Consider the following 142837-nt stretch of genomic DNA (forward strand, 5'->3'; position numbering starts at 1 on the left):
ATATAATATTTTAAACTTTTTTAATTACACATATTCGTATTATTTTAAAAATTTATTAAATTTATATATATTAATTATAATATTTAAATAAATGTGAATCGAAGTTTTTCTTACATTAAGAATCAAAGCTCACAAAAAAAATTTCATCTCTCTCTCCTCTCGAAAAGGCGATGGCGGCAACTTTTCTAGGGGTCTAGAATTCGAATGGTCTGGGTGTGGTTTCGGGGTGGTCAATGGGGGTTATTACTGGTTTTTTCGACAGCGGCTCTATGGGGGGAGGAAGGTACTTGTGGTGGTCGATCAATTGTGGTGAGGTTGGAATGGTTTGGGAGATTTCAGTGGATCTAGGGTATCGGGGATTGGTATGGAGATCTTCTTGAGTATTTCATTTCCTTAATTGGCTCCAGTATCGGGGTGATTGAGAGATCTGCACATCAATGGGCTCGATTCGGTGATGGGAAATCTGGGAGGATTCGCGATTTGGTGGAGATTGTCATGGTGATATGTTTTCCTCTCTTCCTGGGGTTTGATATGCAATACTTGCGGGACGAATCTCCTTTAATTGATTTGACGATCTGGATCCAAATTAATCGAGATTGTGTCTTTCGGAATAAAGGGTTACAACGAGCAGGCGGTGTTCTGCACTCTACATCGGGTTCCTTCTTTTGTTCTTCTTGTCTGGTTTGTCTGTGCAGTTTTCTGCTTTCTTGCGTGCTTGGTGTGTGCTTTTCTGGGTTGACATGTCTCAAGTTGGGCTTCTGGGTAAGGGTTTGGCGGGTCAGAAGGAGGGTGTTGCTCGTCCACGACGTAAGGTTAAGATATCCTATTTCGATAACTCAGCCCTTATTGCTGGTTATTCCAAGACCCTGATTGGTCGTTGTTTTAATCCAAAACAACAAGACATGAAGTCCTTGCTTCTGATGATGCCGCGCATATGGCAGGTCGAGGGGAGGGTTGCAGGTGCGGATTTAGGTTCAGGTAAATTTCAATTCGATTTCGATGAGGAGGCAGATATTGCTGCGGTTTTGTCGAAAGAGCCTTTCCATTTCGATTCCTGGATGGGTTCCTTGGTGCGGTGGACACCAGTTGTGGATCCTGCTTATCCGTCTTCTCTGAAGTTTTGGGTCAGGGTTTCTGATGTCCCCATTCACTTCTGGACAGAACCTACCTTTAGGGATATCGGTTCAGATATTGGGGTGGTTGAGGATGTCGATATTGACAGAGAGAGAGTGCAAGTTACAATAGATGGGCTCCAACCTCTTTGCTTTGAAGTGGATATCGAGTTTTTCAATGGGGAGATCACAATTGTTAAGCTGTTTTATGAACGGCTATATGGTTGGTGCAAATCCTGTTTTAGTCTGTGTCATGATGAGGTGGATTGTCCCTTATCCAAGGAGGTGTCTCGCGGAGGTCGTTATATTGGTCCAGAGGAGGAGAGTGACAAGGGTGATCACATGAGTTATAAGGGAGCTTTACTGGTAGACTCGAGAAAGAGTGCCGGTCATACTGGTTTTGCTAAGGGAAGTCATAAGGGGTCCTATTCTGGAGGTGTTAAGTTAAGAATGGACCATAATTCAGGTGCTTCTTCACGTCATAAGGGGGCGTCGAAGGGTTCTTCTAGTTCAGGGATTCCCCAAGAAACTCGGGGGCAAAATGGTGTGTCCAGAGGTCAGTCATGACAACCCTCTGTTCCAAACTTGGCTCCAGTGTCTGAGGCGGTAAGGGAGACAGTGGAAGATTGTGAAGAAAGCTTTATTTCAGGATTCAAAGGGTGAGGAAGGGCCATTGAGTGAGACTGCTATTGATATGGATCTTCCTGAGGAGGGTCAAATCCTGGGTTCCTCTGATGAGGTAGTTGTGGGTAATACAGATACCTGCACTTCTGCTTTGGTTGGTACAGATGTTGTGGAGGTCCAAGTGGATCTGGAGAACTTTGTTGGTCTGCAGAAGGAGGTTTTAGGGTGCGCTCTTCCAGCGGAGGAGCATGATGCCAATGGGCTTAACGGGGGGATTCCAATGCAGTCTGAGGACATCTTGCCAGAGGATGCAGCTAGGGGAGACGAGCTGTCACTTGGTGGTTCTACTAGTGTTACTATGGAGTCAGATGTAGTTGAGGAGGATTCTGACATGGTCGTGGATGGCGATTCCAAGGAAGAGAAGGGTTTGGCTTCTGCTCAAGGGTTGTTGTCAGAGGCGGAGGTTCAGTATGGTGGTGAGGATGGGTCTTCCAGTGAGGCGCAGGTTGACTCTACTTCTTTGCTGGCTGGTGAGAGAGGAAAAAAGGGGAAGGGTGGGTTGGTACTTCGAGGGGTTAGCACGAAGAAACGTAATGCAAATCTGCTTCTGTCACCTCGTTGTCGTCCCCCACAGGGTTCAGATACTGGTGTCTCAAAGGCTCAGGAAGGGGTCAAGGGCGGCCTTGGTGGGGCAAAACCACCGAAACCGAATGTTGTTAAATGAATATTTTGAGTTGGAATTGTCAAGGGCTTGGTAATAAGACCACCTTTGGTCATCTTAGGGCTTTATGGAATAAAAATAGGCCAGATTTCTTATTTCTTATGGAAACCAAGCAATCTTTTTCTTTTTTGGAGCAATTTGTAGGCCATTTTGGCTATAAGAATTTAAAAACGGTTGAACCGATTGGTTGTAGTGGAGGGTTATAATGCAGATGATTTTAATGTTTCAATTTTAATGGAATCTAATAGATTAATTGATATTGAGGCTGTCTACAATAATCGGATTTTCCACTTAACCTTTGTTTATGGGGATCCTGTTCCAAAGAACCGTGAGATGGTTTGGGAACGCCTTTTACGGATCAACTCTACCCGGTCCACGCCTTGGTTTATCATAGGGGATTTCAATGAATTAACAGGGAATCATGAAAAATGTGGTGGTAAGCTTCGCCACGCGTCCTCGTTTCGGTCTTTTAATGGGTTGATCCAGGATTGTGGTTTTTTGGAGTTTCCTTATCTTGGAGATTTTTTGTCCTGGCGGGAGTGACAAGATAAGAAGCCGATCCGCTGTCGGTTAGACAGGGCATTAGGGAATGAGGACTGGCATGAGTTGTTTCTGGATACGGTCACAGAGTATTTGCCTAGGATTGCTTCTGATCATGCACCTCTTCTGGCTAATATAGGTGCCAAGAGGCCGCGTGGTCGCCGGTGTTTTATGTTTGATCGACGTTGGATTGGTAAAGAGGGTTTGATGGATGCAATTTCCCAGGGTTGGGTGGGGGATTCAAATCAGGATCCGGGTCAGGGTAATTTTGTGAGTAAGCTGGTGCGGTGTAGACGGGCGATATCGCGGTGGCGCAAAACGCTTGTTCCTTTTGGTAGAGATGTGATCGAAAATCTTAAGAGGTAGTTGGAGGTGGTTCGAGCAGATGATGCGGCTGATCCGAGTGTCATTTCGGATTTAACTACTCGTCTGCGACAGGCTTATATAGATGAGGAAATTTTCTGGTACCAGAAAAGCCGAAATAGATGGATGCGAGTGGGGGATAAAAATACAAAGTATTTTCATGCTCAAACGAAACAGAGCCGTAATCGTATTATTGGTTTGTATGATCGGAATAATAATTGGTCTACAAAGGACGCTGACATCTACAATACGGCGGTTTCTTATTTCGAGGATTTATTTACTTCGATTAATCCAGCTAACTTTGAGACGGCATTATCGGAGATCACCACGGTCATTTCGGATGAGGTAAATATGCGCTTAACCGCCCCGGCTACGGAGGCGGAGGTACGAAAGGCTCTATTTATGATGCATCCGGACAAGGCTCCTGGGCCCGATGGTATGACTGCTTTGTTTTACCAGAAGGCATGGAGGGTTGTTAAGGATGATCTGGTAGCTATGGTTAATCGGTTTTTTGTCGAGGGTATTTTCGAGAAGAGCTTAAATCAGACACACATATGTCTTATTCCTAAGGTAGCACGGCCTACCCGGATGGCGGAGTTGTGTCCGATAAGTCTGTGTAATGTGGGGTATAAGATCATTTCCAAGATCTTGTGTAATCGGCTAAAATTGGTGTTACCATCCCTTATTTCGGAGACTCAGTCCGCCTTTGTCCCCGGTCGATTGATATCCGATAACATCCTCATTGCTCAGGAGATGTTTCATGGTCTCAGGACGAATCCGTCTTGTAAAGGAAAATTTATGGCAATAAAAACGGACATGAGCAAGGCATATGATAGGGTAGAGTGGGGTTTTGTGGAGGCGTTACTGCAAAAAATGGGTTTTGCAGAACAATGGATCAATTGGATTTTATTCTGTGTTTCTTCGTTTGAATACAATGTCCTTCTTAATGGTCAACCTAATGGTTTGATAGTACCGGAGAGAGGTCTTCGGCAGGGAGATCCTTTGTCTCCCTACCTGTTTATCCTCTGTACGGAAGTGCTAATCGCTAACCTTCGCAAAGCGGAGATGGATAAGCGGGTCACAGGGATTAAGGTGGCTAAGAAATGTCCACCGATTACGCATTTGTTGTTTGCGGATGATAGCCTTTTCTTCTTCAAAGTCGATAAGGATCAATGTGGGGTTATTTTGGATATTTAAAAAAAATATGAGGCTGTCTCGGGACAACAAATTAATTTTGAGAAGTCGTCACTTCAATTTGGGCACAAGGTTGATGAAGCGGCCAAACGGGAGATGCAAGGAGTACTTGGGATTTCGAATCTGGGCGGGATGGGTTCTTACTTAGAGATACCAGAGAGCTTAGGAGGGTCTAAAACGAAAGTTTTCTCCTATGTTCAGGATAGACTTTAGAGTCGTACCAATGGGTGGACGGTGAAACAGCTTTCAAAAGGGGGTAAAGAGGTTATGATAAAGTCCGTTGCCACTGCGGTACCAACGTTTGTCATGTAGTGTTTTCGTTTGCCAAAAACCATCACATCCAAACTTACTAGTGCTGTGGCAAATTTTTGGTGGAGTTCGGGTCAGTCTGGGGGTTTGCACTGGTTAGCTTGGGAGAAGTTATGTGGTAGTAAACAGTTAGGTGGGCTGGGGTTTTGGAATGTCAATGACTTTAACTCCGCTTAGTTGGCAAAACAGTTATGGTGGCTGATTGAGGCCCATGATTCTCTGTTTGCTCGGGTTTTCAAGAGAAGGTATTATCGTAATTCGCATCCTATGGAACCGATCCGTTCTTACTCTCCATCTTATGGGTGGCGGAGTATTGACTCAGCTAGATCTTTGGTAAATAAAGGACTGATTATACAAGTTGGCTCTGGTGACTCCATTTCTATATGGACTGATCCATGGATACCAGCTCAATCCCCAAGACCAGCTTTGAGTAAGGGGCCTTTTAAGGACCCTTATTTAAAAATATCTCATTTAATTGATCGCCAAACTAATTCATGGCGTCTGAATGTGCTTCATGAGCATTTTGATTCGGAAGATGTTGCCTTGATTGGGGCTTTGCCTTTGAGTATCTCTCCGTTGGATGATACACTAGTCTGGCATTTTACAAAATTCGGGAAGTATACGGTTAAATCGGGGTACGCTACGGAACGGGCTGTGAAAATGAAGGATTCTCAGGTTCCCCAATATGGGCCAGATATTACTCCCCTCCTGGCGGGGGTTTGGCGGGTGTCATGCCCCCCTAAGATTAAGCACTTCATGTGGCAAGTTTTGTTAGGCTGTATCTCGGTCTCGGCAAATTTGCGAAGAAGGGGGATTGCATGTGATTCGGTTTGTGCACGATGTGGGGCAGATGAGGAATCCGTTAATCATGCCATTTTTTGGTGTCCACCAGCTCGGCAGGTATGGGCATTAGCTCATGTGCCTGTCGGATCAGTTTCCTTTCCAATGGATTCTGTGTATGCCAATGTGGATCATTTCTTGGGTCCTTCCAATCCAGGGGCTCAGGTGTTTGCTTTTCCTTGGCTTATGTGGTATATATGGAAAGCAAGAAATGCTAAAGTTTTTGAGAATCAAATGGAAAAGCCGGAGGAGGTTGTAAAGTTAGCGGTCGCTGAGGCATCCTCATGGTTGCAAGCACAAGCTGAAGATGAGGTTGAGGGATCTTTCCCACTACCTCACGCTTCTAGCCCTCCTGTAAGGGGGTCTATAAGTCACCTTCCTTCCTTTTCTTCAGGTTATCGGTGTTTAGTAGATGGATCATGGAAAGCAGGTGATGCTTTCGCGGGTGCAGGATGGGTGTGTTCATCTCCTAATGACTTGTCAATTTCCAGGGGATCTGCCAATTTCCGTCAAAGTCTCTCTCCACTACATGCTGAAGTCGAAGCTTTTGTTTGGGCTATACGTTGTATGATTGGACATGACTATAGGGAGGTGGCGTTTTATTCAGATTGCTTAGACTTGGTGAAGATGGTGTCTTCGTCTTAAGACTGGCCGGCTTTCAAGACTTATCTCGAGGATATTAAGGTAGACATGAAGGAGTTTTCTTCTTTCTCTTTATCTATAGTTTCAAGAAGTGCAAATGTAAGTGCGGACTCTTTGGCAAGCCAGGCGCGTACATCTCCGCATTCTGTTTTGTTTGTAAACAATTTTCCTATCAATTGGCTAATATAAGCTGATCATTTTGTTGTCAAAAAAAAAAAAAAAATCAAAGCTCACACATATTGGAAAATAAAATGAGAATCAAATTGTTGTTTTTTTTGTTTACAAATGATTTAGAGATATAATATCTTCAAAACACAATAGAATATGTGGTTAAATATATCATAGTTTTATGTTTCACTAGGTTCACTCAGATTCTTTAATTATGAGTTTTGATGGTGATTAAATATCACGTTAATCCCTATTATAGTAAAAGAGAAGTACAACTTACACAACGGACAAAAATACCCCTGACACCAACAATAGGAAGCATCTCGGATAAGGTCAAAATGACTTTCCTGTTTCTTCAATCGGGTTATAATTCAAAAATAACCCGAAATTCTAAAATCGGATCTACTTGGTTATTATAAGGGCTTCAAATATGGGCTATCGACATGTACCAAAGACAATTAACAACGCCATATGGTTGTGATCCATAAATGTCGGTATAGAATCTCATCAATATACAAAAAAGATTTCCAAATTTCCAAATACAAATTTACCTCTCTCTCTCACAAATACGATCCCATAAATCTTGCTATACAACATATGAATCCATAAATTGTCTCTCTCACAAATTTATCATTGTTAAGAATCTATTACCTAATTAACTACTAAGATTTTTATCCCACATTCCAAGAATATACCATAAATTATACTATCAAATCATACCTAACGGAGAATACGTGACGACTCCCTATAAATACAATGATACTAATCGAAGCTTTAATCACCATACCTTCTTTACTTTCTCCTTTCTGTGTTCTTTCAAGCCTTCTTCAATGGCTGCTGCTCTGGTGCCTATCATAGATCTGCAGTCTATTAAACCATTCAGAACAGGCTGGAGAATTCAAGTGAAAATCATCCATTCTTGGAAGCAATATAACGTCTATTCCCGAGAGACTATAGAAATGGTTTTATCAGATACCATGGAATAAGCTTATATTAGTAGTTTTTGTATGTATCATATTCGTTTTCATTAGCTTATATGTTTATATGTAAGTTTATTTGTAGTTTTTTTTTTTTGCAAGAATCCATTTATTATATTCCTAAATCAATGTGTTTTTGTAGATGTCAATGGTGAGATATTTAATTTCGGCTAAATGAAAACTCATGACATGGAGGATAGGATTAAAAACAAAATCGAGTTTGTACTCAGGGATACAAGGTACTAATGAGTTTGTACCTATACATATAACAATTCGTAACTTTTTAACACTATGCTACTGAATTACTATTTTTTTCTTTCTTAAGAGATGAACGTTTAGCGTGTACACTATGGAGGGTCTTTTGCTGAAAACATTCTCTTAACTTGCGAAAACAACATGCATAAGATGGTCAAATGTAAAAAAAAAAAAATGGTCAAATGTTTGCCTTTTTTTTAGGCAAACACAGCGATTTGCTAAGGTCAATTTTGTCAAAGGTATATCTATGTAAGTTTTATATTTGCAAAGTTATGTATGCTTTACTTATAAGCATGTGTTGTAAGAGGTTTATTACAAGAATGAAATGTTATTAGATGAGTTTAAAAATCCAATACCGTTCATATATCATTACTTAGTTTGCCATTTTTTATTTGTCGGGTTTTAAGTTAATCATGGATTGAAACATTTTTTAAAATAATTAGCAACTCAACTGATACCAATCTTCCTTCTTTTTTTTTTCTTCAGCGTACAAATTTTCCAATCACCTTAAACTTATAAAAAAGGTGAAATCAAAATTGACAGAAAATATATAAGCATACCACTGTTTGAGAACCAAAATCATCAACTACTTTCGGAAACAAAATAACAATCTGAGAGCATGACAATCAATTGAAAAATACCAAATGATAATTTGCAAAATTTAACTTAAAAACTGAAATGACTTACCAAAATACATGCAATTGGTTCATAACTCTTTGAAATCAGTAAAGCCAAAGTGATTTTGTTGAATTAAGTAATATCCGATCTGTACATATAAACCCTTTGACTGTGGCAGCGTTTTCCCGATTTCGATTTTGTGGTAGGGTATGTAAAAGGATTATTGTAAAGTTTCTTTTAAACACAATATTACCCTTAATGAAGATTGTTAAAGGTTAAATATAACTAAATCGGTAAATGTTCAACGAAAAACACAATAGCTCAGTGGTTGCGAGTTCCATGCGCACCCGTGCGCCCAGAGTTCGAATCCCACTATGCAAGGTACAACTAGGGTGCAACTGGTACAACTAGGGTGCGACGGGTACAACTAGGATGTGATGGGTACAACTGGAGGTACAACTAAGGGATATCCAGTACAACTGGATGTAGTTGTACGTTCAGTTTTCTTTTCAAAATTGTTAGAGGGTAGTTTCGTCATTTCATTAAAGAAGGGGGTAGTGAGAATAAGTGGAGGTGATGCAGAAAAGAATTTCTGGTATAAGGGCACCAGAGAATTAAATCCTTTTAAATATATCTAATTCATTTGGATCCTTGACAGAAATTCTTATAAAATTTTCAACTTTTAATTAAAAAACTAACCATGATTTATAGATTTTCTGAAACATTTTTTGTGTGGATACATATATCTTGTGTATACAATTTTGCAGTGTGTCAAAACATGTATGTAATTTTGCAACGGGTCAGAACATGTAGAAAACTTTGCTGGAAACTCTTTTATGTTTATATTAAATTTTTTATCAAAAATCCCAAAAACTTAATTATTTACACAATATTTCATATATCTATTTTATAAATTAATACAATTTTTCATTATTTTATTTTATCCAAATTCATGAAAATATTAAAATTCTATCCTTTTATTTTATTTTATCATAACTCAGTATATTATCAATCACTTTCCTTTTCCCCTTCTATTATTGTATCCAATGTCCAAACTTATAACAAAAATATATTTTTTATTGACCGTGAAATAAAAATATAACATGTATCAATCCGTTATAAACTTTTGTTATGTGAACATTACCCCGCGCTGTAGCGCGGGTCCGGTCCTAGTTACGTAGTTAATTTAGTCTCCATGAAACATGCATACTTAGAAACATTTACTGGCATGACAAGTAAGCGTTCTTGTGTCATGAATCACACATGCATAAACTATGTCTTTAGAGATTTAAAAGGCCGTACACACATGTAACATGTTATATGACATCCGCATCAAAAGTAGAAAGAAATAAAAAACAAGGCCAAACTATTGTACAGTACTAAAGAAGACACATAATTTATGTGCAATTTATGATCTCGATCATCATGATTCATGAGAAGTCCTTTGTTCATTTGAACAACTTTTTGTATTTTTGGCTAAACGATATATATATAGCTATATTTTAGAATCTGCAAAAGAGCGATCATATGCTTAAAACAACAGGTATTATCCATAAACTTCTTAAAATATCTTTAAAAAATAAAGTTGGAGAATTTTTCTGTTCCAAAAATAATTAAAAGGTTGAAAGAAATGACCGTAACTGATATTGGATGTGAAGAATTAATTTATGAATCATTTTCACAAGATTAATATTATAATATATATACATAGGAATATATATATATATATATATATATATAGGAGAATTAATTACGTCTTCTTGTATTTTTTTTCTTTTTCGTAAAACTGTTGAAAGATATTTTCATGTTTTTCTTTGTTATCCTATGTTTAAAAGCAGGCTAACAACAACAAATATCAACGAGAAAGATAACAAAAATATGATCGAGAAGTGGACTGGCCCCTATAGAAAAATCTAGATACCGTACATATGCTATAATGCTACAATGACAATAATCATAATATATGAAAAACATTTTTTAAATAAAGTGAAGCAGTGAGACACGGCACGCCATATCTGACCCAGAAATATCTATCTTTTCCCACACACTTTTATTGTATTACACTTTATTTTATTTTCTTATGGGACCAATCAGAAATTGGTAATTTCAATATTGATATAATCCATACAATGAGTCGAATAATAGACATTGTTTGTCCAAAAAAAAGAAAATTAGGATAAATACACCGTAAACTAATAAACCGCATCCAATCAGTGAAATCCCTATACTAGTAATTACTCATTTTATCGAAATCATAGTTTATCCAGGTTAGTAATTAATGTATTTTAAACAAGTTTCATATGTTTTAAAATATATATATTATATTCAAATGTTTAAAAATTAATTTATTCTAACCATGTTTAAAAGATAAATTGTTCTTATTTTACAGGATTGGGACTCATTTGAGCAACGTGCAACTATACAAAATTTTATTCTTATAATGGTCAAATTGTTAAGTTTCTTATAAATCTATGCTCTTATTTATTTGTTTATAATTACAACGGGTTCAAGAAAATTTTATTGTTAATGCAACTACATGTTCTTCCCCAAGCAAGAAGCAATGGAGCAAAGGAATTATGGATGATGAGAAGAACTAAGGGGGAATGGCCAAACACACAAAAAAAAACTAAGTAATTAGAATTTTTAAATGTGGAAAATATTAAGAAAATTATACTTAACTATACTATTTATATATTTTATTGAGCCAAATACTATGTATTTCTTTGTGATTGATCAAATTATAATGAAATGAAAAAGAATAGTGTATACAATCTGTTATGGATTGTAGTATCCCCAAATATTTTTCGTGGTACTAAATTGTTTTAGTTTTATTTCTTTTTGTTATATCAAAACTCATTAAATTACTATTTAATATATTTTTTATATAAACTATTTTATTTAAATTCTTTACACAATCGGTTATGAATTGTATATATCCGTAAATATTCTTCCGCGCTGTAGCGCGGATCCGATTTTAGTTTACTAGTATATGATTAATAATGTGAAGCAAACCAACCGGTTAAGTGAACCGCCGAACCGACATTGTGTATCGGTGTTGCTATTTGCGGCTATGAGTGCATTGACCGCTGACTTACTAATACTACAGTTTTTCTGGGGTCAACTGTTGACTTACACCAATTCACATTTTTAAAGTCTTTCGTACGGATCACATTTTTTTTGCACGATCTTTTAAGAAACACACGAGAGTAGTGTAATTGCCTAATTGGTAGGTAGGGTTATAAATTATAAACTTATAATTTCTTTGCGTTCAAAGCGGTCCAAAGTTCACTTAAAACCTTCTCTGTCGTCTTTAAAAAATGTATGGAAACCCAAAACTACTCTTTCATGCCACTATTTGGAAATCAAACCTCGGTAAAAGCTATGTGTCGCTTTTACTTTATACTAGTTCAAACTCGCACTCGGACATTCTCACTTGAACTCAACATATAGATTTAGCCACAACATGCACTTTCATAGTTTCATGCACCAAAGTATCATCACCTTCTCAACATACACTACTACAAGAAAACACGCGATTTGCAACGTATATCTGCGACGGAGAAACCTCGTCGCAAATTTGCTATGGATTTGCAATGATTTTGCTACTCGGAAAACGTTGTCGTTAATTCCTCGCAAAATTAGCGACGGATATTTCCCTCGCATATTTGCGACGGAACTAAGACAACATTGCGAGGATAAGTAAATTCCTTGCAAATGACACGCAATTCCCTAACAAATTTACGACGAATTAGCGATAAGACTGCCATAGCAAATTTGCGAGGAGTTTACGAGGGACTAGATGTCGGCAAGCACGTTTTCCCCGAGTGTACCTGTTTTGTCGGCAAAAAGGACACTGCCTCGCAAATTCGTAGCAAGAAATAAATATCTAAAAGCAACCTGTTGCAAATCCGTCGCAAATTCCCTCGCAAATCCGTAGCAGATATTTTTAGAAAGTCTATAAATAGCCAGTCCGTGAGACATGGAAACCACAACACAAAGCAATAAGAAAAAAAAAAAACTGGTGGGAGAGAAAAAAAAAATTCTGAGAGCAAGAGAAAAAAAAAGAGAGAAAAATAATTGTCAAAAAAAAAATTTGTGATAAAAAAATTCTAGAGAAAATAATGTTTGGAGGTGGAGAGCACGAGATATATACTATACGACGGTGGATGTACAATCATAGAGACCCAAACACCGGTGATGTGACGAAAGAGTTTTGTGATGGCTTGCGCGGTTTCATGTACCAGGCGACCAACCAAGACTTTGCTCGTGAAAACGGTACAATATTTTGTCCATGTCCTAGGTGCAAGAACATTAATTATTTGGAATTTAATCTAGTGAAGAAGCATCTTTATAATAGAGGATTTATGCCAAATTTACTATGTATGGTTCCGTCATGGAGAGGGTTGTAGCAGTAACGTTGGAAGTAGTAGTATGAATTATGCTGTTGATCAACCTAGTAATTATGGGCATCAAGAATCTGATCAATTTAGTTTTTATGGGTATAATGAAGAAAATAGATTTCATCATATGGTTAATGATGCATTTCATGAAACTACTGCTGCATTTCCTGAGAATAATACGGAAGAACCCAATGTAGATGCACAACGTTTTTATGATATGTTAGATGCTGCAAATCAACCTATCTACGATGGATGTAGAGAAGGGCATTCTAAGTTATCTTTGGCATCTAGGATGATGACAATTAAAGCTGATAATAACTTAAGTGAGATTTGCATGGATTCTTGGGCTGAACTCATTAAAGAGTATTTGCCACCTGATAATGTATCGGCTGAGAACTACTATGAAATACAGAAGTTGGTTGCAAGTCTTGGATTACCATCTGAAATGATTGATGTGTGCGTTGACTATTGCATGATTTTTTGGAAAGTTGATGCTAAGCTGCAGGAATGTCGGTTTTGCGGGAAGCCGAGATATCAGCCTACTGAAGGAAGGACACGAGTGCCATATAAACGTATGTGGTACTTGCCTGTTGGTGATAGATTGAAACGCCTATACCAATCAAAACGGACTGCAGCGGCAATGAGATGGCATGCAGAATATTCTACACACGAAAGAGAGATTACACACCCATCTGATGCAAAGGCGTGGAAGCATTTTCAATCGGTATATCCTGACTTTGCTCAAGAGTGTAGGAATATTTATCTTGGGTTGTGTACAGATGGTTTTAGTCCATTTGGTATGTCAGGGAGGCAGTATTCTTTATGGCCTGTTATATTGACACCATACAATCTTCCTCCAGATATGTGTATGCAAAGCGAATTTCTGTTCTTGAGTATTTTGGTACCAGGTCCTAAGCATCTGAAGCGAGCTCTAGATATCTTCTTGCAACCTCTGATTCATGAGCTTAAGCAATTGTGGTATGAAGGTGTTCAGACATATGATTCCTCAAGAAAACAGAATTTCAATATGCGGGCAGTGCTAATGTGGACGATTAGTGACTTCCCCGCATACGGAATGTTATCTGGGTGGACCACACATGGAAGATTATCATGTCCTTATTGTATGGATGGTACATAGGCATTTCAGTTAAAGTATGGGCGAAAACCTTGTTGGTTTGATTGTCATCGTCGATTTCTTCCCTTGCATCATCCGTACCGGAGGAACAAGAAGTTGTTTAGAAAGAATAAAGTTGTGCGTGTTCCCCCACCAACTTACGCCTCTGGCAATGATTTGTTTGAACAAATCGATTACTATGGTGCTCAAGAAACATGTAAACGTGGGGGTAACTATCACACACCAGCAAACATGCCGGATGGATATGGGACCGCTCACAATTGGCACAAGCAGAGTATTTTTTGGGAGCTTCCATATTGGAAAGATCTTCTATTGCGGCACAATCTTGACGTGATGCACATCGAGAAAAACTTTTTCGATAATTTTATTGTTACGCTTCTGAATGTGCAGGGTAAAACAAAAGATAGCAGGAGATCTAGGTTGGATTTGGCGGAAATATGCGCAAGGGTCGAGTTACATCTTACAAGAGATGAGAAATTACCAGTACCCCAATTTCGATTGTCAGCAGAGGCTAAGAGGGTGTTGTTCGAGTGGGTTAAATCTGAAGTGAAGTTTCCAGATGGATTTGTCTCTAAATTTTCAAGATGTGTTGAGCAAGGCCAAAAATTTTCAGGTATGAAGAGTCACGATTGTCATGTCTTCATGCAACGGCTACTACCATTTGTATTTCTAGAGCTATTGCCGGGAAGCGTGCATGAAGCTATTGCAGGTATATATTTCTTAAATGTTATACATTTTTATAAACCTATTTAATTAATTCACCCATTGATTGAGTATGCATTGGCTTGTAGGAATTGGGGTATTTTTCCGGGACTTATGCACTAGAACATTGACCATTGATGTCATAGAGCAGTTACAGAATAATATTCCAGTGTTGCTTTGTAACTTGGAGAAAATCTTCCCTCCTGCTTTTTTTGACGTGATGGAACATCTTCCAGTCCATCTCCCACATGAAGCAGAGCTTGGTGGACCAGTCCAATTTCGGTGGATGTATCCTTTTGAGCGGTTTATGAAATCTCTTAAAGGAAAGGCCAAAAATCTTGCCAGAGTTGAGGGATCGATAGTCGCCGGCAGTTTAACAGAGGAAACGTCTCACTTCACATCATACTACTTTAGCCCCACCGTGAGAACAAAAAAAACACGTACTCGACGATATGACGACGGAGGCGTTGCACCTACATATAACGTTCCGGATGTTCCAGATATATTTGCTCAGATAGGAAGACTTGCTGGAAAGATAAGGAAGTTTGGTGGGAAGATCATAGCTACTCTCGAGCTGCTCACAATTACATCTAGCGGAATCTCGATTACGTTCAACCTTTTGAGAGGTATTTTTTAAAAAATAAAAATAAATTTAAATTTTATTTACTAGATAACAAAATAACACGTATCCTTTTTATAGACTTTTCGAAATGCAGATTCGTGAAGCATATCCTAATTTAGAAGAAGTTGATTATGAAGCTGACAAAGAGCGGGATTTTGCTAATTGGTTGAAATACTATGTAAGTATACATATAATATTGGTTTAAACTATATGTATAATTTATTTATTCTTTAATTTTAATAAACTTTTCCTATTATATATAGGTTCAAAATGGATGTGGAAATGAACCCTTGCCTCTTTGGTTGCATGAGCTCGTTCAAGAACCAATAGCAAAAATCACCACTGCTCCTATGTACTTCACTCGCGGTTACACTTTCGATACGTATGCTCATGGTTGTTGGAAAGCTACAGCAAATTACGGAATCTACGTACAAGCTGGTGATAGTGATTTCTATGGCATTTTGGAACAAATCTTAGAAGTTGAATATCCAGGTCTTCTGAATCTAAGATGCGTACTTTTCAAGTGTAACTGGTATGATCCATCGCCCCGAGGCATGCGAGTAAATAATTGGGGAGTTGTCGATGTAAACGCCAGCAGATCGTATGCCAAATTTGATCCTTACATCCTAGCATCACAAGCACAACAAGTGAGCTTTATTCCCTATCCTCGTTTGCGGCCTAGACGTGATATGTGGTTATCAGTTATCAAAGTTAATCCTCGAGGCCGTATCATCGGGTTAGTTGATGACCAAGTCGTGATGCAACAAGAGAGAGTCGATGAAATTTCCATTCCAAACATATCAACAGAAGATGTGATCCACATTGATCCACAAAACCGACAAGTAGAGGATGTTGGTGATGTCTCTGAAGAAGAGGGTGAATTAGACGAATTCGAAGAGTCTGATGATGGAGATGATTCTAATGATGATGATGTACTTTCTAGTAATTCAGACAATGAATCTGATTAAATAATTATTGTAGTTTTTGTTGTTTTTTTATCAAGATATTGCTCTTTTGCGACGGAATTGCATCAAAATTGTGACGCTTTACAATGGTTGCCTCGCAAACTCCTCGCAATTTACTACGTAATTGCGACGTTTTAAAGTTTGCGACGAATTTGCAAGAGTTTTGCTATGGTTCATCCAAATGCCTTGCAGAATTGTTTATGTATATTTAAATTTATTTTTATATCTTCTTCTTTAATTGTTTTGTAGTTCTATTATTAAAGTAATACAAAGAAGTTAGTAGATTCTAATGTGGATAATGAAGCTTGAACTTTATAATAAGGATATCCAAAGAAGTTTTATTTTGTAGAACTAGGTAGATTACTATCCAATGATGTATAAATGTAGAAGTAGGAGAATTCATTTGGTATGAAGTTTATAGAACTTGGTGAAATAATATTATTCTAATGAGGATAGTGAATCATATTTGGCACTAGGTAAATTATAATGGTGTTTTGTTGTGTTTTTTTCATAAGTTTTTGTTGTGTTTTACAATGGTTTTGCTACGTAGTTGCGAGGTCAATAGATATTGCGAGGTAGTTGCGAGGTTTTGCCGAGGGTCATCTCGCAAATGCCTCGCAATATTAAGTAATTGTAATATTTCTAAACATTTTAAATATTAGCTTGAATCTTGGACCCAAGATTTTGCTGGTTTTAAAAACATTAATAAAAACATTAATTAGTTAAGATCTAAACATTATTTAATCTTTTGTTTAATTTAATATAAACATTAATTAGTTTTTTTTGTTGTTTTAATTTTCGAATTATATGGTTTTGTATTGCAACGTATTTGCGAGGAACTCTAGCAAAGCCGTCGCAATATTTAGGGTTTCCTATTGCGACGTTTTTGCGAGGGAACGTTGCAACGGCGTCGCAATATTTGCTACGGAATTGCGAGAAGTCAAAAAGTTTATATATACACCGCAGCCCTTAGTTTGAGCTCGCTCAAACCACGCCGCAGCCAAAACCCTAAATTCTCTCTTCTTCTTCCTTCTTCTCCGTTTAACCTCTCGCCGTTTTCCGGTTAATCCTTCTTCTTTCCCTAATTTCTTCCTCCAATCTTCTTCTTCTTCGACTCGACTCGGCTTCTCCAAAGGTAAATCTGACAGTCATTTTTCTATAGTTTCATTTTGAATCGATTTACGGTTTTTCATTCGATTTAAGTGTTGTTTTATTCGATTCACGGGTTTTTCAATCGATCTGTAGATGTTTATTCGATTTAGAACCCTTAACCCTAAACCGATTTAGAACCCTAATTTATTCGAATTTGATCTCAGACTTTTTTTTTTTCTTGTAGATGTTTTCTGGGAACGACTACACACGATTCCTCTCGCAGACTAATGCTCCAAGTCCATACAGTGGTGGTTCTCGAGGGTCGTCATCGGGGGTTCAAGGTTCTCGACATGCAACCTCACAGCATAGGCCTCCGGCACCTGCTTCATCTCCACCCATTCGTACGCCTCCAACCGCTGCTGCATCTCAAACGATTGTTCCCAATGCAGCCACACCTTCATCTCCAGCCACTCCTACATCTTTGCCTCAACGTTTAAACAGTATGACGTTGGAGGAGTTACTCGAGAGTCCTGGCCGTCAAAATCTAACACGATTAGATCCAAACCGTCCACCAGGAACTCTCTGGTAAGAGAATGATTAACTTATTTCAATTTTAAATTTGAATTTTTAATTTTAGGATCAATACTTACATCAAAACAATTATGTTATCCCTAGGTTTTGTGATGATGGAGGCGTTTCAGCCACTGTCCGCAGCATCTTTGAAAGAGATTTCAAAGAGCCTCATGCTAATTGGTCACAAACGCCACAGGCGGTCGTAGATCGTTGGTATGAAACTTTTGCGGTAAGTAATAGTTTAGTTTAGTTTAATCGTTGATATATAACTTATGTAGCTTGGATCAATACTAATATATTTTGTTTTCTTTTTACAAGCAAACATATAACTGGGACCGTTCTATAAACGGTAGAGTTAGACATGAGTTTGAGAAGAAGTTGAAGGAGCGGATGTGTGATCAAGTGTGCCGGTGGAAGGGAAAGTGGAGGGAGAATGGTGATGATGCAAGGCCGCGATGGATTGATCCTCAAGTATGGGATGGACTAGTTAAGTATTGGCGTGATCCCAAATCAGAAAAAAAGAGTATCAACGGTCGTAATGCTCGATATCATGATCCTGATGGCACTGGCATACATAAACACCGCTCAGGCCAAACCTCTTTTAAAGCTCGTGCCAGAAAACTTGTAAGTTTCTAAATTCTTACAAGTTACTTCTTGTCTGTTAATTCTTACAAGTTACAAGTTTCTAAATTCTATGTTACTTCTTGTCTTTTTCTTACTAATGACCTTTGTCTTTTGTTTTACTTTGTGTTAGTCTGAGGTGACTGGTGAAAGCACTCCGGATTATCTACGTGTCCTAGAAGACACTCACAAAAAACCCGATGGGAGTTTTGTCGATGGAAAGTCAGAGTCCATCTTCAATGAAGTGTCATCAAAGATACAAGAGGTTCAGTCTCAGCTCTGTTCAGGGGATAACACGGAGAGTTCTGCTTCTGGTGGGTTGTCTGTTCATGCCAAGAACAAAATTTATGCCGAGGTAAACTTCTATTTTATGTTGGATGTTTGATGTTGCCTTATTGTTTGGAGTTTTTGTTGGATGTTGAACGTATTTCTTGTGTGCTTTTGAAAACTCTAAAGTTTGTCTTGTATGAGTTTGTGTTGTTGTTTTTAGTTTGTCATATGGTATGCTAAGATTGGTCTTGATAGTTTGTCATAAGATTAGGATATGCTACATTTGTGTTGTTGTGTCTGTTCTAGGATCCGAATCTTGTATGTCACTTGTTGGCTGTTTCAAATGAATATGAAACTAATTGTTTGATTGTATTGCTCGTAGGTTGCTCCGAGGAAGAAAAATAGACTTTATGGAGTTGGTTCTCTGCAACATGAAGCATCTTCAGCCCATTTTGGACCATCGCTTCCGCCTACTGAGGATCCGATTGTTCTTGCTCAGAAGCTTGCTGTCGCTGAAGCTACTCTTGCAACCCAGGCCACTCAAATTCAAGACAGTGCTCAAAGGATGCATAGCTATGATGCATATTTTGACTACCTTGCCGGCAAGGATCCTGAGTTTGCTGCTAAGTTTGGAAGCAGGCTTGTTGAATCCAATCCTCCAGCAACACTAGACGGCACAGGCACAGGCACAGGCACAGGCACAACCACTGGCACAGATACAGGAACCGGAACTGGGGTTCCCTCTCTATCACCCTCTTTTTAAGACAATTTGATATTAAGTTCTAAGGTTGATTTTGGTTTTTGGACATGGTTCTAATGTTGTTGTTAAGACAATTTTTTGTTTCTTAATTTTTTGTTTAGAAACAAAAAATTGTCTCGGTTAATATGTCTGAATTTTATTTTATATTTTGATTATAATTTCTATTTCTTATAAAATATTGTGAAAATATAAATATATAAATATATAAATTTGAAAATCAAAAATATAAATATCAAAATGAAAAAAATTCTTAATTCCGTAGCAAATTTATGCTACGGATCTGCGAGGATTACTAATTTGCTACGGATTTTGCGACGAAACACATATCTGGGTTTATAATCTTATTAAAACTTAGTGACGGAAACAACGTCGCAAAAATCTAGCAAATCTGCGAGGGATTTACGTCGAACATATTTTGCAAGAGGAAAGCGAGGAATGTTGTTCATCGCAATTTACGAGTGCTTTGCGACGGACATTTATTGCAAGAGAGGTGCGAGGAATGTTGTTCATCGCAATTTGCAAGTGTTTTGCGACGGACGTCAATTCGTCGCAAATTTTGCGAGGAAAGTGCTACGTGTATTAATTTGCGACACACGATTAGCGAAGAATTGACGATCCTCGCAAATCCCTCGCTAACACCAGTTTGCGAGGGAAGAGCGACAAATCTTGCCATCGCAAATCGCGTGTTTTCTTGTAGTGATATGCAATCTTCATATACATCACCACAGATCTATAAATGTTTTGGGTTGGACGACGCCATGCATCTCGTGTGTATTTCTCAATATTTTTCTTAGGCGCGTGCGAGTCTTCATGAGACGACGTCTTGGTAAGTTAGTATATAGTTATATCAATCGCTCAACTCTTGGAAGACACTAACACGATCTTTCCTTTTTCTACAAAGACAAGTTTCTTCTTTGCCTTCAATTTCCAGAAGTTCCTCTCCAAGCTAACATGCATCTCTTCCTTTTTCCTTTGTTCATACTTCATATCACTTCCTCTTTTTCCTTTTCTCCACGTCACAGCGAATGTTGTGTTATGTACCAAACTACCAACTTGACTTCTTAGATATGATCGACCATTGGTCTTCTTCATATTGAATTAAAACTCAGTCAATAATCCATCAACAATATATACAAGCTGGCCAAACCATTTTAAGTAAGATACTTTTAGAAAAGAAGAAATTACTAATCTATACTATTAAAGCAAGAGTACTCCCTAGACTCAAAATAGACCATGACTTTGTTTTGGTAGGTTTTTCACTAAAAAATGATTAGAGAATCACTTAATTTAATTTAATTAACCTATAGTTTTGATTTTGACAAAATGACCAATATACCCTCGGTCGATCAATAAAAATTTTGTGGGTCGGGACGCGGATCCAAAATTACCCGAGAACAAATGAAAAAAAATCCGCGGATCTGTTTGTACTCCAGATTAATCATTTTCGGATCCTGAATATTATTTGATTCAAGAATAATTATTTTTGTTACCAAACAGAGTTATTCGTTAGAGCCAAACATGACTTCATTGTCCTTTATGGTATTTAAATCAAAACCATATATTTTAATTACCAAAAATTCGGATAATTGATTAATAACCGAGATTCGATCTTAACAAATAATCTTTAAAAAAGAATATTTTGTGATTCTAAGAACCATAATAGTATCCTAAATAAAGCATAAATCAGGATAATCTTTTCATATATTTGTTCCCAAAATTATCTCGATCTTCAATGCTAATTAAACAAATCAAACAACATTCAATATTTTAAGATTATAGAAACTAGAATATCTTAATTACATCTTCGATTTAGATTATATTGAAACTGGAAATCATATAATTAATAGCAAATGGAAACCAATATTGCATATTCTTAATCATTGGTATATTACTCGCATATTCCATATAAGCTTTTTAAATCTTATTCAAATATTCTGAAATTAAAAAAAAAAATTCTAAAATTATGAGATCTTGAAAATATTATCTACTTTCTCGACAAGTTTATCGCTAATCACTCACCACAACCCTAGGATCTCCTTATAAGTCTATAAATACTGCTCATTCACCACAGCTCATAACACCAAAAATACGAAATACACAAGCAGAAAATTTTAATTATAATAATTGTTTTTTTTTTTACCTTTCTAATACGTTCGCTCAAACTATGTTTTGATTGTAAGGATTATTTATTTCATTAATTAAGTTATTGATTTACGCTATACTCTCCTATATCCAAACTACATTCTTATTATACTATGAGTTATTTTATTCAGCAACAATCAATTTTTTGTTTTTTTCCAGCAACATTCAGTTTACATTTCTGAAATTTAGAGTTTTTATACAACTTATGCAATGAAAATTGGTTACTAACCATTGCATCCCTAGCTTGATCAAAATTATTAAGCTATTACGGCTGATTTTGTTGTGTATTACCGGCCACCTATCAAGCAAATGCATTTTACTAGAAAGTGTATTAATGGTAGAAATGCATATTATCTAGCGTAGTTCAGATGTCGGTTAATCAAAAAAAAAAAAACCCCTTTTCTCCCAGACACGAGAATCGAGACACCTTCACCACCGCTTTTCTCCGACGCCGGCGAAGGAAAACTTTGCCGGCGTCGGGACATAACCCGATCGCTCCCTCTCGTTTATTGCACTCTCTGGTTCTTCTTTTTATTTTCCTAGTTTTTCTTATGTTCTCAATCTCTATTAACCCCTCTCGACCCCTCACCAACACCATGCACCATTTAGCCGATTCTAAATCCAAGGAGGCCAGCGTTTGGTCGGAGTTTCGCAGCTCTTACTCGCTACCCACCTCTTTCCCGGAAAATGTATCAAAAGATCCAGCAACCTTCAGATCTAGGTTCTCATCTCACCAAGAAGAGATCTCAGACCAAGTAGGGACGATGGCAGGAGCAGATCCTCTTAGCCCATCATATGCGCCTTGCCTGGTGGAGTCGTCGGCGGCACACGACGGCCATCTCGTTCTGGTTTTGCCTTCGGGTATCGGAGACCATAAGATTCTTGGTTTTTCTTTTGATGCCTCCAGCCCCGCTATCAACCTACACCCAACATCCTCCCCCTCGTCGGAGATGTTCTATCCCCTGAAGCCGATGTCGCTTCAATCCGGCCGCCGCTTGAGCAATCCCCTGCATCCGACTGGAAAACTAGGGTTTTCTTTAGTGGATCCACCAATTCTCGGCCCATTAAGGCAACTGAGCCCATTAACTCAAGGTGTCTCACAAGAGCTTTCTCCGCATGTACCCAGGTTCGAGCAGAACTCAACTCTCTCCCATTCTAGCCAATCTTTGTGTAGATTTATAAAACCTCTTGTTCGAAGACTGCATTTGGTTAGTAAACTACCTTTGGTTGCTAGTTTGGTTAAAGATTTTTTAGACAACCTGTTGTTAGTACCACCTAGGGTCTCTGCCTTTGGAGATAACAGCTTGAATATAATCGACATTATGATCCAGTCCATAGGGCACTGTGGTTACCGATGTATGTTCAGGCTCCCTCCATTAACTCGTCTGGTTCCTGAACCCGATAAACTGCTTATCATCAACTTTTTGAAGTTTCCGTCTAAGAACCTGAAGATTAGTGGCATTATGATCCCAATTTAATGTAATGTGGGTTACCACAACACCTTCAAGTGTTTCACTTATGAACCTAAAACCGCTACCAACCCTTTACATATCTTCAACCAGAGCACTTATAACCCTGCTCAAACCTTTGGCAAAGCCCTCCTTTGGGTAAGCATCTTCTTTGTGAAAATGCTCTCAGCCTTAGATTCCTCAACGCCGTTTGGTCTTCGATCCAAGACAATGACCATCTCTTCATCCATTGAAGTACCCATGGAAGAAGCATCGATATTTCTTGACCTCACAGGTTCCAAATCCCTTGCAAGGAATTGGCTCATAGCTCTCAAGTTTACAATCTCGATGAACCTTATCTATATCTATCTACTTGTTGTACTAGTTCTCATCTCTGCTTTTCTTTGCTGTATTTTAAACAATGATCCTTAGGGCATCCTTAATGGGAGAACTTTTTTTCATGTTCTTAGATTAAATATATAGTGAAAATAATCTAAGATCAGTTGTTAAGATCATAGGTAAAAAAATGGGGGAACTAATTATGGTGTTCTTAGAATAAAAATGTGATTAACCTTCAATCACAAATGTGATTAACATTACAAAATTTGATTATGAAATGTGATTGTTACTACAAGATTCAACATTATCCGATTGCTACCCACAATTTCAAACACAGAAGAAACCATCAGGAGCTCCGAGAGTATAACTTTCAAAGAACAACAGACACCTCTTGCTTGTTTTTTCTTCATAGTTTTGGTGCCTGAACGTTTCCTGCTCTGCTTCATGGGTTTGGATTTCCTCACAGGAACAGGCTGCTTTGATGAGGCTCTGGCCGTGGAACCCGATTCTGTTGATTGGGTCTTTTCCTTGTGAACAGGCTTTTCCTCTTCATGAGATATCTCTCTTGTGTTGGTAGAAGGACCCACGGTGCAAACAATCTTTGTCTTCCTCCTTACTGTCGGCTTCGACCACATCCCTACCGATGTATCACCAAACTGCTGCATCTCCAACAACCTCTCCAGCTGCTCCTCTCTCTAAATCCACATTGAACCAAAACAAAACAAAAAGGAAAAATATATAATCAGCTCACAAAATAATCAATGCACATATGAAATCTACACAAAGCATCAAAACATTCTCAGTAAAACCTAAACCATAGACTTAAAGCTGTCTCATTCAACATCAATTCGAAATGGATAGTTATTAGTGAAAAAAAAACAAATTGAAAGACAAAACCCAACACCCAGAAAGACAAAACACATAGCCACATTCAAAAACCATGTCAATACCAAAAAGCATACTAAGGCTTATTACACATACGTTAGGCACATCCTCAGGAGAAACAGGAATCACTTCAGTCTCAACACGACGCACCACTGATTCACCCAAAAACAAGTAAAGAGAATCTAGCAAAAGTTTGTGTGTGTGCATCAAAAACCAAAATCCACAGGGAGAAGACATGAAAATCCAACACGCAGGGACATGGTCTTTGTTGCTTTAGCCATTTTCTCACCAAACAAGAAATGCCAAGCGAGTAAAACAAGTCCTAACCATAAGCAATTCTGCACAACTAACCTACCACAGATCAAAACTACCTTCGATTTTAACTTTCTTGTAATATCTTCAAGAGGCTGAGCAAGTTTCTGAAAATCATCAGCCTTGGAGAAGAGCATAACCTAACAAAGGATGAAAAAAGCAGAATTATGATTAAAACATTACCAAAAGCAAACAACGGTAGAACCAAAAACGAGTAGCAGATACTAAACCGAAACCTAATTCAATCATAGATAAGCTCAATATAATCGTATAATGATTAATCCCAAATCCTATACTAAACCTAATTCAAAGATTAAAAGAGGAAACGACTGTGACAAACCTTCTCTGTATGACCGGAGATTTTCCCGACAAAGGAGAGGAGGAGACAAAGGCGTTTCGATTTTGATTTTGGTTTCGATTGAGATTTTGGTTTCGATATGCCAAAAGCCCGACAAAGGAAACGACAGAGACAACGATGGAGACAACGACGGAGACAAGGACGGAATAGGACGGAAATAGCTTCTCTCCTTTCGATTTTGGTGTTTCAATTGCCGGAAAACAAAGCTTCGGCGGCGACTATGGCGAGAAAACAAACTCTAGACACGATTTCGATGGAATGAGAGAAATGAAAATATTTCCTTCTCATTTTTTTTTCGACCAATCAGAAGAGAGGAAGAATGTTAAAACGGGCTGAAGATCAGTTCTGAACCAAGATCAATATTTTTGATCTAAGCCCACTGTTCAATTTTTTTAATATATAATTGGGCTTAGAACAGGGGAAAAGTTATCCCGTTAAGGATGACCTTATGCTATATGTTGTGTTCTATGTTAATGGAATGAAGCATATATTTGTTCAAAAAAAAAAAAAAAATCTAGCGTAGTTCAACATCTAATTGTAATCGAATAAGTACATCAAAGCTGAAGCTGAAAGATTGAGTGGAAAATCATACATAGTACCATTTCATAAGCAACAAAGAATTATATTTCAGTGTCAACCATTCCAGTCACATTCAAATTCAGGTCTAACACTAGACACTCTCAACATATAAATCTATTACATCAGTGTATATTCTCATACGTACTTATGTGACTTCCAATTTAGAGCTTCAGTTCCGAGACGTAAACAAGTCTAGAATTTGTCAATTTGATCTGGTAAACGAACTTTGTAGTGTACAATCTATCTTTGCTGTTCTCCGTTGTCTTCCATGAATATTCAAATAACAACTCTCTTCTTTAATTGCTCATTCTATACATTATATATTTTTTTGGACAAACGAGGCTTTATATTAATCTCTTATTAGTTTCCATTAGAGGAGTAAGGTTCTAAGTCAAAATAGGAGCAAACACAACACTTAATCCACATGTATATATCCTAAATAGTACTACGACGGAGTGGGTATAGACAAAATATTAAGCCCGTTAAAAAACGGTCTTCACGGTTAAGTCTATGCGGATTACGGGTTTTAGCTAGGTACATATGCGGTTTGACGGATCCTCCTAAAGACTACAAATAGATGATTAAAATAAATATATTATATATAAATAATATTTTAATATATTTATGTGAATATAATATGTGAAATATTTGATAATGTGAAGAAATTTATTGTATAACAATTAAGATATTAACAAAATATCAATATTATAAATTAATTTAATTTTTCTTTTTTTCTTTACCACTAAATTTTTAAGAATAATTCATATAAAATTTATGTCGGGGACATATTTGGGAATAACTTTAATGACCGTGGTCTTAGCGGGTTTACCCGTTGTGGTCCAAGAAAAAAAATGTGGACTGACCTGTTTGACACCTCTATATACATAATTATTATAAACAACAAGTACAACAACTTAACAATATAAAATGATATTAATACTATAGATTAATTTATAACAAAAATAAATTGTCGTGCGGTATACCACAAATTAAATCGTAGAATTAACAATCAAAATACAACTATACAATCTTAAACATCAAATAAAACGTATAAAACTAACTAAGAGTTACAAATTGAAATTGAGTGATTTTATTAAAAAAATAATCTCGCGGTGTACCGCGGGTTAAACCAAGGTGGAGGTGTGAAACCTGTAACGAGGTATATTATAATTTTGTTTGACTAATATATATACTACTAACTCTATATTTATTCTATTTTGGTCTACAGGTTAAATACAATAAATGGTTAAAGGGGTTAATGAAGGAGTAGGATACCTCCATCACTTTATAAGTCATGTCTAATGTTACTATTTTTTTTCTTTTCTTTTTTTCTTATTGTTTAATTTGACTATTAAACATTCAGAAACATAAATAATTATTATTGCTTTTAATCTATCTTAAAACACAAACCAAAAAAACTATAGTCCAATATTGTTGTGTGCTTAATCTCTTACGAATCTACTATCCTATATTGTGGAAGATATATCCTCTTACATATCTACTATTCAATATTGTTGTGTGTCTGATTCCGAAAGTAGTTATATTATGCAAAGTACGTACTCAATCAAGAGACTGAATTACTGTATAACCACAAATATATAAATAAACACTATATAAACTTGGAAAATAAGTTTAAATACCTAACTCAGACAAGAAAAAGGAAAATTAAAAAACAAATTACTAAAAATAAATATAATCCCATGCTCTAGCACGGGTTATCCCCTAGTTAACATTATAACTTCTTAAGTTTGATTGAATTGACTACATCTTTCATCAATTATTAGATATATGAAGGAAAAATCTATTATAATTATAAATTTCCAAATAATGAGTAGTCAGGCTGAAATACAATTATTTCTACACTTTACTATAGTTACAAGTAGCATAGAAAAGCAGACTGAATTAAAAAAAAAACAAAAAAAGTTCTAATTATATATAAGGAAAGTCAACTGTTAAATGAAAATGTAGGTAAAATAAAATTGTTCTCTGTGTTATTCCAGATTTTTCTTTTTCTTTATGTACAAGATGATAACCCAAGTATAGATATCGGGTTTTGCTTGAGAACAAACATAGTATATTCATTGGGTATATAGTACTTTTAGAAAAGAAAACATACACAATGTGTGATCAATGAGAAAATGCTGCTACTGTTAAACATACACTAGCTAGGATATGAAATATTTATTTATTTCCTAGCAAATTTGGCCGACCTCTTCCTTCACTCCTCTGTTAAAAAGACCACAGAATATATCTCTGAGCTCATTGGTCATTGGTGGATCAGTCTGTCACAACAATCACACATTTGTCGAACAGATATTTGCTAAGTTTACTATAGTACAAGACAAATTACAATGACACTCGGAAATAAAAACCAGAACAATGAAGATAACAAAAAAGTCGCCAATTTATGTGGACAATATAAAAACCCCAGTGATTTCGGGCCATTTTCGTAAAGCTTAAAGGCCCAATAGTTGTTACTAAAAGCCCATAATATGCAAGGAATATAAAAACAGAAGTCTTTTTTCTTTCCCGAGTCAGACACTGTTACAGTATTCATCCCGAGTCACCCTCACCCACCAACAACAACTCCAAGAAACTAGTAGTGGCCATGGCAGGAGAGGCACCCAAGAACCTCGTTTTCGTGTACGGTACGTTAAAAAGAAACCATGCAAACCATTTCCTCTTAGAAGATCTGATCTCATCGAACGACGCCGTTCATATCGGTCAACGCACGACCCGGTTACAGTACCCGCTCGTCACGGGTCTCTACGGGATCCCTTACTTGATCAACAAACCCGGGTCGGGTCAAAAGATCCGAGGCGAGCTTTACTCGGTTTCAAAACGTGGGCTTGCACGCCTCGATGAACTGGAAGGTATCAAAGTCAATCACTACGAGAGGTTACAAATCGAGGTTAGTGAGGAGGAAGAACCCAACGGCGCCGTTTTAGCGGAGGCTTATTTTGCTCATTGTAGGTTTGGTGAGAGGCTGTGGGAGAAGAGAGGGAAGTATGGGATGTGTGAATTTGGTGAAAACGATGGCGTTTTGTATGTTATGGTTAAGGATAGGCCAACGTTTAGCTCTTTTTTTGATGAAGTCGAAGCTTTTCTGTCTTCTAGTAACAGTTGATTACTAATTTGATTCAACGGATTTGTTAAATTCGATCTTTGATGCTATGTTTTGTAATAAAATATTGTTTTGATGATTATGCAATTTAACAGCTTTTGGTTACGCTCAAAGTACATTTACATTTTGTCTAATAATGCTCGGAGTTATAAGTTTTAATTGATCGGAGGATCTCAACAGAATCATAGATCATGTTTCATAGATTGTAATGATGAAAGGTGTACTAATCTTTTGAAGTTTTCAGGTGTTAGAAAAATGTTATTCCCATAAGGGTCAATACCATTTTGTACATGTTAATGTTACGAAACCTTTATTCAGGTTCAACTATTTATCGGACAAGTGTCAGAATCTAGTGTTTACAAAGAGTCACCGACTGATATTAAGTTACACAGATCGATGAGTGGTACTGAATCTACTGTTTATTGAAGTGGTGGTAGGAGAAGTAGGCAAAGGAGATTTAATCTTTTGCGGCTCTATAATGCCTAACCCTACTACGCACTTTGTTTCTTTCTTTTGTCCATAGCTTAGCTTCAATCTTTTTTTTTGATGGTGTCATGTGTGAGAGAAACCAAATTTCTAGTAGTGGACTTTTTGTTATTGTTGTCAGACTATGTGATCTCCATTGTCAGTGAGGGACCCCAAACGCTTTGTCTTGATTTGTGCAATTTCAATGAGACTCTTTTAGTACAAGGCCGCTTTGTTCCGAGATCCTTAGTAAATATTTGGCCTAGCAACCGTGAAAGTTATAGAATTATATGTTGTCGTAGACTAAAGATCCATGGCCGATCTTTACATAAGTTTGATGTTAAAAAATGTTGAGAGTTCCTCGGTTCGGATCTGACTAAACCTATTTGTCTACATTTTGTAAACTAACTAAATGCACAAGATTAAATCAAGATCAAAGATATCAACGTCAGGGTCGATATCCAAATCATATCATACTAAGCTGAACTAGATCCGGCCCATTTATATCCAAATCGTTCGTTCATGAGGAATAAGTTGGTGACATAATAATATATTTCAAAATGTGATGTCTAGGATAGTTGATTATAACCGTGTTGTTTGAACCGTTCTCACTATATGAAATTTTACTATTCCCTTATGATTGAACTTGCACATTGTACTTGATGATGATTCAAAGGAACACACTTTCTTGAGATCATTAACTCAATACGACAATGTGTGGGATATTTGATTGAGAAAACCCAAGTGATTAAGCTTTTTGGGGGAAGCGTGGGAGATAAGTGAAAGAAGAAGAGCACTATGGTACTAGTACTGGTCCTACTACTTCTTCTTCACGCCATTCTTCAACAACGACGGTGTGTGTGCTTTATTCCATGTGATCTCCCACTTCGTGTTTTATTTTTTTTGTGTGTGTATAAAACTGTACATATACTCATTTATATCTACGTGTTTGTACATATTGTATCATCATTACCTTCCTCTATATCTCTCACTCAATGGAACAAAATCGTATTTTGCTGGAACCAATTATGGGTAAATTGAGTGCTTATCCTTTTGACAAAGCCTTAAAGCTTGAGCTCTTCATTTGTCAATGTGTTTACACACTTTTATCTAAAAACTTATTTGCTAAATTCACAGAAACTAAATTTAAACCCCATGAGAATAGTTAAATGAACCGAAAGTTGTGTGATTAGTCTAGTGACATGGTAGTATACACTTAAACTAAATAAAAATGACTATGCGATTATGCGGGTTATTGCAAATTTTACTGCTTTACAGTTTCTTGAGTTATACGTATAGGTAAATTTTCACTTACTAATTATATCAATTACTGTGTTATCAATCAGTCTAGCTTTCAAGCGGCTATCCAATTATGTTTGAAATTCCATATATATAACTTCATATATTATATCAAGAAGATGCTATTTAGAAATAGTGCAAAATATATATACCTAATGACTTAATTTTTGTATTTATTATTTTATATCAGTGTATTCTCTACAGCATAATATAAGTAGAGAAGTGGTCTTTGGCTGGACAGCACCAAATCCTCAAAAACTTGATAGGTCTTCTTAGTGGCAATGCTACGACGCAAGACACGCATTAACAACTAACAAGTGTTTTTCTTTGTAAGTAGTCTCTTACCAAAATCTTTATTTTTATTTTGTATTCAAAATGATTTTTGTACCGAAGTTTCGTGCATTACAATAATCATGATTTGATTTCATCTTCTAGAAGTAAGCTCCCATCGAAAAATGTTGGAACTATTTAATTAAGTTCGTCTTAATACTACGATGCATTTATTGGGTTTATAATACATAAGTCTCTGCATTCTTCTATATATATGTGAATAATGTATTTTACGTAATGCAAATAACTTTTAGCTTATAGATTTTTGGGATTAAACTAATCTACAAAATGATGAATCGATAAACAAGAAGGATACGTTGGTATAGTTGAAACGTAGTAATCTATTTAGAAGGCAGTTTTGCTAAATTACTGAAAGTTCCATATTTTGATTAGTCATGCACATGTCATGTGTAGTATTTCATGTAAAAACAAAATAAGAGCTTAGCTGTAATGCAAGATATAAGCTAAAATAATAAACGGAATTAAGGATAATTTGGTTGAGGATAATTCAAATAGGGTTGTTTGAAGATTTGGTGAGGATTTCTCAACACTATAGCTTTGTTAATCAAATCACCAAATTTGGGTTCAATATTATTTGTATAAATTAGACAGTCTATTCAAACTATTTGATTCAGCAGTAATTAAGTTTTTTTTTTTAACATGTTTGTTGGTTTTTTTGGGTCAAAATTTCATATTAAGAGTTTTACTTACATAACAGCGCAAAACATGAGTTTTAGGTGAGAGTAAAAGACTGAAGAAAAGAGGGTTTGGTTTGGAAATAAATGAGTTGTAAGAAAGCTTAACTGAGTAATAGAGGAAACAAGTCAAATGGGAAACTCAACACTATACTTCACGATATATATATATATATATATAGTGGCTGACTTGTTAATGATATTCTAACAACCGCGGAATCCATTTTTATCAACACAAACGATGTATATCAATGACATTCTACCTTCATAATCATATACTTATAGTGCCAAAAACCAAACTAATTGCATGTTGTTAGTTGAAGACTTATATTGTATAATGGTTGGTTACTAAATGTGTTAAAGTACTCACCTAGAAGAATAGTTATTCACTTATTCAGCTAAAGCGTTTTAGAGGACGTGCTCTTATGTGCATTTCGCTCAAGATCAGTAAGAGAATAACCAATTTTGTGTAATATTCTTAGTAATTACACATCTACGACAATGGATGAAGATGTTATAAAGAAAATAGCAAAACGACATTCGAACTAGTTCATTCTGGAACAATCTATGTCACTCACCTTACGTCTAGTCCATAGATCAACTAACCGAAACTTTTACAAAGAAAACCCTACCTATATATCATTCATTCATTCCTCTATTCCAAGATTGAAGTACTCTCTCTAGTGTCTAAATTTTTATACAAGGCGATAATAATATACATATGTGAGCGGACCTTGTTTTTGACGATTGAGATTGACGTCCGAGCTACTCAGTAGAGATTGCTATATTATAACTTAGAAGAAATGTTGATTAAGTAGAGAGAAACTAAGAAATTGAAACCAAAATTAGGAGTAATGGTAGGGACAGTATATCTACACTTTTGGTCGTACGCATGTGCTTTAACCACTCTGTGTTTTTACAGTGAACACGGCTTAACATACCAAACCCCAGCTACTATAAATACCTCACTTAGTCTTGTCATTTTTATTCATCAAGTTCAAACACAATGGTTTCTCTCAAAGCTTTCTCAACTGTCTTTTTTCTTATACTCGGCGTTAGCATTTGCTACGCCACTAGCCGAAATCTTTTGAACTACGGTGCTGCTCATGCTGGCGGTGGCGGTGGAGGACATGGTGGTGGCGGAGGTTCTGGAGGAGTTAGTGGTGGAGGTTATGGAGGAGTGAGTGGTGGTGGCTATGGGGGTGGTAGTGGAGAAGGAGGCGGTGGTGGATATGGAGGTGCCGAAGGGTATGCTGGTGGTGGCGGTGCTGGTCATGGGGGAGGCGGTGGTGGAGCTGCTTCTTCCGGTGGTTATGCTAGTGGAGGAGGAGAAGGAGGTGGTGGTGGTTACGGTGGAGCGGCTGGTGGTTACGGTGGTCATGCCGGTGGTGGTGGTGGAGGTAGCGGTGGTGGTGGTGGAGCTGCATATGGCGGTGAAGGAGGAGCTAGTGGTTATGGAGGTGGTGCTGGTGAAGGAGCTGGTGGTGCAATTGGTGGTCATGTAGGTGGTGGAGGCGGTGGTAGCGGAGGCGGTGGAGGATCAGCTTACGGTGGTTCAGGAGAGCATGCTAGTGGTTATGGAGACGGAGCTGGCGAAGGTGGTGGCGCCGGTGGAAGTGAGTATGGAGGTGGAGCTTATGGAGGCGGTGGTGGTCATGGAGGTGGAGGTGGATCAGCAGGAGGGGCTCATGGTGGTGCTTATGGAGGCGGTGAAGGAGGAGGAGCTGGTGGGGGAGGGTCTCACGGTAGTGCTGGAGGCTATGGAGGTGGTGGCGGTGGAGGAAGTGGAGGAGGAGGAGCTTACGGTGGAGGAGGAGCACATGGGGGTGGTTATGGAGGTGGTGGGGGTGAAGGAGGTGGTTATGGAGGAGGTGCAGCAGGAGGATATGGAGGTGGCGGTGGAGGAGGAGAAGGTGGAGGCGGTAGTTACGGTGGTGAACATGGAGGTGGTTCAGGCGGAGGCCACGGTGGTGGTGGTGGTCACGGTGGTGGAGGCTATGCCCCATGAAGAAACCAAGTTAAGATCAACCAAAAGGAAGGCTGAGAAATAAATATGATTTGTGGAGGGGTATACAAATTAAAATGCCTATTTCAAAACATTTTGTATCCATTATTATTATTATTGAACGTTGTATTGTATTTCCTACTAATTGAATATTTTATTGTCTTATATCATTAAGTAAAAGCATAATCTATAGAGCAATGTTATAGGTAAGTTTTATGACCAACTCAACTCAATTCGACTCATAAAAAAAATTCACAATAACGAGTTTATGAATGAAAATTTCCATCCATTTCACACGCAAAAAAAAAAGATTATTTTGAAAGTAAACTTATAAAGCATTTTGAAGAATATAGAAAAGCGTTTCCTTTAAACAGTGGATTCTACAATAACAATTTCCCTTATTTCAGAACAAGGAAGTGGAAACTTGGAAGTTGGAAGTTTTAGATGTAAGTCTTTGATGAATGATCTGATTTCTATTAAAATGTTTAAGATTGTGATTGATGTGTCAGAAGTTGAAGAAGATAATGTAAATTTGGGTTTATCTTGGGCTTCTAACTAAAAACCAATTGGCAATTAGTAGATTGACCCTAACCCTTTATATATTAATGATAGTTCTTTCAAACTTTAGATGTGGGACTTGGATTGTATCCAACAATCTCCCCTTCAATCCAAGGACCACGCCTCCTCGAGATGACAACTCCATTTCGAACCGATCCCACTTGGACCGATAATAAACCCCTTCTTGGACCTCCATTACTCGGGTTGACAAGAGACATGTCATTATCCACTTTTCTAAATCCACCAGGATTTTTAACCTTGGGCTCTGATACCATATAAATTTAGGCTTATCTTGGGCTTCTAACTAAAAACCAATTGGCAATTAGTAGATTGACTCTAACCCTTTATATATTAATATAGTTCTTTCAAACTTCAAATGTGGAACTTGGATTGTATCCAACAGATAGGTCAGCACTAAGAATGTATTTGGAGGACCCAAAATTAGAGATAAAAAGGCATCAAAGTCTGAATGTTTTGTAGTATATTGTAATAATTTAGGGTCTCACGTGATAAATAAGTATCGAAGTCGTCTTCTTCCTAACAATGTCCAAGCTTTATCGTCTACTGTTCTTGGCTATATGGTTATGCAACTAACGATGAAGGTATGAGACAAAATTATTACAATATCAAAGTCGTTTTTTGTATGAATCAAAGCAGATCGTGTAGTCTCAACTTGGTTGGTGTTGTTTTTTCTAGTTGTAGGCTTTGTAAGTTGTCATTTGGTTTAATGGCTTTTGTATGAATCTAAGCAGATCGTGTAGTCTCAAATTGGTTGTCATTTTTTTCTTCTAGTCCCATTTAGTAATATTACCCTTTTAGACCCTTTTATATGCTACCCATTTAGAACTCTGCCCATTCATCTTTGTTGTTTTTTTCAAGTGCCCATTTAGGCCTTTATGATTTTAATAGCTTTTGTATGAATCAAAGCAGACACATATAGTCTCAAATTTGGTTGTTGATAGAATGTGGGTTTGAATGATGTAAGATGACAAGGGCGAGACAGTTGTTATTCAAGGAAATCCAACAACTAGCTGGAATGTGATTATGTGAAGATGATCAATCCTTTTGTGAATTTGGAGTTTGATTCAATTAGCGCTAGATTCAATCCTCAAGTTTGCTCGATTTCTAGTCCTACAACAAGGACTTATTAAAAGCTTGAATAATGAGTTGAGTTAAATAATTTATTAGAAACTATAATCTAAAAATCATTTTGACACCCCTAAGCAATGTTCTACTCATATATATAAACCTTAAGAATTTTTGGTAGGTAGCCTCAAAACAAAATTTGATCAGAGTTTGTATTCACAAGAAAACCCCAAACACAAAAAAAAAAAAAAAAAAAAAAAAAAAAAAAAAAAAAGGAAAAGAGCAACTTTTCATTTTTCTCACTAGCTAAACTCTTCTTCACAGTAGAATATATTTATCTTCTGAATTTCTTTTTCTTGATCGGAGAACCACCCAAAACTTTAACCAACATCCGGGAGCGAGGTGTCTGAATCTTTCTGAGATATGAAAGAGCAATACTTTTTTCTTTGGGATCTACAGCAACATTGCTTCTTAAGGCCAGCGGCTTTGTTCTACGAGTTTCTTCTTGGTTCTTCGTTTGTAAATGCGAACGTTGAATCTGAAAGCTTCCTGTTACAGAATCACACACACACTCAGACTTAGGATCTTTCGTATTCTCACCACTTAGATACATATACCTCTTCCACATTTTTGCAATAATTGAGACTAAACAAAACACATAGTACCTTGGCGTTTTGGACGGGAATTTGGTTTTTGAATCTTGGGCTTACGTTCGTATGCACCACCAAGCGAAGCGTTCTCATCAGCTGTACATAGAGTCACACACACACACTGTATAAGAGCTTTGTTGACAGATCATTACTCACTAGTTTGTTCTAAGTTCTAATTCAGATTGATTCTTCTTGTAACAGATGATTTATGGATTACTAAAGGACAGCTTTATCTGAATCTATTCTTAATATTCTCCACAGTTAAGCTATCAAAAATAAATAGTAGGAGTTAGTACCTTTGCGTTTTGGAGATATGTCTTGATTCTGAACCTTGTGCATAGGGACATGAGCGGCGTCGGTGCTAGCTCTGTCGGCAGCTGGATTTGACACAGGTTCATTCTGTTGAGAGGTCTCAGCAGGTGACTTCTCAGATTCATCGATGTTAGATTTGTTGCCAGCTGAACATGACTCAGGTTCTCTTTGTTGAGTGGGTTCAGCAAATGGTTTCTCAGATTCATCAGCCTCAGGTGACTTGAGAGCGTCAATCATGACCGAAGAATCTTCATCGTTGCAAGACTCGGCTGAATGGAACACTTCTTCTTTTGGCTCACGACAACAAAAATCTGACCAATTTACATCTGGCATCGATACTCCCACAGAGTCGTTGCAAACTTTACTGGAATTACCAACACTCTCGTAACTGTTTTCAAGCACTGACTTTGGTGAAAAGTTTGATGGAGTAGCTTCAAACACTGCCTTCAGCTGTTCAAAAGTACTGGAAAACCAAGGAGTTCCTTCTCTTGCATAAAATAATATATATGCATCCTGCGATAGAACTCTATCCTCGCTGAATCTTGTGACCTGCCAAGATTTCCGAAAAAATACAAAAAGTTAAATTTATTGAAAACCCTTCAGAGAGAGGACTAAGCCACACAAATGAAATGAAATCACTGACTATATTAGATTACCTTTGAGTCATCAAAATTATGCCATGTCTCAGGAGCTGATCTCACATAAGCGGAGTAATGACCAAAAGTTGCTCTAACCCCAATATGCTCAACAAAGGCATAAAGATGATATTTTGTGGAGACCTGAAGATACAAAATTAGATGTCAAGACTCAAACATCTCAAGATTTACAAAAACAAAAAGGTCTGAAATTTTCACGTACCTCAGGGTTTTGGTTACCGCTCATGAAAGGGAGCAAATCCAACTCCGAAGGGAACTCAATATGCTCGAAGATCTTCTCCATAGTAACTCCATCATTCTTGAATCTCTTAAGATGGAACGTAGCAACAGGGGGCAACTTATCAAACTTTAGTTGCTTCTCCTTTGTAACTTTCTCCTTACAGTTATCACATGTTAACTGGTCCTCAAGTAATTCCTTACATGTAAATGAGTCTAAAGCTTTCCAGAGGTTATCAACATCATCAATTTCCAGACTCCATCCAAGAGAAGGTTCAAATGTGTTGGAAACGTGATAACAATTGCGGCAACGAAGCTGAAAAAGGAAGAGATCAAACATATTTCCATTAGTAATTATATATGGAAACTGCTTCAACACTAGTAATGGTAATGAATTAATGCTTTCTTACCGTACTCATGAGACTGCCACCAAAGACATTGTCAACAATGTTTGAGTCTTGAGAAGAGACTGAGCCAGGCTTATTCCTAGGATCTAAACAACATCTCTCTAACTTGTCTAAAAACGACTGTAGAAACTCATGAGCGTCTTCTTGGTGGTTTATCATAAAATCAGATGAAAAATCTGTGATGGGGTTAAGGATGAAACCATTCATACGAAGAAACCTCAAACACAAAATTATACAACACAAATAAACAAAAACAGTCGAAAAGGATACGTTTCAGATTATTACGAAATACATCAATGCTTAAAGCAAATCCTGAAGACCTCAGAACAAGCTCAATATGATCTCGAAGAGCTTGCATAACACAGAACTTATCGTTGCCACCTAAAACACCCAAAAGAGCTATAAAGATAAAAGACAATGAACAAAACAAAACAAAACACCAAACTCAAATAAGCAAAACAATCATCTTACAGTTGCAAGGGGTTTGATGCATGTATGAACGAAGACTCTCAATAAGAGGCACAGTATGAGTGAAGCACTGTAACACAGAAGCTATGAAACAAGTGTTGCCTGAATTATACAACCCAGCACCCTGAAGAAATTGTAAACATTCAAAAATGATTCAATTTTGGGCATAAGCTAAACGGATACCAAAAATTACAAAATCAGATAAAAAGAGAGAAACATACAACACCAGTGGGTTCAATCTTCGGATACCACCAAGAGCACGGTAGAGGTTTCGCTGGCTCGGTCTTATTAAACTCATCGTCGTCGCTTTGGTAGTCGTAATTCGCTATGTATCTCCTCGGCGGACGATTCTCAGGACGAGAATACTGATACGAATCTGACGTACTCACCATTTGGAGAAGATTCTCGTTGTTGTTCGCCGGTGCTATGAATTGAGGCGTGGTTAGGGTTTTATCTGAAGACCCATTCTCTCTGTTTTCCTCTGAATCGAAAATTAGGGTTTTATCTGAAGAGGACCCATCTGGTTTCGCCGGAGAATAAGGCTGGATCTGACGAATTGGTGATGTAATAGAGAGCGAGTGAGTAACAAGGTCTCTGATTGGAGCGGTAGGTGAAGAGTCATCTAGGGTTTTGTTGGGTTTAGCGAAATTAGGAGAAGGTAAGAGATCTGAAGGTGGTGGGTCATTAAATTCCGCCATTAACAACGAAACCCAGATCTCGAAATTTTCTGGGGAAGAGAAAAAAAAAAGTAGAAAGCTAGGTTTTGGTTATGGGAGGTTTCTGCATCTTCTTCGTAAGTAATGAAAATGTTTTGAGTTTGGCTCCAAAAAAAATATTTGAGAAAATTTTGGAAAGATAAGAGCGAAACGAAATCGATTTGGAGGGAAGATAGAGAAAAATTGGAGAGTGAAGGAAGAAGAAAGGTTTTGAATTAGGAGGGAAAATCAAGCCGCCATTTTTTTGGGGATTAGGGTTTCTTTTGACCTTTTCCCTAAAAGATTTTTAAATCACTACACAGGTTTGGTTAACTCAAACTCAACCATGGTTCGTAATTTGGAGTTGGCTTATCGGACACTCTTTGACCAAACTTTTTTTCTTTTTAAACAAGTTTAATTGACACAAATCATAGATCAATATAGCATGACACATCAGCTTTTGTATTGAAGCACAGATTGACACCTCAGTTAAAATAGGTAACCAACCAAATTATAAGAATTAATACAACTCATCATTTTCTCCAGTAATAATCCTCGGTTCCACGTCACTTCGTCGACTCGTAGTATTCGGTCAGGGAGAAGGTGAAACAAAAAGTTATCAAGTTGTTTTGGGCCTTAAGTTTAATTTGTGGCCCAACTTATTTTATTTTACAAACGTAAATAGTAAAACCTATTAACCTAATATATAAACAAAGTTGATGCCTTCTGCAGTTTTGTTACTGTAAGCCTATGAATCTTTTTCCCCAATTATGAATAAATTAAAAAATATAATTTTAAATTTGGTTTTTAAATAATAATCTAATTGTATTTGTTACTGTGTGTTTTCAAAGTGTTGTTTGAACATAGCTTTTTGGAGTATTTTAAGAGTCACACATCATTAAAATTGATATCCAATAAGAACATTTCGATTAATACAACTCATATACATCATTAAAATTGTGTTTCTAGATTATCTCAACCAATAATAATTATTTCATGTCCAACATCAGTATTTCTAGATTTTAAGGAACTAACACATCATTAAAATTGTGTAACCAATTAAATTATTAAGAAATATTATACATCATATCATATCAATATCTTTTCAAAAAACAAATGTTTAAATTTATAGGTTAAATTTAAACTAAATTAATAAATCATTTACAGTTTTTGAAAATATAATTATATCAACCAAGTATATTAATCATTTTGTGTCGTATCAATATTTCCAAAAACATGGGTTTAAATTATAGCTTAAATTTAAAATAAATTAATAAAGCATTTACAACTTTAAAAACACAAGTATACTAATACAATCAATACAACACAAGTATCATATTAGTAAAATATAAATATAATATAAATCACGATTAACCAAGAATAACACAAAACCAAACTAATTAAAAAATATGTATGTGTATATTGACTTAAATGTAATTATTATCAAATAAAACAATATAATTAGATTTTACAAAAAGAACAAAAGAGAAATAAATAACTTCTTTGACAACAAACAAACTGTAGAAAAACTAGGTGATTAAATTTGTATAAATTACAAAAATAATACACCAGAAACTCAAGCTACACTAATATTTCTAACTCCCATAACAAGCAAAATAATATAAAATTTGAGAGTAATGTTGATAATGGTTTTATATATTATAACACAAACTAATGAAAAATTAAACAATATATAATAAGTTCCAAAATTGAAGGTTTTATATTATAGTTTCAAGCAGTGAAAACTAAATAATCATCTACTTAAGAATCACTTTAAAGATTAACCTAATCCTTATGCTATTCAACAAAAGTATAATAGTATTGAAAATAATACATAAAATCAGAAGACAATGTCTTTAGTCAAGTGGTTACAGGCTTACAACACCACATCTATGACCGATTCCACTAGAATTCGACTCCACTAAGTCGTGTTCCAAAATATGTCTATGTACTTTGACAAATATTAACTTTTCTAACAATTAAAAAAACACTATAAAACAATATGTGATTAAATTTGTATTAAATACAAAAATACACCACAAATTTAAACCACACTAATTAATCTCCCACATTAGGGTAAAGAAAATAAAGATAGCATACATTAGGGTTAGTTAGGCTATTTATACAATTAAGTCCATCCGATTTAAATGTAAACAATATTTATAAGCCATTTTAAATTTGAGATTTTTTAATTTTTATTTTATTAGTGCATTTTTCTATTTTATCATTGTATAAAACATAGCTTTTACAATTAATCCAATTCCTAATTCCAAAAAAGAAAGTTTATATTTTTAATAATTTAATATATCTAAAAATAGTTACAAAAAGTATCCCGCGGCGTAGCGCGGATCTAACCTAGTTTTTATAATTTCACTATAAGTTTTTTTTCAATTAAATAGATGAAGAAGGGGAAAATAAGGAAACAAAAAAAAATTAATGTTAACTTTTTAATTAAATTTATTGATGTTTAATACTGTTTTTATTTCTGTTATGAACTTTAATTTTGAAAAAAAAAATTCCAGTTACTTTTATTGTTGCTTTTCTAAAATCTAATTACTTTAATTTTTCCCAAATATTTTTCCTTTTTCTTGCAAACATTGTCACTGGTATGCCCATCATTTATTTTTTGTCAATTTGTTTCCTAATAACTGGATTAGTTTATTACAAATGATGGAAATAAAGTTTTTAAACATTACTCTATCTTTCTATATCTAGTTTTCCAAAATTTAATCTTATTCTTTTTTATATAGTTACCCAAATTTAACGTTTTTCTATTGTTGCCCAAAATTCTTTATGTATAATTTCTTTATGTTTCCATCAAATTAATTAGTCCACTTTCAAGTAAAATACTTTTTTGGTCTTACAAAATTAACTAACTCAATTTTCAAGAACTATCTATTAGTGCTGGGCACGGGACAGGTACCCTTGAATTTTCTCCGACCTTTTACTCGTCCCGACCCTAACAGATAACAAAAAACATTTACTCATACTCGATCCTTAAATAACGGGTACCCGGTAAAAAATAGTTGACCCTTTAAGCACCTGACCCTTTATTATTACCAGGAAAAACGAGTACCCGAAAAAAAAATGTCAATAATCGTAATAATAATTTTATCTTTTGAAATCTGAAAAAGGAAAAATTCATAAATTTATGCAATATATAGTTCCAAAACTTATAAAATTACGAATTTTGAAAATAAAAATAATACATTAATTCAGTTAGGCTAAGTTGACTCTATAAATTAATAATAAATAATAATAATAATACAAAATATTAACGGGTATTTACGGGTCGGGTAGCAAAATGGGTAAAGGGCCGAGTAACGGGACGGGTATTGAAAACTAAACTAATACCCTATACTCGTCCCTTACTCATGGGTAATATAATTATAATACTCTTTACTCAACTCTAAAGCTGCAGGTACCCTTTTTCGGAACGGGTATGATCCGAGTAACGAATCGAGTACGAGTAACGGGTATTAGTGCCGTAAAAATTAGAATTGTTTTTATCAAGAAATTAGAAAAAAAAAAATAGAATTGTTTGATACAAGTTCCCGATAAGGTCAAACAAAGACTCAAAACCATCTGCTCGCTTTCTCAATGTTTCTGCTTTTCCTACAAAAGTTTTGATTGGCTACTTATTGTTTTACAATATCTTGCAGACAGTATTAAGTGCAAAACCAATATCTAGCAAACAATTTCAGAAAATTTGAAACATTTTGACAAAAATAAAACAAAACTACATGCAGTATGACCCTTTTGAGCTTTCAGTTGACCAAATTTTATATTTAGTACCATTACAACATTTAGTCATATACTACCATCCATCAAATAATCAAATTCCAGATAAACATCTTACAACTCTTTCAACTACAAAACCAAACCAAAAAAAAAAATGGCATTTTAGATCCGACAATGTGTCCCTGTAAATCAAAGATCTCTGTATGTGTTCTTACAGCATTCTATCCTGAAGATCACTGAATATACTAGAGGCAAATGTTCCCAGCTTATTCTTTGTTTCTTCAGCTATGTTCGCAAGAGATGACATATCTTGCTGCGCCTGTGGAATGAACAAAGTCCAGATAAATAAAAAATAAGCAGAGTCATGTAAAGCTGAAGAATTTGATCCTACTCGGATCATTACCTGGAACGAAATCCGGTTGATGAATTCGCTCGCAGTGATATCGATGTTGGAATCATCTGGTCCATGGCCAAACAGATCGGAACTTGAAATAGCTGCTGAGCCCTGTTAGATATGTAATTGCATTAGGCATGTATGAACAATGAGACTTAAAAAGAAAAGTTAATATAGAGTTTGAGAGGTTTAGGAAATACTGAGAACTTCTGAAGGGTAGCTTTTGAGTCCAGATCGGCATCTCTGTTCTGATTTCCGAAATATTGGGCAGAGGAGATTGATTTTGCATTTGAGAACTTCTTTCTTGCTTCATCTGTTTCTTCAACCTAAGTAAGAAAAATACAGTTAAGCAAAGAGGATATGATAATTGACTTCTAATTTTTTCTTGGGTTCTGTTAAAAATGAATCTTTCGTAACCTGAACTTTGGATGAGCTTGAGCTTGATTTCTTGGGGAAAGCACTGTCCATTCCAAATTCGTTAAAGAAATTCGATGACTTTGGTGGAGCAACATGGCTAAGCACTCGTGTGCCACTTTGCCCACCAGATTGCTGCTCGTCATCGAAGTACTCAAATCGAGAAGCATATGATGATGATCCAGCAGCAGATGATGTGTCGTTAGTTGAAGAAGCAGCAGGTATCACAGGTACAGGTTCTTCGGGCTTCTGCTCATAGAGGTTATCTTTTGGCTACACAACAATAGAGAAAAATCTCTAATCAAAACCAAGAAACAAGGAGCGAGCTATCATTCTTTAATAATAAATATAAAAAAAAATCTTTACCTTAGTAGTAAGCTTACGAGCACCAAGACCACCAGTCTTCCCTGTCTTTCTCGACACAAGAGGTTTCTTAAAAGTACTAGCCACAACTTTCTGAGAAGCTTTTGGCGAAGAAGAGGAGACAACAGTTTCATCTTGCTTAACCAAAGAACTCTCTTTTGTTGGAAGTTCAGAAGAAACCCCATTCTTAGATGACTCCAAAGGCTGAGAAGCAGCAACAGAAGGCAATGCCGTCAAACCAGCTTCTTCCGCCATGGCTTTAGCAACTTCCTTAGCAAGAGTCTGCTTATATAAATCAGCAGCTCTTGAAGTGTACTTAGCCTCGATTTTGCCACCGTCGTTCCATCCATGCTGCTTGAAAAAAACCTGAGCTCGGTTGTTCCCACCAAACATCATTGTTCTTAGCTGCTCAGGACTCCACGAGTCTAAATTCGTCGACCTTCACGAAAACAACACTATTTATAGCTAATGACATAAAACACAATGAATGGTCTTATATTCAACAAGTAGATCTACAACAAAGTAAAATGCTATATATAGAATGGTGAAAGAGGAAATAAAAGTCAACATCGTCCTGTTTAATCACAGCTTAAACCCTAACCAGTCCTTGAAGCTATAATTAAACACAGAGAGTTCAATTTAAATGCTAAATCAGTGTTCCAGAGAGTAAGAAGCCAAAGTTTACCTCACGAAGCTGATATGAACACCAAGACTCCGATGAACAGCTGAACAATCGATGCATAGGAAGATACCATAAGGAACCGAAGCCCAAGTTGGATTCTTCGCACTACAATCGAAACACACCTATAAAAAAAAGGCAAAATCACAAACCAATCGGAAGATTAGAGTCGTATAATCTCTAGATCTGATCGAAACCAAACCAAATTCAATTCAAATTTATACGAAGAGAATGGGAGAAAAAACCCTAACCTTGTTATCGGGTTTTGATTTCAGTTTTCTGAAAACAACATTCTTATCGGCGAGATTCTCAGTTGCCATAGTTGATTACAAATCTGAATAGGAAGAAGCAGAGAAGATTTCACAGATGTTTTCCCCCAAAATCTGAAAGTGGTGATGATGATGGATCGACTCTTCAACAAAGCAGATTATTATTTTTGTTTTTTTTTGCTTACGAAACATGTAAAGGTAATTTATTTATTTTTTATATTTTACGTTTATGATTTGTTATTGTGAGAAGGCCTTACATTAGATTAGCGGATCAATACTAAATCATATGGGCTTTACTGGCCCAATAGTAACAGAAGCCTGTTTTTTTTTTTCTTTTAACAAACAAAGTAGTGGATATTATTGTTCATCATAAGTTGGTGCGATAGTTGTCAGCTTTCGATCTAAATTTCCAAATTGCAAAATATAACTCTAAAATCTAAACTCTAGCCATCTTCGGAAACTTATAAATGATTAGTCTTGAAATCTAAACCATAATCACAAAATTATTAACTTAAATCATCGTATTAAACTCGATTAGTTGAATTTCAACATTGACGATTATTTGAAAGATGAAAACTGTTTTATACAGAAAAAGGTTTTATAATTGTTAACTCCAACAAAATGGACAGTTTATGGAAGCATGTTAAGGTATTAAATTAAGTTATCATAACTAGTACACCAATTCCTCTAGAACACTTTTTGCTTAATACATTGTTTGTTTTAGTGACATGTTGATTATGTCTTGCAAATCTGGCAATAACTTAAAGATATATACGGATTACTTTATAATGTAATGTCAAATAATCTTATTAGTTAATTAGTGAGTGGGTCTAAAGTCTTTTGTAATTACATCATCCACGAGAATCACGTGAAGTGGAGGATCATCAACGTTAGCCATCGTGATTAAAACCATCGAATACTGTACATGTTGTCTTTTTCACTCAATACTTTTCTTCTTTCTTTTTTGTTTCTTAAAGATATTATATTTATTAATCGTTGGCATTATCATGTGTAACTTTTTCAAAATCATAAATTAACAGTAGCAAAACGATAAAAAAAAAAAATTAACTGTTGATGGAAAGAAAATGTGGTTAAAATAGAGTAAAATATTATAAAGAAAAAGAATAAGAGCTGCATAGTATAATAATTCATGTACAGTATATGCCATGACTAAAATATCAAAGTGGTTTCCAATCCCTAAATAAAAAGAAAGAAAAAGAAAACAAAATGGAAAGCAGACACGACTACTCTCTTACACAGAGGACCCAAACAATTAAAGTGGGCTACTACACAAACATAATTCTCAATGTATGTCCAAAATAAATATGCTGACAGGTTTATGTGTGGTGCAAACCGAATAATATCATAATTGTGACTAAATTCATTTAAACAAAAATTATCACACCATGAATATTTAATTTCGCTGTATTTTATGTCAACAAAAAAAAAAAAAAAAAATTCGTAGTGTTTTCGTAACCGTTAACCAAAAAATATTTTTTAATCGTCTTATAATATGTTACTACTCTCATATTATAAGCATTTTAAAAATTTTGTCAGAAAAAACAATTATTTATTAATTTACAGTTGTAATATATATAAAAAAAATAATAAAAAGAGAGAATCATCTTCTCCAAACAATCAATAAACGCCATTTGCTTAGCTTTTCCCTCTTTTGATTTTTCATCCAACACGTCACCTCTCTCTCTCTCTCTCTCTCACCGGAAAAAAAAGTCTTCACCTTTCACCGGGAAAAGTCTTACCCTTTTTCAAACCCGGCGGCTGTTCACATGAACGGCGGCACAACATCATCAATCAATTTCTTAACAACCGGCGACGATGACGCGTCGGCGGCGGCGATGGAAGCTTTCATCGGAACTAACCAGCACTCATCTCTGTTTCCTCCACCTCAACCTCAACCACAACCACAATCTCTTCTTCCTCCTCAGTTCAACGAAGACACTCTCCAGCAACGTCTCCAAGCTTTAATCGAATCCGCCAGAGAGAACTGGACTTACGCTATCTTCTGGCAGATCTCTCACGACTTCGATTCATCAACGGGAGACAACACTGTGATCCTCGGTTGGGGTGATGGTTACTATAAAGGAGAAGAAGACAAAGAGAAGAAGAAGAACAACACCAACACCGCGGAGCAAGAGCATCGGAAAAGAGTGATCCGCGAGCTTAACTCGTTAATCTCCGGCGGAATTGGAGTTTCCGACGAAGCAAACGACGAGGAAGTCACGGATACTGAATGGTTCTTCTTAGTCTCGATGACTCAGAGCTTCCCTAACGGCGTCGGACTTCCCGGTGAATCTTTCCTAAACTCTCGTGTGATTTGGTTATCCGGGTCGGGTGCTTTAACCGGGTCGGGTTGTGAAAGAGCGGGTCAAGGTCAGATTTACGGGTTAAAGACGATGGTGTGTATCGCTGCTCAAAACGGCGTCGTTGAGCTTGGTTCCTCTGAAGCTATAAGCCAAAGCTCAGATCTGATGGATAAAGTCAATAGCTTGTTTAATTCCAACAACGGTGGTAACAATGGTGGTGAAGCTTGTTCTTGGGGTTTTAATCTGAATCCAGATCAAGGTGAGAACGATCCAGCTCTGTGGATTAGTGAACCGGCGACGAACACCGGAATCGAATCTCCGGCGAGGGTTAATAATGGTAATCATTCGAATTCTAATTCAAAGTCAGATTCTCATCAGATTTCGAAGCTTGAGAAGAATGATATAAGCTCTGTTGAGAATCAGAATCGTCTTGGTGAGAGAGAATTGAACTTTTCGAGCTCAGGGTTGAATCAAAATGGGAACTTTCAAGGTGGGTTGAAGTCGAACGAGACTTTAAGTTTCTGTGGTAACAACAACGAGAGTAACAAGAAGAAGAGGTCTCCGGTTTCTAAAGGAAGTAACAACGATGAAGGGATGCTTTCTTTTAGCACTGTGGTTCGATCAGCTGCTAAATCTGGTGACTCGGATCATTCTGATCTCGAAGCATCTGTGGTTAAGGAAGCGATTGTTGTTGAGCCACCGGAGAAGAAGCCGAGGAAACGTGGGAGGAAACCGGCTAATGGAAGAGAAGAGCCGTTGAATCACGTTGAAGCAGAGAGGCAGAGAAGAGAGAAGTTAAACCAGAGGTTCTACTCTTTGAGAGCTGTGGTTCCTAACGTTTCCAAGATGGATAAAGCTTCTCTTCTCGGTGATGCTATTTCGTATATCAATGAGCTTAAGTCGAAGCTGCAACAAGCGGAGATCGATAAAGAAGAGATTCAGAAGCGGCTTGATGGGGTGAACAAGGAAGGAAAAGGAGGAGGAGGAGGAGGGTCGAGGGCGAGAGAACGGAAATGTTCGAATCAAGATACGTCGATAGAGATGGAGATTGATGTGAAGATCATAGGTTGGGATGTGATGATACGTGTACAATGTAGCAAGAAGGATCATCCAGGTGCTAGATTCATGGAAGCGCTTAAGGAGTTGGATTTGGAAGTGAATCATGCGAGTTTATCCGTTGTGAATGATTTGATGATTCAACAAGCTACCGTGAAGATGGGGAGCCAGTTTTTCAATCATGACCAGCTCAAAGTTGCCTTAATGACCAAAGTCGGAGAAAACTATTGATCAAAGCTGGCATATGAAAAACTAGTGTTATCATCGATTGAAATGGGATCGAATTTAGCGGGTAATGTTATGATCTTAGACACAAAAAGATCACTTTGTAAAGTAGTAAGTACTCATTTTGCATCACTCGCGTCATGTTGTTTAATGTTGTTGTTCATTAGGAGAACTTGTTTAGTTCTTAGTTTAGTGCTTCATAAGCCTCAAGTGAAGAAGAACGAAGTTGGAGACCAGACCAGAGAGAGTTAGTAAAATAATAAAAAAATCTTTGGTTTGTACTTGTATGTGTATATATGTATGGAGTAAGATTAAGTGCGATCCTAAATTCTACTGAATTTTTGGTTCTATGTTTGAAACTTTTGTCAGTTATGTATGCAAAACTTTTGGGTTATAGTATAACATAAAGGTCCAAAATTATGAACTGTAGTGTACCAAAAAAGCTGACGAAAAAACAAGTGGTCGTAAATGGGTTTTGGTGAGAGATATAGTGCTCTTATCTTTTTGAGGGGATATGAGGAAAACTGTTTGTAATGCCAAAAATGTGGAGACATGAGTCATTTGTTTGTATATGTTTTAAAATACTACTTAATAATAACAACAATTAAAAGTTAAAACATATACTTATTTAAATGTTGTTAGTTTTTAAGTTATATGAGTAGGAGGAAGTCTTTTTAGTGTCTATCTTCTTATCTTATGCGTGAGTATGAGTATATATCTCTATGGTTTAGAGAGCCGTGTGATCTACCTATGTCTCTTTTAGTCTTCTGTACATTATTAGTAAAGACTAGTCTTTAAGTATATATTAGGTGATAATCAAGATTTTCTTTAAGTACAATTTGGCCCTAAGTTCTTAGATTTTTTTTTTTAATTTGCATTAGTATTGAGTATTGACACCTTATTGAATTTAAATTTAGAAGTATGCTAGTAGCAGGTTTAATATTTTTTCTTAATTGTAAAAGGGCTTTTAATCTCAAAATTTTCGTTTAAACCAAAATGTGAGGCATTTTATTTTCTGCCAACACGAAGAACATTTATTGTAATGATAAAGATAAACTACTTTTCTCCACCATTGATGAGTTCTAATTAAAAACCACCAACTTAAGTTTTTTATTATAAAAAAAAATGAAAATATGCTTCATGTAGTACCATAACGTTGACCCCCCTTTAAAGGGAATAATAGCCATCTTTCGTTTCATCTATCTTTGGCTATGTACTGTATATTAAGTAGTTCACTCATTCGTTCACACTATAATTTTGTTATGAAATTACGACTACAACAAAACAACTATGGTTAATAATTACAAAGTTTGTCTTTAACTAACCAAACAACCAAAGAGACCGAAACACTCTCGTTTCTATGAAGTTAATACTAGCTAGTTGTTAACAAACGTGTGAGGGCAATATGTTACCCAAAATCGAATTTGCAAATATACACATTTCACTAAAATTAGATTAGTTTTCGTTAGTCTTTTCTAAAATAGAAATGAAAACATATTGCTAATCAAATATAACAAAAGTATCTCGTCCATCTTCATTATCTCTCTCTCTCTCTCTCTCTCTCTCTCTCTCTCTCTCTCATTATTGATCTCCATTGTCGTCGTAAGGAGATCGCAAAGAGCCATGAGCCTAAATTGTCTAACATGTCAAGCCCTTCCACGAACAGATTCCACCAAAGAGATTGATCTCTCCGGTCCTGGACCACCAACGGTTGAGATCAATCATGTTCTAGGTAAAACATGTTGTGTACTAGATCCTATTGGTGGGAGAAATTGGTCAGGGAGTTTGAACCCTAGGATCCACGAGAAGATTGGACGGTCAGGATCTTCTTTAGCGCAGAAGATGAAGAAGGTGAAAAAGATTCATCACCTTAGGCTAAGTGGTCCTGTACTTGGTTCCAACCCTAACAATGGACCAACCCGGCCCGAACAACCAAAGCTTGCAAGGAGCACTGGAGTGCGGAGGAATTGGAGTTTTGAGAATTTGAGAGATCAAGGATTAATAGAAGAAAAAAGAAAGATTAACATATGATCATCATGATTGATCATGATTCTGAGATTTTATATGAATGAATGTTTAAAAGATGAGAGATTACATCATCGATTGGAAGAGAGAAATAACGAAGCTGATTACATATATAGTTTCAAATCCAGATTCATGGTTTATATAAATCGTGATAGAATATGTATAATAGTATTCATTTGTTTATTACGTTGTCACGTTTGTTTGCCTTTTGAATATTTTGTTTATACATATGTTTCTTTTGTCTTTGAATCAACGTATTTTTCAATCTACACAAGAGATCATCCTTGTTGGTGGTAGTCCTTTTTAATAGTCAATTTGCAAATGCAATAAGTTTGTGATATATCGTTCATAAAATTACAAAACTAACAAAGCAACAAAAGTTAATCATAAGAGAAAACAACAAAGCTTATCTCCTAATTCTCTGTATGATGTATGACTCGACTTGGATTAGTCAAGAATATCATCATTTCAATTGGGCCTACTTTTCACATTGCTTATTAGTTTCCAAAATAAAAATGCTTTCTAACCGCCGTGACAGATACTCTTGTGGTATACCCTCATTGCCTCATCGTTACTTCTAAGCTAGCTAGTTGGATGCAATCTCTGGTTGTTCGGATATTCGACTAGATTTCATACTTTGGAATTTTTTTTCCTTCAGAACATATTAGGGATTGGAGTGGAGACTGTGTTTCTTGTTAATTTGCTTTTAGACCATTTAGATCGTATTTATTATGTAGTCTAATCTTTCTTATGGAATATAACACGATTATTCATTTTATATAATTGTATATGTGATATTTTTATTTTCTTTAGATCGACATATTGACGATGTTTCAAAAACTAGTTGGATGATACGGATCGGATCAATATTCGATTTTTATATATCTTGTGTTCTTCACCATTTTTAGTCTTTTTTAGTGTGTAGAAGTCTCATAATTTTGAAACCCAAATTAATTGATATGAAATAATCATATAACATATATTAATATCTCTATATATTATATAATATACGTTTGTGCATGTCTTTATATTATTAAGCAATATAGATATACAAATGAATATTGAATTTAGTAGTTATGGCATCTCCAACTCTACTTTATCTTAACTCGTAATAAAGTAAAATCTTCTCCTATCTCTTTCTATATTTTTCTCTATTATAGAGTAAAAATTAAGATTATTCTCTAAAACTGACAATCTCATGTGGTGTTCTTAGTTGATAGCACGGCTGCCTTGAACCTGATGTAATGCGGGTGGTGAAAATTGATATTTCAGCCAACTTATAAAGCCGTGATGGAGAGAGTACATATTTTGTTGTTTGGCTTTGCATTATATGTATTTTAAAGACGTTGGATCTCTCTCATTCCTTGAGATTCCAGACCTTGAAAAATGTCAAGAAACTGATCTACAAGAGAGGATATATATAGAAAGCTAAACAACCAACGGGTGGCTTTAACGGACAACTTTATGGTAAAACAGGTTCGAAATCTTCCTATGTGACAATAGCTTCTTAAATGTTGCTTTGATAGGAAATTATATACTCAAGATTTCTTTTTTCATGCAAAACAAAAACAGGCTATGGGGAAGCATGGTAGAATCTTCATTGAGGATTTGATCCACAATATTCTTATGGTAGAATTTCATTTCAAGGAGGCCAACAATTTCCTTTCTTGTCTCAGATCTGTTTTTAATTTTCAAAGGTTAAGGTTTTATTTTTCTACTTTTGGATCTTTGGAATCTGTTCCTTTGAAGTATTCATGGATGTTGTGTTCCTTTGTCTGGGTTGTTTTTCCTTAGTTTACCTTGTTTGGTATTAGTCTCCGGAAGTGTTCATATACTCTCTGGCTTAAGTCTCTTGAAGAAATGTATTCCTTGCCGGCTGTTTGTATTTTACCTTAGACGTTTATCAATGAAATGAAATCCTTCAGACGGAAAAAAAAAAGTGATACATTGAAAAGTTATTTTACTCTATTTTAAAGTAAAGTAATGTATTGGAGATAGTCTTAGTTTGGTATAAAAAAAAAAGTTATCCAGATTCTCATATTACCAAAATTCCAGATTAAAGTATATAAAAAATATATTATGGATATATTATTTAGTCCTAGGCTCATGGTGCATGAACGGATATGTTATGAATAATTTTAATGTTTACTACAATATTAAAACGATACTTTGTTGTATTCGTTAAGAGAAGACAACAAGGTATCTAATTTTAATTTTTACTACAATAATAATTTTAATTTAGTCCTAGGCTCGTGGTTTATATTCTCTAAACCGTTCATGGTCGTCGACAAAAAAAAAAAAAAAAAAAAAAAACCGTTCATGGTCAATATTGTCAGCTGTGTTTACTAGGGATACCTAGTTGTATGCTCTTAACGATAAGACGACACTAAACAGTAAACACTACTTTCTACCCAAAAAAAAAAAAACAATAAACACTACTTTTACAATTGCTTCGACGGTAAGACATCCAACAAGTGTTATCATCTGAATGGATAATAAATAAATACGTTACTAACGTATAAATGGTACTAAAAACATGGTATAAAATACGACTCCTAAATAAACAACTTTAATTAGTCATCATACTATAAACACTAATCCTCTCAACTTGTTTACGTTTAAATATCCTAATCAGCTAATCTAGTCCACTTGTTGGTTGAACCAACTAGCAAAATATCGATTAGTTATCAAAAACTAGTTTTAAATAACTAACAACAACTCAAACTGAGAGAGAAAGAGAGACAACAACAACAAAAAAAAAGTCAAAAGCCTCTTGTTTTGTTCTTCTTCTCTTGTTCCTTCTTTTCCAATCCTCGTTTTTTCCTAGTCAAATTCAGAAAACGCGTAAGCTCTCTTTCTCCTTAAGAAGGTTATAAAACAATTTTAATTCTACTTGTTTAAGAGAGCTTCTTGGTTTAGAGAGATTTAAGTCTTTGTGGTTTCTTCTCTACTATAGTTTCTTTCCAAGATTTGGATCTGCTCTATTGTTGTTTGTTTGTTTCAGGTTTTATTAATGGATGATCAGAGAAATCGTGCTAATGATTATCATAATAATGATCACCATCATCAACATCATCTTGGTGTGAACAAGATGGGAAAAAACATTCGTAAAGATGCATCAAACCAGCAAAATCAACAACAAAACCCTCAAGCTTTGGTTTACAACATCAACAAAACCGATTTCAGATCAATCGTTCAACAGTTAACCGGACTCGGTTCAACTTCTTCCGTCAATCCTCCTCCGCAAGCGAACCCACCAAAACCTCCAAATTCACGGCTGGTTAAAGTTAGACCTGCTCCGTTGACCCAAGTCAACCATCCTCCACTTCAACCTCCGGTTCAATCTGTTCCTATCGCTTCTGAACCGGTTCAGCCTGTTAACCAATTTTCGGGTAACCCAGCCGAATCGCCCATCTCGGCTTATATGCGTTACCTAATCGAATCAAGCCCTGGGGGAAACCGGTCTCAGCCACAAAACCAAAATCCGGTTCAACCATCAACCGGATTATTTCCTTCACATCAAACCGGTCCTAATCCAGTACCATTTCAATCTCCAGCTTCACAGTTTGTTTTGTCACCTCCACCAAGGTCGCCGTTTCCGTTGTTTTCACCTAATTTTGCATTCTCGCCACGGTTTTTAGGTGGTAGTGAATCGATGCCACCACCATCACCGGGCTTTTTCTTTCCGTTGCTTAGTCCATTATGGAAAAATCAATAGCTTAATTAGTAGAAGTGTATTTAATAATCCTTTCATCAATCAAGTGTTCCTAAGTTGTAAGCACTAATGTAATATGTACTAGCTAGAGACCTATATCAAAATGACTATATAAAATGTCTTATAATTATGTTATTATTAAAAAATTATCTTTTTTTATATCAAATAACCATTTCATGTATCGTAAATTACTAAATCTTGTCTAAGTGTCTAACCTATTTTCGTGATTTCTTTTTTTTTCTTTTTCAAGTTTTGTCAGTAGAAGTTGGATTTCAAGAATTTGGTGTCACATCATTTAGTTTCATTACAAATCCAAACTATGAAATGTTGTTGTTAGAAAATTGTGTGAAAATATCATTGTTTGAATTCGTTGGAACTAAGAGACGCACGCACCTACCTTTATAACATGTACCAAGCGAGCTTGCTTAACTTTGTTAGGGGGCATAATAATAAGCCCATAACGATAGTTTTGTCAAGAGGCAGGTACATTCGATATGGCTGAGACATGATAACTCGAAAAAATATACAAAATTCTAAATATTAAGATTATAACAGGTAAAGCCTTGAGGGAATGAATCCAACATGTATATATCATACTCAATCATAAAAGACATCACAAACTTTGACTATCCTTACGATAGATCGAGACAAAAAAAAAAAGAGTTTAAAATTCAATGGGATATAAGAGATAGATTTTCAAACTTTAGTTACCCCATTCCATCATAATGAAACCAAAAAAAGAAGTTTGATGTTAATGATTAAGGTCATGGTTGCTGACAAATCCTATCTTCTAATTGGTTCACCATCATTAAAGTCTGGACCCGATGATTTTTACCTTTTTTGTTTCATTTTTTATCCTCCAATCAATAAAACCCAAATTTAACTTTCTGACTTTTTTTGTTGTTGTTGTTAACCAAGTTGGCAACTTGTAGTACCCACTAGATTTGTCCCTTTCCCTAATGGAATAAAACTAGAAGCATCTTCAGTTCCTTTACTGTTGCTTCAATTACTAAATACAACAATTAACAACTTTATTGAAAAAACTAATCATTATACTTTATCAAAATGTTATAACGATTATATTTTATAATTTACTATTTCCGTTTCAAAATATAGAATATTTTAACTAAAACACACAGATTAAGAAGTCTTTACTTTTAATAAGTTTAACCAATCAGAAACAATATTACATAATATAAAATACTAAACTAATCTAAAAGTTGCATAAAAATTTGAAAACATCCTATATTATGAAATAAAAAAATTCTTCAAAATATTTTATATTTTGAAATGGAGGGAGTATATTTTATATCTTTTTATTTAAATGTTTCTTATAAATAAATATTTTTCTGTGTAAAAACAGTGAAAATATCACACACTATATTTATTTGGGACTAGTTTCTGATTTACATCGAATAATTTATCTGCATGTAACGATGTTACTGTAAATTTTTTTGTGTGTACATTAAATGATGTTTAAGACAGATAATTACAAAATATTTAATTAATTAACTACTACAAAAAAACAATTTCATGCGATAACCAAATTAGAAAAATGAAAACTAATAAATAAGCATAAGTTTCCCAAAACAAAACACTTGTTAAAAAAGAAGAAGAAGAAGTAATAGTACTAGTGTACTACAAAATGGAACGTGGCTCCCACAATTTGCAGAAAATAAAAAAGGAGTGGCTCCAAATCCCATACTTTCTCGTCGTCCAACCATATTTGAAATAGATTTTTATGCAACGAAAGTCTTTGAAGTGTTGTTGTCTCATGATGGTTGTAGGATCGTCCCACTCTAGATTCTCTAATAATCCCGGGAAAGAAAATACAAAGAACGAACAGATGAGTAAAAAAAAAGTGAATCCAGTAATAGATTTTGATTGGTATATGATTTACACTATCTCACTATATCAAAAGATATACAAAATAAATTACACTATTAGGCTTAACTAGTATTTTCAAAATGTTTAAGCTTCCTTTCCCTTAAAATAGAAACTGCAAAATAAGAGAGTCCAATTTGTAGTATCAGTGCTGGGCTTTTTCGTCTTTCAAAGCCTTTTTTGAGAGCGATATTTAGCACAAAATATGAAAATACTATTTTTTTTTGCTTACTACTGTACGTAACCAAAAAATGAAAAAACAAAATAAAAGAGCTGTAGAATTAAAAAGAATAAAATGAACCTACGGAGCAGATGATTTTTGTCACGAAATAATTTTGTCATTTTATATTTTGACTTTGATTAGTAACTCTGTATCCTTGTGATATGGAATGTACCGCTTAAAAACTGATCAATCACAAAAACGATATTGGAAACGTTACTCATAATCTAATACTATCGTTTACCATTTTTTTCTATCTATTACAAAAATTTATACTGTTCTATATTATTACCATTTACCAATATTGACTCTTACTATTGCTGTTTTTACAGATATTCAGCTTATACCGTTTTTTATAACAAAACTTATTTACTACAAGCCAATGATGGTGAACCAATTGAAAAAAATACGTTATGAAAACATTACCAGAAGATACAGTACTATGAGAGATCCAAGCAGATGAGCCTTAATAATATTGGTATGGAGTTTTAACCTAACCTAATCTATAAAATAAAATAAACCGAATATAACCAAAAAAGAGAAAGAAAAAAAAAACCTAACTTAAAAAGACAAACTTACGTAATTTTATCTTGTTACAATTTTTAAAAAAAATAAAACACATCTTGTTTAATTTAGAACCTAACGAACTACTATAATTAGTAAGGCACCCTTCCTAGTTTCATTATAGAATTAGTAACTTATATATCGAACATTTCAATTTCCAATAATCCAGGAGAGACTTGATGATGTTAAAAACAAAAAACATGAAAACAATAATCAAATTACAATTGATCACCACAAACAAAAACGAAAATAAAATTAAAAATCCCCCAATTTTTGTTTTGTTTTGTTCCCCCCCCCAAATCTCATCATCACCTCACCTGAAATGAAGAAGAAGAGTTTGTTCCGTCACCGGAGTTGTTGTTGTTGTTGTTGTTGTTACGATTCATAGCTTCAGTAATGGAAGCAAGTTTCTGAAGATTCAATCTAATCACCGTATCAGCAAACAAACGTGTGTCTTCCTCCGAGTTACCTTCCGGCACATCCACGACGTACGATTCCAAAACAACGGTCCAGATCCGTTCTCTCTCTTTCTCGAATCTATGAACCGTCGTCACCGATTTGTAGTTCCTCAGCCTATGCTCACCTCCGGTGATACTAAACCCAGTCACTCTCCGATCGTCGTCCAGCAGATCTAACCTCTCCCTCGACGTGTTCGCAGGTAGACCGCTGATCACGTTCACGTCGCGCGTGGATCCCACTCGCATCTCGAAGCCTTCGTCTACGTGGCAGCTTTTGATGAAGTGTTTGTAAATCTGAGGCCGGTCGAACCTTCTCACCACGGACCAGACTGTTTCGGGAGGCGCGTTGATCCGCTGAGCTAAGAGGGAGGAGCAGCGACCTCGGCCGAGTTGGTACGTGTGGAACTCGGCGATTGAGTTGGAGAGTACGGCGAACTCGTCTTGAGTTAACTCGGAAGGCATGGTCTGGTGATGGTGAGTTGAGATTATTCTCTCGTTGTTGTCTTCTTCTTCGTTAGGTACTAGTACTGGTGCTGGTGGTTGTGTAGAGGAGGAGGAGGAGTAGGAATCTGAATTCGCCATTGATGATGTTGTTTTTGAGTTCTTTTTTGTTTTTGTTTGAAAGAGAGTTTTTAATGGAAGGAGGAAGAAGCAAAGAGAAGGGTAGATGTGGAATTTAATAATAGAGTTTTTATTTATTTTAATGACTACCACATAAAAATGTCATTAGGCACTGAATCTTTCTACTTTTAGTTGATTATTACTATTTTTGTAGGAACCCTACATCAAAATATTTACCAGCTTAATTACATTTTAGTTATCTTTACAGATTCCAAAATAATTACTATACAAGGATAAAATGTATCAACTATAACACAATCTTAATCAATATCTAGGTCAAAATTATATATCCAATGCTATTTTTTTAAAAAAGTATGTTAGAGAATTCTGTTGTAAAATTTTAATAAATTCGTACTGTTTCATATGAATCATCAGTATGATAAATATTATTTAAAATGAAACAAATTCGTCAACCCGTAAGCAGGAACGAAATAAAAACTATATGTTTAGGGAATTTAGAATGCAATTAACATTATTTTATATATTAAATTACTGTATTATGTAGGGGTCGTTGAAATTTTGATTATTTTTTTTTTGTTTGGGCAACCGTTGAAAATTTGATTATATGCGCTCAAAAATAGAATCATTAAAATTATTCGAATGCATTTAAAGGTTAGCCATTACATTAGCCTTTGTTCGTGAAGCTATTATAAAGCCTATTACACTCTATTTATTCTCTAGTAACTAGACTTTGATAACTACATAATTTGTAAAGATAAAACTATTTTCAGTAACTAATCATGTTTACTTGTTTTGGGGAATTTTCATAAAGTGATAATTAAATGTGGCCACGAAGCCTCCCATTACTAAATTTGGTCATGGGCGAAGATTATTATTACGGTAGATTTTTAATTTAATTACAAATTAGTTAGTAGACAAACAAAAATAGAAGAACGAGCTATATAATTGGGCACGTAAGACCATGGGCAACGGAGTATACTCGGCCCGTCCCCCGTATTTATTGGATTTAAATTTAATTGTTAAAAGCCCAATTTCGAAAAAACGGTTCTTATTTGGGGACGTTTTTCGTCCGTCTTCTTCGCCACGTGGTGTCGTCTGATTGGTTGTCTTCTTATCTAGGGTTAAAAAAAAAACTCATTTGCGAGATAAAACTTTCTCGAGTTCTTTCTTCTCTCTCGACGGCGACGACGAAGACGATACATCCTCGACGATTTGACGAAGCCGTTCCGTTCTTGTCACCGGAATTCCATCCCCATATTAACGAAGCCGATCTTCTATCGCATCCGAAGCCGGTCCGGTCTTCTGTCCCGAAGCTTGTCCGGCGGTTCGATCTTCTCTCCCGAAGCGATCTTTCTCTGTCACCCGATGCTTGTCCGGCGGGTGAATCGTGCTAATTAAGGTTTGTCTTCTTCCCCCAATATTCGATTTAACCTTGATAGGCGCTGATTATCGAATTAGGGTTAGAGAATTGGGATTATCGAATTAGGGTTTTCGAATTAGGGTTTTCGAATTAGGGTTATTGAATTAGGGTTATTGAATTAGAGTTATTTTAGGGTTATTGAATTAGGGTTAATGATTTAGGTTTTGTTGCTTTGGTCTCGTTCTGTTTTTTCATGTGTTTGTTGGATCGTTTAGTCTCTGTGTGAAGATCGAGTTGTGTCTGTGTCTGTGTCTGTGTGAAGATCGAGTTGTGTCTGTGTCGTTTGTGTCTGTGTGAAGATCGAGTTGTGTCTGTGTCTCGGTCTTTCTTTTTTTTTTAACATTGAGTTTGGTTAAACTTTGGTATTTTTGTCTTAATTGTTAAAGGATCAACATCTTTGTGTCATTCGTATGGTTTGTTCATAGTTTTTTTTTTAACATTGAGTTTGGTTAAACTTTTGTTTTTTTTTTCTTAATTCACAAAGTATTTTAGGTTTCTCAATTGGTAGTTGTAATGTGTACTTCTAATAAATTGTGATTGTTGTGTAGTTGGTTGTATTTAATTTTGGTGTGGTTTGTTCATAGTTTCTTGTTTAATTTTGTTAGTTGTAATGTGTACTTGTCATAAATTGTGATTAGACATTGGTTGTTTGGTCTTTAAGTTTTGCTACTTATTTCAAGTTAGCTTTTAACCCATAAATCTCTTTCATTTAGTAACCCTTTCTCACTTGTCATTCGCTTATCACTTCTCTTCTATACTCGCTTCTCTTCTCTTCTCTTCTCTTCGCATTCCTTCTCTTCTATACCCGCTTCTCTTCTCTTCTTTTCTCTTCTCTTCCTTATTCGTTTCTTCTTATGGATTCTACGAATCCCTTCTTTCAGTCTTCTTCTTACTTAAACTTGCTTAACAGTCAAGAAGAAGATGGGTTAAATGAAAACTTTCGTTGGGAAAGTTATCCACCTTCTGGACAGAGCTCCCAACCTTCTCCTTACAGCTCCCAACCCTCTCCTCAAAGCTCCCAACCTTCTCCTCACAGCTCCCAACCTTCTCCTCACAGCTCACAAGAAACACCATTGGAGCGCAAGGAGAGAAAGACATGGACACCTGCTGATGATGAAGTCTTGATCTCCGCATGGCTCAACACTTCAAAAGATGCCATCGTTGCAAATCAACAAAAGGGAGGAAGCTTCTGGCAAAGGATTCAAAAATACTATGCTGACACTCCTCATGCTAGAAATGGTGGTGAACAGATGCTGGTAACACATTGCAAGCAGCGTTGGCACAAGATAAATGACCAAACTAACAAGTTCTGTGCGGCATTCGCAGCTGCTGAGAGACAGAACAGCTCTGGTCATTCTGAAAATGATATCATGATCAATGCACATGATATCTACTTCGCTGACCATAAGAAGAGATTTAATCTTGAACATTGTTGGTTTCGGTTAAGGTTTGAGCAGAAATTTCTATCCCTGAACACTATTAACACGCTCCCATCTCAGCCTGCAACAAAGAGGAAACAAGCTGCTGAAGGGTCACAATCATCAAGCTCCAATGTTGATGATCATGAGAAACGGCCAGAAGGGATCAAGGCTGCCAAGGCGAAGAGGAACAATGCTCAGTCCACAAACGTGAAGACTCTTGCTGAGTATAAGAGCATGTGGGATGTCAAGAAAGAGGAATTGGCTGAAAAGGAGAAACTACAGAAGCTGGCCATCCTAGACACTCTCCTAGCCAAAAAAGAACCCTTGAGTGCGAGTGAAGAAATCATCATGAACAAGATAGTGTCCCAGTATTTCTGATATTAGAGCATGTGTTTGTTGTTTGTTTTTCTTGCTTAGTACTCGGCTTATGTATTTGATTTGTATTCCCTGTTTGTTTGATTTGTATTTCCTGTTTAAGTATTTCTTAATCAGTTGTGTATTTCTTGTTTCAAACTAAATTAATATAAGTCTATTTTAATTTCTAGTACTCGTCTATTTTAATTTCTAGTACTCGGCTATTGTATAAACTAACTTAATCAGATTGTGTATTGTTGTACTAAGTCTAATCTGCTTCTTCTTGTTTATCTTCAGGTTACGTAAGACATGGGCCACGACTATAGCTATTCCCAGCCTTCTTCATCCTATCTGGCTGATAAGTACTCAGAGGACACTGCGGATAGAGAGCTAGATGCTTTGATTCATATGGATGAAGCAGAGTCGAGGCAATACCCACCTCAGCCAGAGGTGGAGCATGGATTCCCGAAGGAATGTTATTGCGGTGCGAAGCCTTTTCTATCCAACTGCTACAACAGAAGGTATGTGATGAAGTATAAGTTTAAATAAAGTATAAGTGTAAGTTTCGTATACGTACTAAGTCCTTATTTATTGCAGGTTCTTCACATGTCCAAATGTCGATGATGGTGAGATGCATATTCACAAGTGGTGGGATGTGGCTGTAATGGAGGAGTTGAGGGACAGTGATAGACGATTTGAAGTGATGGCTGAGAAGGTAGATTACTTAACCTTGTTCAATGATGAGAGTAACGCAACTGAACAGAAGCTGGTAAGGTTGGAGAATGTAGTTAATGAGATACGTAAGGAAAATAAGTTAAGAAAATTTACTGATTTGCTGGTTGTAGGTGTAATCATCATTTTCACATGTATTTTGTTCATGTTGGTGTAATGATTTACACGGGTACTTGTTATTTTCTTATCATGTATGTTGTTTTGTTTTGGTCTCTCACGGGTATTACATGTATTTTGACTATGTTCTGTCACGGGTACTTGTTGTTGGTGTAATCATGTATGTTGTTTTGTTTTGGTCTTTCACGGGTATTTGTTGTTTTGTTTTGGTCTCTCACGGGTTACAAACTGGAACTCCACTATATATATGATAACTCACACCAAACACGACCAAACCAACAACACAAGTCATTTCATCAAACAAGATCAAAGCAACAAAATACTCTCGCTCTCTTCCTTTAACTTCCATTCTCTTCTTCTCTCTTTAATACAAGTCATTTCTTCATTTCTTTTCCTTTCTCTTGAAATGGGATCATCTTCAAACCATTATCATTACCATGGAGATGATGATCATTATCACTACCAAGCAGATGATAGTGATCATTTTGATGCTTATTTACAAAATATTTATGATGTCTCCCAAAATATCCCCGAACCAAACCAGCCACAAGAAAGGATATTTATCGAGCGAAACCGGGAAGAAGGCCACAATAATCTTTGGAATGATTATTTTTGTGACACTCCCACATATCCAGAATATTTATTCCGGTGACGGTTTCGCATGCACAAGCCACTGTTCATGCGAATTGTGCAACGTCTCTCTACCGAAATCGAATATTTCCGCCAAACCCAGGATGCAACCGGACGGCCTGGTCTTTCACCTATACAAAAATGTACTGCATCAATTCGTCAATTGGCATATGGTACTTCGTCTGACAGTGTTGACGAGTATGTCCGAATTGGTGCTTCGACAGCTCAGAAATGTTTGCACGAATTTACCGCCGCCATCATCCAAGTGTTTGGAGATGAATACTTAAGACGTCCTACACAGGAGGATCTACAAATACTACTCTATCAGAATGAACAGCGTGGATTTCCCGGGATGATTGGTAGCATTGACTGTATGCATTGGGGGTGGAAGAATTGTCCCACGGCTTGGAAAGGCATGTATTCACGATCAACCGGAAAACCTACAATTGTGCTGGAAGCAGTAGCTTCGTATGACCTCTGGATATGGCATGCCTTTTTTGGAGCTCCAGGTACTATGAACGATCTTAATATTCTTGATCGATCTAATGTTTTTGATGACATAATAACCGGTCAAGCTCCGGAAGTCAACTTTGTTGTCAACGGAAGGGAGTACAACTTGGCGTACTATCTCACTGATGGTATTTATCCAAATTGGGCAACTTTTATTCAATCAATCCGACTTCCACAAGGTAGGAAAAAATCTCTCTTTTCTAAAAAACAAGAAGCTGTGAGGAAAGATGTTGAGCGTGCCTTTGGAGTCTTGCAAGCTAGATTCGTCGTTATTAAAAATCCGTCTCGTTTATGGGATAAAAACAAAATGGCAAATGTAATAAGATCATGCATAATACTCCATAATATGATTGTCGAAGACGAACGACATACATACAGTTACCGAAACATTATTTCTGAATTTCAACACGGAGAACATGTGGATCAAACATTTATCATTGGTGCCGCCGGTGTGGGTTCAAATATCAGCAGTACGATTACTCGTCAAACAAGATTTCGGGATAAACAAGCTCATGATCAACTAAAACAAGATTTGATTGAGCATATTTGGACAAACTTTGGACATCTTCCGGATAATGAAGTTTGATTTTAAAATTTCTATGAGTTGAATAAAATGTTTGTTTTTGTTTTGATGTTTTTATGTTATATTTTTAATGTTATTAATCTTTAAATTGTATGTTTTTATATTTTCTTTCTTTAAATAATTAATCTTTAAACTTTCAAAATATTATTATTTTATTTGGGGGACCAAATACAAATACACCCCAATGCTCCTACTACAAATAAGAAACCCTCAAAATATTAGTATTAAATGTGGGGGACCAAAAAAAGTCCCACACCAATGTGGATGGTCTAAGAGGTAGAATCGAAAGAGATACGGTAGGTACAATTTTATAACCATAAGAACCGTGTCCAGCTGTTTTTTTGGCGTATTCGAGGCATTTAATTTTAATGTCTACATATATTACATATACGTGCATATATACAAATACACTTATATCGAATTTGATGATTTTTTTTTTTTTTTTAACTTCAAAAACACCATATCTTATTAAACCAATTCAAATACGATAATCTGATGAACTAACCATTCCAGAACCTGCGGACTTACATAGGAAAAAAAGTTCTTCGTGTTCGAGCCGCTTTCGCTAGGCAGTCGACACGGACATTGTTCATTTTAGGTATAAAACATAGAAAATCTTCTTCGATAAGACTGAAAGGAATCTAGCTCAGAAGCAAACGCTGACCAGTCTTTTGACTCATCTAAGACGCTTAAAATTTCTTGGCAGTCTGTCTCAAAATGAACCATATCATATCCTAGGGAAAGAACACTTTTCATAGCCCAACATAAAGCCTCTAATTCTGCATGAAGAGGTGATAACAAATAGGACATTGCTCTTAGATCCTAGATAGGCTGTCCTTTTTATTCCATGAACCATCCACTTGACACACTAAGCGACCCGTGGGTGGGATTGTAGGGCCTTCTAGTTCCTGCGCGGGTACCGTATCCTCCGCATTTCCATTTTTTCCACTAATTGGGCGACCTTCCATACGTGGGATTCTGAGATAGCAATGCATAGGTATCTGTCAGAAGGACCTCTCTATTGTTAAACACCTTATCATTTCGTGCTTTCCAGATGTACCATGTAATCCAAAGAAAACTATGTAGCTGTTCTTCCTCCATTCCTAGGTCCTTAGCACGCCAGAAAAGAAAGTCAAAGTTTGAAAAAGAGCTTGACACGGGAATACACCCGGACCTGCAGATATCCCTGAGAGTTCCCATACTTGTGCAGCGGGAGAACATTCAAAAAGGACGTGGTTGATGATTAACACCCTTTTCTTTACAGCGATGATTAATACTACTAATTTTTACATTTTTTTTTAAATTACATTTTAACTTGAATGTTAGTCTCATTGATTCACTATAGCTTTTTATAATACTCTATCTCTGATTTTAGATTATTATTATTTTTTTTTAAACTTAGAATTTTCTTTTAGTAAACAGTAAACGAATAAATTAACCATTTAAAAAGTGTACGGATATTCTAAGTAGAAATTAGATATTCTTTTCTCTTAATTTAATGAGAGTTGACTTTTACATGTTTAAAAGAGATTTATGGGAATCATGGTTTATTTACTTCTTCTTCTTCAGTTCTTCTATACTACTCCCTCCGTTTTAAATTACTTGTCGTTTAAAGTTTTTTCACGCAGATTAATAAAGCAACTCAATTTTCTATTTTACCCCTTCTTTAATACATTTTATAATTTTTTTATTGGTCAAAGCATTAAAATATTGGGGATATAAATTGTATTTTTACCAAACATATGCATTGGAAATCTAAAATGACAAGTATTGGAAAACAAAACTTTTACTCTAGAATGACAAGTAAAAAAAACCAGAGGAAGTAGTATATAGTACTTAATATTTTTTAAAATTTAATATTGATATCATTAAGAGTTAGTTAGTTATAAATATCCAGAGTGTAGAACTACATTAATCTTTTGACATATAACTATACCACAACCAAAAATTGTAGCATTACCCTAAATTAAATTTTCTTTATACGAAAATTTAAATGAAAAGGAGAATAGTATTCTCTGGGTAGACAAAGAAATGGAGCGGACTCAAACTGTCATGATTTAATTATAACATTTTTACCTTTTTCTAAAGTTAAAGTCAGAAAATAATACATATATTCATTAGATTGTTATATATTCTTTTAGCATTATGGAGATTATAAAAGTATAAAAAAAAAGTCCATTTGGTGGAATAATATTGATTCTGATCATTGCGAATTTTTTTATTCTAAAAGCTGGCTGAAGGAATTTTCAAATATATATTTTTAAGAATCCACTTACCAAGTTTTAAAGGAATATGCATGCGAAAAAAATAAAAATGAAAGTAGTGGAATATACAGTTATACATATATCTACATCCACACATTTTGTAATTTTTGGAGGGTAGTTGCTTTATAGTACATCCTAAAGTTAATATGATAACAATTTTTTTTTATTTTTTTTTATTTTTTTTTATCATGATCTAGTACAATTTGGGCTACATCCTACTATATTAATTGGGAAGTACAAATATGAAACTAACTTTAAATGTGTAAAAAATTACATTCAATTGCCATTAAAAAAACTTAATTAAGATTAATAAATAAATTAAATAAATATAATTAATTAAAAAACAAAAATCATGGATACATTATATAAAATAAATTGTGGAAAAGTAAAAAAAAATCTATTAGAATCAAACTAATCCGTATTAAAAAAAAAAGTTAATAGCTAAGATTTTAAAAATCTAATCAAATAAAATTTACAACTACAAATTTTATCCTACTGTATATTAATTAGGAAGTATAAATATGAAACTAACCTTAAACTGTGTAAAAATTACATTCAATTACCATTAAAAACATAATTAAGTTTTTTTAATTAATTAAATAAATAAAATTAATTAAAAAATGAAAATCGGGGACACATCAAATAAAATAAATTGTAGAAAAGTAAAAAAAAAATCTATTAGAATCAAAACTAATTCGTATTTAAAAAAATTAACAGGTAAGATTTTAAAAACCAAATCGAATAAAATATACAACTACAAATTTTATCAAAATAAATTTCTACCACAGGTTAAAATTATTACAGACAAGAAAAGGAAATCACCGACAAAAACAATGAATGTTGTTTTCAAAGAGACTTTTTAGTTATTTTACTAGCTTATATTTAGTTGCTCTTTTTTACATATTAGTAAGGATTGTGTTTAGTTGACAAAGATTTAAACAATTTTATTCATTACATACAAATGTTTTATTGACAGATTTTCAATAAATATTTTTAAAATACAAAACTTATATTATAAGCAAACCAAATTTTTAATCACAAACTATTATAAATAACATAATAATAAAATAAATTATGACAAATTTTTATTAAAAATATATTCAGCCCGCGGTTATCCGCGGGTTAGTACCTAGTTAGAGCATGTATTTGGTCTTTCTCTTTCAACCATATAGTCTTAAACATAGGTTATGTTACTTGCTAACAATATTTATAAATTTATTTGTTTGCTACGATCATGTCAAAACCCGAGCATATCTGGTGATAAAGATGTTCAAAGCAAAGATAGATATTAATCCTAAAGTTTGATGGGTAAAGAAAAACTTAGATCTAAAACAAATACGAAATAAAGCATAGTCTAGGAAATTTTGGGATAACATAAAATTAGCAGCCCAACAAGCTAAAACGACACCACTTCTTGGGAGAATTTGTCTTCTTCTTCTTCTTTGGTTTGCAAGTTTCATTAGCATCATTCTTCTTAATCTTCTTCTTCTGGAGTAATGGCTTCTCTAGATTTATCTCTTCATCTTTCTCTTCTTCAATCTTCTCCTCCATGTCCTTCATATCACAATACAACATATTGAATCACAATTACGGAAGTAATTAACTAAGTTTTTAAGCATATATCAATACAAGAAGGAGCATATAATAGCAAAAACAAACCAGTCTCTTACAAAATATAACAAGAAAATGACAAATATGGTTTGTTATATACTTAAACTAATTACATTAGTTTTTTTCCGTCTAATTACCGAAATTAGATCCTAGATAGATGACCTATTTTCGCTCCTTAATTGCTTAGTCAAGAAGATCTAATAATATTTGATTGTTTTTTTTCTGTAATATGTAACTGAAATATTATAACTATCTTGTCTAGAAATACACAACAACAAATATATCTATACCCGAGGGTCTTGTGGATGTTGTAAGGGAACATGAAAAGGATTAACGTTGCTACTGAAAATAGGTAATGTCTTTGTCAAATCCTTCTTAATCCTTTGGCTTGATGTTTCACCGGACCCTCCAGTTGAGGTAGAAGATGCACTGCTCGATTCCAACTCCAAACATATCTTTAAACATTGTACAAAATGAAAACCCTTTTAAACATTAGCATATACAAAAACCCTTCAAACAACAATTACACTCACTTCAAGAGAAACTTTGGCTAGGAAAAATCTGTAATAATGATCAAAACCATACCTGAAAAAGTCTGGTCTCCAAAGCTGCAATTCGATCTAGTAATGATCCTTTGAAATACGCTTCTCTAATCGCCGTGCCTCTATCGATTAATCCACGTGTGGTAGACGCGCTTTCATCTTTCCATTTCGAAAGGTTTTGTTGTCTCTCTAGATTCTTTATCTACATAAAGCAAAAAGAAAAAAACGAAAACAAACACTTGAGTAAATCATCAAACTAGTAAACTATTTTTCTTAACTTGAAAAACCAAAGGTAAAAGAACAGTTTACAACGAAATCTAAGTGTTCAAGCCTAGAGAGCATAGGCAAAGAAGAGAGTGAATGTCTTTGTTGCTCAATCGTCTCCATAAGACTTGTGATTATTGTTTCTCTAACTGGTGATATTATTTTTTTGGGTTTTTATAGTGGAAAATAATTACATCAATAATTATAAAAATGTAAGACGATAAATAGTTATAGTGGTTGAGAGTTCCTGCTAATGCTGCTTGCTTCTTGGCTTATGAGATGACAAGGTCAAGCTTGGGATATACCGGTTTGGTTTGGCTTAACTGCTAGTCCGATTGGTGGATGTTCCATTCATATTTACCTTTCGTTTTTTATAAGAAGCCTAAACCAAAATTAACTAAATTTAGGTTTAGAAAAGCTTTGGATAATTCTAGTTTAATAAATCTAATTTTTAAATCAAAATTTAGAAAGTGTATATATATATATATATATATAATTTAAATTAACAAAATCACTAAAAAAATAAGATGGGAGACGTCGGTTTATTAACGTCACTTGTTAAACCGACTTTAAAACTTTTAATAGAAAGGAATTTAGAATCATTTAATAAACCAACTTAATTTTAGTAGTAATAGCGTCACTAGGTAACCTTTGTAATCACTGAGTATTTAATGAGAGATTTTCTAAATTTCTAACTTCGCCGCTGCAACTTACTCCGATAATATACTCGAAGCGTCTACATTAGTGGTTCTCTCACAATATCATATATGGCTCTTCCTCGTTGCTCTCTCACATTTTTTCCTCTTTCAATGATTCTTCTTTGTTTCTAGTAGTATAAATAATCGTATCGCCACGATCTAGCCATAAAATTTTGTGGTTTATTTCATAACAGCCACAAATTAGTCATTAAAATAAAATGTGTCTTTTCCGTGACTTTTTAGTAGCTTTTCCGTCACTAATGTAGCCTCGAATCCTACTATATTAATTGGGAAGTACAAATATGAAACTAATCTTAAATGTGTAAAAAATCACATTCAATTGCCATTAGAAATTTTTAATTAAGCTTAATTAATTAATTTAAATAAATATATTTAACTAAAAAATAAAAAACACTCACAGATCAAATATTAAAAAATCTAAAAAAAAATATATATTTTCTCTCTCTAATAAATTATGGACGAAATTAGTAAATATTTTTTTTTAAAAAATAGAAACCAATCAGTTTTAAAAACTAAGATTTTATATCCATGTATACAATATAATTATTTTTAATAACTAAATTTGAAGATTTCAAATTATGATTCTCCTATCATCTTTATTTTATTTTATTTACAAATTGTTTGGAATTTTCATATAATACTTATCATTAGTAAAATGCAGAATTTTTTCTGCATATGTTGTGATTTGATTTTTAAAAAACGAAGATATATCACTCAATCTATGAAAAATGTGTGTTTTAATTTCCACATTGGCGGGTTGGTAAAACTAAATTTATATAGATGATAAATTATAATTTTTATTTGCTCATAATTATAATAATAAAATTACTATTTTATATTTCACAAAATAATGATGCAAATACAACAAATAAACAATAAAAAACTGTAATAATACGTCAAAAATAAAATACTATAATATTCTAAAATAATTAGTATTCAAATAGACTAATAGATTTACAGAACAATTAAAAATAAATATTATCCCAAACAAAATAACATTTTTTAAAAAAATATAACAATAAATTTTATTATTATATTATAAAATTTTTTAAAAGTGTTAACCCGTGCTTTAAGCACGAGGATATCTCCTAGTTTATAATAATTTGGTAGCTGTATCTTAGCTACAAATTAATATCATAACTAAATCATGACTATTAGCTACAAAAGTACGCAGTATTAGAGGCAGATAATATTACAAAAATAAAATTTAAAAAGTTATTTATAAGTTAGCCACAGATAGGCTGCGGATAATTCTGAAGTTATGTGAAACTCTAAATAAGCATAAATTCTAAAACCTTCCAAAAGGAAATCTAATTACTGTAACATACCCAAAAACTAATATCTAACAATTATAAAAATATTATAGTTTTTCAAATCTAATATTTTTCAAACCTTAACCACAAATTCAAACCTTTACTCCAAAGTCCAAAACCCTATACCCCAAACCTTAACTCCAAACCCTATACTCCAATCACAACCATAGAACCAAGCTATAAATAATTTATATGCATATATAACTCATAGATATATATATATATATATATATATTAAATAAAATCAATCTTTTGAATTATCTATCTATAAAGATTTGTAAAATAATACCATCGGTGCAAGTGAGCTAGTGGTTTAAGTGCAGGAGTTGGATCCATGTGCTCCTTAGTTCGATTCCCGGTGGGAGGGATGCTTTACGCTATGTCATAAGGTATTAGCAAAGGCTGGTCCCGGGCCATGGGGGAGATTAAGGCCCAGGCCCGAACTCCTCCTAGTTAACAAAAAAGAAAAAAAAAAAGATTTGTAAAATATTTATTTATAAGTATTTTGAAATCTAATCATTTTCTTAACCTTAAATTTTATGTAGTGTATATGTACTCCCTTCTTCTTTGATATATCACTCCAAACTTAGAGAAAATGATTCTATAATTGTTATTCAAAATCATATACTTAAAAAAGACAATTATCAAACCAAAGTTATTTGTTTTGGGCGGACTAACCCAAAAATTTGGCAAAACGTTTCCCACTAAATTATTTGGTTAAAATTTATTTATTTGGTACTAGTATTCAATCCCGTACTTTACTTTTTTTTTTGTATTAAATTCGTATGTGGGATATTACGTATATGATGTAACTAGGTGAGTTACCCGCATACTTGTGCGGGCAGGAATTTAATAGAAAAAAAATCCAATTTTATTTCCTAAATTATTAAATCAGAATTTTGTTATTTGTTTAAAAAAATGTTCAAAATTTTTAATTTCAATTTTTAAAATGGAAAACAAATAAGAGTAGTCAATAAAATGTTTATTATAGTATTCTACATATGTAATATCTTAATACTCTTGATACCTTGTAAGTCTCTAAATCTCTCACAAGTCTTTTAGCTAAATATTTGTTGGATTTTTACATATAGCATATCTTATTGTGGACTGATACGTTTCACAGTTGCTCAAACGTTTGCCCCTTGCAAGACTAGAGAAGAATGCAATGCTGTCGCCAATTGCACAAGCAGGGAAGCTCTATGCATAAGGGAAAAATGCCATTGTATGAGTTCATCAAATCATTTTGGGAAACTTAACAAACTTAAGATGGTGAAAGATTTAAAGCCGTACAAGGCGAAAAACTGATAGTGATTACCTATATAATATCAAAATGTGCCCGGGCTAGCTAACCTCTCGATCATTTGTGTTTTGATAGAATTTGTTCTTCATAATATAACATACGTAAAAGCTTGGTGCAGTTATAGAAAATAGTTTCAATTGAAAATGCGTTTTGTTTTGACAGGTGAAAGACTTTGCATCTATAATAATTGATCTTTATTAAACCAAGTGATTTATATGCTCAATGACAACATCATCATGTAATACTAGTTAATTAATAAAAGTGGATATACAATATGATTGTAGTGGAATGTTTATAACTTAACTATACTAAACATTTTTAATATGTTTAATTTAGCTTAAATTTAGATCTTTTGGATTTCCAACAACAAAGATTGTACTTTCTATATATATATATATATATATATATTTTTTTTTTTTTCTCAAGTCTGATTTTATAGATTGTATTATAAGTAGCCAATATTACAACAGTGTAAACATTTCACCTATTACAAAAGATGGATTATCACAAGAAGAAAGATAATCCCATTTTAACTTAAACTAAAAGTGGTTAAACCTTCTTTCATATAAGATTAAGTTTAGATCAGTAAACTCAACACCTGATCTAGCCAAAAAGATGAACAAAGATGAGTACAAACTGATTTGCAACCTTTTCTTCATCTTCCACTTGCATTGTAGATAAGCAGGACCCAAAAAATGCTAACCATACTTGAAAAGTAAACAAACTTCTTACTAATCCTGCTTAAGATACTGCAGGCTCACCAAAAAGTGATTGATATATCTTGTAGAGTGAAATTATCGTTTCTTTGGAGGTAGCTGAAATCCTCCACCTTCATAAACTTGAAGCTTTTGTTTTAGCTTTCTTTCTCCATCTTTAACTATTTCAGATCTTGGATGCTTGGATGACTCACCGATTTCATATTTTGATGATTCACCAAATCCAGAATTCTTTAAAGCTTTTGAAGTGCTTTCATGATCATCAGATGGAGTTACATTAAAACCATTTGAGGATTCCATTCTCAGCCTTGATGCATGTTGTGGAATTGGTACTGCAAAATGTTGAACATTTTCAGCTTTGAAATCTTGAAAGTAAGGACTCACAGCAGCTAATTTCTCTGGGTTAGGAGGAGGAGTATCCACTCTTGGAGGTTGAGAGATTGGTGCTGGAAATGATCTATCCGATATATGAGACTGAGAATTGATATTATCTCTGTTTAATTCATCATTCTCAACAACTATATTCTGATCAAGTCTTTCTAAAATCGCATGATTAATCCTATTACTCGGAGGCTGCTGAAGAAACGGACATTGATTCCTGTGGTGAGTCATTCTATAACAGTTGCTAGAGATTCTCCTAAACCGCTCATACTGAAATCTTATCATTGCTGATTCTCCAGATCTAAACCTGATTCTTTGAAAGAACCTAAGACAATCAAAAATTCTAAACCTTATTCTTACTCTGATACAAGTAATTTGAGTAGCTGTTGTTTCATGGAAATCGACAGTCACTAATTTCCGTATTTTTCTTGCAAATATCTAGATAATTCCATGTTGTTTTTTTTATATAGCAAAATTCTGAATAATTGCACAATAACTAGATTTTTTAATTTAAACGAAATATGTTTTATCCAAGAAAAAGGAGGTGGGCGTAATCTAATAACTCCTAATGTGGCTAACATTGTCGTTTAGTGTCTTTTTATTATTGCCGTTGGATTAAAATTCTAAGAATTAGAAAGAAAGTTAACGGTTATGAATTTGGGTTTAATGGAAGACTGGTGTGGTTAAAAAATGTAAGTTTTGTTGTTTAGTTGAATTGACCGACACATCACTCATCAAAACGGTCACAAATTGTGGACGTGAAACTTCATTTAAATCTGAAAAAGTAATCAATTTCGAAACAAAGGGAGAAAGAGAGAGATTAATCAATTTTGTGACCGTTGTTTGGGTTCTCAATTGATAAACCCAGAAGAGACTTCTCAATCAATCTTGTGACCGTTGTTTGGGTTCTCGTCTTCCTTCTCTAAAAGTCCGAGAGAGAGAGAGAGAGAGCCATCTCCGATCAGGTCCTATGTTATCATCTCTCTGAATCTTTCAATTTTACCAATCTCTCTCTCTCTCTCACTCTATGATTCTCATATATGTTGCTTCTATTCTAGGGCTCCATCATCGAAATTGTTAGCTCAGGTTATGTTATCTTCTTCTCTCTCTCTCTCTCTCTCTCTCTCTCTCTTTCAATTTCATCTCTCTCACGCTCCGCCATTGATGATTCTCATATATGTTGGTACAACAAGATCGACCGTTTGTATGACTAATGTTTTTGTGTCATAGGTAATCAAGGACGACGATTCTCCTAAAGAACGAAGATGATTGTCGTATCCTTCAATTTAAATTGTTTTGAGATTTGATTCTGATTCGTTGGCTATTCGGCTCTGTTTTGATGAAAGGATTTTCTTGTTTTGTTTCCAACGGGACTTTGATGGCATATCGCACGAAGACACGCATAGTAGTAGTCTCGTCTCTTCTATGGTATTATTGTATCTTCTTTTATGTTTCTTCAACTTGATCGAATTTGATCGCATACTGTCCTGTTTTGTCTACTGAATCGTATACCTTTGGGTCCCTTAGTTATAATGTCGGATTGTTTCTTTGTTAATATCTCAGGTTTCTCACAGGTCAAAATTTAAGGGGAGCACTACGTCTCAGGTTCCCTTTTTACTTACATGTTAAATGATTTTGAATTTTTTTGATGGATAACTTCCTTGCAAGGGAGCGATCCCTGTGATGCTGTGCATATTTGATTAAGATTCTATCTCTGCTATGGCACGTGTATAAGGTCTCTGTCACTTGAGTACATCAGAGAATCGTTTTACCAGAACTGCAATTATGGACACAATTTGGTCTTAATCTCCAGGTAAAACTTTGTTTCTATGTCTATATGCTGCTGCTGGTTGCCAACAAGTTTAACAAATGATCCATTTTTCCTTAGAAGAATATCTCATGGCTTAGTGAGTTTGTCGATATTTTGACCAACAATAATTATGGTTTGTCATTTTATGATGCATATGAGCTGCTGGAATAATACTTTTTATATCCCACAGGTTCAGATTTCCATGAAACTCGTAATTAATTGAGTGTTGGTGTCTTTCATATTGCTCTATTTCTTTTGTTTTTATACAGTTATTTATCTTCACTAAATTTACTCTCTCAGCTGACTCATCCTTGTTTTTCGCAGCAAAGTTTACATGCATTTTCAGGAGATGAGACTGCAGATGCTATTTTTTGTGTGGAATATACGCCTTGCAGGATTCAAGTTAGGAACTACAATGAATCTGCTTCGTTCCTGTAAAATGGCCAAGTCTCCATCTCTTTATAGAGGTCATGGTGTTTTTTCATATGTAGTATCTCATTTAGATTCCAAGCTACTTAAATTAACTTGGTCAATCATTGGGTATTTTGTCAGGTCAAAAGTGAGGATTCAAACAAAATTGCAAAACCCATAATGAAGAAAGCTTGTTTCATGCCAGGATTATAGGTAATACATATATATTATATTAGGTTCATGTATCTCTTTCTTTATTTCGTTTAGGAGTCTTTCAGTAACATTGTTAACTTCGTGATTTTATCTCGATAGAGTAGTTTGTAAGTTTCTGTTCTTCTCTTGCAGGAAACCTTTGCAAGTTTCAAACTCCGCTCTTAAGTTATGTTGATCTCTCAAATTACTTTGTTGATCTCAAAAATTGGAGTATAGAGAGTACCGGTGATGATGAGACTACAAATGGAAACTTTGATTTATTAAGTGGTGGTGCCTAATTGCTTCTTATAAGAAGTGCTGCCTTGTGAGAGGTTAAACGATTTTTGAGGTAAGTAACGTAAAATACAATTATTATGGTCTCTTTTCTTATTGTTATTTAAACTCTTAAAGCTAATTTGTGCGGATATATTGTACAGGTTGCATAGATGAATCAGAGAAGAGTGGAAGAACTTTTCTGTTGAACAAAAGAAAAGGTCTTGTCCCATATCAACTGTGTGAATCAATGAAATGTTCAAAAAAAACAAAAATTCTAACCTGTTTGCATATTATTGAACAAGGAGATATATACGGAAGGCAATGAAATGCTGAGGGTAGAAGAAGCCATGAGCGAGACGAAGAGAACAAAGAAGAGACGAGATAGGCAAAGGTAGCTCAATATCAGATCTCAATATCAGATTCAGTGACGAGTCCATCTAAAATCTTTTGCAGTTCATTGTTTTTTGTTATAAAAATAAGTCAACGTTAGATGATCTTTTGTTATCGTTTGCTTTAGTTCAGAGATATAGACAATGTGGGTTGCTAACATAATTATCTCTGATTCAGATATGTCTTGGTGCCTTATCAGAAACTTGATGCTTCTAGTATGTATATCACTCCTTCTCATGAAAAGCCTTTCTCTTGGGACAGAGAGAGAGATTGAAAACCGTTCAGAGTCATGAATCTAACTAGCAGTCGAAGTAGTGGAGTCAGAACAGTTGAGAGAAGCTTGTTACTGATCAAAAATTAAGAATGAAAGGTTGTTGCAGGGTGGTGTAATGGGAGAAGGATGCCAACAACTTCTAGTTTCCTTGCATACATGTTTAATTTCTTTCTTAATTCCTTAATGACCTTCTTACTTCCTTACATACATGTTTAATTTCTCTCCTTATTTACTGAGTTTTTTATTCTTTCCTCCTTACTTTCTATCCTTAACTTGCTTGCTAGAATCAAATTACATGCAGACCGATCGACCTCAGCTGAAGAACGGTATTTTATAGAAACAGAGGATTTAGATCTTTAGTCTTTTGTTATCTCTGTCTATTTCTATCATTAAGTTCGTGTATCGACTAGTATGATTTTGGCTATTATTGTTCTTCAGAGAGAAAATTATTTGAGGGTTGTGAGCATATTTCTGGTTACGAACTGCAGAGTTCTCATGCTCCATGATTCGTTGTTTAACTTTTTGGGAGTATATTCACTGAGGTAAACTCAAAGATCCATGAGTTGAAGTTAAAACTTGAGAAACAAAAGTTGGCTATGTTGCTTGGATGGATTTCTGATCTCCCATGCTTAGTAGTCAGTAACCATGCGTGCCAATTCGGTATTTTATAGAATATCTATGGTTCCCGCTTTTGGAACAATTTTCACCGTCCAGGTTTCCACTATCAACTTTATCATTCTTAGAAATCTTTGTGTTACTATAAGATTATGAATTTCTGTTGTTTCCATTAAATTTTGTTAGTAAGTTTTCACGGTTTGGCAACCAATACAACATTTTCAGTAGACAACGACATGATTTAGTAAGAGAAATATGAGTGAATGAAGGTATTGTAAGTTTGATGCTCTTGTTTTTTATAGTATCAGATATTATCTGTGTCTCGACTTTAGTTGATAAATGTGCATTTTCAACAGGGGAACTATAGAAGAGAGTTTTCATCAAGGTCATGATCATTGATCAGAACATATGGAGATATATATGGAAGGCAATGAAAGGCTGAAGGTAGAAGAAGCCATGAGCGAGGGGAAGAGAACAAAGAAGCTCTCTAGATTCTCTCAATTAAAGGGAAAATCGTAAATGTCACCGAGGTTAGTATCTTTCACATGTTTTTAGTGAGTAGTAGAAAATCATATTGGGGTCAGCCAGTCAATAACAAAGACACATATTTCTTGCATAAGAATGAGACGGGATAGGCAAAGGTAGCTCAATATCAGATCCAATGACGAATCAATCTAAAATCTTCTGCAGTTCTTTGTTTTTCGGTTTAAAAATAAGTCAACGTTACATGATCTTTTGTCAGTTCTTTGTTGCTTTTTTAGTTCAGAGATATAGACAATCTGTCTTGGAGACTGAGGACGTGAATAAACATGCCTAACCTTATCAGAAACTTGATGTACTTATATCACTCCCTCTTATGAGAAACCTTTCTCTTGGCACAGGGAGAGAGATTGACAACCATTCAGAGACATGAATATAACTAGCAGTCAAAGTTGTGGAGCAGGAACTAGTCAAAAAAGCTGGGAGAAGGATTTCAACAACTTGATACATGATAAGCTTGAATGACAAATAAATCACGGATGCTGCTCCAGAAAATTGGTAAAGCTTCAGTAAGCCAGTACAAAACAGAGAAGACCTGCTGATGAAAAAGACAAGCAAATATTTTATCGCTAAGTAAGTATCAATTTACTCAATTCAACCAGAATATGCTTAGGTACATCACCTAATACAAGACTACTTAGACACAATCTTGCCTTAATCTCCAGGTGAAGTTACATTGTAAACTTAAGTTCATTATGATTCATGCTCTGAAACACTTGTGTTTTCGGTTTGCAGTTTTCGCAGACTATAGAGAAAAAACTGCTCTTCAGGAAAACGCCAAAGTTTTTGTTAGAGTTTACAGAGACCTCGAGACTCGAGCTGAGATGATGATGTCCACATAAATTTGTAATATATCTATCTTTTTCACTCGCGAACTGTTTTTATAGTGTGAATAAGCAAGAAAACTGACAACATTCTCATTTTTTAGGAAACTAAAGGATCCCTTGAAGCCTAAACAACACATATCTGCCTACATAATTACGAGAGGAGTGCTGCCTTACGAGAATTTGAGATAAGTAATGTAAAATGCAAGTATTATAGTCGTGTTTTTTACTGTTCTTTAAGTTCTTAAAGCTAAGTTGTGCGGATGAATTGCAGAGATGAATCGGAGAAGTGTGGAAGAACTTGTCTGCAAAACGAAAGGGTCTGTAAGAAAAGGTATTCTCCCATATTAATTGTGTGAAATGTTCAAAGAAACAAAATTTCTTGACCTGTTTGTCTATTATTAAACAAGGAGATATATATGGAAGAAGCATGAGCGAGAAGAAGAGGATAAAGAAGCTTCTCAAATTCTCAAGGAAGGGAAAACCAACAATGCCACTAAGGTTAGTTACTTATTCCACGTGCTGGCAAGGGCTTCTGCCAGTCAATAACAACAAGACATGTAAGGTAGAGCTCAGTATCTGATGACAATCTTGGTAAAACGTGTTTCTAGTCATGTAGGTTTGCACATGGACATGATTTCTAGTCATGTAGGTTTGCACATGGACATTAACATATTAATGTCATTTTGGTTTTCAGGTAAAATTAATATTTATATCCAATGTTTGTGTCTTGGTTTTGATGGTTTATTGTTTTTACTAATCAGAATTATATAATATAATGACGCATACCTCTTAGACACTATTATCCTTATTTCAGGTCTATTGCAACGGAGCTCTCCAATGGTTGTGCTTTTTATCTTCTCCCAAGTATGTTATCTTCTCCTTTCTTCTTATGCAGTAGAAGATTAAATACTCTTAAGTGGTCGTGTGAATCTAAAAGTGAAAAATGGTTTATATGGCGAAGGGTTAATTTATGAAACATCATTTGGCTTGCTTCACTTTTAGTGGTTCTACCTAGTGATGTTTGCTTTCTTTTTTTTGTTCTAACTTAGTAGCTGGAGAAGGATAAAAGTACTAGTCTCTAAGCATTTTGCATCAATTTTTTTTGTGTCAACGAAATTCTTTTTACCAACAAACAAGGTAGTGTTTCTCTAATTCTTTGTTCTAGATTATGTTAATCGCTCTCTATGGTATAATGTTTATCACTTTTCTTTGTCAGGCTGGAAACATTTTTAGGTTTTCTTGTCTCCACTAGAAGCAGTTTACAAGAGATGATTTTTTCAGGCTCAGTGAAAGAGCAATGTTCGTAGTGTGATAATTTTACCACTAGAAAATGTGATAAATCCAAATGGCAAGTGCTGCAGGTTTGGCGATTATTAAGTGCAGGACAAGCAGTGGAGTATAGAATGTTGGTGATGAGGCTATAAAGGGAAACTTGTAAGTATTGAGTGTTGGTGTCTATGTTTTTCAGCTATCATATAACTTTATTCCTTTTGTTTTGACAAGGTTATTTATCTTTACTTAATTTACACTTTTAATTTGGCTCATCCTTGTTATCTCATCTGTAGTATCCCATTTAGATTACTTAAATTAACTTGGTGAAAGGGTAATTAATGATCATTGGATTTTGTTCAAGCTACTCATAACATAAGTAGTCTTGTTTAATTTCTTTCTAAATTCCTTAATGACCTTTTTAATTCCTTCTGTTTTGATGAAAGGATTTTCTTGTTTTGTTTTCAACGGGACTTGATGGTACATCGCACGAAGACACACATAGTAGTCTCGTCTCTTCTATGGTATCATATCTTCTTTTCCGTTTCTTTTGTGTTCTAAATCTTTGTCCGGGATCGAATTTGATCGCATACTGTTCTATTTTGTCTACTGATTCGTATATCTTTGGTCCTTGGTTATAATACCGGATTGTTTCTTTGTTAATATCTCAGGTTTCTCACGGGTCAAAATTTAAGGGGAGCAATACGTCTCAGGTTCCTTTGTTACTTACATATTCATGATTTTAATATGCAGATTCAGTTTTCTGCCCAAGAAATGAAATAAACTCCATAGTTCTTATGCTCCATAGGATATAGAATAGAGAGGCATGTATGTAACGGTTCCTTTGGTTTGTCATCTTTCACTTTTAACATCAGTAGTGTTGGGTGTCAACAAAATATTCTATCACTAGTAAAGCTGGATGTCATCAAAACCGTTGAAGATTAGTTACTACTTGGCAGACACTATTTCCAAGTTGAGAAGACAAGGAGAGACTCTATATGCGATAGGAACAACTAAGTAAGGTAACAAAATCCCTTATGAGACCACTGTTAATAAGATGGCAACATGACTCAACTTGACACCTTCCTTTTGTAATATAACATGTACGGAAAAGGAGAAGACAATGATATCAGGGAATTTCTACACAGAAGAGCTTTCTCCATGAGAATAATAACTGGAAAAAAGGCAGGTAAGTAATAGCATTTCTTTCAACATTAGTCAACTTGGCTAGTTTCACTTTCGCTGGTTCTAACTAGAGATTTTTGCTTTTTTTTTTTGTTGCAGCCATTCGAGTCCGATGTCAAAAGCTAGTTGCACCACTAAAAAAATGCGTTCTAAATACAACATTTTCTGTTTTTTTTTGTTTCTTGAAACTGCAAAAGTGAGAATATACTCGAATATATTTCTTGCCCCCTCTGACCGCAAAATTTTTATTTTGAAGGTGTAGTCATTTCCAGTCTCTTTCACCCTCTCACAATCCAAGAGAAGAATATCCCCGCTTTTGGAACAATTTTCACCGTCCAGGTTTCCACTTTCAACTTTATCATTCTTAGAAATCATTGTGTTACTATAAGATTATGAATTTCTGTTGTTTCCATTAAATTTTGTTAGTAAGTGTTTATGGTATGGCAACCAATACAACATTTTCAGTAGACAACAACATGATTTAGTAAGAGAAATATGAGTGAATGAAGGTATTGTAATTTTGATGCTCTTGTTTTTTATAGTATCAGATATTATCTGTGTCTCGACTTTAGTTGATAAATGTGCATTTTCAACAGGGGAACTATAGAAGAGAGTTTTCATCAAGTTCATGATCATTGATCTGAATATATATAGTTTCATGTATTTTTTATGGTCACGACAATCTTGGTAAAACCTTTTCTTTTTCATGTAGGCTTGCACATGGACATGAACAAATTAATGTTATTTTGGTTTTCAGCTAAAATTAATGCTCTTGTTCCTATCTAATCCGATCATCCATATTAAAGTGCAGGACAAAAAGTGGAGCATAGAGATTATTGGTGATGAGACTTACAAAGGGAAACTTCGATTTATTAAGTACTTCTTATAAGAGTCTTCCGAGAGGTTAAACAAATGAGGTAAGTAATGTAAACTCTTATAGCTAATATGTGTGGATAAATTGTTAGTACAGGCTGCAGAGATAAATTAGAGAAGAGTGAAAGAACTTTCCTGCTGAACAAAAGAAAAGGTCTTGTCCCATGTCAACTGTGTGAATCAATGAAACGTTAAAAAAAAAAAAAAATTCTAACCTGTTTGCAAACGAAAGGCAATGAAAGGCTGAAGGTAGAAGAAGCCATGAGCGAGACGAAGAAGCTCTCTAGATTCTCTCAATAAAGAGAAAATCGAAAATGTCACCAAGGTTAGTATCTCCCTCACATGTTTTTAGCCAGTAGTACAAAATAATTTTGGGGTCAACCAGTCAATAACGACGACACATGTTTCTTGCATAAGAAAGAGACGAGATAGGAAAAGGTAGCTAGCTCAATATAAGATTCAATGACGAATCAATCTAAAATCTTTTGCAGTGCTTTGTTTTTGTGTAGAAAAATAAGTCAACATTACATGATCTTTTCTTATCGTTTGCTTTTTTAGTTCAGAGATATAGACAATGTGGGTTGCTAACATAATTATCTTTGATCCAGATATGTCTTGGTGTCTGAGCATGTGAATGAGCATACCTAACTTTATCAGAAACTTGATGCCTTTAGTACTTATATCACTCTATCTCATGAAAAGCCTTTCTCTTTGGATAGGGAGAGAGATTGACAATCGTTCAGAGACATGAATCTAACTAGCAGTCGAAGTTGTGGAGTCAAAACAGCCAAGAGAAGCTTGGTAACATTAAGAATGAAAGGTTGATGCAGGGTGAGTGTAATGGGAGAAGGATGCCAACAACTTGCTTCAAGATAAGCTTAAGGGACACTTAAATCGCGGATTCTGCTCCAGAAAAGTGGTAAAGCTTATTACTGAGAGAATTACAAGACAATAAGGAGCTGACATGATCCATATGTGCAGTGTGAGAATATCTTGAAGGGTGAAGCTTCCAAGTTTGAATATCACAATCCATGAAAGAAAAAGTTTAGAAGGTATTATTTTGATTGCCCTTTGGTTTTGTCATCTTTGTCTTTTAATATCAGTAGTAAAGTTGGAAATCATCAAAACCGTTGAAGTATAATTACTACTTGGCAGACACTATTTCCAAGTAAGGAGGACAAGGAGAGACTCTATATGCGACATGAACAACTAAGTAAGGTAACAAAATTAAAATCCCTTATGAGATCACTGTTAATAAGACGACAATATTACTCAACTTAACATCTTCCCTTTGTAATATAACATGTATGGAAAAGGAGGAGACAATGATAGCATGAGAGGTTCTACACAGAAGAGCTTGCTCAATTAGAAGAATCTCTGGAAAAAGAAAGGCATGCAAGTAATAGCATGATTAATGGAAATTAATGTTTCTCTTTTCTGAAGAACGAAGCCTCTGATGAATTGAAGATTAATGTATCTTCATATGACACTAAAAGGTAAAAGAACATGACCCTTTTATTCTCTTCTATTTTATAGTTTGAAATGAATGATTAATTACATTATAGCATGTTCCACAACAAGTTAGCTAATCTATCTGCCAATAACAATATTGTTTGTAATTAAAGCTAATCATTCATTTTCTAAAATTTATAAGCATTAAATTGCATAGGGTAATTTCACTGATGGTACACAATTTCATTTGTAATTTATTTTTGGATTTTGCAGCTTAAAGCACTGCAATCCGTAGCTAAGAAATATGAAGTTTTGGATAAAAGCAATAAACAAATTGTGGAACATCATAGCTTTTTTCATGGTAACATGCTCTTGTCTTTGTTTTAATGGTCTATGGATGTATGTCATCTTCTTGGTTTTTATGGTTTATTTTCAGGGATTGAGACTTTGCGTTTACTTGCAACCAGATTCAGGATTACCTCATAGCACAAGGTTTGAGTACCAGATTCTTAACTAGGCTTAGAAGCAAATATAAAGCCAGACCAATTGAAGTAAGCTAGAGAAACGTATTCTAGAAATGAAGCTTGTTAAGTTTAATTGTTCTATTTTTTGTTCCTCAACTCTGAGGCACTCTGTGGATTTTCATAATTTAGCTTTGGGGTGTAGTAGTATGAATTTATTACTAATTGTTCGAGGAAGTCATCTAAGGATTGTGACCATATTCCTGCTTTTGATCTGCAGATTCAGTTTTCTGCCCAAGAAGATGAAATAAACTCTGTAAGTATAGTTAGTTTGACAGCTGAATTTTACCTAAATCCTTGTATATCTTTCTGGCAGTGTGTCCACTGAGGTAAAGGCAAAGATCTATGTTACTGCCTTGCTGGGATTGTTATTGTTGAAAGTCGAAGGAGGTCTGGAAAAAAATCCCAAGGTGATATCTAAATATTTAGTATTTAGAAAGGAACAAGCAGCTGACATGATCCTTATTTGCAATGGGAGTATCTTGTAGGTATGAGTTGCCAAGTTTGAGGAGCTTCATCAAAAGTTTATGAAAGACAAACCAGATCATCCAGAGGGTCTAACAGGTATCTTTCGATTGTCCTTGTCCTTTGGTTTTGTCCTCTCACCCTTACGATCAGTAGTGTAGGGTGCCACAAAGGTGAAGCTATAAAAAAACTTAAGGTGGAGCTATAAAAAAACTTCAAATTGTGAAGGTATTTCAAATCGTAAGTTACATCTTCGAAATTTGAACTTGAAGAACCTTAGGGGTCTGTGTAATTGTTTATATACCTGATTATTTCTTTGTTAATATCTCAGGTTTCTCACGGGTCAAAATTTAAGGTCTGTTTTTAAACTTATAATCTAAGCTCTTTTCTTTCTTTTCATTCATGGTTATAATTTTTGATTGAATTTTCTGACGAAAAACTTATTAGAGGCATTTATGTAACAATATAAATTTCTTAGTTTGTTTTTCTAGTATACAGTTCAGAATAACTTAGATAGTTTATTTTGTTTAAGCTTCTTTATGTATGTTATGGTCAGCTGTCAAATAACTCTACTCCTATTGTTTAGATACTAGGAAGCAAAGGTTTAGGCTTCTATCGTGGACTGAGAACATGACCCTAAAAGATAAGATTAACGTCTCTTCATGCTTAATTTACTCTCGGAGTTTGTTCTTAGGTGTTTTTTTTTAACATGCATCTTTTGGGGCTCAATAATCCTTGTGATGCAGAATAGCAGATGCTATTTTGGGAATTTTAAAGATTCCATTAGATAAATGATAGCTATTGTCTGTGGATTCCACCAAGAGGTTTGACCGCAATAGCTATTAGGTACAATTAAAGCCTTAAATTTTGATGTCTCTCTCATTTCTTTCCCTGCTAAATGTTTCATCCTCTATATACAAAACATTGTTACTTGATTGGCGCACAACAAATTGTTTCTATGCTAGTAGATTTGATAGCCTTTGTTGGTCGATATGCTGCTGCTGGAAAAATAACCCATTTGGCCTTGGAAGAAAATCTCATGGCCTAGTAAGTTTGTAGATACTCAGAGCTCTATGTTTTTTCATGTATATCTTCTCAATTAAAATATTTAGCATACATTCATGTATATATTTGTCAGGTTTGTTCTGTAGTGAAGGTCAGGTGGTATTACTTTTTATGGACTACAGTGAGTCTGCTGTGTTCCACTTCGAGAGAGATTATTTTGTTGGTCGTGGATTGTAAGAACAATCATGCAAAACAGCCAAGTCTCCATCTCTTTATAGAGGTCATGATGTTTTTTCATCTTTATTATCCCATTCAGATTCCAAGCTACATAAAATAACTTGGTGAAAGGATAATGATACAGTGAATATGTTTCAGGTCTAAAGTGAGGATTACTCATTTAAACAAAAGCGAAAAAACCAGAATGAAGAAAGAAGATAAGTAATACATATATATTATATTAGACTCATGCATTTTGATTAGGAGTCTTTCGTTAACAATGTTATGATTTTATTTGGATTGAGAAGTTTGTCAGTTTCTGGTCTCCTCTTGCAGGAAGCTTTTGCAAGTTTAAACACCCGCTCTTCTGTTTAATCTTGAACAAGGAGATATATGGGAGAATATAAAAGGCTGAAGGTAGACGAAGATAACAAAGAAGCTCTCTAAATTCTCAATAAAGAGAAAACCGAAAATGTCACTAAGGTTAGTAACTTACTTCACATGCCTTTAGACAGTAGTACGAAAATATTTTTTGTTAAGCATGTCATTTGTTAAGCATGTCAAGATAGACTAAGATATCTCAATATCAGCTCAAGTGACCAATAGATCTCAAATCTTTGCAGTTGTTCTTAGTTTTAAAAATAAGTTAATTACATGATTTTTCCTTATCGTTTGGCTTGGTCCATAGATATTGACAATGTGGGTTATAATCATAATTATCTTTGATTTAGATATGTCTTGGAGTCTGAGCATGTGAAGAAACATGCCTAACCAATAAATCTTAAATCTTTGCAGTTGTTCTTAAATTTAAAAATAAGTCAATTACATGATTTTTCCTTATCGTTTGGCTTGGTTCTGAAGAACCTTAGGGGTCCGTGTGATTATTACCCGAAACTAATGAACATGTGTTTCTGCTTGCTAGACACTATTTCAAAGTTTGAGGTGGACAAGGAGAAGCTCTATATATGATATGAGCAACTAAGTAAGCCAACAAACTCCTTTAGAGACCATACTCACTTACCCCTGTAGAATAGCATGCGTGCAAAAAAAAGAGGTGACAAGATACCTGAATAGGGGAGGATCTACAAAGAAAAGATTTCCCAGTTGGAAGAATCACTCAAGGTAAGTAATAAGCTACATTATTTCATTTGTATATTTTTTTTGGATTTTGCAACCTACACCACTGCAATCCGTAGCTAAGAAAAGACAAAAACTGGAGCAAGAAACAAATTTGTGGAAAAGCATCAAAGTCAATTAAAAAAAAGTTTGTGTCTTGTTTTGATGGTTTATATTGTGTTCTCTAATCAGAATCATTTAATGACGCATACCTCTAATCAGAATCCTTATTTCAGGTGTATTGCAGCGGAGCTCTCCAAGTGAAAATGGCGATGGGTCAATTTATGAAAACTGATAAAACACCATTTGACAAGTTTCACTTTCACTGGTTCTAACTAAAGATTTTTTCCTCTTTTTGGTTGCAGGCACTTGAGTGCTCGACGTTGAAAGCTAGTTGCAGCACTAAAGAAAATGCCGTTCTAAATACAAACTTTTCACAAAATAGTTTTTTTTTTCTTGCTTTCTTTGACAGTGAAATTTTTATATTTTGAAGGTTTAGTCATTGCCAATCTCTTTCACCCTCTCACAGTCCAAGAGAAGAATATCTATGGTTCCTGCTTTTGGAAAAATTTTCACCGTCCAGGTTTCCACTTTCAACTTGATAATTCTTAGAAATCTTTGTGCTACTATAAGATGATGATTTTCTGCTGTTTCCGTTAAATTTTGTTAGTAAGTCTACATGGTTTGGCAACCCATACATGATTTGGTAAGAGAATTGTGAGTGAATCAAGGTATTGTTTGACAAATGTGCATACACAGAGTTTTCATCAAGTTCATGACCATTGATCATAACATATGCAGTTTCAGGTATTTTTCCCACTGTAGTTGTAGAATTGATGGTCACGACATGAACATATTAATGTCATTTTGGTTTTCAGGTAAATTTAATACTCTAATCTGATCATCCATATTAAGTGCAGGACAAGAAGTGGAGCATAGTGTCGGTGATGAGACTACAAAGGGATACTTGTAATTATTAAGTGTTGGTGTCTATGCTGTTGTTTTTTGTGGACTTGCAGGGTTCAGTTAAGGAACTACAAAAGTCTGATGCGTTCCTTGTTGAGAGAGATTATCAGTTGGTAGTGGTATCTTTCGAGAAGTCATGGTGTTTTCTCCTCTGTAGTATGTCATTCAGATTTCAAGGTAAGATAGAAACCGCGACTGGATGTGAGTCAAAAGAAAGGATAGGGCCTTCGTTTCGATCTCCGGAGTTATCTTTTAGTTTTTAAAGTTTAACTATCCTCCAGTCCCAGGTATGTATCATTATTTACTTCAGTTTAGTATTTCGATTTTTTTTCTGATGTAGTAACATATTTCATAGCTAACATACTTTCAGAATTATATAGAGATTGAACAGGTTATAGACGGAAACATAGAGAATAATAATGTTATGGTCCTTGGTTCCTATAATAACATGATCTAAGTTGATCTCTTAACACATAGCATACAATTATGTTCAGTTTCTTGCATTCATGCATGTTTGCTTCCTTGATTCACAGCTTGATTCTTCACTTGCATCATTAACCGTCATTTCCTTGCTTAACTTGTGTTTGCTTATTTCTTTCACTAGTTGCATTCATGCATGGTTGCTTCCTTGATTCATTGATTGCTTCTTTACTTGCATCATTAACCAGCACTTCCTTGCTTAACTTGCGTTTGCTTGTTTCTTTCACTAGTTGACTTCATATATGGTTGCTTCCTTGATTCACTGCTTGATTCTTTACTTGCATCATTAACTGTCATTTCCTTGCTTAACTTGCATTTGCTTGTTTCTTTCACTAGTTGCTTTCATGCTAGCTTAGCTCATTTACTTGATGCTTTCTTTGTTTCTTGCTTGCTCATTTTTTCAGTTCATTTATTAACTTGTTTGTGTGCTTACTTCCTCATTTCGTTATTTGGCTACATGCTTATCTTGTTTCATTCTCTGTTTCTTCGATCTTTGTTTACTATATCATTCGTTGCTTAACTTGTTTGTATGTTTCCTTACTTCTTTCATATTTTGCTTGCATGCTTGACTTATTTTCGCACTTTCCTCTTTGCTTTCTTCACTTAATTCATTGTTTGCTTCCATGCTTTATTCGCTCTTTTTATTGTGTGCTTTCTTGTTTCCTTATTACTTGCATACATATATTCATGGATACATCATACATTTATAGACGAAAATATGTATGTACACTTGCATACTTCCTTGTACACGTACATAATTGATTTGTTTTTCTGTTTTGCTTCCTTGATTTCTTAATGTATCTGGATCTCCGATGTGAATTGGGTACCATAGGAAATCGATGTCTTAAAAATTTGATTACATATACATATATACAATAAAACCTCTATAAATTAATAATGTTAGGACCAAGACATTTTATTAATTTATAGTGATATTAATTTATCCATAAATTAATATTATTAATTTACACTATAAAATAATAATTATTAATTTATAGATATATTTTTAATTGTTTAAATTTTAAAAATTATGAATTAAGATAATTTTAACAAAATAAGATTAGATTTTTGAATGTTGTAAATTTTATGGTTTAAGAATTGAACTTGTAATATTTAGAAAATATTATTGACAATTCATTACAAATACTATAGACAAATTGAATTATACACATGACATACATAAATTCAAATTTATGAATAGTATCAATTTTCCTATTTTAATAGTCTGTCAAATTATCAAACTGTAAATGATGCATAAATAAAAATTGAAAACTTTAAAAATTTAACTATTTTTATGACATGTTATAGAATATTTTAGAGATATAGTTATAGTTTGAAAATAGGGGCATTCTCAAAAATGTCCCTTTTTCTATACCTCTTTTTAAAAATACCCCTTCATATTGACCATTTTTAAAACTACCCCTCTTTATATACAAAATGACCAAATTACCCTTTTTTGAGTGACAGCAAGAATATACAGTCATCAAAATCGAAAATATTTTTCCGCTAAAAAAATTTCTCGCCAAAATTTTTTTTTCCGCCAAAATTGAAAATTTTTTCCAAAAAAAATTATTTTTTCCCGCCAAAAAAAAAATTTTCCCGCTAAAATCAAAAATTTTTCCCGCCAAAAATATTGAAATTTATACCTTTTAAAAACATTGTAAACGCTTTAAAAAAACTTTTAAAAGTGTTTACAAGGTTTTTAAACGGTTTTTAAACACATTGTAAACGCTTTTAAAAACCTTGTAAATGCTTTTAAAAAGCTTGGAAATGCTTTTAAAAGGTTTTAAAAGCATTTACAAGGTGTTTAAAAACCTTTTAAAACTCTTTTAAAAATCTTATAAAAATTTTTACAAGGTTTTTAAAAACATTGTAAAAGCGTTTACAAGGTGTTTAAAAACCTTTTAAAAAATCTTTTTAAAAACCAATTTGAAAACCTTTTAAAAATCTTTTAAAAACCTTTTTAAAACCTTTTAAAAACATTTTAAAAATCTTGTAAAAGCGTTTACAAGTTGTTTAAAAAACCTTTTAAAACTTTTTAAAAAATCTTGTAAAAGCCTTTACAAGGTGTTTATAAGACTTTTATAAGGTAGAAACCTTATAAAATCTTTTAAAAACCTTGTAAATTTTTTTTGGCGGGAAAATTTTTTGTCGAAATTTTTTAAAAATTTTTGGCGGGAAAATTTTTTCGAAAAATTTTTGGCGGGAAAATATGTCGGAAATTTTTTGGCGGGAAAATTTTGTTTTTCTTTTTATTGAATAAGGGCAAAAATAAAAATGGTCATTAAAAATTAAAAGAGGGCAAAAATAAAAATGGCCAGAAAAGAGGGTATTTTTGAAAAAGGGTATATCAAAAGGGGCATTTTTAACAAATTCTCTTGAAAATACAACATTACAATTGTTCTATAGAAATTAGCTTTGGGAGAAAGATACATTATTATATCACTATATATATATATATGTAAATTTACATGACTATTAATTTATGATATTATTAGGACCATATTTAACATGAGGATTTCAAAAAATTATTATCTTATTATCTTATCGAATTTTGTTAATTTTTACACTGGCCCGACTTGGGACCAGCAAAATTTATTAATTTATAGTGTTTATTAATTTATAGAGTATTAATTTATAGAGGTTTTACTGTATATATATATATACGTTATACATTAAATTTTTTTCGTAAACATACCATTATTTAAATTAGACATATATATAAATAAATAAGTACATAAATAAATACTGCATATAATTATATAAACAGGGAATAAATAAATTTCCAAAACATATATATATGACTTTCCAAAATGTTATTATTTTAATATTTAAGGACAATCTACATTGATTTATAAATAAATTTATAAATTAATTTTAAAATAAAAAATGGAATATATATTATAGATAAAATACCATTTACATCATTCCAAAATCTATACATATTGAGTTTTTTGATATAATGTTTTATACCTTAGGAAATAATTTTTATGGTTTTGAAATGCATGTAATATCCATTTATATAATGTAATTTGTTATATTAATATATCTGCTAAGTTTAGCCGTACTTATTTAAACTTGTGATAATCATAACATTAAGTTTGTACATGCCATTTTCACAAATAAATCCTTTAATATTACATGATTAGATACTCACCCGCGGTACACTGCGGGGCTATTTTTTCATAAAAAGATTTAATTTGTTTTATAGATTCATTATATATATAACTAATGTTTAATTTGTATTTTTTAACATGTACAACTTTACAAATATAGATATAGATATTAGAAAGTATTTTGTTTGAAGTTTATTATTTTATATTATAGTATAACCTACAATTAAATAAGTAGTGATTTATAGAAGGAATATACTATGTGTTTTTTTATTTACAGATAATAGTATTTTTATTATTTTAAATTGTTTAGATATATGTACAAGATAACTTTGTATTGTAGTTTTGTATGTTTTGTATATAAAGAATCAGTTAACTTTAGTATATATAGTTTTGTTGTGAAATGCAAATAAAAGTTGTTAACAGTTATTTGTTTGACATGAATTCCACTTTTTTTTTTTTTTTAATAAACATTGGTTATTAAAATGGACCCAAGATGTGTGTAGATAATTTGTTTAGGAAATGTTTCTATGGAGAAAATATTGTTTTGTAAAATTGGAAACTTAATATTAATTAAATTTATTATAAACTTAATATTTAATGTTAAAGGGAGTGGTTCCTATTGTTTTGAAAATTTTATTAGGATGAGAAATCTTGTTTCCGAAAATTGAAATTTAATATTAATAAATTAAATGAAAAATAAATTAATAATTAATGCTAATGTCATACTTGTAAATAGGTTCCAACTCTAAGATTTATTTGCTAAATGTCTCCAAAAATGTATATATAGATTGTAATAAAATTTTAGAACATTACAGACTAAAATAATTAATGTCTAACAATAGACAACTATTTTATGACTGAATTAATACATGAAATCCCAACATTAGTAGTTTTTGAGTAAAAAATATCTCTCCCTCTTCTTAAATAATAGGATATTATTCCCCTTATTCTTAGAGGAAAAGTCATTCAAAATAAGAATTCAAGAATGAATATAATAAACTAACTAAATATATTTACATTTCGACTCATAGTTGTTATATACAGAATTTTTATTAAATGCCGAAGATTCGAATGTCAAAAGATTTCTAAAAAAATCTTAACTTTCAAAGAGACTATAAATACAAAAGGTCTATAGCCCATCTTTGATAAGACACAAGACATAAACTACGAAATGGCATCAAAAATGACAACCTTCTTCCTCATTGCTCTCGTTATCGCTAGTACGCCTCTATAATCTCCCTAACATGAATTTTATGTAGGCATACTTATTGATTTGAAATTTACAACAATATAACGTATGTGGTTTTGTGGTCCGGTGTCCATAAGGTGCATTGATGTTAACTATGCCGACGACAGCAGAAGCTCAAATCTTTCTTCCTTGCAGAACAACGGTAGATTGTGAATACCTTCACAGCTTCACTGCTCAAGCGGGACAGCTCTATGTGTAAATAGACAATGCCAATGTACGACTCATCAAACAAAACTCGACAACTTAAAGAAGATGGACCATGCTAAGAAGTGCAATTTGACTAAAGATTGTGATCCTCGTATGAGATTTACATGAGTCTCCGGATCTTATATGTGTTTTGATGGCCTATGCATTTGTACCAATTAACTGCACGTGTTTTAAACGCTACATACTTCTATATTTTGTTTTCTTTTATTATAATTAAAACATTGCAAGCTTCTTTTTTTTAAAACTATATGAAGATTACATATTCATAATGATTATCTATCTTTAAAAATATTTTAATCATAATTTTTTTATATTAAATAGAAAATAATAAAATCATTAATAATATCTTTTAAAAAATATTTTAATTATTAATAAATTTATGATTATATACCTTTAAGATAAAATAATCATTAATAAATTTAAGATAAAATCATTATTTATGATTATATACCTTTTAAAATATTTTATGATTACATCCCTTTTAATAAAGAACTAGATTAAGACCCGTGCTAGAACGCGGGTTGAAATTCATTTTATTTTATTTATATTGTAATTTTTATATAAAATATAATTTATGTGATTGTTTTTAAAAGTTTTTTTTGGATAAAATATTATGCAATAAAATCATATGCTAAATATGATGACTTGAAATAGACACTTATTTTCTAAGTTTTATATTTTTAATGATTCTAGATAAGTACATGTGCTATAACACTGGTTAAATTTTATTTTATACAAAATTGTGTATATTTTCTGTTTTAAAATAAAATTTTAATATGTTGTATTAGTTTATGTACGTGAAGTTATTTCAACAATGTGTATTTTACATCATGACTTGAATGTCATTATAAGACATAATTTTGTAAATTTGGAGTGTTTATAGTTTCTAACTTTTATATCAAGTTTCAATATTTTAAAAATATTTCAAAATAAATTATTTAAATTTTATTATATTATGAAAAATTATAAAATTCAACAGAAAAGTATGAAATTGAATTTAAATATTCAAATTTTGATCCGATACTAAGTAAATTATATGAGGATTACATATTCATAATGATTATCTACTTTAAAAATATTTTAATCATAATTTTTTTATATGAAATAGAAAAAATAAAATCATTAATAATATCTTTAAAAAAATATTTTAATTATTAATAAATTTATGATTATATACCTTTAAGATAAAATAATCATTAATAAATTTAAGATAAAATCATTATTTATGATTATATACCTTTTAAAATATTTTATGATTACATCCCTTTTAATAAAGAACTAGATTAAGACCTGTGCTAGAACACGGGTTGAAATTCATTTTATTTTATTTATATTGTAATTTTTATATAAAATATAATTTATGTGATTGTTTTAAAAGTTTATTTTTGGATAAAATATTATGCAATAAAATCATATGCTAAATATGATGACTTGATACAGACACTTATTTTCTAAGTTTTATATTGTTAATGATTCTAGATAAGTACATGTGCTATAACACTGGTTAAATTTTATTTTATACAAAATTGTGTATATTTTCTATTTTAAAATAAAATTTTAATATGTTATATTAATTTATGTACGTGAAGTTATTTCAACAATGTGTATTCTACATCATGACTTGAATGTCATTATAAAACATAATTTTGTAAATTTGGAGTGTTTATAGTTTCTAACTTTTATATCAAGTTTCAATATTTTAAAAATATTTCAAAATAAATTATTTAAAGTTTATTATATTATGCAAAATTATAAAATTCAACAGAAAAGTATGAAATTGAATTTAAATATTCAAATTTTGACCCGATACTAAGTAAATTTTTTTAATTCAATAGATATTATTTCTAAAGAATAATATTACTAAAACTTGAATACTTTATAGATTGAATCATTTATATTTGTTTTTAAAAATTCAACTTATGGTATATCCGAAAATAAAACTATTTTTTAATTATAATAAATAATATGATAATTTATTTGTTTCACAAAATAGACTCATACATAAAAATGAGAGGTGAAATATAATGATAATTAACAAATTAATATGTTAAGTTAGATATCAAATGATTTTATTTGATGAATAATTTAATAAAAAAATTAATATGGTAAATTAGATGATATTAAATGATTCTTTACAATATTTTCCTTAAGATTTTTTGGAAACAACGTGTTCTAGTAATAAAATATTCCAAAAATAAATTAAAGTTACACCCACTATTTAACTTGTAACTAATTAATATATCAATTAATTTATAACATATTTTGTAACCAACTTATTAGAATTATATAGTCTACAAAACAATGTTGTGTACTTCCGTTTTATTAAATAGGGGATCGATTGACATTAAATTATGGTATTTCAAAGTAACTATAAAAAGTAGTAGACGTTTTTACATAGGTCATAGTCATAAAATTTAGAAATGGCTTCAAAGATCACAATCTTCTCCCTGCTTGCTCTCGTCGTCGCTTGTATGTCTCTCTATTCTCTCTAACAAGCCTTTTATTTAAGCATACTTATTGGACTTGAAGTTTGAACATGACACGCATTTTCCTGGTCCTGTGTAATTCATTAGATACAATGATGGTGACTACGTTTTATTAAATAGGTGATCGATTGACATTAAATTATGGTATTTCAAAGTAACTGTAAAAAGTAGTAGATGTTTACATAGGTCATAGCCATAAAATTTAGAAATGGCTTCAAAGATCACAATCTTCTCCCTGCTTGCTCTCGTCGTCGCTTGTAAGTCTCTCTATTCTCTCTAACAAGCCTTTTATTTAAGCATACTTATTGGACTTGAAGTTTGAACATGACACGCATTTTCCTGGTCCTGTGTAATTCATTAGATACAATGATGGTGACTTGGTGAGTATTCCGATAGCAGAAGCTGAGCTTGTTTTTCCTTGCAAAACAACATACGATTGTGAAAACCTTCCCTGCTCGGGTAAGCCATCTCAATGTATAAAGGGACAATGCAAATGCACCGTTCCATTGGCTCATCAAGCAAAACTCGATAATCTAAGAACGATGGATGATGCTAAGACATGCAAGCTGACGAGTGATTGTGATCCTCGTATGAAATATTCTTGTCCATCGGGATCTTATATGTGTGTTAATGGCGTTTGTACTTGTATCTAATCTTAATATAGTAACATATATATATATATATGTATGCATATTTCTTGCTTTTACCATCGCTGGGATGATTTTCTCAAGGATGTATAACATATTTCAGAAAAGGTTTCAACTGAGTTATTATGTTTTCATGTTTAGAAAGATAAAGATTGAAGGTTCATGTTGGTGCGGGTATTAGCACCCCCACCATACCGATCTAAATCGAAAAGTTAAACCGATTAGTTAACCGGGAGCTCGGTAGAAGCAGAGATTGGATAAAGCCTTACAATAAAAGCCCAATAGAGTCAGAAGCCCAGTTCGACAGCAAGGAGCCGACCTCTCAGGTCGCCCGGCGGCTGACCTAACAAAGAAGAAGAAACTTTCTTAATCTTGAGCAAGTCAATTAGGAAAGTAGTTATATTCTGTAAATCTAAGAAAGCCTATAAATAAAGGGGAATCCCTTTATTGTAATCCATCCAGCGATTAATACAATAATTCGATTTCTTCATTGTTCTTGAGCAAAACCCTAGCTTGTTCTTTAAGAGATTAAAACCCCCTTTTGATTTCGAGTTTTGATCTGATTCTTTGAGAGAGCTGTTAAGTGAATTTGTTTCCCCCTTCAAACAAATTCATTGTGTGAAACCCAGTTTCTACAATTTGCGCTGTCTGTGGGGACGCAAAGTTCTCAAGTCACTTCTCTATCAGATTCCTCTGAAACTTGTCAAGCAAGAAAGACCATGTCTTTACCATCCGACAACGGTGTCACCAACGCGACCCCTCCTCAGCACAACAACCCAGTCTCCGGAGCCACCGGCTCGCAAGATGTCACCGCGGATCCACCCATTGATTCGCCTGCAACACTCGTCTATGTCCGACGCAACCTCGGCACGTCGGAAAACCCGGCAGATGACTCGACGGCACCTTCGGTAAACGGAGATGATGTCGAAGCGCCCAATCACGGAAACCAGGGGCCCGATGGAGAGCTACCTGTTGATGGATCTGTCGCTAGACAGACCTCGTCTGCGCAAACCGCGCAACCCTCCCAGCTCGTCTCCATGGACGATCTCCGTCATGTGTTCGGAACGATCTCTAAGGATCTCTTCCAGGCGATATTCAATACAAACCAACGGATGGACACGATAGAACGTCGCGCGCCCCCTCCACTTCAGCAAAACATCGTGCCGCCGCAGGCAGCCCGAAGGAACAGCCCCTTAAGCCGACATCTGTTTAACGATCTGCCACCTGCAGCGGACCCTGTTTACAAAACGAATCTTGGAGGCGGATATTCTGGCCGTAAAACTAAGGCTTCCAACCTACAAAGGGACGAAGGATCCAATGCAGAACATGACTTCGTTCATGGCCACCGTATCCAAAGCCATATTCACTGAGGAATAGAAGGATGCCGGTCAGTGCCAGCTGTTCGTCGAAAGTTTAATAGGGAACGCGTTAACCTGGTTCTCTCGCCTCCCAGCGAACTCAATCGACAGTTTCGCTCAGCTGTCAACAGCTTTCCTGCGGAACTATCGGGTCTTCATAGAGCGCGGTACTTCCAGCGCCGAATTATGGGAGATAGTTCAGGAGTCCGACGAACCTCGGCGACAATACCTCACCAGGTTCAAGGAAAAGTATGCCAGCATCTCGATTACCGAAGATGTCGCGATCGCCGCCTTCAAGAAAGGACTCACTCCAGGGTCGCCTTTGCAAGTGGATCTCAATATCCGCGAGGCCAAGGACTTGGATGATGCGCTTCATCGGGGATCTCGTTTGGCATACGTCGAAGAGGACGAAGAGAAGCGAACCGTGAAGGCCCCCCTACTCGTCCGGTCTCAGCAAAAGAAAAAATTTTGGGCTTAGGTGGTTTTCACCACCTCATTTTTTTAGATCTCATTTTATGCAAAGAGAAAAAATCATTATAAAGGATATTATGATTTATCTTAGTATTATGTGACATATCCCCTATATAATAAAACGGAAGTACACAATTTTTTTTTGTAGACTACATAATTTTTATAAGTTGGTTACAAATAGGTTATAGCTTATATATAGGTTGGTTACAAAAAAAAAAAGATTATAGATTAATTGGTCAATCCATGGACTATATGAATACACTTAAGATATATCCCGAAGAATCTTCTTAAAAAGAATATTCCAATGATTTATACAATTTCCAATTAAAATCTTTATTATTCCATGTATTGTTACAAAATATATACTGTTAGGCGTAAAAAATAATAAAATCTTGGCAATTTATCACACTTACTCGTGATTTCCGAGATCTTATTGTGCAGTTGAAATAAAATTTTATCTAAGCATGGGTCATATTAAAAACTTTCACCAAATATGTTTAAAAATTAAAATAAAAACAAATAACAAACATAACCATTTTTCAAACATAAAATTACAAAATAACAATATAAAACTTATAAAATATGTATTTTTTTCAAATCATCATATTTAGCATATGATTTTATTGCATAATGTTTTATCCAAAAAACTTATATTTTATTTTAAAATTATAATATAAATAAAAGGAATTTCAACCCGTGTTCTAGCACAGGTCCTAATCTAGTTTACAATAAAAATGGTAATGGTAGACGACCAAATTGGACTGTCATTTGTAATTAATAAAATTATTCCCCAATTATGACTAACTATTTGATAAATTTATATGGCATCGTAATTGAAAACAGAGGCAATTCTTTTGTAAAAATATTTTTTTATTGATGAACAAAGTTAACACTCAAACAAATAAAAACCATAAATCTATATATACATTTTCAGAAACATTTATAAAATAAATCCTGGACTTCCAACTTATTTACAACCCTGCCACTGTCTTTAATACCTTACAAACAAATATTCTTTTTGGGTCACACGATTTGTTGATTACAAAAAACAATTGGGTCAAGCCCAACCTCTATCGAAAGTTGTAACATTCTCAAGAACACGATTACACCTTCTCCTCTCACCCGTTTATTCGTAACAATTAAATGACAAAGATTTTCTTGCCTTACAATCTTCTCCACGAATTCTGTTTAAACTGCTTGATTTCCAAAAATCTGCTCCAACAATTACGCTACTCAAATATCAATCAACCTAAACAGAAATAAATTTTAAATATAACATATCCCCTAAAGATTCCATAAAAAAACCAATTGACAAGATTTTCTCTCTAATTATCGTCTCATCATATCTTCTTCATATCTTCACAAATTTATTCTATGACCTAATCGGGTTTCTTTATAAATAATACCCACCTTAACGAAAATTAAACATAAGCAAACACATCAAAAACATCACTCACATTATGGCTGCTACCTTTGCTTTCTTGAAAGACGTTCGCCCCTACAAAACCTCATGGAGGGTTCAAGTCAAGGTCATCCATTCATGGCGTCTAAATGGTGGTGAAACACTTGAGTTGGTGTTGTCAGACTCGATGGTAAGGTCTACTGTTTACGTTATCGAATGTTACAATTATTTTCTATTACTAATGCATCTTATGTCTTTCATTGATGCAGAGTAAAAAGATTCATGCATCTGTGAAGAAGGAATTGCTAAACAAATATGTCAACAGACTTCCTATTGGTAACTGGGTTTTCATTGAGACATTTGCACTCAGCTATGCAAATGGTCAATTCAGACCAACCTCGCATCTGTACAAGATGTCATTTACCAATGGAACTATGGTCATGGACAGTGACCCTGTTTCTGATGCTAGCTTCCTTACCTTAACTAAGTTCAAATTCATCCACAGTGGTCGAGCTAATCCCCACATATTTGTTGGTAAGTATCTATATAGATACATCTGTTTAATTTGAGTCAATATATATTTATATGTTTGATTATGCAGAGGTTATTGGTCAAATTGTGAGTATGGATGAATTGGAGGACCTCGAAGCAAATAACAAGCCTACCAAAAAACTCAATTTTGAGCTACGAGACGAAACGTAAGTCTTATATGCTAATATGTCTATATGATTATTATGTGGGATAACATTTGTAATCAATAAACTAACTTACTCATTTTATATGATAGAGATGAAAGAATGTCATGTACCTTGTGGAGTCCTTTGGCCGAGCACGTATGGCAATCCTGCCAAGACTCTGATGGAAGCATCATCACCTGTGTCCTCAAATTTGTGAAGATAAAATCCTTCAAAGGTAATAATATTTAAATATTAGAATTGTAGAAATTTGAACAAATGCAAAATACCACATACTTAAATAGACTCAATGGTTTACGAAACATACAAGTATTTTAATAATCCATGCATCTTATGATTTTATTCTGTCAGGTGTAAACTTTTTGACTAATTCGTTTGATGCATCTCAAGTCCATGTGAACCCCCTATTCGATGAAGTTGATGTTTTCAGACAAGCGTAATATTATCTATTCCATGAACATTTTATTATATGTCTTACCATAATTAGTGAGTTCGAATTGTAATCACTTAAACATATATAATCAAATTGTCACAGGCTCCCCGATGATGGCCTGTCTCTCAAATTCCGTCAGAGACAACCAAGGTGGGGGATGGTTGCTGTCCAAGCTGAAAATGCAGAAGAGTATCCTAGGAGAACTATTGAAGAGTGCTTTTGAGGTATTAAAAGCTTATGTTAACTCTATTGATTTATGCAAACTAACCAATAAAAATATCTATCTACAGATTGGAAAAGCAAGGATTCATTGCACTGTCTACGCCATTGACACAGACTAGGCTTGGTACTATATTAGTTGTCGTTCTTTGTGACACCCCGTCCTGCGGACCCCACTAGCCCACTGCTAGCTGCCCCAACGGACCATCCGTGGACCCTGCTAGCCCACTGCTAGCCGTCCCAACGGACTCCAAGCTGGCCCTGCAGGGCATCGATCCTAACCCATCACTGTGGAAATCCACATCCACCAATTGGTGACAGCTTGTCCTGTGGGAAGGTTGTTAAAGGGTGGGGACCAGGGTTCGAGGAACGCCTGGAGCACCAATAACCTACTGGTGGATGTGGATTTCCACAGTGATGGGTTGGGATCGATGCCCTGCAGGGCCAGCTTGGGGTCTGTTGGGCTGGCTAGCAGTGGGCTAGCAGGGTCCACAGACGGTCCGTTGGGGCAGCTAGCAGTGGGCTAGTGGGGTCAACAGGACGGGTTGTCACATAAAAATCGATTTTTATGTGACAACCGGTCCGTTAATATGGCTAGCGGTGGGCTTTTATGTAACAACCCGTCCCGCGGACCCCACTAGCCCACTGCTAGCTGCCCCAACGGACCAGCCGTGGGCCCCACTAGCCCACCAATAGCCGGCCCAACGGACCCCAAGCTGGCCGTGCAGGGCATCGATCCTAACCCATCACTGTGGATATCCAAATCCACCAGTAGGTTATTGGTGCGCCAGGCGTTCCTCGAACCCTGGTCCCCACCCTTTAACAACCTTCCCACAGGACAAGCTGTCACCAATTGACCTGCAGGATCGAGTTGTGTGGTTGTAGGAACGAAGATCCGGCGAGAAGCTTCGGGGAAATCACGGTGCTCGACGTTGCGTCGATCGATGCATATCTTGCATCGGTCGATGCAAGTGCGAGGACGGTGCGTAAAACTCTAGAGTTTTCGTGTTACGTCGAGCATGCGTCGGTCGATGCAGACTGGGTATCGGTCGATGCAGCTTCTGTGTCGATCGATGCTTCCCCATTTGGCATCGGTCGATGCATGTGTGGCGTCGGTCGATGCTAAGTCCTGGTTTGTTATTCGTTGTTGTTGATTGTTGTGTGATGATTATTGATACTCTATTGCTTGTGTGTATAGCCCAGTAGATGGGAGGATTGCCTTACTGAGTGTTTATAAAATACTCATGCATTGCAATACGTGTTTGTGGTGCAGGTAAAGGCAAAGTGTGATCGTGGAATCCAGGCAATGAAGAGGAGGATGTTCTAGGGACTCGGTTTGATGTTGTCTGGCATTGCTAGGTTGCTAAAGTTGGGTCATTAGAACATTGTTAGGTTGCTGGTTCTTTGATTCTTGATGTTTGGATATTGTTTATGTTGGAGTTATGGTTATATTTTATTATTGGATTATTATTGGATATTGGATGGTGATTTCCGCTGTTGAATGTGTTGTGGTTAGGAGGCTAGTGGGTATGGGACCACTAGTTGTAGTTTATTTTATTATATTATATTTATTATTTATTTATAAAAAAAAAGGTCGGTCGTTTCAAACACCTTCAGATACTAAACTCCCATTCAAGATGCGTAGAAGACAGTTTCCACTATCTGTTGCATTTGCTATGACCATCAATAAGAGTCAGGGGCAGTCTCTAGAGAAAGTAGGACTTTACTTGCCTAAACCTGTGTTCTCTCATGGCCAACTTTATGTGGCATTGTCTAGGGTGACATCAAAAAAAGTTTTGAGAATACTGATACTAAACAAAGAGGGAAAGATTCAGAAGCAGACAACTAATGTTGTTTTCAAGGAGGTTTTCCAATGAGATTCCACGGTGAGTTATTGTTATGTTTCTTTGTGTGGTATTGATTTGTTTTCTGCTTGTTAGCCTCTGTTCTTGGAAGATCAGTGGTTAAGGTGTTTGAGTTGTTGGTCGTGGACGGGGACGTGGTCGTGGTCATTGTCAGGCGGGTACCGAGGCCAGCGAGTGTGTGGTCCAGAGTTCCACGAGGAGGTACGTCAGAGGGTCGCAAGCGTATCAGGAGGGACCAGAGGGGATTAGCCGGTGAGCATGCCGGGGGTGCTGGGAACCCAGATGTGGGGTTGCAGCAGGTGGAGCCCAGGGTCGAGATGATCGCTTGGCGGATCTGTTGGCGTGTTGTTGGAGCGGTTACCGAGAGGGGTACCAGTGTAGACTCCAGTTGTGCCGCATGTGGCGGGGTGCAGTCGAGGGCTGCGGATGTTGAGGACTTTCCACCTTATGTTAAGAGGATGGAGCGGTTGTAGATGACCGGTATGAGATTATTTCTCAAGGGGTATCGGGCCTAGAGAGGCGGATAGGTGGACATATGCAGTTGGAGCAGATATTTCTCTGCTTGGTAGTTAATCCAGTTGGATATTATAAGTTGAGTGGGCAGGTGTAACATTGCAATGTTATACTCGGACCACAGGAGATAGTTGTGTCGAGAGATTTTTATAGTCGTTAAGGATTGTTGCTCTTGAGGGGATAGTGATTCCCCTGAATACCGATAGCTCGAGGGGCTGAGGGCTCCGAGAGTGGCAGAGGGGATTTTGTTCTCCTGAGGGGATGAGTAGTGCCCCTGATACCGAGATCTTGAGGATTGTGGTCCAAGAGTGAGATGGTATAACTCGAAGACGCTGGTCTGAGAGTGAGATCGGTATGACTCGAAGATTGCGACCTAAGAGTGGAAGAGTTGGGAGCAAGCAATTCCTAGGACGTGAATATAAACATAACGATTGAATGTAGACCTCGAGAGATTGACGGTGGTTTAATCTCGAGTTTTGGATGTGTTGACCTTTGGGACAGGGTTTTATGACCAGAGCGGTTATAAATGCTTGGCTGTGCGCCAGGATTGTGAGGCCGGTGGTGCTGGAGTCCCGAGAAGGGGAGTTACAGCAGGTTTGAGCCAGGAAAGGCATGTTTGCCAGATACATAAGTTCACGAGAAGCCTTCATGGCAGGATAAACTAATCGTTGCAACGATGTTGGATGAAGTTCATTGGAGATGGACATGGTTGCTAGATTCAAGGTTTTGGTAAGCTTGTTGGAGGGAATTAGTCAAGTGGTTTGAGTTAGCGGCCTGCAAAGCATTTGAAGCGGTGAATCAGAATATGCGAGCGTATGGTACTTGTTTGTTTTATTACGTTCGTATTGATGATTTGCTGTGGAGAATTGCCAAGCGGAAAGCTATCATTGGAATAAGCTAACTTGTGGAAGTTTCCCTAACTAGCAAGTTACTAGAGGTTTTTGGACGAACAAGAGGGTTGATATTCAGGTGGCAGCGAGTTGATGTTGGCATACTTGAGTATTTGCTTAGTTGAACTGAGGAAGTAACTAGAGGATTTATGGAGCAAGGGATTCATACGTTCTAGTGTATCACCGTGGAGAGCACCAGTGTTGTTTGTGAAGAAGAAGGATGGGAGTTTCAGGTTGTGTATTGATTATCCGGGTTTGAACCGGGTCACTGTGAAGAACAAGTATCCTCTTCCTAGGATCGATGATTGTTGGATCAGTTGAGGGGTGCTACTTGGTTCTCTAAGGTAGACCTGGCGTCGGGTTATCATCAGATACCGATAGATGAGGCAGATGTGAGGAAGACTGCTTTCAGGACGAGGTACACTATGAGTTTGTAGTGATGCCCTTCGGATTGACTAACGCGCTAGCAGCGTTTATGAGATTGATGAACAGTGTGTTTCAGGAGTTTCTGGATGTATCTGTCATCATTTTCATCGACGATATCCTGGTTTATTCTAAGAGTCCTGAGGAGCATGCAGTGCATTTGAGGGCATTTATGGAGAAGCTGCGGGAGCAGAAGTTGTTTGCCAAGTTGAGCAAGTGTAGTTTTTGGCAGCGTGAGATGGACTTTCTAGGTCACATTGTTTCTGCAGAGGGGGTTTCTGTAGATCCAGAGAAGATTCAGGCTATCAGAGATTGGCCTAGATCGCAGAATGCCACAGAGATCAGAAGTTTCCTTGGTTTGGCAGGCTACTACAGGAGATTTGTGCAGGGGTTTGCAAGCAGAGCACGTCCTATGACTAAGTTGACAGGGAAGGATGTTCCTTTTGTCTGGTCAGAAGAGTGTGAGGAAGGCTTTGCAAGCCTGAAGGAGATGTTGACTACTGCGACAGTGTTAGCTTTGCCTGAGCAGGGAGAACCCTATGTGGTTTATACAGATGCATCTAGAGTTGGTTTGGGGTGTGTTCTGATGCAGCATGGGAAGGTGATTGCCTATGCTTCGCGGCAGTTGCGGGTGCATGAAGGCAACTATCCTACTCATGACTTGGAGATGGGTGCTGTAGTTTTTGCCCTGAAGATTTGGAGATCTTATCTTTATGGTGCAAAGGTACATGTGTTTACAGATCATAAGAGCCTGAAGTATATATTCACTCAGCCTGAGCTGAATTTGAGACAGAGGCGGTGGATGGAGCTTGTGGCAGATTATGATTTGGAGATAGCCTATCATCCTGGTAAGGCTAACACGGTTGCAGATGCTCTGAGTCGGAAGAGGGTAGCTTCGGCTCAGGAGCAGGAGTTGGAGTCTCTGGTAGGGGAGATTAGTGCTTTGAGATTATGTGCTGTTTCACAGGAACCGTTGGGGTTTGGAAGCAGTAGATAGAGCAGATCTTCTGAGTAGAGTGCGGTTGGCTCAGGAGAATGATTTGGGGCTGGTGAATGCCTCTAAGGATGTGGATTCAGAGTATCAGGTCTCAGATAATGGTACTATCTTGGTGCACGGTCGAGTTTGTGTGCCCAAGAATGGGGAGTTGAGACAGGAGATTCTGAGAGAGGCTCATGCGACAAAGTTGTCTATTCATCCAAGAGCGACTAAGATGTACCGTGATCTCAAGAGGTACTATCATTGGGTCGGGATGAAGAAGGATGTAGCTGGTTGGGTTTCGAGGTGTGATGTGTGTCAGCTAGTGAAGGCTGAGCATCAGGTTCCTGGCGGGTTACTGAAAAGTTTACCCATTCCTGAGTGGAAGTGGGATATGATCACCATGGATTTTGTGGTAGGATTGCCAGTGTCACGGACCTTTGATGCTATCTGGGTCATTGTGGACCGGTTGACTAAGTCAGCACATTTTCTGGCCATTAAGAAGACTGATGGAGCAGCGGTCTTGACTAAGAAGTATGTGAGAGAGATAGTCAGATTGCATGGGGTGCCAGCGAGCATTGTGTCTGACAGAGATTCTAAGTTCACTTCGGTGTTCTGGAAGGCATTTCAGGCAGAGATGGGCACTAAGGTGCATATGAGTACAGCTTATCATCCCCAGACAGATGGACAGTCTGAGAGGACGATCCAGACGCTGGAGGATTTGCTGAGGATGTGTGTGTTGGATTGGGGTGGCCATTGGGCAGATCACCTGAACCTGGTAGAGTTTTCTTACAACAACAGTTATCAGGGGAGTATTAAGATGACTCCTTATGAGGCTTTGTATGGGAGGCCATGTCGTACACCATTATGCTGGACTCAGGTGGGGGAGAGGAGCATGTTTGGTGCTAGTTTTGTTCAGGAGACCTCAGAGAAGATTCAGGTTCTCAAGCTGAACATGAAAGAGGCTCAGGATAGGCAGAGGAGTTATGCTGATAGGAGGAGGAGAGATCTTGAGTTTCAGGTAGGAGACAGAGTGTACCTCAAGATGGCCATGTTGCAGGGTCCGAACAGGTCATTGTCAGAGACTAAGTTGAGTCCGAGGTATATGGGTCCATTCAGAGTGATTGAGCGGGTTGGACCAGTGGCATATAGATTGGAGTTACCTGAGGTTATGCGTGCATTCCATATGGTTTTCCATGTGTCTATGTTGCGGAAGTGTCTCCGTGAGGGTGAACAGGTGTTGGCTAAGATTCCTGAGGATCTTCAGACTAACATGACAGTGGAGGCGAGACCAGTGAGGGTTCTCGAGAGAAGGATCAAGGAACTTCGGAAGAAGAAGATTCCTTTGATGAGAGTCCTATGGGACTGTGATGGTGTTGAGGAGCAGACTTGGGAGCCTGAGGCAAAGATGAAGGCAAGGTTCAAGAAGTGGTATGAGAAGCAAGCCGCGACTTGAGCTTGTTTAGCCTGGTCCCATCTGTAATCCTTGGCTGGAACGGGAATGGAGTATTCCAGCCCATCTCTCTTGTTACTCGGTCGCTTGGGGTGGTTGGTTGTGCGACTCAGTAATAAGATGAGGTGGTGTTCGGGGTAAAAAGTTTTCGTGAGGCGGGGTTGGAGAAAAGTTTCCGGGTTTAGGAGTTTCCAAAAGTGGAAAGTTTCCAAAAGTGGAAAGTTTCCAAAAGTGGAAAGTGCTAAATATGGAAAGTATTATGGGAGTTAGAATTTGTCCATTTTAGCGGTGGGAAGCCTTGGAGGGGCTTTTATGGCCTTTGTGGCGGACTTTCGAGTCAGAGTGTCTATGTGTGGCGGTCTTGTTAGACATTGTGTGGCCTTTGTGACGGGTTTTTAGCCAATTGTGTGGCCTTTATGGCGGGCTTTTAGCCATTTGTTGGCCTTTGTGGCGGGCTGTTTAGCCAGAGTGTCCTTGTGACGGTCCTTCGGGACAGATGGTCTTTGTGACGGTCCTTCGGGACAGATGGTCTTTGTGACGGTCCTTCGGGACAGATGGTCTTTATGACGGTCCTTCGGGACAGATGGTCTTTGTGACGGTCCTTCGGGACAGATGGTCTTTGTGACGGTCCTTCAGGGCAGAAGGTCTTTGTGACGGTCCTTCAGGACATATGGTCTTTGTGACGGTCCTTTGGGACAGATGGTCTTTGTGACGGTCTTTTGGGACGAGTGGCCTTGGTGGCGGTCCTTTTTAGGACATTTGTTTGGCCTTGGTGGCGGTCCTCGTGAGGACATTTTGTTGGCCTTGGTGGCGGCCCTTGTGGCGTGTATATGATCCTTGTGTGGTCATGGGGTATCCCGGTGAGGGGATATGTGGTTGGTAGGACATTGAGATGTTTTTACGCGAGCCACGGGAAGGAAACCTGGATAGGGATAGGACTCAGACGTGTTCAGAATTGTTTGCTCGCGACTCTTGGGGGAACTTAGGTTCTCCTAGTACTGCTATATTCAGAGACTTTGTGGCTCGGGAGTATGGTTGGTATATCGACTTCGGATGACGATCCGGGGGCGCGCTGTAGGGTGGCAACCCGAGAGACGAGTTTGGACTTCTCCTTATATATTATGGCATGCGGGTCTTGGCCCGATGAGGAGCCAATAAAAACTCAAGGTTTAGGCCTATGTGTAAAGGAAAGTCCAAAAGTCGAGAGCAAATGACGCCTGGAGCGTGAGTCTATCGCCTAGAGGTGACCTTCTGTAGATCAGTCGGAGGAGTGCGGGCCGTGGAGACGGTTGCACGGGAGTCCTTGGCGGATGGTTGTTCGGGATTCGAGGACGAATCCAGTTTGGTGGGGGAGAATTGTAACACCCGCGAACCGGAATCCCGGTTTAGGATGTGCATCGATCGATGCAGTAGTAGCATCGGTCAATGCTGGTTCAATTCCCTGCGTTTTGACTTAAGTCAAACACTGCGTTTTGGTCAGAATAGAAAGGGAAAACCCTTAGGGTCGTGTCTTTTGTCTCATTAGACGTGTGTGGCCGTTTTTGAGATAAAAGAGAAGGGAGAAAGAGTTCTTGAGGGTTCTTGGTGATTTCTTGAGATTTGAGGCGTTTCTTGGTGAGATCTGTAGCTGGGATCGTTGTAGGAGCTTCCTAGAGGCTTGTTCTTGATTGTTTGAGGCTTAGTTCTTCTGTGGCAAAGGTAAGTGCATGACCATGGCTTATCTAAGCTAGAGGATTCTTTAATCTGCTTGTTGTGTGATGTTAGGCTCATTAGATCGTTGCTAGGGACGTTAGGAAGCTTTCTTGTGGCTTGGGATCGAGTTTTGTGGTTGTAGGAACAAAGATCCGGCGAGAAGCTTCGGGGAAATCACGGTGCTTGACGTTGCGTCGATCGATGCATATCTTGCATCGGTCGATGCAAGTGCGAGGACGGCGCGTAAAACTCTAGGGTTTTCGTGTTCCGTCGAGCATGCGTCGGTCGATGCAGACTGGGTATCGGTCGATGCAAGTTTCACTTGCACCGGTCGATGCAGCTTCTGTGTCGATCGATGCTTCCCCATTTGGCATCGGTCGATGCATGTGTGGCGTCGGTCGATGCTAAGTCCTGGTTTGTTATTCGTTGTTGTTGATTGTTGTGTGATGATTATTGATACTCTATTGCTTGTGTGTATAGCCCAGTAGATGGGAGGATTGCCTTACTAGTTGTTTATAAAATACTCATGCATTGCAATATGTGTTTGTGGTGCAGGTAAAGGCAAAGTGTGATCGTGGAATCCAGGCAATGAAGAGGAGGATGTTCTAGGGACTCGGTTTGATGTTGTCTGACATTGCTAGGTTGCTAGAGTTGGGTCATTAGAACATTGTTAGGTTGCTGGTTCTTTGATTCTTGATGTTTGGATATTGTTTATGTTGGAGTTATGGTTATATTTTATTATTGGATTATTATTGGATATTGGATGGTGATTTCCGCTGTTGAATGTGTTGTGGTTAGGAGGCTAGTGGGTATGGGACCACTAGTTGTAGTTTATTTTATTATATTATATTTATTATTTATTTATAAAAAAAAAGGTCGGTCGTTTCAAACACCTTCAGATACTAAACTCCCATTCAAGATGCGTAGAAGACAGTTTCCACTATCTGTTGCATTTGCTATGACCATCAATAAGAGTCAGGGGCAGTCTCTAGAGAAAGTAGGACTTTACTTGCCTAAACCTGTGTTCTCTCATGGCCAACTTTATGTGCCATTGTCTAGGGTGACATCAAAAAAAGTTTTGAGAATACTGATACTAAACAAAGAGGGAAAGATTCAGAAGCAGACAACTAATGTTGTTTTCAAGGAGGTTTTCCAAAACATACACTGAGTCATCTACTTCTTTGAAGGTAAACTTTATATATCTTATATTAGTAGCTGTAACATTTATTAGTTGGAAACACAACGAACAATAGTTTTCATATAATTGTTATTTTTTAAAAATGCAGGTGCCTCATTATCAGTAAGACGAATGATTCCAGAATCATGAAGGAAGCATATCAGAACTGATTGTTAGAACTGTTATAAAACAACTTTTTGCTTATTTAATTTTTTTCATTTTAGTTTCTAGACAAAGATTCAACAGGCAGTTTACTTTCATTATCTATTAAACACAATTATTATATATATATTTTTTAGACACAATTTTCATTATCACTATAATTTGTAAAAGTCAATGCATTGAACACACAGAAATAATTAAAAACTTATTGTACTGAATGCATATATAGATACCAACCTTAATCAAATTACCTTCAAGATGCAGTGTGGTCATAGCAGTTCTGTGGGACATTTATTGTTACCGAATTTTCGTCTTTGATTAAGTAATTGTACCCTGACCAAGTAAAATGTCACATTAGAGTTTTATATTATTTTGGTAAAGGCATCTACTAATCGATAAGAGGGTTTGTTTACTTATCTTTGATTTAGTGTTCTTCATTTTTCTCCTGACTTTTAACAAAAGAAAATAATTAACGAAACTTTGAACTTGAAAAACAACTAAACAGGTATCCATATCAACCACAATAATATTCAAAATCTACTTTGATGGATAGCTAAAAACCTTTAAAAGAAGACAATTCGATTATATATCTCGAAGCTCCACTCAAAAGCTATAATCATACATCTTTGATTTAGTGTTCCTCATATTTCTCCTCATTTTAAACAAAAGAAAATAATTAACAAACGATGATGACTCTAAATTATTTGATAACTATGACGCAGAATTAGAAACAAAAGATAGAGATATTACCTTAGTGATCCATTGTAGAAAAAAATATTTCTCTACTTGCAAGGAAAAAGAAATGCAAAACTATATGGTAAGTTTTACACTGAAATTAAATCCAATTGTTGTCTCTATGCTTCTTCTTAATGAAAGTAATTTAACCTTGACCAGGTAATATAAAAAAACAAAAAGATTAGAGTTTTTAGATAGAAAAGTCATACGTATTTACAAATCAAGAAATGGGTTTAGGGTTACTTATCTTTGGTTAAGTGGAAGTCATTCGAGTTCCTGATATGTTAATAAAGCCCAAAATTATTAGAAACAAAAAATTCAATATAAATCTAAACATTAGAAGATGAAAACAACAAAAAAAAAAATAAAAAAACCGATTTAGATTCAGATTCTTACCTTATAAAGAACACCCATATTCGTTTATAGATTTCCCTGCTCAGAAGAAACGCTGGAATCAGACATAAAAGAGCAATTCAAGCAGGTTTATTATATTCAGAGCTATAATCAGAAAAAGTTAGAACAAATCGGGATCTAAACAGTTTTTAGAAGATTACCTCTCTTATCAATTGAAGACGACATCCGGTACTCCATTAAGACAGATTGATGATGGATCTTACTCTGGGTTTTTCAATTTGGAAATAGAGGTTGTCTGATCCGAAGGAGGATTGAATCAGATCTATGATGTCGAATCGATTTTTTCTCTTCAGACAACCCTTTTTTTTTTCTTTTTCGTTTTCTGTTGTTGTTGTCTTCTAATTTTTCTTTATTTGGCCACCGATCAATTGTTTTGGTTAAGGAAAAAAAAACACAATGGGCCTGATCTGATTTAGAAACCCATCAACGTTAATTTATAAGATTTACTTTTCCGGGTCCATTAGTATTTTCCAACAAACTTTATATTTACTGAACAAAATTAACATTTCAACTAATTATGAAAAATCAAACAGATATTTAGAAGACAAAAAAACTTATGCCCACACAAAATATGGATTTCAAATTATGGTAAACCCATCTAATTATTTAAATAATAAAATTAAATTTATATTTCAATTACATTGTAAATACAAATACAAAGAAACATAAACAAAAAAATAAATAGTTTTTCCAATAGAATTTATACAGAAGCAAAATTATGGTAAACTCATCTAACTATTTAAAATAATAGTATTCAACATATATTTAAACTACATTGTATATACAGATACAAAGAACCAAAAATAGACTACCCAAAAGAATTATAATAACAATAATGGTATTTTAAATTGTTAACCCGCAGTCAAACAATAGATACACACAATATAAATTATACAATATATTAGAGCTGTGAAATTTAATACTTTATAAAGTATAAAACTAATTAGTTACATATATAGAAAAATAAATCATTAATTTACTTTACGTATTCCTAAACAAAAATATAGCTCCGCGGTGTACCGCGGGTGTATACCTAGTATGGTATTAAAAAGTAACCATAAATTTGTAGAAGGCACCATCACACCCGGGATCGAGTCCTGGCTCATACGAATGTAAGAATTTAACTAATGGGCTGGCCAGTTGTGGCCCAATGGTTGAAAAAAAAAAAGTAACCAAGTAAAGAATCATCCACATTTTGACTAAGCATAGATTCAATGCCAATATTTTTTATTGAATACTATTGAAAATCATTGACCGAAAGATTTTTAAATTAAATTCCCAAATTTCTAAGAGACTATAAATGTGTAGCAAAATGGGTGTCTTTGTCTTTGATATACATTTAAAAGATAATTGAAAAATGGCATCAAAAATCACATTCTTGTTCCTTACTGCCCTCGTCATCGCTTGTAAGTCCTTTAAATCTGTCTAACAAGACTTTTACTTAACCATACATATTGATATTTGATTTGAATTTTGAACATAACATATGGTCTTTTTATCTATATATGTGCATCATATTAGGTGCAGTAATGGTGAGTATCCCGACAGTGGAAGCTCAGATTAGTCTTCCTTGCAAAACAAAAAAAGATTGTGAATACCTTCATTGCTCGAGCGGGACACCTCTATGTGTAAGGGGACAATGCACATGTACCATTGCATCGGCTCATCAAGCGAAGGTTGACAACTTATAGACAATAAAATATGCTAAGACGAAGTGCAAGTTGACAGATGCATACTTGTTTTTTACTATCTTCGAATGATTTTCTCAACTAATGATAATAATAATATTTGCAGAAAGAGTTTTCATTGTGGTTGTCATTAAGGATGATTATTGCTTTTTAGGCATTTTTTCAACGCAAAAGAAATCGTTAGAGAAGAATCTAAAATTAGACAATGTGAATGAGATCTTAACAATTTTCGCTATCTCCTTCTTGCGATTTATTGCTACAATTTTCGGAGGCGGAATAAACAAAAAATTACTGAAACAAATAAGCCAAAGAAAATGTAATCAAGTTTTATGTTTAAACTAAAAGAACTCGTGAGATATGTAAGAGAGTCTCACTGCAGTCTCAAGAGATAACGAGAAGATGAGAAAAAGAGACGTGCACTTTGAAGTCATGATCTTATGGTAATTAATGTACTATATATAAGTGAATTTACACCCACAGATTGTTCCTTAGCTTTTTTTTTTTTCTTTTCTTTTTGCGGTCATTTTTTTTATATCTGCCAATATATTCATTATATAAAAAACTTGGTACAATAGTTTTGACGTGCATCGACTATTACATTGTTTTTCCTACTAATAGCTCGGAAATGGTGAAAATCATTAGCCAAAGCAAGTATGTCATCCAAATATGCTTGAATTTCAGCAATGTCAGCTGGTGCTTGACTCTATTTCCGAGCTTGTTCCAAAAATTTGTATAGGATTAATGAATCTTCACAGAAGGTAGTTGAGCGATAATCCAGGCGCTTGACTTTTGGAAATTAACATTGTGTCCTGAAGCTAAAGCATAGACTCTGAGAAGCTCCAACAGTTTTTGGCAATCTTCTTCATCAGCTTTACAGAAAAGAAGTGAATCATCAGCAAATAGCATATGTGAAATTGACGGGCCATTCCTACTTTCCTTAAAGCCATGAATGTGATTTGTTTTAACTGCATCAGATAAAAGAGCTAAAAATCCTTTTGTGCAAAGTAAGTAAAGATAGGGCGATAAAGGATCGCGGTCAAAGTTCCTTAGGTATTTGTTTTTATTGCATTTGTTTTCTTAATGTTTTTCCAATTCAGTGACCTAAATAGTCAAATGCTTTTTTGCATTAAATAGGAAGTTTATATCCTGGCATAATTAGGGTCATAACTAAATAGGTAAAGAAAACGGATATGATTCCAAGTGGGTTGATCGCTATCTGTTGCAGGGGAGGTCGTTATGGGTGGCTAAGGAGAGTACAGGAGTGGGCTCTTGGATTTGGTGGAAAATCTTAAAATATAAAGACGTGGCTAAAACTTTGTGTAAGGTCAAGGTGGGGAATGATTTGCAAACTTCTTTTTGGTTTGACAATTGGTCGCCTTTAGGCCGGTTAGTGGACTTGGCAGGGTCTCGAGGTGTTATTGATTTGAGAATTAGTCAGACAATGTCAGTAGCAGAGGCCTGGTCCGCTAGGCGTAGAAGGAGACCTCGTCTTCCACATGTCATCTCGATTGAGAAGGTGTTACGCTCGCAATACCAGCACAGAACAGAGCATGATGATGGTTCTATGGAAAGGGAAGAATGATAGTTTCCGATCAGAGTTCTCTATGACAGACATTTGGAATCATATCTGTTCTATGTCCACTGAGGTCTCATGGCACCAAGCCATTTGCTTTACTTATGAAACTCCAAAATATACTTTTTGTACTTGGTTAGCAGTCCATGATAAACTGGCCACAGGCGATCAAATGTTGCGGTGGAATATTGGGATCACAGGGACCTGTGTGCTTTGCCAGCAAAATATAGAAACCATATGTTTAATTATATAGCAAGACGATAAAAAATCAACCCAAAAAATAAAATAAAAATTATCAACTGACTAAGTTAATAAACATATGTTTAATTATATAGCAAGGTAACAATATATGTGAATAATTAACATGTCAATGAAGCAGTTATCACATTGTTTATCCATTTAACTTTTTTTTTTGGACAAAGTTCATCCATATATAGATACATATTTTGTCGGTCGTATAGTACTTATTACATACTAATACGGAATAATTACTGTTACTGCGATTAGGGAGACGTGACGCTGGAGAATGCGAATCGGATTAACTTCACTTTAAAACGCAAATATATAAATCTATATATACGTTAAAACTAGGCATATATATCTAGTTTATTTATTCTGTGGCGAAGATGGATTCTCACCAGCCTAAGGAATTTTCTAACCACATAATTAGAAAGGATCAGCCACATACGTCTTACATCAAAATATCAAATTAGTAGATATAACGAAAGAACAGTAATAAATAAACCTTGTGGAAGTGTTATAAAGTGGTGAAAGTGGAGACATTAATTGGGTCATACATCAAAATATCAAATTGTTCCTCACACAATTCTTTTTTGAGATCTTTAAAATGATCATATAGTTGAACCTTCAAACAGGTGAAGCGATTTTGAACCAAAGTTCGTTTTGTTCATCCTTCACTGTAATAATATCTGGGGCAATTTGAACGGGTTCGGTCACTTGAACGGTATCAATGGGATTGAAGGTGGGTCCAAGCACCTTCACTCTTTAATTTATAGTGCAGTTGGAATTTTCTTGCTACAGGAATTACCCAATGAAGCATGCTCCACATCGACTCCTTAATGTGATTTTATGGCACATGAAAGTTACAATCTTTTATCGATTCGTTACATCGGTAAACTTTAGAAGAATATATATATATATATATATAAATGAAAAAATAGTTACTTGTATATATAATCTAAGGGAGATGTCAATTTTTATAAATTTGAAACTAACTTATTGTCGTTATCTAATGTGTAGCCTATTTTTTTTTCTTTTCTTTTTAACATCTCTAATGTGTAGCCAGTTACATAGTCTGTAGTATATATATATATGTCATGATCCTATATAATTGTTGGTGCGACAAAGAAAAAAGGGAAACACATCCAAGACAAGGAGACCCCTTATCCCCTTTTTTGTTTGTGTTGTGTACCGAAGGTTTATCATACCTGCTGAACAAAGCTCAAGAGGAAGGCAAGATAGAAGGTATATTTTTTCAGAGAATGGTCCAGCTGTCAATCATCTGTTGTTTGCAGACGACAGTCTGTTTTTGTGTAAAGCAACATTGGAACAGGCATAAACGATTCAACAAATCCTAACCAGATATGGAAAGGCAAATGGACAGATCATAAATCTCTCAAAGTCATCAATTACCTTTGGAGCAAAAGTGGTTGGTCCTATCAGAACTTTGATTCAACAAAAGCTGGGGATTTTCAGTGAGGGGGGTGTTGGTGTCTACTTAGGCCTTCCCGAATGTTTCAGTGGATCCAAAGTGGACATGCTCAGCTATCTGAAGGATCGTGTAAAAGGAAAGATGTCAGGCTGGTACTCGAGACATTTATCACAGGGTGGTAAAGAGATGCTTCTGAAGTCGGTTGCACTTGCTATGCCCGTGTTCGCAATGTCATGCTTCAAATTACCGGTAACAACTTGTGATAATCTGTCAAGTGCCATGTCAGACTTTTGGTGGAGCTCAAATGAGTATTCAAGGAAAACACACTGGGTGAGTTGGGAAAAGCTCTGTCTCCCAAAACAGAATGGAGGGCTTGGTTTTAAAGACATAAAATCCTTTAATCAAGCTCTTTTGGCAAAACAAGCTTGGAGACTCCTCCAATTTGATGACTGTCTCCTATCCAAAATCATGAAGAGTAGGTATTACCCTAATGATATTTTCTTGGAGGCTGGCCTGTCGTCAAGACCATCCTTTGGATGGCGTAGCATTCTGTTCGAAAGGGAGTTACTACAGAGAGGCTTAGAAAAAAGGTTGGAGATGGGGAATCAATGTTTGTCTGGACAGAATCGTGGATCAGTGACAATGGTATGCGGGCTCCTTGGAGAAAAATCATTCTGTTTAATGTTGGTTTGAAGGTCAAAGACTTGATCGATCCTATCTCAGGCACTTGGGATCCTGGGATCCTGGAGGAGCATTTCTTTCCCCAAGACAACCAGAATTAAAAACATCAAACCTCTCAGAGACCACAAGGATTACCAGGTATGGAAATTTAACAAAAGTGGAGAGTACACGGTAAAATCTGGATATTGGTATGCAGCTCACTCATCCAAATCATAGGTTTGGGTGGAGTCAGAAGTTCAGCCTTCCTTAAATTTCCTTAAAGCTGAGATTTGGAGCATCCAATCGGACCCAAAGATAAAGATTTTCTTATGGAAAGCTTTAAGTGGTGCTCTTCCGGTTGCGAGTGCTCTCAGCAAAAGGGGAATGGTAGGAGATGAGAGGTGTCAAGTGTGTGGGGAAGAAGGAGAGACCATCAACCACATACTCTTCACTTGTCCTTATGCTAGACAGGTATGGGCCTTAACAGAATATCCTTCTCTTGAGGATGGATTTCATGCTGGATCCATTTTTTCAAATGTGTATCATCTTCTCCACAACCGGAAAAATTCTGACTGGCCTGCAGTTTTAAGGAAAAGTTTCTCTTGGATAGTTTGGCGAATTTGGAAGAATAGAAATTCTCTCTATTTTGAAGGAAACTCGTCTTCACCTTTGGCCTCCAAGGAAAAAATTTATGAAGATGTTGATGAATGGTTTCAGGCTCAAGAGGTGGAAACAGATTCAGGGACTAGACCGGGTAATCTCAATGTCACGCACAACACTGCAGATTGGGAAGGAGCGGTTCTTTCAGGTCAGTGGTTGCGTCCCCCTGAGAGCTGGTTGAAATGTAATGTGGGATTCTCGTGGTCTAAGAGGAAAGCTATGGCAGGTGGAGCTTGGGTGGTTAGAAATGAATCAGGGGAGGTTCTGCTTCACAGCAGAAGATGTTTCTCCAACCTGAGAAACAAGGAGGAGGGGGTTTTAAAAATTACGTTATGGGCGATGGAAAGTATGATTAGTCACAGACTATCAAATGTAGTTTTTGCCATTCAAGATAAAACCATAGTTGGAGTGTTGAAGAGACCAAAAGCGGGGCCTTCTTTCAAATTTCAAGCGATGGAATTATTGAAGGTTCTTAGGCGTATTAGCGGATGGTCTGTGGAGTTTGAAGCAGAAAAAGACAATAGAGGAGCTGGTTTCATTGCTCAAAGTGTCACCCGAGATTTAAGAGTTCAATCTTATGTTGCAGTCTCTTATCCTCTCTGGATGATTTCAGTTTTTGAGGAGGAAACCTTGTCCTCTCTTGGCTAAGATAGATCTAGGGGATCAGGTTTTTTTGGGACAAATTTTGTGAGTATGGTATAGAAAGAAGTGGGGGTAGTTTTTTTGTTTCTTTCTTTCTACTGATCTGCGTATCAGGAAAAGGTGATAGCTCAGCCTTGTATATGTTTCTTAACTTGCCATGGGCAGGAGTTATATAATATAATCAAAACCATTTGACCAAAAAAAAAAAACTGGCCGGAATCTAATCACTTAGTGAAGAATTTTAAATTAATTGAAGTCTTGTAAAGTCAATGCAAGTGCGCCAATCTTAGAGCAGCTGAAGTATCATTGCCCCATCATATCTTAAAAAATTAGCTTTAAAATATTTTAGATAAATATATATATATATATATATATATATATTTTGTCAACAAAAGATTAACTCAAAAGAGCCAATTGTGTTGGAAATTGTTTACAAACAAAACATGATGCGGATAACGACGCGCTTTGCATGTCAGGGAGTCCGCACTTACATTTGCACTTCTAGAAATAAAGGATAAAGAGAAGGTTAAAAATTCTTCCTTGTCAATCTTGATGTCGTCAAGGTACGCTGAGAAAGCTGGCCAGTCCGCCGGGGAAGACACCATCTTCACCAAGTCTGAACAGTCTGTAAAGAAAGCCACATCTCTGAAATGTCTAATCATGCACTGCATCATCTAAATGAAAGCTTCTACTTCTGCATATAAGGGGGAGAGACTCCGTCGGAAATTAGTGGCTCCTCGAATCGGTGGCGTGTCCTGAAATGACGAACAAACCCATCCCGCACCAGCGAGCGGGTCACCCTCTTTCCATGATCCATCGACGAAATAGCGATAACACGTAGCAAATGTCGGAAGGTTAGCAGTGGCCACCCTCTGACGGGGGTCTGGAGCGAGATTGGTAGAGGTCGAGTCTATACTATCACTCTCCACCTGAGCCTGCTGCCACGACAAAGCCTCTCCTTCTGCTACAAGACAATATCCTCAGGACGCTCAACAATATTTTCATAAACCCGTGCATTCCTTGCTTTCCAAATATACCACATTAGCTATAGAAAAGTTGAAACATGAGACGCTGGGTTATTTTTGCCCAGAAAATGATCCACATTTGCATATACGGACTCTGTGGGAAAAGAAATGGCCCCCACTGGTACGTTTGTAAAAGCCCAAACCTGTCGAGCCAGAGGACAAACAAATATGGCATGACTTACCGTTTCCTCCTCAGCAGCACACCGTGCACAACCCAGATTGCAAGCAATGCCTCGTCTTCCCAAGTTTGCCGATACCGAAATACACCCGATAAAACTTGCCACATAAAATGGTGAATTTTAGGTGGACAAGGGACTTGCCAAACACTAGCCAGAAGGGAGGTAATCTCTGGACCAATACCAGGTGATTGGAAAGTTCTAGGTACTTCCCGACGAGCCAAATGATAACCAGACTTAACTGTATATTTTTCATTGTTTCGTAAAATGCCAACCTAACTGGTCTTCCCTATGATTGCTTCCCAAAGGTACTGCCCTTATCAATACAACATCCAGGGGATCAAAATGCTCGTCGAGCATATCCAGACGCCAAGTATTTGTTCGACGATCAATTAAGTGAGTCAATTGGAGATTGAGATCCTTAAAAGGACCCTTACATAATACTGATCTCGGGAATTGAGCCAATATCTAGGGGTCATTCCATACTGAGATGGAATCCCCGGTACCAACCCTTTTAGATAAGTAGATATATTTGATGAAAGTTAGAGAGTTTATTAGGTATGGAACTTTAGAGCCTAAATTTTTGCTGGAGTGGAATGACAATATATTTCGAATTATAGTATATTTTAATTTACTTTTTCCTGATAGCTAACTATAATAAAACAAAATTCGATACTCTAATTTTAGTCAAGCCCAGTTTTATTTGTTAAAAATACAGAATAAAACGGTAAGGAAACAAGAAAAAGAAAAAATGTAAAACAATAAATGTCATTGTTTAACATATTATGGAATTGGTATTTGGTGTATTACTGGCCACGAAGGATCACTAGAAAATGTTTGGACCCACTCGTTACAATTTCTTGACTTAGTTATCACTTATCAGATTAGCCACTATAATCCAAAGCTACAAAGTACATTTGTATTCTTTGTTTTTTTTTTTTCTTCCGTCTGAAGGATTTCATTTTCATTGATAAGATCCAAGGTATAATACAAACAGCCGGTAAGGAAAAAACATTCCTTCCAGAGACTTAAGCCGGTGAATACAAGAACACTCCCAGAGGCTAATACCAAACAAGGTAGAACTAAGGGGAAAAAACCCAGACAAAGAAACATCCATTCAACTACTTCCCGGAACAGATTCCAGAAATCCAAAAAAAGAAAAATAAAACCTTAACCTTTGAAAATAAAGCCAGATCTGAGACAAGAAAAACACACAAACAGGTTATAAAACAAGATTCTCCTTTACCTAGGGTTAAAACCGAATGAGAGTGCTGCGCATCCTCTTTATGTTGCTCCATAGATGAGCTACCAGAAACGGTAAGACAACAAACAAAGCCTAGAAACTCTTCAGGATGAGTGACTCTTGGAAGCAGGAAGGAGATCTAGATCTACGGTGGTGAAGATTCTTCATCTGAGGCGGTGTTGAAACGGTTGGAGACTGCCTCTGCCTTGAAAACGGCCAGATCTGAAGCTGAACTTGACGAAGAATACAGAGACAAGTAGCTGAACCCACGGTTGAGAAGGTTTGAAGTTAAATATTTTCTAGATATGAAAATCCAGATCTGAAACCGTTGAAAGAAAAATTGAGATGGATGTGCCGAAACAGAAAGGAAACAACTAAGTAAAGAAGAAGACCCAGCTCCGGTGATAAGAAAGCCACCGGAGCTGGAAACCCTAAGCGGCGGCGGTTTTGTTTGTAGAGAGAAGCGAGAGCGTTTTTTTAGAGAGAGAGAAAGGAAACTACGACTGTATGGTTGAATTAATGCATGGTCTATTATCTCTGTTTTGTATTCTTTGTTTATATATTTATGATTTATGAATGTATGTAATTTTTTTTATAAGCAAACATATATATGAATGTACGTATGCGAAAGTGAATAAAGAAAGAACAGATTTGACATGTTGTAGCACACACATTCGATAAGAATCTAAGTGTCATTCAGTCATTGATGGTCAGATACATCTTTCGAAAATTCTTGCGATAGACCAAAGCCAAAGCCAACGCTTTTTTTCTTTTACTATCTTCATCCGACGCTCAATTTTGAAATCTGGCAACAATTTTTTTTTTTGCTTTTTAAAAAGGGTAACTTATATGATATGATGATATCAAAATCGAACTACTATTTTTATTGATAGAGAAATTTAGTACACAGAAACAATGTTTTTGTGTCGTTGTGTTGATTTTTTTTTTTTTTTTTTTTTTTTAACTTTTCAAAAAGTTAGGAAGAAATTATAGAGAGATATAGAAGTTCACAAGATTAATAATAATATATTCTATATTTATGACAACTCTCATAGGACCTGGTTGCAATGGTTGAGCGTTTGAAAGGGGTGATGACAACTCTCATAGGACCTGCCCAATCGAGCTTTATTCCGGGTCGATTAAGTACGGATAATATTGTTATCGTACAGGAGGCGGTTCACTCAATGCGTTGTAAGAAAGGAAGGAAGGGTTGGATGCTTTTGAAGCTTGACCTGGAAAAAGCCTATGATAGAATCCGCTGGGATTTTCTGGAAGAGACTCTCTCTGCGGCGGGTCTAGAAGCTACTTGGGTGCATTGGATAATGAAATGTGTGACAGATCCCTCGATGTGTTTACTATGGAATGGAGAGAAGACAGATTCTTTCAAACCTTTAAGGGGATTGAGGCAAGGTGATCCCCTGTCGCCCTACTTGTTCGTGCTATGTATGGAGCGACTATGCCATTTAATTGAGTGGGAAGTTGGTAGTAAGGCTTGGAAGCCTATCCGGTTGTCTAATGGTGGGCCTCTATTATCTCATATTTGCTTCGCGGATGACTTGATTCTGTTTGCAGAAGCTTCTGTTGCCCAGGTGCGTATAGTGAGGAGGGTCTTAGAAAAGTTTTGCTTGGCCTCAGGACAGAAAGTTAGTTTGGAGAAGTCAAAGATTTTCTTCTCAGAGAATGTGTCTCGTGATCTAGGGGATCGAATCAGTGCTGAGAGTGGTATCAAATCAACGCGTGAGTTAGGGAAATATCTCGGCATGCCAATATTGCAGAAACGAATCAATAAGGATACCTTTGGGGATGTGTTGGAGAAAGTTTCTTCTCGCTTGGCTGGTTGGAGGGGTAGGATGTTGAGCTTTGCAGGCCGACTTACACTCACAAAGGCGGTCCTGTCCTCTATTCCTATTCACACAATGAGTACTATCAAACTCCCTCATAGTACTCTTGAGAAGTTAGATCGGGTGTCGAGAGATTTCTTGTGGAGTTCCACTGCAGAGAAGCATAAGCTTCATTTAGTCTCGTGGTCTAAGGTTTGTCTCCCGAAAAGTGAGGGTGGATTGGGTATACGTAAAGCCTGCGAAGTGAATAAGGCGCTGATTGCCAAGATAGGCTGGCGAGGGCTTCATGATAAACAAAGCTTATGGGCTAAGGTGGTGCAAGCCAAATATAAAGTTGGAGATATGCGTGATCCTCGGTGGATGGTGAGTAAGGGGCACTGGTCATCTACTTGGAGGAGTATTGTGGTTGGTTTGAGGGATGTCATTGGTCAGGGTTTAAGTTGGGTGATTGGTGATGGGAGACAGATCAGATTTTGGACTGACAAGTGGCTTGTGCAACGGTCTTTAACTGAGCAAGCTGTACAAGGCCTCCCACACGGGTATGATATGTTGACTGTTAGGGATTTTTGGCAAGACAGTTTTGGCTGGGTTTGGGAGAGGATCTTACCTTTTATGCCAGAAGACCAGAGATTGGAATTAACAGCTGTGGTTGTTGACAGTGTGACTGGTGCGGAGGATCGTATGTCTTGGGGAGAGTCTGCCGATGGCCGGTTCACTGTAAAATCAGCTTATGCGTTGTTAACTAAAGATGAGGAGCCACGGCAATGTATGGGTACATTTTATGAACGAATTTTGAAGGTGGTGGCTCCGGAACGGGTCAGAACTTTTCTTTGGTTGGTGGCCAGACAGGTTATTATGACAAATACGGAACGTCATCGACGTCACCTGACGGATACAGCAGTCTGTCAAGTGTGTAAAGGTGGTCTGGAGACGGTGATACATGTTCTCTGGGATTGTCCTGCTATGTCCGGTGTTTGGCGGAGGCTAGTCCCGGCGAGAAAACAGAGGATCTTCTTCCAACAGACTCTATTTGAATGGTTATATGCAAACTTAAGTGGGGGAGGGAATACAGAGAACAGAGGTTGGTCAACTCTTTTTGCTATGGCGGTTTGGTGGGGATGGAAGTGGCGCTGTGGTAATGTTATTGGGGAGAATAGGGTGTGTCGGGACAGAGTTCGGTTTCTTAAGGATGCAGCGAATGAGGTGCTGGAGGCTCATGCGGTGTTATCAGGTCAGAGTGTAGAGCGCGTAGATAGGTTGGTCAAGTGGTTATTTCCACCCACTGGCTGGCTTAAACTAAATACAGACGGGGCTTCGCATGGTAACCCGGGGCTCGCAACTGTAGGTGGTGTACTTCGTAATGCCTGTGGTGATTGGTGTGGTGGTTTTGGTTTGAATATTGGCCGTTGCACGGCTCCGTTGGCGGAGTTATAGGGTGTGTACTACGGTCTTGTCATAGCCTGGGAGCAGCAAATTACAAGGCTGGAATTGGAGGTGGATTCAGTGTTGGTGGTTGGTTTTCTTAAGACAGGGATAGAAGATACTCATCCTCTGTCGTTCCTGGTACGTCTGTGCCATGGCTTTCTCTCAAAGGACTGGTCAGTCCGAGTCACTCATGTGTATAGGGAAGCTAATCGCCTTGCGGATGGATTAGCAAACTATGCGTTCACTTTACCGTTAGGGTTTCATGCACTTAGTTCGGTTCCGATCTGTCTTGAACCTTTATTAAGGGATGATAAGTCGGGTGTTTCTGTTTCCCGACAAGTTCGGTTGTAATTTTTTCTTTTTGCATTTTTAATAATACTAGCTGGGAGATCTCCCCCTGCCTTTTACCAAAAATAATATATTCTATATTTATTATTTTAGATATTGCAATCATTATAGTTTAGGAAACCCTTGTACTATATAATTTTTTGTAACCTATAAATTATAATCATGGGAGTCAATATATTATTTCCTAAACATTAAGGTGTTCTCCTCTCGTCACATCACCAACATGGTATCAGGGCAGATTATACTTGAGTTTAGATCTAACAATCAAACTCCTTAACCCATACCTTCCCTAAGCTATTGAGGTTCTTCATCTGTTTGTCTTTCTTTCTTTATTACTACTTTCTAAAAAACAAAAAAAAAGAAACAAAAACAAAAAATCATCGATTTCCTCTTGTACGGGACAAGCTTCTCTCAGCTCATGATTTCACCAACACGAGATCTTCCATCTTCACCACTGGAGACGTTGATTGTGACATGATCTCGCCGAGTCGCCAAGTCACAGCCCGTCTTCCAACGAAGAAAAGCTCTGTTGCCACTGCTCCAACATGAACCAGCTCCGCCGCCTCTCGACTCGAGACTTCTCCATATGTGTGCATTTTTTGCATCTTTCTGCGGGCCATCTTAGTCGATCTGGTCAAGTCACCATTACTTCTTTAAGCTATATGCTTCTTTAAGCTATATGCTTCTCAACGACTTATGTCGTTCCTGATCCAAAGTTGATCATAAATTTCTAAGTCTTTCACGACTTCCTCTAAGCTATTTTCTTCCTTGTGCCTTCACCAAGGCATTTTACGGTCCGTCTAATAACATGGTTCAAGCGTAATGCTTCTTCAGTCGTATCAATCTCAAGCCTTCACTCCATAACACCTTGAGCTTGAGGGGGCGTATAGAGAGATCTAGAAGTTCACAAGATTAATAACAATATACTAGATTAGGACCCGCGGTATACCGCGGGACAAAATCATTTATAACTAAAATATTTAAATTATAAGTTGTATTTGTTGGTTAAATATGTTATAGTTATATAATAATTGTTAAATAAACCATATAATACCGCAATATAATTTATTTTTATACAATATTTATTTAATCAATTTAATTAAATACGTTTATTCTCTGATACTGACAGTGTTAACAAAATAATGAAATGATGTTTTACCAATGTAACACCGAATTAGTGATATTTTTTTAATTTATATAAATATCGATAAAACCCATCCCGCTATATAACTCCGTCCCGAGATATTTTAACTCACACTATATCATCTTAATTTTTAATATTTATTGTGTATCTATGATATAATATTTATCATATTTAACTTTTTAAAAGTTTTAAATATTTTTCATATTTAACCTTTTAAAATTCTTTAAAATAAAAAATCAGAATAAACCATATAAAAGTTTTTAAATTTTGAGTGCCTGATAAATGAAAGTTTCTACTCATTTCTATTCAGAATCATTTTGGTCTCTTTTAGTATGAATCTAAACAAATCATGTGGGATATTGTATCCGTATTTTTTATTCATCTATTGAGTAATATATGTCCGTTTTTAAAATTTTGTATTACATCAAATGCAGGAAAAAATCACAATTTTTGTTAATTAAATGTATTATAAAATAATTCAAGATAATTTAAATATAAATTCAAATAAAAATGAAAGAGAATCATATATTTATGTTTGAATGAGGTAGAAAAATTTCCTTATTTTTTTTAAATCTTACCTATAATTAATTTTGAAGTTTTGGTAACTAATATTAAAGTCAATGCATTAAATGTAAAAATTTTCCAAAAAGTATTTTTGAGCAAAAACTGCTGCAAAAATACTAGTATAGATTCTATATTTATTATTTTAGATATTGTAATCATAATAGTTTAGGAAACTCTTGTACTATATAATTCTTTGTAACCTACAGATTATAATTATGAGAGTCAATATAGAAGTTGTTGATTATATCATGTTATAATAAATTAGATCATGCTATAATAAATTATATGATTGGTAATTTAGTATAGTTTCAAATTGTTTATTTTAATTTCAATCAATCTTAATGTCAATTAATCTATTAATACTATTATCTCTGAGAATTACATCTAATTAATATTTCTGTATGATATTATTGAATTATATAATGTATTAAAATATAAATATATCAAATTAAAATCCAAGTTCAATATCATAGCGTTTAAAATTATATCAAATTACACTTAAAAATCTTTAAAATCAGTTCTCCATGTCGGCAAAGTTATCAAATGTCTACGTGACTTGAGGACATTAAGGATTGATCATGACCATTGTACAATTGTGCATCGTTGTTGCCATCCATCTATCTACATTAGCAATGTCTAATTAATTAACATATTCAATAATCTAAGCAATAATAATTTTATCGTGAACAAATAATACAAACTTTTATTAGTCTCAAGTTTGGCAAAACGTAACACACATATGATATCACAAACACAATGAATCCAATTATTGAAAAAGCGTTTGCGTAGTCTTTTGGTAAACGACATGACAATCGATCACCCCTACAATTATACTTCTTTTAGAATTAAAGACATTAATGAGTATGATTATATTAAAAAAAATTTAAATAGAACGACTTACTCAATATTTTTCAAAAAAACAAACAACTCATTCCATTCTTATTTGGTGGACCTTCTTCAAAACAATTTCTAACAGTGTACACTCTTCCGATAATATCTGCTCATACAATTTCCATTAGAAGATAAATTATCAGATATAAATAAAATTTATAATATACTTTTTTTTCATCTCACCTACACAACAGTAGGGTCTAAATATCCACTTTTGATATCACTAAATGATACAAAAGAAAAAAAACTGCTTTGAAGACAAAGGATGAATTTTTCTAAACCATGTCGTGTCTCCCAATGTATCATAAAACGATGATCAGTTAGCTTTAAAATCCCATTAACCATGGTTAGTGAGAAACTTGATAACATTATCCATTCACCTTCTTCCAGATCATTTATAAAGATATCACGATAAGGAGGACGCATCATTACATGAATTGTTTTATCCTACATTAAAGAAATATATATAAGTAACATAAAAATATTAGAATTTTATCAGAACGCGATGTATAATGTAAATATACCTTATCATCAACTACAATCAAGTCTGTTGATTTGAAAAGAGGATGACGGCACTCAAACTTCCTCAGTATTTTGACATTAATTTTCCACTCATGAATGAAGGGGTTTAGGTCGTCCACATCGTAAAAATAGTCTCTCTTCCCGATCTTTTTTTAATAGCATTGGATAGAAGGTTAGCCATGTTTTCAAAAGAAAAAAATCTTAGGCTAAAACGAAACCTACGATTTTGACGTTAAAAAGTTTTAAACGAATATATATACATAATATAGATAAGTTTTCTGGAATATTTACATTTTACGATATTGTCAAAACTTCAAATTAATTTATCATTGGATGAACTTAAATGGTATTTGTACATTTATCAGTAATCACCAAATATATTATTTGATTCCCCACTTATTTATTAGGAAATTACGATTAAAATAAGTTTTAAATATTTTTTAGATATTTCATTCAATGAATATAGAAACTATATCACCATGAATATTTTTGGAAAATATTAAAGTCCAAGACTAAGTTACGATTATTTTCGATTTTTATTGAAAAATTTAATATTTTTAAATTCCTATTTCGTAGATAGGTCAATATCTCTATTATATATTATTGTTTTAACGATTTTTTAGGTTTATAGAATAATAAAATCAATAACCCGTTTAATTTTCGACAGATAATAAAAAGTTTTATTCGAGAACTTTATACGTTTATGCTGAAATTCTTAACATTGTTAAGCACTAAAAGGAACACGAAGTTTATCCTAATCAATATTAGGAACAGCATATTCTTTGACATCTTTCTCAATAACAACCCTAACTTCTTCTAGCCTGGTATGCTCTGCAACCAAGTCGATATGCCCATTCAAGATATCACTAATTAGCGAGAGTTAAGCATCGATTGTTTCAAGTTGACATATTAGGCCAGTAGATTCTTCCGTCTTCTTGATATAATCTTTCAACATATCAAGGATCGCAGTGAAACGTCTGGTCATTTCCTGTAGTACCAAATCTCTCGATTTTTGAAATGCTTGTTTAACCTTCTTGATTGCTCCATCTTCCCATTCGAAATCTAACATGAGCTCTTTGTGTTTCCTAGAACTTCCACCTTCCATCACAAATTCTGGAAAAATATTTCTGAAAAACTATAAACTTCCAAACCAAGAATTCAAGAAACGAAAAAATTAAGTAAATATCGATTAAGATCTTACCACAAGGATATGGATGGTAATAAACCTTTTTTTTTGTTCCTTTGTTGAGAGGGGAAAGCAAAAGGTCACAATATTAGATAGACATAGAATGCTTAAATATCAGTTTAGAGAGCCGCGAAGGCTTTCATATTGGTGTCTATTAAGGCCAGGCCCATCAAGTTAATTAAGAATAACCTTCGATTGTCTTTGTCAAAATTAAGAGTAAAGTTTTATTTAATTAGGGTAAAACTCATACTTTTTAACATATATATTAGTAAAATAGTGATATTAGATTTAACTTGTAGTGAAAATAATAATAATTCCAAACATAATTAAACACGAATATTAATGTCCAAAGTTTCAACAAAATATTATTTAAAAGTCTAAAACATATGTAGTAAAGTGAACATAATAAGAAACATTGAGAAGTGGATCTATAGCTAACTGCTCAAACCACATACTCAATCTTCATAGTCTTCATCACTAGAATCGACGTCTAGCCAGCGTTTGTAAAAATTAAATACTTCAGGTTTAAAATTCCTGCATAATTTTGTTTATACTAAATTTACTCAATTTTATTAAATTAATGACATTACAGCATATCGCCAGTATTAAATCCAGCTACTTCATCTTCAAGTATGACATTTGAACATCGTAGCTGAGACATCAGACATTGGATACCTAGCAAAATAGAATTTAGGTAAAAAATGATAGTTTTCAGTGGTATATAAGACTATTAAACAGTACCTTCGTAAACAGAGATTCTCCAAAACAGAAGAGTACACATTACTGGTTGATTAGCATAGGTAGTAGGGGAATAAACAATTTTTCCCCATTTCTCGAGAAATGCAGTACAAACCGAACGACCAGCAACACATTCAATCTCTTGGCCCCTTTCAAAAATAATTTGATTGTGTATTAGTTAATCAAGAATTGTTTTAAATAATAATAGATTGTATTTTCAATATTATCGAAAGTTTTGAATATTCTCTTACTTGTATTCAAGGATAGTGAATGTCACAACTTGATTCTCTGAAATGTAGCCATTTTGACGTTCAAGGAAATTAATTGTCCGAGGCTCGTTTACATGTAACATCATTCATATGGCATCTAACATAAAAATTTATTCCAACGGAAAAAAAAATCAAAACAAAGTCATCATCTTCAAATTAATTTATCATCACAGAAGGACGGAATTATTAAGATTACTTGAATATAAAATCTTACCTACACAACGGTTCTTCTCGTCAGACATGGAATTATGCATTTTCGATGCATCATATAGAAGGATAAAATTGTCAGTGCTTTGCGGATATCTTGGAATCATTTTTGTTTTATCCTTGATCAGGATCTCAAACGGATGGTTTGAGTTTCTGAATGATTGTTGACCTTCAATGACTAAGAATCTAGAAATCTCGTACCAATCTCCTTCCTTAATGTTTCCATAGTAACTTTCTACATAAAGATCCGCATCTATCTTGGCATCAATCTTATTTCCCTATAATAGAAACACAATATACTATTTTATTTAATTATTTTTGTTGTACATCTCATTTGATATTTGAAAATAATTAAGGCAAAATGGGAAGAGGAAGAAGAATTACCCTCTCGTCTACCAAAATCAAACTTTGATAAAAAGGCTGTCCTTAAATAAAATGAGGTGGCCATTCTCTAAGAATTTTCACAGCAACTTTCGGGTTACATAACGTAGGATTCAGATCTTTTAAGTACAACACCATCCTTTTTGGGTTCCTTTTTTTGTTTGTGTGTATTTAGAAGCAAGGAGAAGTTTCAGAGAGAAGTTTCAAATATTACAATAATTTTCATGTAGTTCATATATTTATAAACCAAAGAAGATAAGGATTATAAGAATCAGAGTTCTAGATTTGTGTGGATTGTATAAAAACCCGTGGTCTACACAGGAAAAAGCTGCATGAGACTCTGTTCGATAAGAATGAACAATGTTTTCATTTTTTCTAAATACTTTATTTTAAAAAATTTAACTGGACGGTTGAAACTCTAATTTTCAAATTGCAGGTCTATCTTTGCATTTTTCAACTTGCATGCTGACATCTTTTTATTATCATGCATTGGCCTATCGTATCTTTGTTACGATTTTTGTTGAAACTTTATTGGATTGGAAACTTCAAAGTCTTTGTCTTTACATTTTTTTGTAAGTATTTTATATGTCGATATTTTTATCAAAGTATTTGTAAAAGAATAATCTTATGGTTAATTTAACCATAAATTGATATCTCTGTAAATTAAAACTGTCATTTATTTTAAAACAAATAATTATAATTTATCTATTATTTTAATATAAAATAATGAAAACCCCCTAAAATCCATAATAAGCCAAAACAAAGGAAGGAAGTCAGTCTTCTATTTGCGAGTCCTCTTCCTTGGTCTCCTATAAATTAGTTAATACATGAAAATAAATTTATAAACGAAATTCTAGTATGTTTTCATCTAATATATAGGATGAACAGAGATGATAATCTTACAATTCCATCATTTTTGTCACCTCTGGAATTTGCGGATTGAGTTTTATTTGCGTACAAACTGTAGAAGATATACTTCTTTTTCCTGCAAAGTTATAACAGAAATAATTCTTTTACTTACTGATTAACAAAACTGATCAATAAATATCATCAAATTGAATGTATACCTTGGAAAACTTCAATAACACCCCATCGAATAACACAAATTAAGCAATCACCTCGTAAAGATATATAAGTATCGTAGAATTTTGCGGCCGATATTTCGAATAATTCACATCTTATTAGGGTTCCACTAAAACATCAAGAATTAAAAATTTATGTTTCAATATAATTCAAGATCATAATTATGTATAATATATATATATATATATATTTATGAGTAATATAATTTACCTGAAATCACGAAGATCATAAGAGATTTTGTGGTTAATTTATTCTCTGCTTTCTTATTTATTTCAAGATTTTCTTCAGTACTTTGCATCTTATCGTCCTCTTCATCCTCCTCTAAATCTTGAACATATTTATCCTCACTATGATCATCGTTATCATTATTATATGTTTGGTATTCTCCCTCATCATCAGTTTCTTCTTCAATACTATCATCTTCTTCATCCATTGTATCATAACAAACATCATCTTCTTCATCGCTTCCTTCTTATATATAATCATCATCGGCCTGATCTCCAACATCACTGTCATCATCATATCCTTCAAAGACCGTACAATCCGATTCTGAGTGATCATGATAAGAAGTGTTTTTCTTTTTGTCTGAACCAAATCGAGTACAATACTTAAACAACATACATATATTATCAGTTTGTGATACATCCACATGTTTCTCATGATTTTCGGACTCGTTGTTTTCCTCTTTTTGTTGTAATTTACTGAGATTACAGCTGAATTCCTCAACATTGACAACCTCACCGATGACATCTGTATAAAAAATAAAGTTATTTCAAATAAAAATAATAATTGAAATAGTGTTATAACTTCAAATTAAGTGGGTGAATTACTCAAATGTTACTCATTTTAGGTAATATTACCAGAATCTACAAAAAACTTTTTTATTACTAGAATGTTTTGCGTATTTTCAAAATACCGAGCGTGCCCCTGTTTTATGTTACCGGAAAAAATGTAATTACAAAATTGTCATTGCCACGTCAGACGCCACGTCAGAAATTGCTGACGTGTAACCATAACTCAGCCGTAACGCGTTACAGAGTACGTTGCGGCTGAGTTATAGGTATGTTGCGGCTGAGTTATCGGAAAAACATTTGAGTAAGAGCGGATGGCTGACTTATTATAATCTGGCTGAGTTATGCCCATAAGTCAGCCAAGCGTTACGGCTGAATTATTAAAATCTGGCTGAGTTATGCTCTAACTCAGCTGTAGTTACGGCTGAGTTTTCACCTGATGGTTGAGTTGTCAAATTTTTGGCTAAGTTTATCACTACGACACGGCTGAGTTAACATATTCCGCCTGGCTGAGTTATGAAAAACGGCTGACTTATGAGATGTTGTTACGGCTGAGTTATGGTAAAAAAAACTATAACTCAACCGTCATAGGCTGACTTATCGCACAACTCAGCCATTTGACGGCTCACTTAGTAGCAAAAGATTAATTACTAGAATGTTATTCAGTTACGGCTGACTTATCAAACGATAAGGCTGAGTTACATATTTTCAGTTGATGAAGTGGCTGAGTTTGGCAGCAATTTTTTTTGCTTTTTAATTACTGTAATATTTTCATGTTGTGGCTGAGTTTTAATTAGGCTGAGTTATGGTATTGTTTGATGGCTGACTTGCCACGTCAGACGTAGCATCCATGTCAGCATTCCATGTCATCATCTTTTTTCTCCGGAAATATGAAACGTCGTTCGACTCTTGGTCTTCAACTGGTTAATAAGTGAACTATTTACCTTCTTATTCACCTTGTTCTTCTACTTCTTCTTCACTTTCTTCTTCACCTTGTTCTTCTACTTCTTCTCCACCTTGTTCTTCATTATCTTTCATGGATCCAGTTCCGGTACTAGTTGTGTCCGGTAATTGGATAAAGACACAAAGATATGTATTTAACTCCGATGATAGAGGGTGTATAAGTGTGCAGATAGATGGAGGCACAACACACGACAAGCTTGTGAAGCTTGTTCTTGAAGACTACGGATTGGACTCGTTTAGCCATGAGGTAAAGCTGAGCTACATGTTCTCGAACAGGGCAATGAAACATATGGCGCATGATACTCCACCAGTTTTTGTCTCCAATGATCGACAGTTGCAATGTTTTTTGGGGCTATGGAAAACCGATCAGCTACGTCTCTGTGTAGAGTTTTTGGCGAAAGAGTCTACAGAAACTAGTGAAGCTAGAGGAAGTATGATTCGGCGAAGCAGAGACTCGAAAGCAGAATCTACATACGAAGTGTGGTTTTTAGGTGTTGGGTTAAAGGATGTCTTTGGAGAGTTCGTGCATCTGTACAAGGGGATGACACAAATTTTCATGTTCGTGTATACGATTCGGAACACACATGTTCTGTGACGGAACGTTCTACTAGATGCCGCCAATCAACAGCTGATGTATTGGCAGGTATTTACAGGGACTATCTTGGTGATCTTGGTCCGGATGTTAAACCTAAAGGTGTCGGAGTCATTTTTAATAAGCAATTTAGTCTAAAGGTAATTACTATGTTTCGACTGACTTATTGATAGTAATGGCTGAGTTATAGGTATGTATAGGCTGAGTTATTTACATTTTACGGCTCATTTATTGATTATTTATGGCTGACTTATTCGAATGTATCGGCTGAGTTATATATATATAATGGCTGATTGATTAATTTGTTGGTGTCAACAGATGGGTTATTGGAAGGCATATCGAACGCTGCTGAATGCAAGGCAGATCGATCAGAGAACTCCTGAGAAAAGTTTTAGCGAGTTGCCTTCTTACATATACAAGTTAAGAGGGGAAAATCCGGGTACAGTCACACGTCTTCAAATAGGTGATGAAGATAGATTCAAATATGTTTTTATTGCTTTTGGTGCGAGTATTGATGGGTTTGCTTTCATGCGCAAAGTTGTTGTTGTCGACTGAACGTTTCTCCATGGTAGTTACAAAGGGACGCTTCTAACAGCCCTAGCTCAGGATGGTAACTTTCAAATTTTCCCATTGGCTTTCACTATTGTTGACACTAAAAATGATGAGTCTTGGCGTTGGTTCTTTACACAACTCAAAGTTGTCATTCCAGACGAAAAGGTTCTTGCGATAATCTCCGACAGACATAAGTCAATAGGGAAAGCGATTGGTCAAGTGTATCTGTTGGCTTTGCGTGGAATTTGCACTTACCATTTGTATAAGAACATCTTGGTGAAGTTCAAAGGAAAACATTTGTTCCCTCTGGTGAAAAAAGCGGCAAAGTGTTTTAGGCTAACTGATTTTAATGAGGCTTTCAATGAGATTGAAGCACGTCATCCCGAACTACATGGATACCTCCAACGAGCTGGTGTCCGAATGTGGGCGCGTGTTCATTTCCCGGGTGAAAGGTACAATTTAATGACAACGAATATTGCAGAATCAATGAACAATGCAGACAGGTTATTATGACAAATACGGAACGTCATCGACGTCACCTGACGGATACAGCAGTCTGTCAAGTGTGTAAAGGTGGTCTGGAGACGGTGATACATGTTCTCTGGGATTGTCCTGCTATGTCCGGTGTTTGGCGGAGGCTAGTCCCGGCGAGAAAACAGAGGATCTTCTTCCAACAGACTCTATTTGAATGGTTATATGCAAACTTAAGTGGGGGAGGGAATACAGAGAACAGAGGTTGGTCAACTCTTTTTGCTATGGCGGTTTGGTGGGGATGGAAGTGGCGCTGTGGTAATGTTATTGGGGAGAATAGGGTGTGTCGGGATAGAGTTCGGTTTCTTAAGGATGCAGCGAATGAGGTGCTGGAGGCTCATGCGGTGTTATCAGGTCAGAGTGTAGAGCGCGTAGATAGGTTGGTCAAGTGGTTATTTCCACCCACTGGCTGGCTTAAACTAAATACAGACGGGGCTTCGCATGGTAACCCGGGGCTCGCAACTGCAGGTGGTGTACTTCGTAATGCCTGTGGTGATTGGTGTGGTGGTTTTGGTTTGAATATTGGCCGTTGCACGGCTCCGTTGGCGGAGTTATGGGGTGTGTACTACGGTCTTGTTATAGCCTGGGAGCAGCAAATTACAAGGCTGGAATTGGAGGTGGATTCAGTGTTGGTGGTTGGTTTTCTTAAGACAGGGATAGAAGATACTCATCCTCTGTCGTTCCTGGTACGTCTGTGCCATGGCTTTCTCTCAAAGGACTGGTCAGTCCGAGTCACTCATGTGTATAGGGAAGCTAATCGCCTCGCGGATGGATTAGCAAACTATGCGTTCACTTTACCGTTAGGGTTTCATGCACTTAGTTCGGTTCCGATCTGTCTTGAACCTTTATTAAGGGATGATAAGTCGGGTGTTTCTGTTTCCCGACAAGTTCGGTTGTAATTTTTTCTTTTTGCATTTTTAATAATACTAGCTGGGGGATCTCCCCCTGCCTTTTACCAAAAATAATATATTCTATATTTATTATTTTAGATATTGCAATCATTATAGTTTAGGAAACCCTTGTACTATATAATTTTTTGTAACCTATAAATTATAATCATGGGAGTCAATATATTATTTCCTAAACATTAAGGTGTTCTCCTCTCGTCACATCACCAACATGGTATCAGGGCAGATTATACTTGAGTTTAGATCTAACAATCAAACTCCTTAACCCATATCTTCCCTAAGCTATTGAGGTTCTTCATCTGTTTGTCTTTCTTTCTTTATTACTACTTTCTAAAAAACAAAAAAAAAGAAACAAAAACAAAAAATCATCGATTTCCTCTTGTACGGGACAAGCTTCTCTCAGCTCATGATTTCACCAACACGAGATCTTCCATCTTCACCACTGGAGACGTTGATTGTGACATGATCTCGCCGAGTCGCCAAGTCACAGCCCGTCTTCCAACGAAGAAAAGCTCTGTTGCCACTGCTCCAACATGTACCAGCTCCGCCGCCTCTCGACTCGAGACTTCTCCATATGTGTGCATTTTTTGCATCTTTCTGCGGGCCATCTTAGTCGATCTGGTCAAGTCACCATTACTTCTTTAAGCTATATGCTTCTCAACGACTTATGTCGTTCCTGATCCAAAGTTGATCATAAATTTCTAAGTCTTTCACGACTTCCTCTAAGCTATTTTCTTCCTTGTACCTTCACCAAGGCATTTTACGGTCCGTCTAATAACATGGTTCAAGCGTAATGCTTCTTCAGTCGTATCAATCTCAAGCCTTCACTCCATAACACCTTGAGCTTGAGGGGGCGTATAGAGAGATCTAGAAGTTCACAAGATTAATAACAATATACTAGATTAGGACCCGCGGTATACCGCGGGACAAAATCATTTATAACTAAAATATTTAAATTATAAGTTGTATTTGTTGGTTAAATATGTTATAGTTATATAATAATTGTTAAATAAACCATATAATACCGCAATATAATTTATTTTTATACAATATTTATTTAATCAATTTAATTAAATACGTTTATTCTCTGATACTGACAGTGTTAACAAAATAATGAAATGATGTTTTACCAATGTAACACCGAATTAGTGATATTTTTTTAATTTATATAAATATCGATAAAACCCATCCCGCTATATAACTCCGTCCCGAGATATTTTAACTCACACTATATCATCTTAATTTTTAATATTTATTGTGTATCTATGATATAATATTTATCATATTTAACTTTTTAAAAGTTTTATATATTTTTCATATTTAACCTTTTAAAATTCTTTAAAATAAAAAATCAGAATAAACCATATAAAAGTTTTTAAATTTTGAGTGCCTGATAAATGAAAGTTTCTACTCATTTCTATTCAGAATCATTTTGGTCTCTTTTAGTATGAATCTAAACAAATCATGTGGGATATTGTATCCGTATTTTTTATTCATCTAATGAGTAATATATGTCCGTTTTTAAAATTTTGTATTACATCAAATGCAGGAAAAAATCACAATTTTTGTTAACTAAATGTATTATAAAATAATTCAAGATAATTTAAATATAAATTCAAATAAAAATGAAAGAGAATCATATATTTATGTTTGAATGAGGTAGAAAAATTTCCTTATTTTTTTTAAATCTTACCTATAATTAATTTTGAAGTTTTGGTAACTAATATTAAAGTCAATGCATTAAATGTAAAAACTTTCCAAAAAGTATTTTTGAGCAAAAACTGCTGCAAAAATACTAGTGTAGATTCTATATTTATTATTTTAGATATTGTAATCATAATAGTTTAGGAAACTCTTGTACTATATAATTCTTTGTAACCTACAGATTATAATTATGAGAGTCAATATAGAAGTTGTTGATTATATCATGTTATAATAAATTAGTTCATGCTATAATAAATTATATGATTGGTAATTTAGTATAGTTTCAAATTGTTTATTTTAATTTCAATCAATCTTAATGTCAATTAATCTATTAATACTATTATCTCTGAGAATTACATCTAATTAATATTTCTGTATGATATTTTTGAATTATATAATGTATTAAAATATAAATATATCAAATTAAAATCCAAGTTCAATATCATAGCGTTTAAAATTATATCAAATTACACTTAAAAATCTTTAAAATCAGTTCTCCATGTCGGCAAAGTTATCAAACGTCTACGTGACTTGAGGACATTAAGGATTGATCATGACCATTGTACAATTGTGCATCGTTGTTGCCATCCATCTATCTACATTAGCAATGTCTAATTAATTAACATATTCAATAATCTAAGCAATAATAATTTTATCATGAACAAATAATACAAACTTTTATTAGTCTCAAGTTTGGCAAAACGTAACACACATATGATATCACAAACACAATGATACCAATTATTGAAAAAGCGTTTGCGTAGTCTTTTGGTAAACGACATGACAATCGATCACCCCTACAATTATACTTCTTTTAGAATTAAAGACATTAATGAGTATGATTATATTAAAAAAATTTAAATAGAACGACTTACTCAATATTTTTCAAAACAACAAACAACTCATTCCATTCTTTATATGGTGGACCTTCTTCAAAACAATTTCTAACAGTGTACACTCTTCCGATAATATCTGCTCATACAATTTCCATTAGAAGATAAATTATCAGATATAAATAAAATTTATAATATATTTTTTTTTCATCTCACCTACACAACAGTAGGGTCTAAATATCCACTTTTGATATCACTAAATGATACAAAAGAAAAAAAACTGCTTTGAAGACAAAGGATGAATTTTTCTAAACCATGTCGTGTCTCCCAATGTATCATAAAACGATGATCAGTTAGCTTTAAAATCCCATTAACCATGATTAGTGAGAAACTTGATAACATTATCCATTCACCTTCTTCCAGATCATTTATAAAGATATCACGATAAGGAGGACGCATCATTACATGAATTGTTTTATCCTACATTAAAGAAATATATATAAGTAACATAAAAATATTAGAATTTTATCAGAACGCGATGTATAATGTACATATACCTTATCATCAACTACAATCAAGTCTGTTGATTTGAAAAGAGGATGACGGCACTCAAACTTCCTCAGTATTTTGACATTAATTTTCCACTCATGAATGAAGGGGTTTAGGTCGTCCACATCGTAAAAATAGTCTCTCTTCCCGATCTTTTTTTAATAGCATTGGATAGAAGGTTAGCCATGTTTTCAAAAGAAAAAAATCTTAGGCTAAAACGAAACCTACGATTTTGACTTTAAAAAGTTTTAAACGAATATATATATATATATATATACATAATACAGATAAGTTTTCTGGAATATTTACATTTTACGATATTGTCAAAACTTCAAATTAATTTATCATTGGATGAACTTAAATGGTATTTGTACATTTATCAGTAATCACCAAATATATTATTTGATTCCCCACTTATTTATTAGGAAATTACGATTAAAATAAGTTTTAAATATTTTTTAGATATTTCATTCAATGAATATAGAAACTATATCACCATGAATATTTTTGGAAAATATTAAAGTCCAAGACTAAGTTACGATTATTTTCGATTTTTATTGAAAAATTTAATATTTTTAAATTCCTATTTCGTAGATAGGTCAATATCTCTATTATATATTATTGTTTTAACGATTTTTTAGGTTTATAGAATAATAAAATCAATAACCCGTTTAATTTTCGACAGATAATAAAAAGTTTTATTCGAGAACTTTATACGTTTATGCTGAAATTCTTAACATTGTTAAGCACTAAAAGGAACACGAAGTTTATCCTAATCAATATTAGGAACAGCATATTCTTTGACATCTTTCTCAATAACAACCCTAACTTCTTCTAGCCTGGTATGCTCTGCAACCAAGTCGATATGCCCATTCAAGATATCACTAATTAGCGAGAGTTGAGCATCGATTGTTTCAAGTTAACATATTAGGCCAGTAGATTCTTCCGTCTTCTTGATATAATCTTTCAACATATCAAGGATCGCAGTGAAACGTCTGGTCATTTCCTTTAGTACCAAATCTCTCGATTTTTGAAATGCTTGTTTAACCTTCTTGATTGCTCCATCTTCCCATTCGAAATCTAACATGAGCTCTTTGTGTTTCCTAGAACTTCCACCTTCCATCACAAATTCTGGAAAAATATTTCTGAAAAACTATAAACTTCCAAACCAAGAATTCAAGAAACGAAAAAATTAAGTAAATATCGATTAAGATCTTACCACAAGGATATGGATGGTAATAAACCTTTTTTTTTGTTCCTTTGTTGAGAGGGGAAAGCAAAAGGTCACAATATTAGATAGACATAGAATGCTTAAATATCAGTTTAGAGAGCCGCGAAGGCTTTCATATTGGTGTCTATTAAGGCCAGGCCCATCAAGTTAATTAAGAATAACCTTCGATTGTCTTTGTCAAAATTAAGAGTAAAGTTTTATTTAATTAGGGTAAAACTCATACTTTTTAACATATATATTAGTAAAATAGTGATATTAGATTTAACTTGTAGTGAAAATAATAATAATTCCAAACATAATTAAACACGAATATTAATGTCCAAAGTTTCAACAAAATATTATTTAAAAGTCTAAAACATATGTAGTAAAGTGAACATAATAAGAAACATTGAGAAGTGGATCTATAGCTAACTGCTCAAACCACATACTCAATCTTCATAGTCTTCATCACTAGAATCGACGTCTAGCCAGCGTTTGTAAAAATTAAATACTTCAGGTTTAAAATTCCTGCATAATTTTGTTTATACTAAATTTATTCAATTTCATTAAATTAATGACATTACAGCATATCGCCAGTATTAAATCCAGCTACTTCATCTTCAAGTATGACATTTGAACATCGTAGCTGAGACATCAGACATTGCATACCTAGCAAAATAGAATTTAGGTAAAAAATGATAGTTTTCAGTTGTATATAAGACTATTATACAGTACCTTCGTAAACAGAGATTCTCCAAAACAGAAGAGTACACATTACTGGTTGATTAGCATAGGTAGTAGGGGAATAAACAATTTTTCCCCATTTCTCGAGAAATGCAGTACAAACCGAACGACCAGCAACACATTCAATCTCTTGGCCCCTTTCAAAAATAATTTGATTGTGTATTAGTTAATCAAGAATTGTTTTAAATAATAATAGATTGTATTTTCAATATTATCGAAAGTTTTGAATATTCTCTTACTTGTATTCAAGGATAGTGAATGTCACAACTTGATTCTCTGAAATGTAGCCATTTTGACGTTCAAGGAAATTAATTGTCCGAGGCTCGTTTACATGTAACATCATTCATATGGCATCTAACATAAAAATTTATTCCAACGGAAAAAAAAATCAAAACAAAGTCATCATCTTCAAATTAATTTATCATCACAGAAGGACGAAATTATTAAGATTACTTGAATATAAAATCTTACCTACACAACGGTTCTTCTCGTCAGACATGGAATTATGCATTTTCGATGCATCATATAGAAGGATAAAATTGTCAGTGCTTTGCGGATATCTTGGAATCATTTTTGTTTTATCCTTGATCAGGATCTCAAACGGATGGTTTGAGTTTCTGAATGATTGTTGACCTTCAATGACTAAGAATCTAGAAATCTCGTACCAATCTCCTTCCTTAATGTTTCCATAGTAACTTTCTACATAAAGATCCGCATCTATCTTGGCATCAATCTTATTTCCCTATAATAGAAACACAATATACTATTTTATTTAATTATTTTTGTTGTAAATCTCATTTAATATTTGAAAATAATTAAGGCAAAATGGGAAGAGGAAGAAGAATTACCCTCTCGTCTACCAAAATCAAACTTTGATAAAAAGGCTGTCCTTAAATAAAATGAGGTGGCCATTCTCTAAGAATTTTCACAGCAACTTTCGGGTTACGTAACGTAGGATTCAGATCTTTTAAATATAACACCATCCTTTTTGGGTTCCTTTTTTTGTTTGTGTGTATTTAGAAGCAAGGAGAAGTTTCAGAGAGAAGTTTCAAATATTACAATAATTTTCATGTAGTTCATATATTTATAAACCAAAGAAGATAAGGATTATAAGAATCAGAGTTCTAGATTTGTGTGGATTGTATAAAAACCCGTGGTCTACACAGGAAAAAGCTGCATGAGACTCTGTTCGAAAGAATGAACAATGTTTTCATTTTTTCTAAATACTTTATTTTAAAAAATTTAACTGGACGGTTGAAACTCTAATTTTCAAATTGCAGGTCTATCTTTGCATTTTTCAACTTGCATGCTGACATCTTTTTATTATCATGCATTGGCCTATCGTATCTTTGTTACGATTTTTGTTGAAACTTTATTGGATTGGAAACTTCAAAGTCTTTGTCTTTACATTTTTTTGTAAGTATTTTATATGTCGATATTTTTATCAAAGTATTTGTAAAAGAATAATCTTATGGTTAATTTAACCATAAATTGATATCTCTGTAAATTAAAACTGTCATTTATTTTAAAACAAATAATTATAATTTATCTATTATTTTAATATAAAATAATGAAAACCCCCTAAAATCCATAATAAGCCAAAACAAAGGAAGGAAGTCAGTCTTCTATTTGCGAGTCCTCTTCCTTGGTCTCCTATAAATTAGTTAATACATGAAAATAAATTTATAAACGAAATTCTAGTATGTTTTCATCTAATATATAGGATGAACAGAGATGATAATCTTACAATTCCATCATTTTTGTCACCTCTGGAATTTGCGGATTGAGTTTTATTTGCGTACAAACTGTAGAAGATATACTTCTTTTTCCTGCAAAGTTATAACAGAAATAATTCTTTTACTTACTGATTAACAAAACTGATCAATAAATATCATCAAATTGAATGTATACCTTGGAAAACTTCAATAACACCCCATCGAATAACACAAATTAAGCAATCACCTCGTAAAGATATATAAGTATCGTAGAATTTTGCGGCCGATATTTCGAATAATTCACATCTTATTAGGGTTCCACTAAAACATCAAGAATTAAAAATTTATGTTTCAATATAATTCAAGATCATAATTATGTATAATATATATATATATATATATATTTATGAGTAATATAATTTACCTGAAATCAAGAAGATCAAAAGAGATTTTGTGGTTAATTTATTCTCTGCTCTCTTATTTATTTCAAGATTTTCTTCAGTACTTTGCATCTTATCGTCCTCTTCATCCTCCTCTAAATCTTGAACATATTTATCCTCACTATGATCATCGTTATCATTATTATATGTTTGGTATTCTCCCTCATCATCAGTTTCTTCTTCAATATTATCATCTTCTTCATCCATTGTATCATAACAAACATCATCTTCTTCATCGCTTCCTTCTTATATATAATCATCATCGGCCTGATCTCCAACATCACTGTCATCATCATATCCTTCAAAGACCGTACAATCCGATTCTGAGTGATCATGATAAGAAGTGTTTTTCTTTTTGTCTGAACCAAATCGAGTACAATACTTAAACAACATACAGATATTATCAGTTTGTGATACATCCACATGTTTCTCATGATTTTCGGACTCATTGTTTTCCTCTTTTTGTTGTAATTTACTGAGATTACAGCTGAATTCCTCAACATTGACAACCTCACCGATGACATCTGTATAAAAAATAAAGTTATTTCAAATAAAAATAATAATTGAAATAGTGTTATAACTTCAAATTAAGTGGGTGAATTACTCAAATGTTACTCATTTTAGGTAATATTACCAGAATCTACAAAAAACTTTTTTATTACTAGAATGTTTTGCGTATTTTCAAAATACCGAGCGTGCCCCTGTTTTATGTTACCGGAAAAAATGTAATTACAAAATTGTCATTGCCACGTCAGACGCCACGTCAGAAATTGCTGACGTGTAACCATAACTCAGCCGTAACGCGTTACAGAGTACGTTGCGGCTGAGTTATAGGTATGTTGCGGCTGAGTTATCGGAAAAACATTTGAGTAAGAGCGGATGGCTGACTTATTATAATCTGGCTGAGTTATGCCCATAAGTCAGCCAAGCGTTACGGCTGAATTATTAAAATCTGGCTGAGTTATGCTCTAACTCAGCTGTAGTTACGGCTGAGTTTTCACCTGATGGTTGAGTTGTCAAAATTTTGGCTAAGTTATCACTACGACACGGCTGAGTTAACATATTCCGCCTGGCTGAGTTATGAAAAACGGCTGACTTATGAGATGTTGTTACGGCTGAGTTATGGTAAAAAAAACTATAACTCAACCGTCATAGGCTGACTTATCGCACAACTCAGCCATTTGACGGCTCACTTAGTAGCAAAAGATTAATTACTAGAATGTTATTCAGTTACGGCTGACTTATCAAACGATAACGCTGAGTTACATATTTTCAGTTGATGAAGTGGCTGAGTTTGGCAGCAATTTTTTTTGCTTTTTAATTACTGTAATATTTTCATGTTGTGGCTGAGTTTTAATTAGGCTGAGTTATGGTATTGTTTGATGGCTGACTTGCCACGTCAGACGTAGCATCCATGTCAGCATTCCATGTCATCATCTTTTTTCTCCGGAAATATGAAACGTCGTTCGACTCTTGGTCTTCAACTGGTTAATAAGTGAACTATTTACCTTCTTATTCACCTTGTTCTTCTACTTCTTCTTCACTTTCTTCTTCACCTTGTTCTTCTACTTCTTCTCCA

At 35.1% G+C, this 142837-nt stretch overlaps 14 protein-coding genes, 4 long non-coding RNA genes and 3 pseudogenes across 69 annotated transcripts; 15 read left to right on the forward strand and 6 right to left on the reverse strand.

The window, feature by feature from the left end:
• Positions 1 to 2691: 2691 nt before the first annotated feature.
• On the forward strand, positions 2692 to 3363 carry LOC147919846 (uncharacterized). The gene is made up of 2 exons (XM_087504133.1): positions 2692 to 2893; positions 3005 to 3363. The coding sequence occupies exons 1-2, from the start codon at positions 2692 to 2694 to the stop codon at positions 3361 to 3363; spliced, it is 561 nt and encodes a 186-aa protein (XP_087360259.1).
• Positions 3364 to 12583: 9220 nt separating this feature from the next.
• Positions 12584 to 16190, forward strand: LOC147919847 (uncharacterized; annotated as a pseudogene).
• Positions 16191 to 17523: 1333 nt separating this feature from the next.
• On the forward strand, positions 17524 to 19506 carry LOC147919848 (uncharacterized). Its single transcript, XM_087504134.1, has 5 exons — positions 17524 to 17864; positions 17955 to 18081; positions 18171 to 18476; positions 18607 to 18828; positions 19126 to 19506. Exons 1-5 carry the CDS (start codon positions 17524 to 17526, stop codon positions 19504 to 19506), a joined length of 1377 nt encoding a protein of 458 aa, XP_087360260.1.
• An 8605-nt stretch (positions 19507 to 28111) lies between these two features.
• On the forward strand, positions 28112 to 28803 carry LOC147919849 (putative gamma-glutamylcyclotransferase At3g02910 pseudogene; annotated as a pseudogene).
• Positions 28804 to 32448: 3645 nt separating this feature from the next.
• LOC104771932 (uncharacterized) lies at positions 32449 to 33649 on the forward strand. Its single transcript, XM_010496552.3, has one exon. It carries the CDS (start codon positions 32486 to 32488, stop codon positions 33485 to 33487), a length of 1002 nt encoding a protein of 333 aa, XP_010494854.2. The 5' UTR covers positions 32449 to 32485; the 3' UTR covers positions 33488 to 33649.
• A 1601-nt stretch (positions 33650 to 35250) lies between these two features.
• On the reverse strand, positions 35251 to 38874 carry LOC104772916 (ubiquitin carboxyl-terminal hydrolase 21-like). Its single transcript, XM_010497470.3, has 9 exons — positions 38059 to 38874; positions 37841 to 37961; positions 37640 to 37750; positions 37373 to 37545; positions 36949 to 37278; positions 36747 to 36869; positions 36075 to 36639; positions 35794 to 35874; positions 35251 to 35677 (listed from the first exon to the last, which is right to left on the reverse strand). The coding sequence occupies exons 1-9, from the start codon at positions 38533 to 38535 to the stop codon at positions 35463 to 35465; spliced, it is 2196 nt and encodes a 731-aa protein (XP_010495772.2). The 5' UTR covers positions 38536 to 38874; the 3' UTR covers positions 35251 to 35462.
• Positions 38875 to 42297: 3423 nt separating this feature from the next.
• On the reverse strand, positions 42298 to 44636 carry LOC104771933 (putative ADP-ribosylation factor GTPase-activating protein AGD9). The gene is made up of 7 exons (XM_010496554.3): positions 44375 to 44636; positions 44130 to 44248; positions 43448 to 43883; positions 43085 to 43354; positions 42868 to 42993; positions 42677 to 42778; positions 42298 to 42592 (listed from the first exon to the last, which is right to left on the reverse strand). The coding sequence occupies exons 1-7, from the start codon at positions 44441 to 44443 to the stop codon at positions 42485 to 42487; spliced, it is 1230 nt and encodes a 409-aa protein (XP_010494856.2). The 5' UTR covers positions 44444 to 44636; the 3' UTR covers positions 42298 to 42484.
• A 1178-nt stretch (positions 44637 to 45814) lies between these two features.
• LOC104771934 (transcription factor MYC3) lies at positions 45815 to 48347 on the forward strand. The gene has a single exon (XM_087505207.1). It carries the CDS (start codon positions 46180 to 46182, stop codon positions 48001 to 48003), a length of 1824 nt encoding a protein of 607 aa, XP_087361333.1. The 5' UTR covers positions 45815 to 46179; the 3' UTR covers positions 48004 to 48347.
• Positions 48348 to 49498: 1151 nt separating this feature from the next.
• On the forward strand, positions 49499 to 50344 carry LOC104772917 (uncharacterized). Its single transcript, XM_010497471.2, has one exon. The coding sequence runs from the start codon at positions 49621 to 49623 to the stop codon at positions 50026 to 50028; it is 408 nt and encodes a 135-aa protein (XP_010495773.2). The 5' UTR covers positions 49499 to 49620; the 3' UTR covers positions 50029 to 50344.
• An 896-nt stretch (positions 50345 to 51240) lies between these two features.
• Positions 51241 to 52052, forward strand: LOC147919850 (uncharacterized). Its single transcript, XR_015593703.1, has 2 exons — positions 51241 to 51498; positions 51595 to 52052. It is a non-coding gene; the product is annotated as an uncharacterized LOC147919850 (long non-coding RNA).
• Positions 52053 to 52734: 682 nt separating this feature from the next.
• Positions 52735 to 53903, forward strand: LOC104771935 (protein HAIKU1). 2 transcript variants are annotated; one of them, XM_010496557.2, is made up of 2 exons: positions 52735 to 52866; positions 53027 to 53903. In XM_010496557.2, the coding sequence occupies exon 2, from the start codon at positions 53036 to 53038 to the stop codon at positions 53738 to 53740; it is 705 nt and encodes a 234-aa protein (XP_010494859.1). In that variant the 5' UTR covers positions 52735 to 52866; positions 53027 to 53035; the 3' UTR covers positions 53741 to 53903. The 2 variants fall into 2 exon arrangements, with proteins under 2 accessions (XP_010494859.1, XP_010494858.1); XM_010496556.2 differs by having other exon boundaries at positions 52787 to 52891.
• Positions 53904 to 56518: 2615 nt separating this feature from the next.
• LOC104771936 (abscisic acid receptor PYL1-like) lies at positions 56519 to 57651 on the reverse strand. Its single transcript, XM_010496558.3, has one exon. The coding sequence runs from the start codon at positions 57443 to 57445 to the stop codon at positions 56714 to 56716; it is 732 nt and encodes a 243-aa protein (XP_010494860.1). The 5' UTR covers positions 57446 to 57651; the 3' UTR covers positions 56519 to 56713.
• Positions 57652 to 59719: 2068 nt separating this feature from the next.
• On the forward strand, positions 59720 to 60718 carry LOC147919851 (glutathione S-transferase T3-like). Its single transcript, XM_087504135.1, has one exon. The coding sequence runs from the start codon at positions 59720 to 59722 to the stop codon at positions 60662 to 60664; it is 945 nt and encodes a 314-aa protein (XP_087360261.1). The 3' UTR covers positions 60665 to 60718.
• A 5951-nt stretch (positions 60719 to 66669) lies between these two features.
• On the reverse strand, positions 66670 to 68056 carry LOC104771938 (uncharacterized). The gene is made up of 4 exons (XM_010496559.2): positions 67939 to 68056; positions 67673 to 67831; positions 67378 to 67542; positions 66670 to 67030 (listed from the first exon to the last, which is right to left on the reverse strand). The coding sequence occupies exons 1-4, from the start codon at positions 68014 to 68016 to the stop codon at positions 66857 to 66859; spliced, it is 576 nt and encodes a 191-aa protein (XP_010494861.1). The 5' UTR covers positions 68017 to 68056; the 3' UTR covers positions 66670 to 66856.
• Positions 68057 to 72019: 3963 nt separating this feature from the next.
• On the reverse strand, positions 72020 to 72607 carry LOC104772919 (uncharacterized protein At4g02000-like). The gene has a single exon (XM_010497473.2). It carries the CDS (start codon positions 72605 to 72607, stop codon positions 72020 to 72022), a length of 588 nt encoding a protein of 195 aa, XP_010495775.2.
• Positions 72608 to 73615: 1008 nt separating this feature from the next.
• On the forward strand, positions 73616 to 74594 carry LOC147919852 (uncharacterized). The gene is made up of 4 exons (XR_015592938.1): positions 73616 to 73750; positions 73886 to 73927; positions 74058 to 74135; positions 74457 to 74594. It is a non-coding gene; the product is annotated as an uncharacterized LOC147919852 (long non-coding RNA).
• Positions 74595 to 75894: 1300 nt separating this feature from the next.
• On the forward strand, positions 75895 to 84704 carry LOC104771940 (uncharacterized). The gene is made up of 29 exons (XM_087505208.1): positions 75895 to 76559; positions 76647 to 76820; positions 77172 to 77403; positions 77566 to 77676; positions 77759 to 77846; positions 77929 to 77988; positions 78065 to 78155; positions 78266 to 78351; positions 78472 to 78521; positions 78707 to 78794; positions 78874 to 79091; positions 79373 to 79450; positions 79598 to 80115; positions 80211 to 80450; positions 80923 to 81138; positions 81217 to 81309; positions 81704 to 81903; positions 81966 to 82036; positions 82140 to 82202; positions 82301 to 82480; positions 82710 to 82797; positions 82873 to 82928; positions 83178 to 83367; positions 83446 to 83521; positions 83584 to 83662; positions 83754 to 83777; positions 84009 to 84268; positions 84391 to 84469; positions 84561 to 84704. The coding sequence occupies exons 6-10, from the start codon at positions 77931 to 77933 to the stop codon at positions 78707 to 78709; spliced, it is 288 nt and encodes a 95-aa protein (XP_087361334.1). The 5' UTR covers positions 75895 to 76559; positions 76647 to 76820; positions 77172 to 77403; positions 77566 to 77676; positions 77759 to 77846; positions 77929 to 77930; the 3' UTR covers positions 78710 to 78794; positions 78874 to 79091; positions 79373 to 79450; positions 79598 to 80115; positions 80211 to 80450; positions 80923 to 81138; positions 81217 to 81309; positions 81704 to 81903; positions 81966 to 82036; positions 82140 to 82202; positions 82301 to 82480; positions 82710 to 82797; positions 82873 to 82928; positions 83178 to 83367; positions 83446 to 83521; positions 83584 to 83662; positions 83754 to 83777; positions 84009 to 84268; positions 84391 to 84469; positions 84561 to 84704.
• A 284-nt stretch (positions 84705 to 84988) lies between these two features.
• Positions 84989 to 86265, forward strand: LOC147919853 (uncharacterized). Its single transcript, XR_015592939.1, has 3 exons — positions 84989 to 85126; positions 85566 to 85625; positions 86125 to 86265. It is a non-coding gene; the product is annotated as an uncharacterized LOC147919853 (long non-coding RNA).
• Positions 86266 to 90160: 3895 nt separating this feature from the next.
• On the forward strand, positions 90161 to 91990 carry LOC147919854 (defensin-like protein 295; annotated as a pseudogene). Its single transcript, XR_015592940.1, has 2 exons — positions 90161 to 91541; positions 91648 to 91990. The product of XR_015592940.1 is annotated as a defensin-like protein 295 (transcript).
• A 2481-nt stretch (positions 91991 to 94471) lies between these two features.
• Positions 94472 to 94923, forward strand: LOC147919855 (defensin-like protein 296). Its single transcript, XM_087504900.1, has 2 exons — positions 94472 to 94524; positions 94625 to 94923. Exons 1-2 carry the CDS (start codon positions 94472 to 94474, stop codon positions 94914 to 94916), a joined length of 345 nt encoding a protein of 114 aa, XP_087361026.1. The 3' UTR covers positions 94917 to 94923.
• Positions 94924 to 97641: 2718 nt separating this feature from the next.
• Positions 97642 to 110192, reverse strand: LOC109131447 (uncharacterized). 50 transcript variants are annotated; one of them, XR_015592801.1, is made up of 8 exons: positions 109929 to 110192; positions 109771 to 109806; positions 109390 to 109650; positions 109201 to 109288; positions 108891 to 109088; positions 98950 to 99045; positions 98197 to 98341; positions 97642 to 97951 (listed from the first exon to the last, which is right to left on the reverse strand). It is a non-coding gene; the product is annotated as an uncharacterized LOC109131447 (long non-coding RNA). The 50 variants fall into 50 exon arrangements; XR_015592811.1 differs by having other exon boundaries at positions 97642 to 97988; positions 98950 to 99015; positions 109929 to 110147; XR_015592787.1 differs by having other exon boundaries at positions 98211 to 98237; positions 109929 to 110147.
• Positions 110193 to 142837: the final 32645 nt, after the last annotated feature.

The sequence above is a fragment of the Camelina sativa genome, chromosome 20 (assembly GCF_030686135.1).
Source record: "Camelina sativa cultivar CO46 ecotype springtype chromosome 20, ASM3068613v1".
Lineage (NCBI taxonomy): Eukaryota > Viridiplantae > Streptophyta > Magnoliopsida > Brassicales > Brassicaceae > Camelina > Camelina sativa.

Bases quoted from the DNA above. Each gene is read 5' to 3' on its own strand.
- LOC147919846 (XM_087504133.1), top strand. From the start codon at position 2,692: ATGGAATCTAATAGATTAATTGATATTGAGGCTGTCTACAATAATCGG. The intron at 2,894-3,004 runs GTAAGCTTCGCC...GGGAGTGACAAG, and splicing joins GAATCATGAAAAATGTGGTG to ATAAGAAGCCGATCCGCTGT.
- LOC147919848 (XM_087504134.1), top strand. From the start codon at position 17,524: ATGTTTTCTGGGAACGACTACACACGATTCCTCTCGCAGACTAATGCT. The intron at 18,477-18,606 runs GTAAGTTTCTAA...ACTTTGTGTTAG, and splicing joins AAGCTCGTGCCAGAAAACTT to TCTGAGGTGACTGGTGAAAG. The intron at 18,829-19,125 runs GTAAACTTCTAT...TATTGCTCGTAG, and splicing joins AGAACAAAATTTATGCCGAG to GTTGCTCCGAGGAAGAAAAA.
- LOC104771932 (XM_010496552.3), top strand. From the start codon at position 32,486: ATGGTTTCTCTCAAAGCTTTCTCAACTGTCTTTTTTCTTATACTCGGC.
- LOC104772916 (XM_010497470.3), bottom strand. From the start codon at position 38,535: ATGGCGGAATTTAATGACCCACCACCTTCAGATCTCTTACCTTCTCCT. The intron at 37,751-37,840 runs GTAAGATGATTG...TGGGTGTTTTAG, and splicing joins GCATCAAACCCCTTGCAACT to GTGGCAACGATAAGTTCTGT. The intron at 36,640-36,746 runs GTAATCTAATAT...AAATCTTGGCAG, and splicing joins ATAATTTTGATGACTCAAAG to GTCACAAGATTCAGCGAGGA.
- LOC104771933 (XM_010496554.3), bottom strand. From the start codon at position 44,443: ATGGCAACTGAGAATCTCGCCGATAAGAATGTTGTTTTCAGAAAACTG. The intron at 43,884-44,129 runs GTAAACTTTGGC...GTTTTCGTGAAG, and splicing joins GTTCATATCAGCTTCGTGAG to GTCGACGAATTTAGACTCGT. The intron at 43,355-43,447 runs GTAAAGATTTTT...ATTGTTGTGTAG, and splicing joins CTCGTAAGCTTACTACTAAG to CCAAAAGATAACCTCTATGA.
- LOC104771934 (XM_087505207.1), top strand. From the start codon at position 46,180: ATGAACGGCGGCACAACATCATCAATCAATTTCTTAACAACCGGCGAC.
- LOC104772917 (XM_010497471.2), top strand. From the start codon at position 49,621: ATGAGCCTAAATTGTCTAACATGTCAAGCCCTTCCACGAACAGATTCC.
- LOC104771935 (XM_010496557.2), top strand. From the start codon at position 53,036: ATGGATGATCAGAGAAATCGTGCTAATGATTATCATAATAATGATCAC.
- LOC104771936 (XM_010496558.3), bottom strand. From the start codon at position 57,445: ATGGCGAATTCAGATTCCTACTCCTCCTCCTCCTCTACACAACCACCA.
- LOC147919851 (XM_087504135.1), top strand. From the start codon at position 59,720: ATGGATTCTACGAATCCCTTCTTTCAGTCTTCTTCTTACTTAAACTTG.
- LOC104771938 (XM_010496559.2), bottom strand. From the start codon at position 68,016: ATGGAGACGATTGAGCAACAAAGACATTCACTCTCTTCTTTGCCTATG. The intron at 67,543-67,672 runs GTATGGTTTTGA...CAATGTTTAAAG, and splicing joins TGGAGACCAGACTTTTTCAG to ATATGTTTGGAGTTGGAATC. The intron at 67,031-67,377 runs GTATAGATATAT...TGTGATATGAAG, and splicing joins AACATCCACAAGACCCTCGG to GACATGGAGGAGAAGATTGA.
- LOC104772919 (XM_010497473.2), bottom strand. From the start codon at position 72,607: ATGATAAGATTTCAGTATGAGCGGTTTAGGAGAATCTCTAGCAACTGT.
- LOC104771940 (XM_087505208.1), top strand. From the start codon at position 77,931: ATGAATCGGAGAAGTGTGGAAGAACTTGTCTGCAAAACGAAAGGGTCT. The intron at 77,989-78,064 runs GTATTCTCCCAT...TTATTAAACAAG, and splicing joins GAAAGGGTCTGTAAGAAAAG to GAGATATATATGGAAGAAGC. The intron at 78,156-78,265 runs GTTAGTTACTTA...ACGTGTTTCTAG, and splicing joins AAACCAACAATGCCACTAAG to TCATGTAGGTTTGCACATGG.
- LOC147919855 (XM_087504900.1), top strand. From the start codon at position 94,472: ATGGCTTCAAAGATCACAATCTTCTCCCTGCTTGCTCTCGTCGTCGCT. The intron at 94,525-94,624 runs GTCTCTCTATTC...GTAATTCATTAG, and splicing joins GCTCTCGTCGTCGCTTGTAA to ATACAATGATGGTGACTTGG.